Here is a 144,179-nt window from a genome sequence, read left to right on the forward strand (position 1 = left end):
TCACCAGCAAAAGCAATGTAACTGCCCGCTGCAGGAGGAACCTCAAAACCTACCATAGAAGTCATGGCAGGTCAGATGATACCTCCAAAAATGGACCCAAACCAGACAGTGCATTGCTTAGAAAGCTTCCTTAGTGAGCAGCAAGAAATGGTGGCCACCAGACAGCATCTGAAATCATGCATCTCCTCAGGCCTCTTTATAAGGAAGGAGCTGTGTCTGCTCAGGATCCACAGGGCAGTGCCTGGCTTCAGCCTCCCTGCCTCAGTATTCTGGGGTCAGCTCCTCTGGCAGCCTCCAGGGATCCAAACCCCTGTCCCTCACTCTGAAGGAGCAGCTCTACCCTCGGGCTACAGGAGAACCTGACTGGAAATACGTCCGTGCTGCTGAAGCACATGTAGCAAGTGGTGCAGGCCACAGCACAAGAGGGCCATGCCCTCCATCTATGCACCTCCACATCAGAGGAGCTAGAGAGAAGGTACTCCCTGAGGCTCAGCAAGGGTTGGGTCAGATGTCAGCACTGGAAAACCAAAAAATGAGGACTAACAAGAGAGCTAAAATTCTTCCTGCTCCACAGCGAATCATGTCTGGACCTGTTCTCTTAAATTCCCTGCCCTCAATGAGTTCCTTCATGATCCCATGAAATACAGACAATGATGTAAAATAAGAATTTAACAGAGAAGCACTATCCCAGTATGATCCTAATCTCAGCAATTCAGCAGACAAAATGCATACATTGGGAAGAAATGGTATCATACTTTGTCTTAATTAATATTGTCTCCAGGCTGCCACTGAGTAATAATTAAATGAAAAAAATGTGCCTTTGTGTAATGCTAGGGTTAATATTTTATGCATGGTAGGACTGAAGAAGGAACACAATGATATTATTTGTCAGACAAAATTGATCTATGCAGAGTATTTTGTATGTAAAGAAAGAAACACTTTGCTCACTAGAGGGTAAAAATAGGACTCACGTCATTAGAATACTAGAAATAATCTAATTTGTATCATAGATCATGTCACCATAATTACAGTACTTTTGAAAGGTACATAATACAGTCTTGTTCTCTGTCTTAGGGAATTGCGTTGTTTTACCTTCTGTCACTAGTGGGCACATGTTCCATGTTATACTCCTGCAGCTTCAAGTAAAACGGACAGCTAATACCGCACAGAGCTATTAAAACAAGATTAAAAACATTTAACTGCATCTATGTAGAAAGCAGTCTCAAAAGGCAGTCTGAATATAAGAATTTATTGTGAATAAGACGAATCACTGCCAATATTAGCAAGTCTTAATTGTCTCTGTTCTCGATTAAAATACCGTGTTACCTTAAAAAGTCACCTTCTGAAGGCAAACTTTCTGAAATCTCAGATGTTGCTATCTCCTGGCCCCTACTGTCTTCCCATGTGCACTTTCCTGATCTCTACTAAAGCTTGTCTTGTGTCCTGTATCCATCAATAACAATGACAGCTGTCCCCATTTTATACTGTATCTGGCAAACAGAATGAATCCTGTTCTGGAGTGACTAATGCCACCATAAGTTCAGTGGTTTTGCCCGTCAAGGGCTTAGCTTCTGCAGTGAAGGGATTTTTCATGTACAGTACCGTGGCAGCTTTCTTCCATGTGGACAGTTTGTTTTGAAAATACCATGAAAAGGTGAACTCCTCTTTTTTTTATTTTTTTTCCTCCTAGACATGTTGCTAGATTTTTAGGAATGTAACTACCATCCCATCTTTTTAAAAATCTCATCCTTCACATCTACATGCTTACCTCCTTATTTAACTTAGCATCTTTGCTGCAGTTTACACTACTTGTTCAGCAGCTGTTTCTCAGCATTTCGCCTGTCCCTTTGCACTAAATTGTGCCTGCCATGGAGCCACTAAGTCAGTATACACTGTAGACGAGCATTATATTTTGCATTTGTAAAATAACCTCAGGACTGATTCATTTGGCATTCAAGAGACATAAGAAGGGCACGCTGCATAAGGAAGAGGAACACTTTGACCTGCAACTATTCTGATACTTACCTCTGCATAGCCATCAAAGTGTTACTAATGTACGTTTCTTGTTTCTCAGCAGTAAAAGAAAGCACATATTGAAATACTCACATTCCATAATTGAAAATTATAACATGTATTTTGGAGGTGGGATGACACTCCTTGCCTTCGAAGAGGCATGTAACTCCTGCATCTCCAGCCAGATAGCACACTGGCTCCTCTTCTGGAATTAGGTTATCGCAGGATGGAAGTTGCACTGTTGCGTTCTTGCACTACTACAGTGCTCTCACATCTTTCAAATTTATACTGTGCTAATGTGCAAATTACTAGCCAAATGGAATTTTTCAGGAAGAGATCTGTAATTATCATATGCAAGGCAAAGATATCTGCACTTATTTTGGCTTTGAATCAACAAAGTATTTAATCACACATGTATTTTTGAGCATGAGTTCAAGTGAAAAGATAAGGCTTTGCTAGACCAGGGCTATGAATTGCACTATAAATTTGTGCTAAGCAAAGAATCATGCCTTTCCATGCAATAATTCAGGCAAGGGCAAAAGAACTGGTCGAGGAATGGGATCTTAGGAGGAAAAAGAAAAAAAAACAACTCAGCAGTAGAAAGACAGAAGAGGTAGACAGTCTGTGGGAAAATATGGACATCTCAAAATGGTTGACTGAGGTTTCTGTGCAATGGTCTGATCCTATTCAAATCTGCAAGTAATTGATGACTACACAGTTCATGCACAAAAGAAATCTCTAAAGATTTGCAGGACTATGAGGTTAAAGACAAGGCTCTAATCCAGGTGTAGCATTCCCTATGGAGCCATTTACCCTCTTGAAAACATGCAGCCCTAGAGCAGATCCTCAGCTGATATAAAATTTTATGCTTCTGAAGCAGGATCAACTTATGCCATCCAGGAGTCTACAGTGAAGGTCAATAAAGCTATGGGAAGAAAAAAAAAAGAAAAAGGAGGATATAACAGATGACTTTATCTCAAGAGATCTTTAATGTCATACCTCTAAAAGAAAATTTATGGATAGGTACATGTGCAGTAACACAAACAACAAGTAAACAAACAAAGAAAAACAAACAATCAAAAAGTAGCACAATGAGAAAGTGCAGGTTGCTGAAATATTTGTCTAAGACATTACAATACCCTCAGGAGGAATCTGCAACATTACTGAAGTTGAACAGGTAATCTGAGAACTTCCAGTCATATATCTACTGGAAATGGGACTGAAAATCTGAAGAACTCAATTCTGATTACAGTGCTCTTACATTAGCAAAGAATTTGGTATTGTCTTCCCTGTGCACTCAAATTGCTTACAGCATCAGAAATAGTAACACAAGAGTCTTTGTTTTCATCTTAGCTGCTTTTCATTACCCAAGGTAACTATAATGGAATGTACCAGGAAGGTGGGAAAGGAAGCATAAAATTCTGCTTATTATAGATTAGTAGCTAATATTCAAGCAGCCCAAGAGAGAGATGGAGAAAGATGTCATGCTTATCTTCTGTTTTCCTTTTGTGTCTCAAAACCCGTCTATCACCTGTGATCAAGTTATAAAACGCTCTCCTTAATGACTTAACAGCCAGAAAAAAATTCCACTCCCACACGCATCATCTGTGCTAAAAAACCTGCCTAACCTATGTCACTGTGTTTTGTCATATGAAGGAGAAATTATATCCTATCTTTATTATGAATGCTGGATTCTGTGATATTCTGCTGATATTATTCTATAAAAGTAGTTTTTCAGTATTGCTGAAAATATCCTGTAGTAGTTAACCAATTATAAATATTTAAAATCTCTCACTGACATTCTGGAACAGCCAAACCTCACTAATTAACACTAATGATCAAGGGGATCAAATTAGCAAATAATGGAACAAATACATGAAGAAAGCAAGGTAATGTATCAACAAAAGTTGTTTGTTGATTTATTTGTTGAGAACAGTTTTGTTTCTTATGCAATGACTTATTATTAGAGTCAGACAGAATTATTTTTTATTACTTTGGCAAAACAGTTTCACAGTGGCAAATGCCAATCTGTTGAAACTGAGACATCCTCTAACAACATCTGGACGCAAGAAGAACATTTACATAGAAAAAATGTACACCTCCCTAGTTCTTTGGCATCCTACCAAAGGTCACACTGCTCTGTTCAAACTAGTGTCAGACAGAAACACTGAGCCTATCTCCAGAAAAACTGACATGCCCATACAGCAGAATTCAGTGTTATCCAGATATTAGCTTGAGTCTCAGATGCAGCACCCGCTCCATGTTTGCACAAACCTCTGCTCACGAGTTTAGTCCAGGCAATGCTGGGTGCTGTACCCGTAGTCCTTTGGGCTCCCAGAATGACCTTGTGCCATACAGTTGCACGCCCAGAGACAACCAGCAGCCCGACAGCTCTTGTTCAGCAGAGACTCGGGAAGGTCTGAGAGCACCTTCTGCATCCTCTTGCTGAAAGCAAGTATGTACAGTGATGGCAGGATTCCCCCATCTCCATGCTGGACCCATGTACTGTCCCTATGGCTGATTTGAACTGCTCCATTCACTCTCAAATTAGCAGAGCAACTAATTTCCACTTCTCTAAACTAAAAAATTTAGTTTAGAGTTCTTTTTCCGTAGCAACTGTTTAAAATTAATTTTTTTTTAAATATCCTGAAATGATAGAATTTCAGGAATTGCAGTGCATGCTATGTTATAATGGTAACGGTATACCTAAGCCCTAAAATTCAAAATAAAACTTGCCATTGTAGAAAATCTGAATTTTCTTAACGTGCATGTGGTCTAAACTTGCTCCCTTAGGAGTGTCTCTAACTTTACCTGCTGGACAGTAAAGGATCTGTTGGAGCACACAACAGCTCCAGTCTGGCATCAGGCATCCGTGTTAGCTTTCAGACAGGGTAATTAATGGAAATACATCTTTCAGAGGGATTTGAATGTGAAAGGAATCTAGAAGAAAATTCACTTTTATGTAAAAATTATTATTTATGCAAAGTGCAAGTTAGTAAAATTTTGCTTTAACGCTTCTTCTCAAGATATTATTGCTAATCTGGCACGATAGTGAAAAGGCAGAAGAGAGACTGTACATACGAAAAGAGTAAAACAAAAGCTGATAATCAAATACCAATGTTGAGCTGCTACGATCACTGTGTAACTCTCCGTAGAGGAAGCGCACCACTGAATTTACCTGCTCTTCTAGCAGCTCTATCATAAGCCTATGCTGATTTACAGACAAAAAAAAAAGGGAAACTGATGGTGGAAGTTATGCCCATGGAAACTGAATAGAAAAGATAACTGGAGACAACAGATGGACAGGGACTGTCCACAACTTCTCTCTCCCATGTCCTAGCACTGAGCCATGAACAGCTTCACCCCAGGAACCAAACAGCTGTATCTAAAACCCAGAGCTGTGGGCAGCAGGAGCAGACACGACTGCCGCTTTAGACAGGAACGGCCCCCCGGCCCGGCTTGGCTTGCCCCTTCTCCCAGGGATTTCTCTGCTGGGTTACAGCACCGTGTCAGCAAAAGTTGTGGCACCTTGCCTGGCTCCCAGCTGACCCAGTGGTGCTCCCAGCCTGCAAAAAGAGCTCCTATGCACAGCAGAGCTTCACAGCGCCCCAGGAAAGATGAATTAGCACCCCCGAGCCTCACCTCTCTCTCTTCTTTATTAAACCGGGCATATGCACAGACTGTGAATAAACAAATTCATCAGGGAAATTACTTTCTGTGTTACTAACTTTTCTACAGCCTCTCCTTCCAAAGGCCTGAGAAGACTGGTACTGAGCAAATAGGCAAAAATAATTAACCTCTCTGCCCTTCCAGTTGATCAGCTGTGACCATCCTCCCTTTTTTTCTGACTAGGAGGAGTAGGTTTGTGAAACAGCTTTTCTATAGTTTACCGCTGGTCACTGCATGGGAAATTATGAGAGCTACTGATGCAGAAAGAGCTTATAATTAACTATCTGAGATGTTCCAAAAGCTGAGCTAAAGGGTCAGAGATGAAATCTCAGCCCTTATCACACAACTGGGAAAAACCACCAGCTCAGTGACAGAGCCCAGCCTCCCACTGGCAACAGTCTACTCTAGAAGGACTTAACCCTTAGCCATTAAAGTATTTTGCATGTGGAAATTATTTTCCAATGCTCCAATTAAATAGATTTAAGAAATGCAGGTTTGCCCTTCTAGTCACCCAGTCGCAAAGCTTTACAGATATTCACAGGTGATGTGTGATACAGCTCTAAGAACAGCTGTCTGCCTCTAAGCACCTTTTAATATTACTTATTAAAGCAGGTGTGGAACTGGTTCCAAACTTGTGTTACAAATAATTCTCTTAAGATCTTAACACAATTATCTTTGTATGAAAAAAAAAAAAGGCATAAAATCTTCTGCAGATTTTGACCAATGAATTGTGGAAATGATCAGGAAGTGTTTTACATTAACAGTGTTTCATATGAAAGTTGATGTTCTTTCACCGATAGTTCTGTGCTATGCCCTATGCTGATCTGCTGTATCTCTATTTTTCCTCCGATTTATAAAACTAACAAGAACAATAGCTCCACTCTTACAATGCTGATGTAGGAGTTCCTGTAATTCTTCCACTCCCAGTTTTTAGCCAGAGAAAAGGCAGAAGAAACAAGAGGTCACACAGACTGCTGTGATGCCAGTGGGGTTTTTCTCAGGGATGTCACACACCTTACAGGCAGTGAATGACAGCACTGAGGGGTTTTGGAGGTGGAGAAGGGGGCTGCTGAAGTGAAGGGGGAAGTGGAGCCCCACTGGGATTCGTAGGTGGTACTGTCTCCTGGAAGAAGAGGGGACCACAGGAAGTGAGAAGTTTAGTCATCACCAGGTGACCAAGAAGATTGCTTTTCTGACCAGAGCTATCTGCAGATCTGATGGAGGTGGTCTTGGAGAAAGAGACAAGGGGAGTGCTGATTTGCAGGATTTGGTGTTTAGGTTGTGTGGCTGCATGTTAACCAAGGCAGGGACAAAGGGACCTGTTTCCCAAACTATCCCAATGAAAAGAGGACAGGTGGCCTGCCCACTAGATACCAGGGACTGTGAAGGCCAGAGTAACCCCACTGGTTATCCCTGCTGGCTCTGTGGACAATGACTGGTTTCACTCTGCTGTTGACTGGAATGGACATTTTAATTGCCTTTTGTCTCCGACTCAGGGAGTGACAAAGCCTACATTTAGCCTGCACCCGATGGCCCTGAGGTGCCTGGGATTTTACTTCAAATGCGGCCAGCCTTGAAGAAGATAGGCTGTCGCTCCCTTAAAACTCAAACCAGTTCTGCCGTAGCTGGAAATAAAAACTTACCATTCTTCATATTTACAATTAAGACTGATCCAAATGACTTACATTTTACAGAGTATATTCATTGGTGTCTTTTAAACATTTTTCTCTTGAGTACCCCCGTATCTAATTTCCTCTTTTCCAATCTCTTTCTTTATATCAGTTTTTGTCTGCTCTCTTTAGATCGGTGCACCTGGTAAGTTACTTATGTTGCCACCCAGCTGAATTTGAACATACAATGTACTACATAAGATGGAGTCCAGTATTATTAATCTTAAATAATCTGCTCTATAGCTAGCTATCTAGACATAAACAATTACTCCAGAACTAGTAGTTCAGTGCTAGATCACGCTCACTGGGGACCCGTGCAAAAAAAAATGCATCAGGAAGAAATCATTAAACTTGTATACTCTAGTGAAGCCTATATATTGTACTTTCGGGAGAAAACAGAAGTGGCCAGTAAGAAAAAAAAAACCAGGAAATACTAAGATGCACTAAGTTAATGCTAAATAATTTGGAAATCTAGTGGTTCTTCAGTAAAAATGCAGGTTCACTCACAGCTGGAGCTCACCAGAACTTCAGAAAACATATGCATGCACAATATGCAAAGAAAAATCTCCAGTGGGAACTGGAGGAATTCAGCTACCTAGCTAGTGCTCCTATTGCTAGGGTGGGACATGATGAAGCCAGTCTTTTGCAGACAAAGTGCTCAACAATGCAGACAATCTCTCCTTAGAGGAGAGTGACATTAACTGTGACATTCTTCTTCTTACTGTGATCAAGCCTAGAGACACATTACTGAGATCAAGTAGGATCAGCCTTGAGGGTACGAAAGTAAAAATGTGTCATATTTATCTGAAAAGAATATTGTTTCTTAAAAACAAAACAAAACAACCCACAACATATCCGTAACATATTTCCATGAGAACAAACATAATCAGCCTGGTAAAGAGGCTTACAATAGCCATCAGATTTCTGGGAACAGCACCAGGATTCACTGCATACCCACTGTCACACATAGCTGCTAGAAGAGGAGGAGAGCCTTTTGACATGTAATTTCGTATGTTATCTGTGATGAAGAAGGTACTTCAACTATCTCTCTTTTATACAAGAAAAAATAGTTCTTTCTCTCCTCCTTTTCCCCACATGGAACAAGGAGAAAAATTATTCTTTTCTGGATTTGATGCTTGGTGAATGATAATTAATTATGACAACACTGAATTTGGTTTTTTGGTTGTTGCTTGTTTGTTTGTTTTCTGTATAAAAAAAAAGGAGGGGAGATTTTTCCCAAGTAGTGTACAATCAAAATTCCTCTGAAAACAAACAAGGTTCGTGTTCCAAAGCTAGTTACATATTTTAAATACCTTCAATTGTATTTTATATACATACTTACTCAACTATATATGTGCATATGTATTAGGTATATAAAGAAAACCACAAATAGTGCAAGGTGTATACAGTAGACCATTTGTGGTAGTTTAGCCCTGATCTGGACCAGACTACGCAGCCTCTCTTGCACTCCCGCTACCCTCCGAGAGAATAGGGAGAAATAATATAAGGAAAAAAAGGCTCGAGGTTTGAGATAAGGACAGGGAGAAATCCTTTAAGTTACCCTTATGGGCAAAACAGACTCGACTTGGGGAAAACTGTTAATTTATTTCTAAAACCAAAGCAGGATAATGAGTCAGAGAACAAGATAACTTCCCCGCACCCCTGCCTCTTCCCGGGCTTAACATTATCTCTACTACCTTCCCCCCAGAAGCGGCACAGGGGGGAAGAACGGAATCGGGGTTACGGTCAGTTCATCACACGTTGTTTTACACCACTGCTTCATTATCGGGGGAAGAACTCCTCACATTCCTCCCCTGCGCCACAGTCCTTCATGAACTGCTCCGGCATGGGTCCTTTTCCACGAGGTGCAGTCCCTTCAGAACAGCTGTCTCAGCTGGCCCTCCACGGGCCACAGCCTCCTTCAGGCCTCCACCTGCCCTGGCATGGGGTCCTCCACGGGCTGCAGGTGGATCTCTGCCCCTCCATGGACCTCCATGGGCTTCAGGGGGACAACCTGCTCCACCATGGTCGTCACCACAGGCTGCAGGGAATCTTGGCCAGGAGCCACATTACTCCTCCCCCTCCTTCTTCACTGACCTTGGCGTCTGCAGCCGTTCCTCTCATAAGAAATTCTTCACAACAGGCTGGCAGACGCCTCTCAGGTTCTCTTCACATCATCCATCTCATCTCCTCTCCACTTCTTGCAGCTGGGCTAGGGCAAGTCAGGCCCAGACGGCCACAAGGCCCACAAGGCTCGCGCTTCCCTTTCTCTGCCCCTGCTCAGCATCTTCACATCTTCTTTCCTTTTTTTTTTTTTGTGTTTTTCTGCTTCTTAAATACGTTATCATAGAGGCCTCATCAAGGAACATTCTGTCACCAATTGGCTCGGCCCTGGGCAGCAGCGGGTCTACCCTCGGCCTGGTCCACTGGACAAAGAGGAAACAACTTCTAGCAGCTTCTCACAGAAGCTGCCACCGTAGCACCCTTCAGTAAATAAAAGAGGACAATAGCCTCACATCAGGAGACAGAATAAGCCATCAAAAAAGACAAACTAATTTCCAAGTCAGCCTGCTTCAAAAGTGAGTGGAAGCTCAGGAAGGTGGCCACATACAATCCCTACAGGGATATATGTGTTCGTATGTTATTGTATGATCTGCAGGACTGTAGTTCAGTGAGGGAAATTCCTCTAAAGCAGTTTGGCATCAGTCTCCTCAAGCTGGTTTAACTACCTGCATTCCCAGCACAAGTGTTGCATTTCAGAGATACAGCATATCTAATTGCGCTAATGGAATAAATATTCCCATCAAAATACGACCTTCAGTTTTAGAAGTCTCACAAGGCTACCTTTTGGGATTCATCCCCAAATCAGCAATGAGGCATCAATAGGATCACATAATGAGTATTTGCTTAAATACCTCAAAACTCCATTAAGCTTCAGAAAAGCATCAATTTTGAGCATTCCTGTGATTTTACTTCACAGTAGATACTTCCCCGAGTCTGACCACTCCAGGAAAACCTAGTCTCCTGGCCCTTTGTCACCGCAGTACAATCAGTAGAATGGATAGATAGTTGCACCCTGCTGCTTGATGGAGGAGACCTACAGCAGATTTTTGTACCACGCCTAAGACAGGCAATTATGAGGCAAACAGAACATCAATATGTTGCTGCCACTAGATGGCAAAAGGCGCACATGGAAAGCAGCAACACACTTCTGAGAGGACAGCTACTAGTCTCATCATACTCTCTCACCCCCTTCCTCGGGCAGCACAGGCAGGCACCAAGGCTGCACAAAAGCTCTGTTCAAGTATGCACTGTGCCTTTGGAAAAGCTGCATTGGGTCCCAATGTTACTTAATTATCCACCTCCCTCTGCATTGACTGGTGGTGTAAAGCTAGCTACAAAAAAAAAACCCCACCCCCAGAAGGGCTACAGCTGGAGCCTCCACAGGGCTCATGGGCAAGCCTTGAGGTCAGGGCTCAGTAGAGTTCAGAAGTCTGGCTGCAAGAGCCTGTGAACCTCCAGGGAGAGTGCAAAAGAAGGGGTCACGGGGAAAGCCTTAGCCATTTGGAAGGATTTACTCTGCAAGACTCCTTGTTGTCTTGTGGAGTGGTTATGGGACACATCATGCAATGTGGACAGAGACTAAACTAACAAAACATCACCTCACTCATCCTAGGCCTGGGGACAGACTGCACTGTGGGGGTCACCTCAGAAAACACTGGCACCAAACACTAACGACCACTGTGATGGTGCTGTAAGATTTCTTTCGCAAATATACTGAGGAACAGATTCTGCAATTTATCTCACCCATTTATATGGCACCATCTCCTTTGAACACAAGGCTGAGTAGTGATTCCTACTGCCACTGTATCTCTGTGAACATAAAATGAGCTGTCCTTGGGGGCTGAATGACTGCAAGGCTCACACGGCAGCAGGACTTGTGCTTTACATCCCAGTGGGTGTGCTACAAAGGACCATCTTACTCATGAGCTTCATTTCATCTGGCACAGTGCTACAGATAAGAGCACATTCATCCTCTTTTTGCACCTACTAACGTTCTTCACAGCAAAAGGCCTTTCCATACTTCCTGGGTTTAACAGCCTTTGCAACTCCTTGCAAAGCACAATGACACAAGAAAAAGCAGATTCAAGTGGCCGCACTCTCAGCTGCACGAGGGCCATGCTAGGGCAATTACAAGCATGTCAAAGGAAAGAGAGCTTACATGACTCTAGTTGCTGATTAATATTTTTTCGTCCTCCACAGCACTCAAGGACTAAATCACATCTTCCTTGTGCTGACCCCTGTACCAACACAAAAGCTTAGTCCTGAGCTTCCCACTGTGTAGCTAAGGAGGAGGAGTAGTTCCTGGCAGAGGAGCTGCTGGAGGTGGCAGCCCCTTACAGCACCCCTTCACAAACACCGGCTGTATCATAAACCTTGACTGTCGATTAGGGAACTGTTCCAGTCTCTTGCTATTTTCTCTGCTCATAGCTGTACTGCTCCACTTACAGTTAGACTTATTCAGCATGATGTAATTTCACACACTCCTGCATTTTCATACTTTGGCACCTTCTGTATCCTACTGTGCATTTGGAGACCTGGAGTAGAGAGCCTTGGTCATGTTCCAGGTCTAGCCAGGATGCAGTTGGAGCAGACAGCTACCAGGGTCCATTTAATTAGTTCCCATCTCTTAAAATGAAAGGAGATACGTAAGTATTACAACTTTCACAAACCAATCTGGATACATACACTAAAGCACACATGGAAAGAAACATGTGAAAACAACACACTATCTTCTTCCCATCTTCATGGGCAACAGTTTGGATTAAAGAAAACAATCTTAATAACAGAAGAATGATCAGGAAGGCAAGAAATAAGATGAGAGAGATGCCTTCCTCACATAGCAGGGTACTGGGAAGACGACAAGCTGTCCTGGCTCTGCTCCCATTACTTAATTCCCTGCAGGGTTACGATCTTGTTGGGATGGCTCCCACAACTGGTGTGTTGCAACAGAGGGATGCAAGTTCTTTAGGAAGTTCAGGATGTGTAGGTGAGGAGGGGAAGTTGCCCGTTATGGGAGAGAGCAGCTGGAGCACACGGAGGTCTGTCTGGGGACAGATGAGGAGCCAACTGAGAGCTTACAGGTTAGGCTTCAAGAGAGGACCGGCAAAGGTGACATTATAATGGCTGTCTGCTATAGGCCACCTGACCAGGAAGAACAACTGAATCAGGCATTTTGCAGGCAGATAGGAGCAGCCTCACATTCACAGGGCCTGGTCCTCATGGAGGACTTTAACCACCTCGATATCTGTTGCAGGAACAACACAGCAAGACATAGGCAATGCAGGAGTTTCCTGGAGCGCATTGGTGATGACATTCTCCTCCAAGTGACAGAGCAGCCAACCAGGAGAGGTGCTCTGCTGGACCTCATACTTAATAGCAACAAGGGGTTTGTTGAGGATGAGCAAATCAAAGGCAGCTTTGGGTGCACTGACCATGACATGGTGGACTTTAGGATTCGGAGCACAGAGAGAAGACTGAAAAGCAAGCTCACAACCCTGGACTTCAGAAGAGACTTTGGCCTCTTCAAAGAACTGCTTGGAGGTGTCCCATACAATAAGGCCCTGGAGGCAAAAGGAGCCCAAGAAACCTGGTTGATATTCAAGGATCACTTCCACCAAGCTCCAGAATTCCATCCCAACAAGCAGGAAGTCAGATAAAAATGCCAGGACTCCTGCAGGGATGGCTTGAACAAGCAGCTCCTTGTTCAAAAACAAAAAAGGAAACGTACAGAGGGAGGAAGCAAGGACAGGTAACCTGAGAGGAATACAGAAACATTATCCAAGCATCCAGGGGTGAAGTTAGGAAAGCTAAAGCTCAAATGGAATTGAAGCAGGCCAGGGATGTCAAAGACAACAAGAAGGACTTCTTTAAGCACATAGGTGACCTGGAGCAAGGCAGATGCACTCTTGGTGCAAGTGAATCAGGTCAGGGAATACTAAAGCAAACTTGATATACACAAGTCCATGGGCACTGACGGGGTGTACTCATGAGTGCCGAGGGAGCTGGCTGATGTCATTGTGAAGCCACTCTCGATAATCTCTGATCTCTGATCGATCATGGCACTAGCAGAAGTGCCCAAAGACTGTCAGAAAGAAAAGGTGACTCCTGTCTTCAAGAACGACAAGAAGGAGGACCAAGGGAACTACACGCCAATCAGCCTCACCTTCATCCCTGGAAGGTGGTCAAGCAGCTAATCCTGGAAAGAGTTTCCAGGCACATGACAGGCAACAATATCATCAGGAGTAGCCAGAATGGCTTCAACAAGGGGAAGTCATGTTTGACTAACTGGATGAAACTCTATTATTAAAAGACTGGCTCAGAAGACAAGGGGACAGGAGTAGATATTGTCTACCTGGACTTCAGTAAGGTCTTTACACTGTCACCAGTAAAATCCCCATAGACAAGGGGTTAATGTGTACACGGGCTGGATGAGCAGACAAGCACGAGTGGACTGAAAACTGTCGTAACAGTCAAGCCCAGAGGGTGGTGCGCGGCAGTGCAACATCTAAGCAGCACAGTGAGATGGGGCCTTTGATTTTTGCCACGCTGCAGGAAGTACAGGCCACCTTTTTGTTGGAGGAAAGCACACTATCCTGGAGCTTGGGCCTAGCAGGCTTGGAGCCATCAGTGGGCATCCACAGAGAGCTCCCGCAGCCCTGACCGGCCAAGCTGGGCCCTGACCCCACCCTGAGCCTCATTCAGGGTCCTGAAGCACCCTGGCCATGTCCTGAGGAAGAGACCAGGCACGGGTGAGGCAAAAGCTGCTCCAGCAGGCCGGACCCCGGCCCTGGGGCACCCTCTCAAGGGGGCTGAACCCCCTCTCCCCACGGGCCCTGCAGGGCCCGACCCCGCCGCCAGGCCTCTGCACGCAGGCACGCGCCCCCGTCGTCGCCCTCTGTGACGCCCCCGAGCGTACTCGCGCTCATTGTTGCCTGGCACGGGGCTGGCGCGCCCTCTGCCGGCGGACGGAGCAGGCGCTCAGTTCAGTCACGCGTTCGGGGCTGGGAGCGTCGGAGCTGAATTTGTCCGTGTTTTTCTAACTGGGATTATTTATCCCTTCAGGAGGGATACACGCCCCTTAATCTTGCCGTCTCCAAACAGCACGAGGAGATGGTAGAGCTTCTTCAAAAAAACAGCCGCCGACAGGCAGGCTCAAGATCAGTGTGAAAGGTGAGGGGTTTATCAAAGCAACACATAGGTCTCCTTAGTCGTCTGCAAGCGATTGATGAGAGGCATGGGAATGAGCTTTGACAAAGAAAAAGGAGCCACAGGGAAGAAGTTCCCTGTGTGACTGGTAAAAGCAGGTCTCCACTTGGCTGCTCTCCTACCTCAGCTCCTCTCATACTGTGGACTGCAAGAAAGTTGTCTGTAGTGGTGCCTCCTCACACAAGCCCAGACCCAGACCCAAACCCAGACCCAGACCCAGACCCAGACCCAGACCCAGACCGGCCAGGAAACTTGCCATTAGCTCAGCAGCACTGCTGCTCTGCAGGAGAGGGTCTTTTAAGTGGAGGCACAGTTGGTGCATAAGGGTTGCAAATGGAAGCACTGTGATAAAGAAGGGCAACGTTGTCCGAGGGAAAAGGGCATAAAGTGAAACACAAGGGCTTCCACCTGCACGTAAGGACAAAATTTCTCAGCATTAGCCCTACAAACACACCTCGTCTTGCCTGTAAACATCTGCCCAAGACCACTTCACACTGAATGCTGACTTCATTTCTTCTCCCCCTCCCCTATTCTGGTAGCCTGTATTGATGGGAAGCTGGAAAGAAAGGCACCTGGGTAAACTCTGGCATCTAAACAGCTTTACAAATAAAGCATGTTTGATAGGCATTACTCTAGAAAAAAAAAAAAAAAGAGAGATTCATCCCTCACTCCAGTGTTCTGGCACAGCAAAAACGTAGTGCTAATGCACTGTTTTTCAAATAAACTTTGGTCTGAGCAAGTGCTTTTTTTCTGGTTATGGCAAGGGGTTTTAAGCTTCAGTTAAAAAGCAAATCTGAAAGAGGTCTCTCTCAGAAACCCCATTTTACTCTCTCCCAAGGTTGTCAGAATGCCTCTTCAATGTAGCAAACACACACAGTGCTCAGCATGCAACTTCAGTCTTTCTTTAGCTATGTGCAGCTATGTGCAGCTTTCTTTAGCTGCCTAAAATCTCAAGTCCTCAGACTAACCATAAAGATTTCTGAAGTCCTTCCAACTCAGGACTGTGTTTGAGAAGACCATAGGCTGGCTTGATGTGAATAGTTGCAGCATTAATGTAGCTTCCTGCAGTCATAGCACCCTTGCAGTTAGATGTGAATCTGCCAGTGTTGTTCATTTTTGTAGTGCCACCTGTGGAGAGGTTGTTTATCAGTTTAGATTGTAGGCAGCAGGGTTTAAGTCCTTCACAGATACCAATATGCATCTAAAGAGTGAACATGCCTGCACCGAATATTGCATCACGCAATAGCAGTGCAAGAGTAAGGCGTAGGGGTGTGTGTGTTACTGTTTCTCAGCTGGCAACAAAAATTGAGACGCTGGGTAAGGAATGGCTGTTGCTGTCCCAGTTAAGCATGCATGCAAAGATTGTGGTTGTTTTTACCAACTCTGTTTTCTCTCTTTCTCTCTGTATCCTTAGTAAGCTCCTGGCACAAAAGGCAGATGCTGACAACATGGAAGAATCTTCTGTGGGTGGTGCAGCAGACACTGCAGTTCTCAGCAGCTCCTGCCCTGTGAGGACTGCTGACTTTACATGCACTGCACTTGTGCAGGACAGAGGTAGGATCCTTAACTGCGGAAGAGCCAATGAGAATCGCTGCAGCCTGTAGCAGAATTGGTCCTCATCTTTTGGATACTGGGAAATACACAATATCTCATTTCTTACCTCCTCTGTAGGTGCCCTGCCACTGGGAGGAGCTGAGCAAGAGGAAGATGCTGAATCTCCTGGCGATTTCGAGGCACTTTCTGTGAGGGACACAGTGGGGTGCCCCTCGGGTGGCTTGCTTTTGGGCTTATTCACTTCTGGACTCGATCTCTTCTGCTGCTCCCACCAAACATTTCTAACTGGGGGCCCTTGAAATACTTGTGCTCTAGGCCAGCTGTTCCAGCCAGGACTGGGACAAAGGCAGGTCAAGCTTATGACCTGGGTATCATAGCAACTGGCCTTTAAGTGTGGTTTCCAGTATAGTACAGAAGCAGTGAAGTTTCACTCTGCTTCCCCCTGGTAGCATGGGAGGTGCTCAGCTAAGAAAGATGGAGAGAGGTCATCAGCTTTGCAGGTGCCTGCTGGTGGCAGGCAACATTTCTTACCTCTGAATTCACTCTGAAGACTGACCTAATTATGTAACCTAAGAAGTGAAAGCACACCTCACATTCTCATGTTCTTATCAAATTCTTTGTACTTATCTAACAACATTTTTTTAGGGCAGGGTCAGACAGCTGCAGCAGGAGCTTGCCGATGCTCTTAAAAAGCAATCTACGTCAGAAGCTTCACTGGCAGTTACTATGCGCTACCACAGTGACCTGGAGGAAGACAAGCTGCGCTTGCAAAAGGAGTTGGACAGGGTTGAAGCTGAGGTATGGAAAGGCTCTCACGACAGGAATAAACCTGTGGACAGCTTGGTGGCTGTTTCAGCATGTTGATTCATCTTCCTTGAATCATCAAAACACCAACAGGTTTTGGTTGCAAGTAAGAGACAATCTTGCTCCTCAACCCCACAGCAGAAGCTTTTGTTCAGGCTCTGGGGTAGTTGTCGTAGTTCAGCCCCGATGGGGACCAGACTATGCAGTCTCTCTCTCACTCCCCCCACCCTCTGAGAGAATAGGGAGAGATAATATAAGGAAAAAATGGCTCGAGGTTTGAGATAAGGACAGGGAGAAATACTTAAAATTACCATCACGGGCAAAACAGACTCGACTTGGGGAAAACTATTCATTTATTTCTAAAACTAGCAGGAGAATGACACAGGGAACAAGATCACCTCCCTCCACCCCTCCCTCTTCCCGGGCTTAACATTATCTCTACTACCTTTCCTGCCAGGAGCGGCACAGGGCGGAAGAGGGAATGGGGGTTACAGTCAGTTCATCACACTTTGTTTTACGCCACTGCTTCATGGTTGGGGAAGAACTCCTCACATTCCTCCCTTGCTCTGTTGTGGGGTCCCACCCATACGCCACAGTCCTTCGTGAAACTGCTCCGGCATGGGTCATCTCTTCCACGGGGTGCAGTCTCTTCAGAATGGCTGCCCCAGCACAGGCCCTCCACGGGCCACAGCCTCCTTCAGGCATCCGCTTGCCCCGGCGTGGGGTCCTCCACAGGCTGCAGGTGGATCTCTGCTCCTCCGTGGACCTGCACGGGCTTCAGGGGGACAACCTGCTCCACCATGGTCATCACCATGGGCTGCAGGGGAATCTTGGCCAGGAGCCGCATTACTCCTCCCCCTCCTTCTTCACTGACCTTGGCGTCTGCAGCCATTCCTCTCACGAGAAAAATTCTTCACAACAGGCTGGCAGACACCTCTCAGAATCTCTTCACATCATCCAGTTCATCTCCTCTCTGCTTCTTGCAGCCAGGCTGGGCCGAGTTGGGCCCAGTCAGCTGCCGGGCAGGAGGCCAGAGGGTGAGGCCTGCAAGGCCCACAAGGCTCGCACCTCCCCCTCTTTGCCCCTGCTCAGCTGCTTCACATCTTCTTTTTTTTTTGTTTTTTTTTCCTGTTTTCCCCTTCTTAAATACGTTATCACAGAGGCGTTATCACAGAACATTCTGCTACCCATCAGCTCAGCCTTGCCAGCAGCAGGTCTGCCCTAGGCCCGGCCAAGTCTACTGAACAAAGGGGAGCAACTTCTAGCAGTTTCGTACAGAAGCTACCACCTTAGGCCCCCCCCTCACTAAACAAAACCAGAATAGGTAGTATTGCAGCAGTGTCCTTTCTCTTCCCTTCTTCCTCCCCTGGTGATAAATGCAGCTGGCCCTTCAGGGAGCTCCTCGCAAACTGGAGGGGTAAGGCAGTGTGTTAGCAGCAGCTTTCTGGTGGCTAGGTATGAACAGAGCAATTTGTTTTCTCTCAAAACTCACCTCTACTCTGAGGCACTCTTTCTTCATATTCTTCTCTTGGTATACAGATGTTGCTTACTTGTAGCTTGCTAAATATGTGTGAAGGTCGTTGTCTTTGTTTTGGGTGCACAGTATGTAAAGCAATGTGAACCTTCTTCATGGCTGAAGGAACTTTTAAAGAGTTGTTAGGGTTTGCTGGTTGGGCTGTTCTTAATAGTACAGGTATCAGAACCATGTGGATTGAACTAAGCAAGAAGCAGAGCTTGTTTTTAGGTCGGGTGTGTGCACAAGCAAAGCAGCATCTCAGCAACTTCTTTTCCTCCTTCTTTGGCCCTGCTGTAATTTACCATCCATTATGCGGCCTTCTTGCAAGTGAAGTATAAGCTCTTTTCTGAGGTGGGGACCACCTTTAGCAGTTTTCTAACTAAAACTGAAATATAGAAGCCTCGTAATTCCAAAATAGAAATAATCTTAAATCCAATTATGAGTGAGTTGTGAAGCCACTTTAGGAAAAGGATGAACTTGTTAATTCATATTTTCAATGGAGGACCAAACAAGTGGATACAAAGAGTGTCACAAGTCACTGAAAGGGCAGGAGTGGCAGTGTCCTTGCTTAGAACGGTGCTATAGGAAATCAGTGTAGGGATGGGACAGGCCAGTCTAAAAGGAGATGAAGTAACACAGTTTGTGTTCGTTTGCTAGTAGAAATGAAGGTTCTAGTGTACTTGAAGTTATTACAGTTATTTGTGTAGAGGGTATGCACGGATATATAGCCAGTACTTGAATTCTTCGGCAACAGTTGACTCCCCTCTACAAAAGCTCACCTGACTGCTCTGGATTCTTATTGTGATTATGCAGTTGCAGGAGTTGGAAGAAGAGCGTCTTCAGTCTGAGCATTGTGTTCACGATTTGAAGGCTGCCTTGAATGATAAGGAAAGAGAAGTACTAGCTTCTTCCCAGAAACTGCAAGACCTCCTGTTGACATCATCTGGGACTAGTACTACAATAAAACAACTGGAAGACCACGTGCAGCGGTAAGAGAATAACATAGGGAAGCAAGATGTCTGGATTATGCTGTTTTAGCTGGTGTTATTTCACACTGTCCTTTCAGGCTTGGTGCTTTAATGGATTTCTGTAATAAGACCTGTCTTTCTTTTTAAGCCTTGAAATTGAAAATGCCAGATTGGAAGCCACGGTCCAGCAACAAAACAGTAGGATTGAAGCTCTTCAGAGAGACCTGCAAGCCTCTGCCTCCGTAAGCTAGTCATAAACTTCTCTTTTTGTGAGCTCCTGAGCCTAGTTACCAATTTCTGTGGGGAAATGTTAAGATGAGGTTTTCCCAGAGAGCCTAGGGGAACTCAGATCCTGCATTCTACTAAATATAGGCTGCTCGGAAAGCGGTTTGGTCCATTCCCCAGCTTTCTGCTTCTGAGAGTTTTCCCATGGTACTATGGCAATTCCTACTTAACACTCCAAACAGTAAGGATTTGACGCTAGTTTATATTTTTTATAGGAGCTTGTCTCATGCTGTGTTTTGAATTTGTGATGAAAACAGTGTTAACACTACAGGGTTGATTTAGTTACTGCTGAACAGTGCTTGCACGGTGTCAAGGCCTTTTCTGTTGGGGGTGCACAGAGAGCTGGGGCAGGGAGTTACAGCCATGACAGCTGACTCCAAATGACCAAAGGGATTGTCTATCCCACAGGACATCATGCTCAGCTATAAAAGCTGCAGGGAAGAAGAAGGAAGGGAGGGAAATTTGGAGATATGGCATTAGTCTTTCCAAGTAACCATTATGGCTGATGACGCCTGCTTTTCTGGAAACAGCTGAAAAACAGCGAGCCAATGGGAAGCAGTGAATCAATTCCTTATTTTGCTTTCCTTGCATACGCAGCTTTAGCTTTATCTACAACACTGCCTTTATCTCAACCCACAAGTTTTCTCACTCTTATCAGGGGGGAGTGAGCAAGTGGCTGTGTGGTGCTTAGCTGCCTACTAGGGTTAAACCATGACAGATGGTGGATAAGATGGATGCTGTGGGCAGGAGGAAGATGTGTGGTTGACAGCTGAAAGAGGAGACAGGACTTGGGAGACCTGTGTTACCTTTGCAGCTTTGTCACAGCCTGCCCTTGAGACCATGTTAGCTTCCTCTCCCACCTGTGAATAGGTGCTGGTTCTGTCCTGCTACACAGGGGCTGAGGTAAAGAATAATGAGGCGAGGTAATGCAGGCAAAGCATTTTTTTTGTGCTCAGGAGTTGTACAGTTGTTACAGAAGCCACGAGGGTAGGGTACTTTCTGTGGTGGGCACTAGAGGAATTATTATATTATAAAGTATGCCTGATCACTCTTTCAGTAAAGAGGTGTTCCCTAATATCCAACCTAAATCTCCCCTGCCACAACTTGAGGCCATTTCTTCTTGTCCTATCACAAGATGTACCACAGCTTCTCTGTGAAGAATGCTAGGTGTACACATGGCACGTAGATATTGTTCCTGTGCTCTGTGTCATCTGTCTTTTCTATTTTCAAAGCATGACAGTGAAGGACAGCAAGTAAGGAAGCTGGCAGTGGGGATATGCACAGACGAAGTGCATCTGTGCGAAGAACTGAGAATAAACTTTGAACTGCAGGAAGACTGTAACAGGTATGGCTTTTCAGTATGATGAAGAGGTATCCCTGAGTAGAAGTCAAGTTTTATTGAACTTCAACATAAAAATAGGTGTGCCTAACAGTTTGTGAGCAAATTCAAGCCCCATGTTAGTGCTTGCAAGGTGTTTCTGTGCATGAGCCTATGGTTTTCAATAGCTGACAAAAGAACTGCAAATGCTGGTTGCCCTGCAGTTCCCCTGGCAGGAAGGAAATCTTTAATTCGACTTTCTAGGTGAAATTTGGACACTCCAAGTGATTTGTGGCACTGGAATACTGTTTTTCCCCTGACACAGTAATTCCTGCTTGTCAAGGACTTTAATAATGAAGAAAGCTATGTCTGCACTGTTTATGATAAAATATGTGAAAAAAGGTGGTTGTTCCTTTGCTTCATTGTTTTCTTACCTAATTTGCTGTGTAGGTTGAACAGGCTTCTGAACAGAGCTATGAAGAAATTAAGCCTGTATGAGGAGAGAGAGAAAAGAGTCCCAGCTTACTTTACAGTGGCAACTGAAGAACAACTGTTCTGAAAGGGTCAGTGAAGGTAGTAGATTGAGAACAAAGGTGAACTCTGGTTTGTGTGGTGTTTTCTTGGTGATTTTCAGTTGTGGTTTTCTTTTTTTTTTTTTTCTTTTGAGACCTATATTACCCTTTTCTATACTTTTTTTTTTTGTATAGTCCATTATCTGTTCTCTTCTTGATGCTCCTGTTGTTGTAGATGATGATAAACACTGCTGTAGTTGTTATCATAGGTAAAAATGAATGTGCAGAGTAGTATCTGCAAGGGCATATCAAGGGAGAGCTGAGAGTCACAGCAAAACTGGCAGGGTCCATCACCTCATGAGCCAGGGAGCAGTCCCACAGGCCCTGACCAAGAAGAGCAGAACAGGTTCATTTGTCAGTAAGCAGGGTCAGCCAAGAGTGCAGATCACCCTATGGCCAGGCCATAGGGATGGGCAGGTCTGCATTCAAATCAGGACGTCACATCCATGGGTGAGGGTCAGAGATGAGAGCAGTGAGGCCCAGCACAGCCCTGGCTGTGGCAGCATCTTCTAGGTTTGACAGATTAATTTCTTCTCAGGACCTGAGGGGAGTAACACCACCGTAACTCAGAACAGCCATAGGAGATTGGCTTTGCCCAAGATCACCCCTTGAGCCCCATCTTAGGCACAAGCTGAGTGGGAGACACTTCAGGGTTTCCTTTTCTAAACACTGTCGTTGCTTCCCAGGGCATGATGTGGTGAGGTGATGCAGAAAAAAATTCCGTGACATCTTTCACTAGTAGCTGTCTCAGCCCATCTGTCCCTTGTTATAGGGACTCAGAAGTAGAGTTTCCAGAAGCCCAGCCATATTTCAGATCTGCGTTCATTTTTAGAGTGTATTATTGTAGAATGAGTCAACTGCTTTTCCCTTTTTTCCACAGCTGAACAGACAGCATCATTACTGATCACAGGATGCTGGAGCAGAGAAGTCTCAGTTCCAGAAAACAGGGAGCGGTTCAATTGAGATGAAACACTACATTTCTCTTCCACCTCCTATTTCAGGGACTGAAGTTGCCAGGTGATGAGGAAGGGCAGTCATGGCCACCATGTTGGCAGGAACATGACAGTTTTGTGCTGCTATACTCTGTAATTAATTGCAAGTATTTTGTTCCAATTTGTTATTTAATAAACTGTGTGGGCTAGTATGTGTCTTTTCTCCTGTTCCTCTTGCTGACTTTTCTCTCCCCATCCCGTTTACGCGGCTGTACCCTCTTATTCCCTCCATTTGCTGCTGGTACAGACAGGGACCTGTTTGATTGCTGCAAAATAGCAATGGCTGCTAGAATTGTCGTGGTATTTTAGGAGAACTGCTGCGTTTTGTCACAGAACTTGAGTTCTTTGGACCTAGCTGGTGTGAATGAGGAGAGTCATATTTTTGAAGGCTTATTCAGGCTTTCTTCCTAGGCAGTCACTTAAGACCTCTGGCCTTGCTCTGAGTGAAAATAGTCCTGCAGACATCTCCGAGGGTGAGAGAGAAGCAAGGCCATAAGTCTGAGCAAGAGGTCTCCTCTGCTCACTTCAGCTCAGTTCACAGCTGCATCTTCAGCTTGTTCTGGAGGCCAGGCAAATGGCCAGCATGTGTCTGCATCCTTTTCCTCCAGGGAGGCTTGAAGCACAATGCTGTGAAGACTGGGGACTAGGGTTGAGGTATTGCTAGTAATCAGTTCCCAGATTCTTCCCATCTTTTAACGCAATCCTTTCTGTGGTCTGGGCAGAAGGCAGTGGGTGAGCTTCTGCTAGCCATGAAACGCTGGCAAGTCCCACAGGTTTTCATCCTGTGGGAAGCTGACCAATTTGTGTCCCATAACGGGAAAAGCTGTGAAGAAATTTCTCTGGCCTACACCAGAGCGGTCAAAGAGAAGTTCAGCTTTTGGTACTTCCTAGCATGTCTCCACAGAGAAAGCAGGTGCAGAACGTCTTGGCCTTCACTTTGTGTTGTCATTGTCATGAACTCAGACATGACCTGTTCTCAAGTTTGTTCCTAACCTGCTCTGTGTTGCCGATTGTCAGTGAGAGGGGAAAGTTCTTGGCTGGTGGAGCAACAGAACAGAAACTCAGCCTTGGGATCTGGCATAACAGGACATGAAAGCAGTTACAATGGCACTGTGCACAAGACCTGCCCGCACATAGCACTTCTAACTGTATATCACTGTCTAATGTACCACTCTAAGATTGGCCAGTCAAGTTTGGATAAAATCCTATTGTTAGCAGCTTTTTGTTCTTACAGCCAAAATAAAACAGAAGAAATGTCTCCAGTGATCCTTCACTTTCAAATTGCAGGCCTCATTTTATGCAGGTACACCTGCTGCCCAATCCAGTGAGCCTTTTGCCCAAGTCTGGCCTAATCTTAGCTTTAATTGTAGTCTTCATTTGACTACACACAACAAACAAAAAGAACTGCAGAATGTACTCAACATGTGCAAGAACAAAGGCACAAAGATGAGAACAACCTTCTCAGACCCTAAGTCCTGTTGTGACGTGTGATGCCACCAGTGAAGAATGGCCATAGATTTAGCCAAGGACATCTTGATTTCCAACTCCATGTCATGAGGAAGGAGCTTTTTGGAACTTCTCCACTTTCCCAACCCTTTCTTCTTCATTTCACCTGTGCACCTTCTGAACTTCTCAGATAGCACCTCAGAAGCACTGGTCAGTGGGCAACCTCTGTGTTGCAGTGCCAGAGTACCTGTCCTCATCCTAATACCCATGCCACCATCAGTTTATGCCTTCTCTGCTGTGGACCAGTACAGGTGTCTCTGCTGCTACATGCAGAACCAGGATTGTGGAAATGCTCCAGTAGAAAGAAATTAGTATCTCTCAGCTGAATCAGTTTTCCACCATGCTTTTGTCAGGCCAATGCAGAAGGCAGCATGAGGGAAGCATCAAGCAGCTGGGAGTGGCAGTTTCTCAAACTACTGCCAAAAATCGTGCCACAGCCTCAGACAGAGTAAGTGGACCCAAGTGGACACTGGCTACTCATCAAGCGACACCAGCTGTGTTATAATCCTTGAAGGTCAATTAGGTGGAGTTGTTCTATTCTATCACAGTGTTTTCTGTTAACAGCTGCAGTGATCTGCTTTCAATTAGATTCATTCAACTTGCCACGGTCTGACACGCAGCCACATTTTCATACTGTTTGGACTTGTTTCCTACAGTGCTGTTCAGGACCTGGAAGTAGAAAGACACCGCATTTCAGGCCTGATGGGAAGTAGCTGGCTATGGAAGTCCATCTCACCAGTCCTCATCTCCTCAAATACATGAAGATAGGCATTACAGCTTTGACAAATTACTCCTCACGCATATACCAAAATACACTTTGCAAAAACACATCAAAATAACGTTCTACCTCCTCTCCAGGTGATCATCCTTCACAGTTATGTATATTAGTGAATGTGTGGGCTGTAAAACCGAGATGGCCTTTGGAAGACACCAAGTTTACTACAACAATAAATTGCACCTGTTCTTCACATAATTGAGAATTAGAGTTCTGCTAAGGAGCAACAGTACTGTGAACTTCCAATAAAGGCAAATGACATAAGAAGGAGCAGTAAGCTCTCTGACTGTGTGTAAACTGATGAAATCTGGCCACTTAGCAGTCTGGTCAAAGACTATGCAATACCTGAACAAATCGCTGGCATTTCTATTTTGATTTGGCATTGGTTTCTTTTTGTCTGATGCTGGTTTGATTTTAAATATGAAGTGTGCAAAACTATTACAGAAAGTCTTAGCTTTTCAGGAAATCTAAGCTAGCTTGAACTTTAAAAAGAAAGCTAGTGATCAGTATGTGAGGGTCACAGAAAAAGATTTACCAGCTGAAGCTTTCAGGGTACTTTACTGGCAACAATCATGGTTCTCTCCCTCAATACTAACTGAAAACACTGTCTAAGCCTGTTCCAAACGCAAGTTTGTCAGCATCTGAGATACAGCCAGCACAAACACTATGCATTTCAGCAGCCAACAAAGCAAATAATAAATTATTGACTTTCTGCCTACTCTGTTATTTGCTATAGTGGTCCACTGCTGGAATGAATAAGGTCCCCATACCTCTCCAGCAGAATGCTTCTCACAAATTCTCCATAGTCATGAACACCTCTGGATAGGGCTATGATACAAGCACTGTAAACTCAGAAGAACAGATGTGTTACGTCAACTGTGTGAATGCACCAAACCCAACTATACCCAACCACAGCTCTGACCCAAAGCAGTGTTGTTCAAATAATTTCACTAACATCAGTGGAAGCACTGATACATTTCATATTGAACCAGTATGTTAAGTCTTCATGCGACTGGATTCTGAACATTCAACATTTTTCAGGATGATCAATAGACTGCAAAGAAAAATAAGTGAGACAGAGGCAACGAAACCATCCTCTATTACTTCTTGGTATAAGAACAGGAGATGCCTCAAGGTAGTAAAGAACTTTTTGTAAACAATTTCACTTGGGAAGGCTCAGGGGGAATCTTATCACTCGGAGAGGAAGGAGGTAGTAGTGAAGAGAGGCAGCAGCCTTTTGGCATCCAGTGACAGGTTGAGAGGCAATGGCCACAAAGTGAAATCTGAAATACAGGAAATGCCATTTAAACATAAGAAAAAAACCTACATTTTTAGTAGCAGGTCAAAAACCCTGTGGAGGGTTTTTGCCAGCCAGCTTCAGGCATTTGGTGTGCAACTGCTGTTACTGGTAATGGAATGAGAAATCTTTTCTTAAACTTGGTTTTTGCAAAGTGAAACTTGTGTTCATAGGATATGAGTTTTTTTTTTTAAATGTTGAGAATAACCACATCAGTAGGAATACTCCTCTCTGTTCCTTTTGGAATCAAAATCAATTCTCAGTGCATTACAGTCCTACTTTTAGCAGGCATTTCTCACTTTTTTATGGTTTATAATTTCTAAGTAGTTTAATTTTAAAAAGGAAGACCAAAGTTTGTTTTGTTTTGTTGGGTTTTTGTTTTGTTTTCAACTAAAATGTGACTAAACCTAATAAATCAAATTATGATCTACCTGGCTCCACAAAAACATAGAAAAAAAAAAAAGAAATCCACTTCCCCCCTCTGAACAGAAAGCTAGCTGTTAATTAGCTGTTAATCCCCCTGGGCGCACCTCCTTCCCCGGACCCGTCGTCGGCACAGCTTGGCTCCCGAGAGGGCAGAAAGCGAGGCCACCCACCGCCTGGCACACCTGACAAACGGCTCTCACCAGCAGACCTGGAACTGGCCGCAAAGCCGCCTATGCCGTCACGCAGCAAAACAGTTAACCGCCAACCAACCGCCCCCTACCATCCAACCGCCCATCCAACCATGTGATTCCATGATTCTATGATTCTATGGTTCTATGATTCTATGCTTCTATGATTCTATGGTTCTATGGTTCTACCAGCCTCCCGCGGCCCCGCATGCGCACCCCCGCCAGCCCGCAGTCGTTCAACGGCGCTTGCGCGAAGCTCGCCGTCGCGTGGGCGGTTGCGGATGTTTGCTGTGGTCGCCCGCGGGAAGCAGCCCCCTGCCCTCGCCTCGGCCGGGCACAGCCCGCCGGCTGCCTTCCGCCGTCGCTTCCCTGAGGCGGGATGAAAAGGATCTTCGGGTTCGGGAGAAAGAGGAAGGAGCAGCCGCCGTCCGGCGGCGCCGCCCTGCCCTCCCCCGCCGGTGCCTACGAGCTCCGGCAGAAGGACCTGGGCAAGCTGCACCGCGCGGCCGCCAGCGGCGACCTGGCCCAGGTGCGGCAGGGGCTGAAGAAACACGGCATCGACGGGCGGGACAAGGCGGAGCGGTAAGGGCGGGAGCGGCGCCCGGGAGGGGTGGAGGGGTCCTGGCAGCGCTGGGGGTGGGGATCAGGCTTGCGTTGTCAGAAACCGTGGAATTCGGCCTAGCATCCCAACTGTCGCCTGACTCTTTTTGCCCCCGCCTCCTCGGTGCCCTGCTTTCTGGGAGTCGTATTGCCCTGCCTGGGGGCACGGGAGCGGGGGGGAGCTGGCAGCAGCCTGACCCGGGTGGGTTGCAGGAGGAACCTCACGGCCCCTCTGCAGCCACGCTTCGAAGTCAGAGTGCAGTCGCATGCATCTCTGTGCATCTTTGAGGGCTCAGTGTGCGGGTTTAGTAGTTGAGTCGAGAAAGCTGCGCTGCTTCAGCTGGGAGTGACTTAAGGAGAGGTAAGCGCTGCAGTTCGGACACGGTTAGAGTGCAGAATAAACATGTTGTATACTGGTGCTCCGTGCACAGTTGCCCGATGTGCCTTTTGTGACTGATGTGGCAGCCAAAGCAACAGTCTGATTTTAGGTGGCAGTTACTTAGTTGTTTGCTCTGAGGCTTTGGTACAGCTGTTCAGTACCTTGAAGTGGAAGCTCTGGGCAGCGGCCTGCAGGAGAAGCTGATTCTTCTGGCGGGTGTTATTTTTTGGGTTTCTGAGTCAAGCACAGCAAGTACTTGGCAATTATGTCTTAAGAAGAAGCCCCGGCTGCAGCATAGCTGCTAGTGGTCCATTGTAAGCATAAGGAAATCAGCTGAAGTTTTGAGTCTTGTATGTGTCAACTCTTTAATGCCTTCTCTGAAAAGGCCTGGGGTGAAAACCTTCATGATATTCCGAAGAGATGCTGGTTTTATCAGCTCAGCTTCCTAGGCTGTCTATCCTGAAGACTGGACTTTTGCCAGCCAGCCAGCTTATTGCCCTGAAAACACCTAAAACCACCTAGATTTGTAGGAGAAGCAAGGAAGAGCACAGTAGGAATGAACTTTGGTAATGTGAGTTGTGTGCCTGAGTGCTGCCAAGTCAGTATTTGTTTACGGAGCTGGAGATGAGGGTATGCAGTTTAAGGTGGATTGAGTGCATTTTGTGCATACTCCAGCTGCTTAAGTCAAGGTAGCCAAGGTCATTTATGGAACTAGCTGCTGAATGTTTCTCTCTTTTTCTTCTTACTGCCTTTTCTTTCACTGCGGCTCGTTCAGTCAGTCATCAGGTCTTAGCAGAACCTTGTATGCAGTTTGGCTAGTTTTTTGCATTTAAAGTTCATCTTTTCTAGAAAGCTTTGTTTCCTGTGGAAAGGTTTCCTTCTGTATGTCATGCTATTATCAGTGTTGTAACTAGGCAAATAAAAGTAACACACTAAAAAAAAAAACAACCAAGCAAAACAAAAAACCACCACCACCAACAACAAAAACACCCCAAAAAACAACAACAACCAAACAAGAGACAAGGCAGTTACGTGCAATAGAGCACTGTGATGGTTTTGGCATGACAGTACCCAGTGCTGAAAAGCTTACCTGAGAGGGATTCAGTGGACAGAATCTGCCTGCTTGCTGCAGCTCCTGTACTCTCTATGAGCCATGAGGGTTGCAGGCCCACCTATGCCATCTTAGCGCTTGTGTGATGTGTCATGAGTGACCACAAGATGCAGTTGTGTTTCAGAGCTTCATAGTGTTCTCTAGGGACTGGAAGAATTGACATCATTAGAAACAGAAGTAAAGAATAGGAAATGTGCAAAGTAATGGCTAAAATGTGTGCATTGTTCATATTAATATCTCAGCTCTGCTCCTCAGGAATTCCAAAAGCAAAATCTTGCACCAGGGATGTGGCAAGTATCACACCTACAGGCTCCTTCCATAAAGTGGGTCCTGTAGCCCATAGGCCCTCCCAAAAAATGCAATTGGAACAGCATTAGTTAGGAGCAGGCAGCTTTTCAGAGGTGGTCTAGCAAAGCCTTCAATCTTGCTGAAGAAGATGGGTAAAGCTAAGCACACAGCTGGAAGCACTGTAGGCATGATGCTGTCTAGTCCTGAATCCTAGGTCAAAGCTAATCGCTAAAAGAGATTTAACCTGTCAGCTGCCTGTCAGAGTGAACTCTAGAGCTTTCCATTGCTTAGCTTGTAGCTGATGGGTTGTCAGCTCAAGTACTGTTGGAAGTGTGTGGTGCTAACCTGCTGTTTCCTGTAGTCTCCCAGTGGGGTTGTTTTGCAGCTGCTCAAGCATCAGCAGTTCTCTTCTGCCCCATGGGTTATCAGCATAGGACTGCAGCAGCAGGAAGAACAGTGTCTGGGCAGGGTCCGCAGGGCTGGGTGGCAGAACAGCTTTGGTGTTACTGGGGGCTTCTTGCGGGTACAGGTAACTCCGAACACTCTGATGTTCTCTGCCAGGCTGTTCCCTGAAGTGGATCTTCTGTGGAGCTCAGCAGGTCTTGCTCCAAGCAGAACCATCTCCTTTCCTGTTGGCAGACTGAGAGGCTTGGTTAAGGACAGCAGCAACAAGTCCCCAGGTTTTCTGAAGGCTTTTCTGTTTGCAAAGCTGATAGTGACTTCTTCAGATTTGTCATGTTTCCTAATACTTGGTAGTAGCAGCTTTTAGAAGATCATGGACTCCTTCATAACCAGTCCTGGTTAGCTTTCAGGTAATCTCAGTCAGCCATTTCTTCAGAGATGAAGGATCCTGCATACTTACATGGGGATTTCTCAGAAAGTGGTGGTAGTTGCTCTTAAGGGACTGTTCTGTTGATGCTTCAGTCTGTTCCCTGTCTATAGCAAGACATTACAAATTCTTTGAAGTTTTGTGTGTTTCTTGTCCTTGTGATTTAGGGGGTGATTATATCTTTGGGTATAAGCAGACTGGTTAATTGACATCAGACTGAAGATGTCCAATGGTTTGAAGCAGCTCTTTTCTTTCGGGCAAGGCTTTAACTTGAAGGAAAAAAAGTTTCATTTTTTTATGCTGGTCAGGTATTGTGGAAACACAGTATTCCCTCCTTGGAGAGGACTTCCTCTGTAGTCGGCTTTTTTTTGACTATGATAGTTATACATGTCAGGAAGGTGAAATAATACTTTCCTGTAGTGTTCTGCTGTCTGATTTGCTACATGTTGTCAGAGGCATTTTGGTGCAAGTGTGTTCTTGGTTTTACTGCAGTAGTAAGCAAGCTAGAGAAAAAGCAGAAATTCTCAAAGTGTGGGGAAACACTAATATTCTTGCTGTAAAACCCGTCTCCTACATCTCTGATACACTTCTGTCACATGAACTATCACAGAAGAACTTAGAGGTTTATTGGCCATAGTCCTCAGATTCCCAAGCTTTGGTCTCTGTTGCTGTGCTGTGTGTGTAATCCTGCTGGAGACAGCGACTAGGGCCTAGGCACAGGAATGTGCAGATTCAGTTCTATGGTGAAGGAAATGTCATCTTACTAAGTGGACGCTGTGGAGGGTTTTTGCCAGCCAGCTTCAGGCATTTGGCGTGCAACTGCTGTTACTGGTAATGGAATGAGAAATCTTTTCTTAAACTTGGTTTTTGCAAAGTGAAACTTTTGGTCATATCCATTTATCATAGCCTGAAATTATTTCTTTAGTTGTCTATGCTAATTTTGTATATTTAATTTTTAGGACACCTCTGCATCTCGCGTGTGCGAACGGCCATGTGGATGTTGTTACATATCTAGTAGAAAACAAGTGTAAGCTAAATCTTTTTGACAATGATAACAGATCGCCCCTGATGAAGGTATGTGGAATATGTTATGTTCTTGTAAGTGGAGCTTATTGATTATGCACTAAATGATGTATCTTGCAGGATTCTTTATACAGACCTGTGCAGAACCGTGCATATTGTGATTGGTGTGTAATAAGCATGTGTTGGCTAGTCTTTGAAGGTGCTCTTATTTTCCAGCATTGGGAAGCTAGGGGAATTGCAACAATGTGACATGTAAATGCTGGAAGTCTTTCCTTTTTGTCTGTTGTTCCCAGGCGGTACAGTGCCAGCAAGAAAAATGTGTGGCCGTTCTGCTAGAGCATGGTGCTGACCCAAATCTGACAGACACCGGTGGCAACACTGCCCTTCACCTGGCTGTCATATCTCCTAATGCATCTATAGCAGGGCTGTTACTTGATCATAATGCTGATATTGATGCCCAGAATAAGGTAAATGTTTATATTTGTTAAGGAAATTATTTCCAAAAGTTACATTAATATTTATCTTGAAGGATTTTTTGACTTTGCTTTTTAACTTGATTTATTTATCTGTCCTTTCAGGAGGGATATACTCCCCTTAATCTTGCTGTCTCGGAACATCATGAAGAGATAGTAGAATTTCTCCTTAAAAAAGGAGCTGACGTGCATGCTCGAGATCAGTGTGAAAGGTGAGGGGTTTGTCAAAACTCTACGTGGGTCTCTTTGGTATTCTTTTGGTTGAATTGATGAGAGGCATGGGAACAAGCTCTGAAAAAAAACGGGGAGCCACACAGAAGGAGCTATTTCGATGTGATTTGTGAAAGCAGATCTGCACTTGGTTGGTGGATGCTTTCCAAATTGAGGATCGCAAGAAGGCATTGTCTGTGATGGCCCTTCTGGCAGGAAACCTGTTGTTAGCTCAGCCACATTGCCTCAATTTGAAAAAACATCTACTCCATAGCAGCATAGCTTGTACATAAGTGTTGTCTGTGTGTCTGAAGACTGAACATTTAGTTGTTTTGACTCCCTCTCCCATTTTATTATTCATCTTAATACTTAATGAAAACTACTTTTTCTTTTGTTCATTTTAAGTTAATGGGGAAAATAGTTGGTTTTTTTTTTTTTTTTTTTTTCCAGAGTGAATAGGAATAGAAATAATTAGGTCTGTGTAAAATGATCTATTTTATATCATGTCTTGGATGTTTCAGAACCCCGCTTATGACTGCTGCTTCTGGTGGGGAGCTTAATTTGATAAAAGTTCTTCTTCGGTATGGTGCTGATGTTTCCCATAAAGACGCTAATGGCTGGACAGCTGAGGATTATGCTGTTATTAATGGATATTCTAGGTAAATTTTTAACCTTATTCTTAGAGTAAGTTGTCAGTTATCAGTGTGGCTTTTGAATGTTTTTTCTAACAGCACCAAGGTTTAATGGTGTGTTGAGACCTGTCTTGAAGCTGTGCTCAGTGACATCTTCAGATATGTATCGTTCCTGTGTCTAGTGTTTAATCTGGAAGTTGAGGGAAATTTGCACCCAGAATTCTCTGTTAGATTTCAAGTTTTATTGCTAAGCTCGCATCTGCCCAATATAGACTCTAAAATAAAGTGTCTGTATCCTACAGTTATCCAGAGGTGGAACTTGGCAAACTGAAATGCATGTAAACCCTCTCCCCAGACCAGCACCATTGTCCTTACTGACTTCCACTGCAATGACCAGGAACTACCAGCCTTTTGTTTCAGAGGAGATCTAACTGGTAGCCCTTTTGTTAAAATCTTAAGCAGTTTTACTCCTCTTATGCTTAGCTTTGTACCTGTGGATGTTCTTTCTCTAAGATGGTTCTGTTTGCTTAAAAGCTAGGCTGAAAAAAGTGTACCCAGCAGGAGTTAAGTATGAATATGCATCTATAGAATGCATGTGATTGTAGTGAATATTGAAGTATGTAATAGTCATGCAATAAGTTTTGTGTGTATTACCCATAGCAAATACATACAAGTATATGAATTCATATGGCTATGAACATGTGTAGGATGGATAAGAAGTGGCTATTAAGTATTCTATTAAATTTTATATGCAAGTATGTGGTTGTTTTTACAAAATATATTTCTTCTCTTTCTATGTATAGTCTTAGTAAACAACTGGCAGACTACACAGACTGGGAAAACACAGGAGAAGCTTCTGCAGGAGGTGCACAGGGCATCACAGTACTTGGAACTCCTCTCCGGGCAGGAGCTGCTAGGTGGGGTGCACCTGCTATGGACAGAGGTATGATCCTTAACCATGGAGGAGCTCATGAGGAAAATCACTATGGGCTTTTATTTGGGTGATTTGTATTGTTATTGCTTATTGTGTTCACCATTGACTTTAGTGGAGGTGTCAGATGGAGTAACACAAGAAGTTTTGTGAATGTGCTTATTTGTTGCTAGTTGGAGGTGCTTCTTGTCAGATTGAAGGCAGTTGTGATTTGTGTTCTACATGTCTACTTATAGGGTTGTTGCCTTCTACCTGTTAGACTGTGCATCTATATAGGTTTTCCTATAGAGAAAGAGAGAGAAGGGGGACGGGGAATGAACTAGGTGAGAGTGTTTGTTTTTTCAGGTATGTACTTTTACTTATAAATGGCCATTCAGATTGTGAAAATCCAATTGCAAAAGCAGTAGCTCCATCCTGAGTCGCTGTTCATCTTTCTGTAGTTGGGAAGCAACAGATGAGTTAGCAGGAATATACCCATCTTGTTGATTTCCACTGAATTTCTGTGTCTTTGTTTTAATATTAATAGTTTCACGTGCCCTAAGCTCTTTTAGTGAGTCATCTTATTTCTCAGCATCAGTTACAATTGTTTCCATGTAGATGCTATGAAGACATATTTAGGAAAAATTACCTTGGAAAAGTAACTTTGTTAGCAAGAACAATGCAATGTCTGTGTATACTGTATGTTCTTGGACGTAGTTTGATTTACGATAAAAATAATGCTTTTCTTCCACTTTCAGTAACTTCATGAAATAGACTTTAAAAAAGCTGTGTTCCTTTGTGATCCAGAAAAACAAATACATTTCCTTGTGATAAAAAAATTAACCCCTTTAGTGAGTTTTTAAAATCCAGTCCGTGCTTATGAACTCATACAGCCCTAGAGGAATCTTAGAAAGTTAATATTTTAAATATAAATGAAATTGTTTGTCTTGTACTTGACATCTCGGACCCTACAGTGGGAGGTTTTATTCCTTCTGTATTTTTAAGGATGTTATATCAGAACTATGTGGCAAACGGGCAGCAGATAGTGTTCAAACACAGTTCACTACTCCCTTTTTAAATATGTATAGAAATATGAGCAAAACCTGGGATATTTTTCCTCACTGACTTTCCCTAGATATGGCAACTTAATTTAGAGCCAAACTTTGTTCATTTGACTTGGGAACAGTTCCTTTGATCTAGTCAAGAGATTTGTGAAGTTTCTTGGTAGATTGAAGGAAAGTTTGGGGGGGGGCGGGATGTCTTTCTGGTGGTTGGTGAGGTTTTTGTGGGTTTTTTGGTTTTGGTTTGGGGTTGTTTTTTTTGTTTGTTTGATTTTTTTTGTTGTTGTTTGGTTTTTTTTGTTGTGTGTGGTGTTTTTTTTGGTTTTTTTTTTTTTTTGTTTTTTTTTTTGGAAAGCAGTTGGTATAGGTAGTTTAATCAGCAAAACGTTACTTTCACCCGAACAGCGCTCCCTGTTACCTCTGTTACTGCCTCCTGTGCATGTAGATTATTGCTGTAGCACCACATTGTAATGGCTGACAGGCCAGGGTTATTTTAAAATGTGGCATGAAGAATAATACTGTTGTGTGATTCTAAAATTGATGTACCCTCAGGGAAATATGGGTCCTTGAACCAAATTATTTGCCACATTCATTGAAAATTAATATAAGTCCCCGATATTAAGGGAAATCTTTACTTCTTACCTTCATTTGAAAAGGCATAGTAAGCGTGAAGAGAATGTTATGTGGATTAAGGACTTGTAAGGAGTAAGAATATGGTCTATTCTCACTCTGTTTCTAGTAGGGCTTGTTTTTCTTCTGAGTAGTATGAATCCTTTTGTCCTTGTGCTTAGTCTCTTAAAAGATGAGCCCCAGTGTGTTGAGCAAGAGAGATTAGTAGCATATAGGGAATGTTTATTTGCATTAATTCTGCAATCTCTGGCTTAGACCCACAAAGCACAGGTGCTGCATCGTGACAGTCCCTTTGATATGCTGCAGTGCATTAAAGGCTTTAAGGCTCAGTTAGAGGAGAAGCTGGGATGATCTTGAGAGACCAGAGAAACATCCACTTTGGAATTCTTTTCTTTTGCTCTTCTGTATTATTTTTCTGGGATCTTCAGTGTTGTCCTTATTCCTTTTGCTGCTTTTTGACTTGCTGAACATTATTCAAAATATTATCCTCTAATGAGCAAGTCAGCATATTTAAGAAGTTGGCTTATGCTTACTTGAATGTTTACTTTTTGTCAGAACATAAACGTTTTTATTAATCACAGACAGGCTTGCAAAAACCTCCAGATGAATGGCTTCCAACCCTAGCATATTGAATGACAGGCTTCTTAGATTTGAAGTTGAAATTTCTTTGGTAATTTTTTTTCTGAAAGCAAGGATTCAGATTTCTAGTATGTCTGCATATTGTTTTTTTGGGGTTTTTTTTTTTTGTTTTTTTTTGTTTTTTTTGCTAATGCAGTGCATGTTAGTGTGTTGTTCCTTCAGTGTTTCCCTGAGTCCCTACAGAAGCTGTTGTTTTTTCATCATAGAGCTATTGGGAAAGAAATGGGTGCTTCAGTGTGATTTACACCTCCTGAGGGTACCACCTTTTAAGAAAACTGAGAAATGGAGAAAGAATGATAAACTGTCTTGATGTCCTTTAAGTGTATGTTTTTGATAAGGGTCCTTTCGCCACATTCATTCCATTGTGGTAAAATCAATATAGGCGTGACACCTTTCTGCTCTGAGACAAATGTGGCCTTGTCAGGAAGAAATTTGGTGTTGGGTAGCTGCAATAACAGGACCACATCATTCGTTGACTTAAAATAAAAAATTTTACTAAGTAGGATGAGTAGAGCAGGTGAATAGTGATCTAAGGCCAAGTGCTGGGTCCTGCGTTTCGTTCACAGCAACCCTATGTAACGCCACAGGCTTGGGGAAGAGTGGCTGCCTGGCGGAAAGGGACCTGGAGATGCCGGTAGACAGCTGGCTGAACATGAGCCAGCAGTGTGCTCAGGTGGCCAAGAAGGCCAACGGCGTTCTGGCTTGCATCAGGAGCAGTGTGGCCAGCAGCAGTAAGGAAGTGATTGTGCCCCTGTACACAGCACTGGTGAGGCTGCACCTTGAATACTGTGTGCAGTTTTGGGCTTCTCAGTACAGGAAGGACGTTGAGTTGCTGGAGCCTGTCCAGAGAAGAGCAACAAAGCTGCTGAGGGGTCTGGAGAACAAGTCTTATGAGGAGCAACTGAGGGGAACTGGGACTTTTAGTATGGAGAAGAGGAGGCTGAGGGGAGACCTCATTGCTCTCTACAACTACTTGAAAGGAGGTTGTAGGGAGATGGGTGTTGGTCTCTTCTCCCAAATAACTTGTGATGGGACAAGAGGAAATGGCCTCAAGTTGCATCACGGGAGGTTTAGGTTGGATGTTAGGAAACGCTTCTTTACTGAAAGGGTGATCAGGCACTGGAACAGGCTCCTCAAGGAAGTGGTGGAGTCACCATTCCTGGAGGTGTTCAAAGAATGTGTAGATGTGGCACTCCAGGACATGGTTTAGTAGGCATGGTGATGTTGGGTTGACAGTTGGACTTGATGATCTTGGAGATCTTTTCCAACCTTAAAGATTCTATGATTCTATATTGTAGAACTTCTATTCCACAACACACAGATATGTATACGCGCATGAATACATGCATGACACCTATACCAGTCAGTGTACCCATTTTGGTCCAGTTGTGGCCTGCCCTATAGCTCTGTGGGAGCAGGCTGTTCATTCTGACTGTCGTGTCTGTGTTCTGGCTAGCAGTATAGTGTTTGTATGTGAAGAGTTCAGCATGATTAAAGCAATATAAGCAGGACTGTCTTACTTGACTACCTTCAAACTGAGGTAGCAGGGACCCATGTTTGCTTCAGGCACCAAATGACACAACTTTTAAGGTGAGCTGGCTTAAGAGAATAAGTTTCGGGGTTGCTTTTTTAATGAGGGATAACAAACATGCAAAAACTACAACCTGAGATGCGTGAGTATAAATAACACAATGGCTCGAAGTTGCATGGTGATATGAGTACTAAGGCTCAAGATTTCCTTCAAAATTTCTGGATAGTGAATCTCCAAATTTTAGTTGTTGGCATCAAAGGATTTTTGGGATGCTTGGAGGGATTTTAAGTGTGCCGTATGTCTGAAGCACTCTACAAATGTGAAGGAATTGCATTTGCAGTCCGTGCTAGACGAGAACTAGTCAAGTTCAAGAGAAATATAAAGTTGTCAGAATAAATTTCTGATAATGTGTTTCAGTATCTCAAAATATTGGAATATGGGTATTTTACCTGGAGCAAGTAAATTGAGTTACACTGTTTGACACTGCCCCTTGAGAGCAGAATTCTGTAGATTGTGATTATTTCTGTTTCTAGCACTTAGAACTGTAGAGTAGGCTGACGGTCACAGTACATTCTCCCGTTGCTGTAGCTTTGTTGATGTATTGCTTTTGTTTTCCAAATTTCTGGGAATTCAGATTTATTCTGATGTCATTGTTTCATCTGTCCTTTCCATGCCTTTTCCTAAATGGATATAGGAATGCAACAATGTCCTAACCAGACATCAAGAACAGGAAAATCAAAGAAAGGTATTCTATACAGTGGTATTTCAAATACAAAACATGTTGTACGATATACAAATATTAACACATCTGTGATATTTGTTATCGTGGAGGTCCCTATTGTGATGGTTTTGATTTTAAAAATTAGATTTGAGAGCAGACTTTGGGCGCTTTTTTATTTGTTTGCATGTTTTGCATGGGTCCTTTGTTATTGAATTGAGTGTTTGCTTTATGTCATTAGTGATAGTAAATAATTCTATTTTTTAAAAATATGCTCTTCTGTTACTTCAAAATGGAAATTAACTTCAATTAAAGTGGAAACAAGCAATCCCCAGGGACTGCTTTCCACATCTCATTCCTATGGTAGGGCATCAAAGTCTATCTGAAAGCTAGCTCATGGACTTTCTCTCTTATCTTCTAAAGGACAATGTGACCTGGTCTTGATCATTGCTTAAAGTTACTAGACATTGAAAACAAAAGTTCATATAACTTACTCAGCTGGTTTGATTAATTATAACTATACTAATTGAAAATATAACTGAAGCCACCTGTCAGGAATTTGTAACTGACTATTCCACACTATTTGTCCAATTCTAAGAGGCAGATTTTTATTCCTCTTGGGAGGTTAGCAGGTGGATTAGACTGCTGGTACTGGAGTGAGTTAACAGAAAACTGCAGTATGTAGAACTAACTAATATTTTAAAATATTATGTGTTTCTAGTAGGAAACATTAAAAATCAGAGACTGTGTTGGTATTTTAACTGTTTTAGCTCATCATCACACTGGAAGTTTCAGCCTCTAGGTTTTGTCTACACGACGTGTCTACACTGAATATGTCCACTATATTTCATTGTCTGAAAGCCCTGTTCAGGTCAGGAGACTACTCATCCAAGTTCCCACAGAAACTCTATCTGTAGGACGGACAAAATTTCCATACTCATTTGTGGTTTACTGATAGTAGAGAAGATGTCTTCAGGCATGATATGCCTTTGTTTTCTTTTCCTTTTAATGATTTTGTCCAAGACCTCGGTTTGGTTGTCATCATGCGACTTGAAGGTCACCAATTTCCTCTTTATAAGCAACTTCATTATATTGTGACAGTTAACAAGAATTAATTATTGAGAACTTGAGGAATGTTGAAATAGCTACTATGTAGAGGTTGTATTTGTTTGTTTTTTCCCTTCTGTCTTGGGAATTGAAGAGCCCTTTTATTTCATCTTAGTAGTTGATAGTTCCCAGTGATGCGTGACTGGAGGCAGAGATACAAGAGGCATAAATGCAAACAAGAAAGTTTCTAACTGAATGTGAGAAGCATCACCATGATAAGGACAGTAGAACTGAGAGGTTGTACAGTCTTCCTCCTTGGAGGTGTTCAAGACTGGAATGGATAAAGTCCTAAGCAGCCTTATCTGACCTCATAGCTGAAAACCCATTTTGAGGACACGGTTGGCTAAGAGACTTCCTGAGATACCTTCTGGCCTGATTTATCCTGTGATCCTACATACAAGTTGCCTTTGTAAAACTGATGAAAGCTTAGAATGTAGCATAGAATGCCCTGGTTATGCCCCTTTTGTCTGTTGAATAACCTCTTTGGTGAAGTGTAGAGAACTGCCAGCAGTTCTTCAACCTGAGAATAAGCTTTAGATCTTGATTATGCTTTCTGATTTTCTTTACCTTTTCAGAATTATCTGTAACTGGGTAGAGCAGAAGATAGTGTAGCATATAGCATAATGTTATACATAATACTACATAAAATAGTAAAGTCTCTGCATGTGTACTCGTGTGTAATATGAGTAGTTCAGAGGTTTATTTATTTACTGTCTTGCTACACCACCACCATTTTGTTAACTGTTTACCAGCATAGCATATTTATACTGTGGTTTTTTGTGGGGGTTTTTTTTTTTAGTTTAGAGATGTTTCTTAAACTTCTAGGCCTAAGAGTCTAAAGGGGATATAACTCTAGTCTCTTTTTTTGTTTTCTTTTTTTTTTTTATTTTAATTCAGTATGGCTTGAAAAAGCAGTTGTTTCGGAAACACGTTCATTCATGCTGTCTTGTGTTAAATTGCTTGCCAAAAGTTTAATTCTGTTCTGGCCTGTAGAATTGTCTATGTTAATGTTTATATGTACTCATTAATTTTTAGCACGCCCAATCTAATTTTAGCATGTCAATTAATGTTTTAACAGCAATAGATGACTCTTCCCAAGGAGACTCAATAAGGTGAGATTTTAAAAATACCTAATACTTAACTGAAGAATGATTTGAGAAGCACAGTACTCATTTTGCTTTGCTTTTTAAAAAGCTCTGAGAAAGAGGGGAGTGATGACAGTTGGCATACTTCTGAAGAAGAACTCGATTTTACCCCCAAGGTATGGTGCCTTTACAGCAAAAAAAATCCTGTAAAAATAAGTGATTTGAAGACAAGTTTTCTGTGGGATTGAAAGAAACTACAGTAGCAGCCAGTATTATTTTCTCCTTAGAAGCAGTCTCTGGCTTGACAGCCTTTCTTCTGCTGTGAGTTTCTCCTGAAAGACCTGTAACTGTGGCAGAGCATGCGGTAAATTTGTAGTTTGAGGCAAAAGAGCAATAGATGACAAGATAAACAACCACATTGTTTTGTTTGTTCTTCTTTATTTAAGTCAGATTTGCAGACCCTAAAAGTTTGTAAGTTACTGTTACAACCTGTTCTGTTCTTCTCCAAACACGATTATTGTTTCCTGTAAATTTGGTGATAGAATACTGACTGGAAAAGGACATTTATTTGTCAAGATCTACTGAAATTCTTCATCACCTAGTTCTCCTTTCCTCCTTGTTAGGTTCCTCAAGAGCATTCAATCGGATGAGTTGTCTTTTTTTCTTCTGTGAGATGATGTTCTGTGCTTCCATGTAGTCTCACGCTGCATGTTTTTTACCTCTTTTTTTTGAATGCTTGGGTTGTATTCTTTTTGGTAGCTGCAAGCTCTTGCATCTGCTGTTTTTATTAACATTGTGAAGAATTGTCTGCTTCTGCAGTGATGTCTGGAGCATCTGTTCTGTTGTACTAGCATTCTACAGTGATGAGGAACCTGAGTGCGGTAGTTCAATCCACTCTGTAAGGCTGGAGATGCAATTGTGTTTAGTTTTAAAATTAATTTGGTTTCTTGCAGTGATTGAAATAGAAATTATGCTTTTTTTTCTGGCATGATTTTAAAATTTAGGGATATTTGGTAAGTGTACCTGCAATGCTGTGCATGGAAGTGATGTACTTCACTTGTAAGAGAGAAGCAACAATGTACTTTATTCATACAAAACAGTGATTTATCCAAGTTTGGTAGTAAATGCTGTATGTGTCAGTGATTTAACAAGATTCGATGGCAAGGTACACTGGATTACTTAACTGTCAGGGAGACCCTCCCATTGAGTCGTGAGATTCAGAAGGGATCTTTCTTTCTGAACTCCTTGTTAGAGAGGAGTCTAGGTGTGTCTGGATCCAGTCCTAGTCCCAGGCTTGATCAATGGTTTATGTCTAAAGGATTATATGTGCACAATCAGTCTTGCATATCACTTAGCATGCTAAACTTTGAAGTCTTTGCTAGTAGTCACTTATCAAGGATCTGTTGTTTCAAGGAATCCCTCAACCTCAAAGAGTAACCTTGAGAGATGTTCCTACCCAGGGGGAGATCCTGACATGCAGCCTGCTGCCATGCAGGACAGCTCAAAGGGCTCTTGGGCTGTTCACTACTTATGGAGTAAGATAATTGACTTACTAGTCAGATTTGCACACTGACTGTGGATGTTAGTTTCTGCCAAATTTGGCTTGAGTTGGACATGAAGTAGCACTGTGGTTAGGGGGGATGCATTGCCATCCCTTGGCTATGTGTTGTTATCAGTCTCCCCCAAATCCTCTTTGAGTCAGATGCCACCGTTACCATCAGGCCCAGACACTTCTATCACTGATGGCTATCACTTGAGCAGTGTTACAGGACAAGCGTTCAGGTTAGAGTTGGGGGGAGCACACCATCACACGTAGAGACTAATTTATGTGTTAAGTCTAGGGGTCTTAACAGTTACTTGCATGGTGCACATTTGCAAGTAAGCAGCCTGAAACGGCAATCTTAAATATAGCTGAATGTTACTTAAGTATTACAAATTCTAAAACCAGATTTTTAGAACTGTTACATAGTATGTACACATAGTTTTGGAAACAATTTGCAGAAAGGTGCTTGTACAGTGTTTTGGGGTGAAATACTCACTGAATTGCATATGTGAAGAGTGTTTGTGTAGTTAGAACTAGAAGATGGAGTCAGCACCTGAGCACTATCAAAAGGACAACTTCATTATATTTACTATTAAAGATTTTATGTGAACAAAGCATTTGTTGTTGTTACTGTTTTTAAAAAAAGTAATTTTTTTTTGCTTAAATAAATCTTTATTTACAGAAGCTGCAGAAGCCAAACTTGACACTGTTAATGAATGCTTCTCAGCAGTTCAGGAAAAACAGTAAGCTATTTGGAAAAGATTGTATGATATACTAATATATAAAAGTAGACTTGCTGAGTAGGTTTTTGTGTTTTGTTTTTTTTTTTTTTTCTGTAGTGAATGAGAAAAGTAGCATTTTGAAAAACATAGCACTTAGTCATTTCAGAAAAAAAAAAAGTCCTGTTCTTAAAATGAAAATATTAATCCCCTCCTAAGCCTTTGTCCCTGTCAAGTTCTTCCTCCATCCTGCCCATCCCTTGCCTGGCTCCTTTCCATACATTCTCTCCTGTGCATTAATCTGGTAGCATGCCTATTGCTATGTATGTAACTCCTTTTATTCACTTGCATTTTTCCTTCTCTTGTGCTTTAAGATGATGGTTCTAGAATTGAAAGTCCTAAGTCACCGAAGAAAAGCCTCAAGCAAAGAACCCTGTCAGCTGCAAACCTGAACAAAGGAGAATGTGGAGAATTGTTGAATCAAGATGTCTCAGATACAAGCAACCAAGAAGACGACGAATTGGAGGAGGAGGAGGAAGACGATGATGAAGATGACAACAGAGATGATAATGAAGATTGTGAGGAGGAAGAGGAAGAAGAAGAGGAGGACGAAGATGTTAGTCAAGATGAAAAGGAGGAGGAAGATCTGAAAGGTGAAGAAACTCAGTCTGATGACATACTGGAGGAGGAACAAGGGGAGAAGACAGAATCTAAAGGGGAAAATAATCAGAAATTGGAGCATTTTAGTCTTGCTAAATATGAAGAGGAAGCTTGGTTTGGAACAGGAGATATCTGTGATGATGATCATAGAATAAATAAAGAACTTGATGACAAGGTGGAGGAATCTGTTGATACTCCTGTGTCTTTTATAGCTGGGTGCTATGAAAGGTTGCAAGAAAATATAACTACCATGTCTCCAAAGATAATGAATAATGAAATTTCTTGCAAGTCAGTACCAAAACAAGCTATCTTTCAAAATCTAAATAATTTGCAAGATACAGAAGAAAGCTGGGAAAGGAAAAGCATGATTGAGGAGAAGTTTCACAGAAATGCTGACTCCTGTTTTGCAGACTCTGAAATGACAGACAGGAAAAAAGAGATACCTCAGCCTCTCTCATATAGTTGTCTTAAGGAGAAAAAGTCAAGCTTTGGTGGTGGCTTTGAAAGTGGTAATAATTCTTGGTCAGCAGCAAAAAACTCAAAGCTTGAAAGTCAAAGACTGAACTCTGTCGTTCTTGAACATGTGACTGATGAAGATACTGAAGAGGAGCAATATGAAGAAGTAGATAATAAAGTCTGTGAAGCGCTGAAACAAGAAAGTGAAAACTTGCACTTAAATAGGTGTGAAGAAAATTTAAGAACAGCACTTCTCTCAAGTACCAAAGTAAGTATATAGGGATGATTTAATCACAGTGGTATTTTCTAAGGGTAATATAGGTAAGAAACAAATGGTAAACTGGATTTCTGTTAATACTTGTTCTTCACATATATAAATCTTTTGATCATCCTTTGTGATACTAGAAAATGTTTTACTCCAAGTTAAAGCAGTTTCGTAGGTATAAGAATAATATCAGGGAGTATCTTCGATAATTTTTTTTTTCTATTGGTTACAGAATAGGCAGTAGACTTTTTTTCTGGAATCAATTAAATTTTTCTCAGTTGTATGTACAGATTTTATCTGTAAATATGTACTGCCCTTCAGTAAAATTCATGTGATGGCTGAAAGTGAGGAAACAAAAAGAAGTTTGAATAAGATTGACATCAGGAAGCTAACGTTTTTTCTTGGAGCAAAGTAGGCGAAAAGAAAAAAGGAATGTGTTCCAGAAAGATGTTACTTAAATGAAGCTAAAGTTAGATTGACATGAGGAAGTGCTTCTTAGGGGCTTTGCAGAACCAGAGGTGAGACTTAGGACATTAGACATTGCTGTCTACTCATACAGATTCCCATGGAAAACCTGAAGGCCATGTAAAACAAAGCTCAACAAAGTTTCCCTTTTGTCTTACACAAGAGAAGTATCTTTCAAGTCATCAATGGATAGTGAAGAAGTCCGTCTCTTTTAGGAAGAATCATCTAAACAGAAAGAAGAAGTGGAGGAGGAGGAGCAAGTGAAGGAAGACACTGGTGAAGAGCTACAAACTGCAGTTGTTGAGAGTGTGAAAAATTCTATTTGTAATGATAGCCATCGAGTCCACAATACTTCAAAAGACAATGCTGGTGAGAGAAATGAATTACTGATCCCAATTCTTCCTCTGTAAATATTCATGCACAGTAAATGAACTAAAATTGTCATTAACTTCTGAGATAACAAATTTTTCCCTTGCCTGTGAATCCTAGTGGGCATTGGCAAAGAAGAAAAGCAGCTCTTGTTCCTTTTCATTCATTCTCGAAGAGCTGGTGTGGTGTTGGATTCCAAAAAATGCTATATGAAGCAAGTGCCATTCTTGGTTTTGTTGCTGTCTTCTCCCTGAAATGATCTGAACAAAATGCGCAGATGGAAGAGGACTAGTGTCTTGAGTGTGACAATAGAATTCCCCTTTCTGGCTCGTACTGTCAGATTGAAAAGCTGTGATTGCCCTTGGCTGAAGCCTGTGAAAGATTTGAGTCAAGCTGACAGAAAGCTGTTCCATTCCAGTGCTTCACGTTGTCCGGTTTTAAAACGTAGACGGTCTCTCCAGTGCCACGCTTGTGTGTGCTTGAAAGCATTACCAGATCAGTCAGAGTTGAGCACTTTGGTACTCACCTCAGGTCTCAGAGCAGGAGGAGATGGCACAGTTTCTGTTGTCTGTCTCCAGAGAGTAGCTTGGTGTGGTAGATGTTACCAGAGCATGTGTAGCTGCTGATGGAATGACACACAGGGGGCCTGGCAGAAGCTGCTGTATTCAAGTGTTGTGCCTATACATGCTCTTATATTTCTGTGCATTTTACCATAAGTGTGCATTTGGCATAGTGTAAGTAATCAGAGCTGAGGGTGAAACCAGCAGTTGTCCTCTTCTGGGCTGGGTGCTCTCACTGCTTTCCAGCTCCTTCCCCCATCTTTGTGTGTACGTCTCCACATGAGTGAATCCTGGATCAATTTTACCTAATGGAGTAGCTTAAAACAGAGAAATGAAGGTAGTGTAATCTGGCCAGGAACCCACTGAGACTAAGCCTTACATTAATCTGGAAGCAAAGAGATTTCTGTGTTAACCCCCTGAGACAGAAATGGCTTCTGTGTGTTTGGGGTGATTGTTTGAGCTGTTAGCCTCTACTCTGTTTTTAAATGGCAATGCTTAGGTGTTTAGCTTCTGGGAAGATGCAGAGTAAGAACTCTCTGTCAAGGAAGATCTTTTCCTGGTAGCACTACAAAAGAAGCATTGTTTCTTGGTGATTGTAGTGATGTTCGTGTGAAGATGGTTTGCACGGTGTTTTTCCAGTACCTCCTGTACAGTGTAAAGTGGTAGTAATTGCCAAATTCATTGCTGTAGGCTAGAGAGCAGGTGAGAACTGAACTCTGTATACCACAGGACTGCAGCGAGCTGGAGTTTCTTCCTGAATGTTACCCAAACGTGTTGAGTGTTGCTTTTAGCTGTGTCAGCAGTTTGTGCATAGTCATCTCCTACTGGAAAGGAGGCAAGAGGAGGTGGCGCTGTAAAGGAAATACCATGATATCACTGAGTGTGAAGAAACCCTTGAATAACGCTCACTTTTTAGTTTGTCCTCAGCAATAGAACCACTGCATATCTTTTGGATGCAGGGCTTGAATGATGAGGAAAAGCAGAGTGAAATATAAACACTCAGTATCTCTCTTCTTACCTCATTTGTAGGTGCCCTGCCAGCAGTGGGAGCGGAGGAAGAGGAAGATACTGAATCTCCCTGGGATTCGGAGGTACTTTCCGTGAAGGACACGGAGATTTCCACCAGAGGGGCAGGGGGAGGGTAGAAGTAAGATCCAGAAGCACTTGAGAACTTGCTTTTAAACTTGGTCCCTACCACTGATGAAGCTTATTTCCTCTCTTCCTGCCATGTGTTTGTAACTGGGGCCCCTTTGAAATACTTCTGCTCTATCTAGGCCAGCTGTTCAGTTAGAACTGGGATGCAGTTAGGTCAGGCTAACTACTTGGGTCTCATAGCAGCTGGCCTTTGAGCTTGGTTTCTAGGATAGTACTGAAACAGTGAAGTTTCTTGCTGCTTTAAAATATTCTGAGCTTTTCACCGGGGCTGTCAGGACTGTAGCTTTACTTTTTCACCATACAGCTCTATTCCACTGACCTGGTCAGTGGTTGCCCTTAGGATCTACAACCTAGACAGTTAGCTGCTTCTGAATAGATCCTCTCTACCTTTTGTAGGTGTACTTCAGCCCTTTTTGAAAGTAATTTTTAACAGAGATACCACACATGCTGGCTGTATTTGCCATTTTAGTTCTTTCTATCTGTGGTACTGGGCTAGAAGAAAACAAGCAGGGTCTGTAGTGAATGCCCTCTGGCTTTTTATGTGAGTTAAAACAAACTCTTCCACACCCCTTTCTTAAAAATACAAGATATATAGATATATATATAGTTTTAGTTTCTGTAAGCTTTGCCTTCCTAGTCTTTGTTCAACCCAAATTGCCCTTGTAACTGAGAGTCGCAATGTGTTCACTCACCACTGCAGGATATATGCCTAGGGAACATAAGTGCAAACTTGAATGTTAGGTACAAGTCCAGTACAAAAGTCGTATCACCACAGACCTGCAGTTATTGTTTCACAACCCACATCTTGAGTTACCATGCTCATTCTCTTCTGTGGCTGTCCAGTTTGTCAAGGTTTATCAACATGACCAGATAGGTTAGATGAGTTGTGAAGTTCTTGCTTAAGGTCTGAAAACACGTGCAACTACTGTGATTCTCCAATATACTGTGTTTTGATGTGCCCTTTCCAAGGGTCTTAACAAAGGTTTTTGTGTCTCTAATATACTTGATACCATGCTGTGCAAGCAGTCTTAGCAGGAGCTTTTTGCATAGACATGAGTTGAAATTGCATTGGTACCAATTCTCATGCATGTGTTTTACATTATACAGACGAATTCTGAAAGTCCAAGAAAAGTATCTTCTGCTGAGTTGCTCCGAGTTGCAGACACACATGGAGCATCCTCACAGGTTTTTTCACGGGAACACAACAATGGTAACTTCCTAGCGGACTAAACGTTTGTCTGTTAAGCATTTATAGGTTATAGTCAACTTCTATCAGCATCTGTCTTTGGAATGCTATTATGATGTGGATGTGCGCTAGAGCAATGGAGTGCTTACTATTTGTTAATTAACACCAGTTATCACAGCGCTTGCTGGCCACTTTGTAAAGGAAGTTGTCTTGTTTGCATTCTGTGTGTTCTTTGGACATGTTTGGCTTTTTTTAGGATTCAGATTCTTGTTGCATAGTGATGAAAATGTATGTGTTTTGGGCCTGACCTGTCTAAACATTTAAAATTCTGGGATGGTAATGCACCAGACAAAAGCTATCATCTGGCTAAGCGTGTTTTGTTTTGGTTTTTTTTTTCCCTGGGTTAATTTTTGGTAGCTTTCTGTTGTGCTTTGCCTAGGAGCTAAAATGTGACTAAAATTTCAGATTTTGTTGGTAAGGGTTTCTACCTGTAGGTTATGACACTGTCTCTTGAGCATCTTGAGCATAGAATGACAGGGAGGTTTTGCTATTGGGGTAGAACTCTCTTCTGAAGAATTTCTCCTTTAACAAATAGTTTGTCAGTTCTGCTTGTAGTATAGGTACAACAGAATAGCTGAAGAAGCTAATTCAGTTATCGTTTAGTAATCTGGAAGCAAAACTTTACAAGTTTCTGGGACCTTGTAAATCTATTTGTGGGGTAGTTGTCATGGAAGTCTGCTTTGTATGATTCTACTAAGTTTAAAATCAGTGTGGAAAGATCATTATGGTAATTTTTCTAAGGTATTTCCAGACTGATAGACCATTAAGTTTACTGAAATCAAATACTGTTTGATTTTTAATGATTTAAAAAAAAAAAAAATTGCTGTGGAGCCATTCTTAGTAGCACTTCGTATACTCCTTTCATGAGAGGACTCAAACTGAAAGATGACTAAAGCGAAGGCTTTGAGAAATATAGGTGTGCTGGTAGATTGTGTGAGTTTGGAAATGATTTAGTATTGGACAAAAATGGAAAAAAAAAGTATTTGGAACTATGTTATAAATGCAAATTACAACCAGACAACATTTGTTTATTTTGTTTACTTGCAAGCTAAATCAGAACAATCTGTTGAACTAGCTTGATTTTACTTCATTGAATGACATGCATGACAGGTGTCTGTGTCTGCACCGATAATTTCTCTGTCCCATCAATGGAAAGGAAAATACTTCTCAACATTAAACACTTGCAGAATAATCATAGTCGTAGTGCTTTTGGACAGCTTTGTCATGATTCGTTACAGTAGACCAGCTTTGGCTTCTGAAATAGAAAGCAGGATTCAGCTCTTCAAAAGGACTAAATATTTTGATCTTGTTCTGTTAATGAGCATAACCTTATTGCTTAACATGAATTGTCCTAGTTCTGCAATTGTGGTTTTTAAATGCAGGGTGCATGATGGGAAGAATGCATTGTCCATTTATTGTATGCTAATACAAATGCTGTATGAGGAGGTAAATTGAATGTTGGGTATCATACTCTTAGAGAAATAACGCTTGCAACTAATACTTAGTTGTAGAAACTACTGATGTTGAATGGAGTAAAAGATACCTTCAATTAAATAAAATAACACTTCCCAAAATATTTTTCACCTACAGGCTTTTGGGAGAAACCTAGCAATTCCCAGGTAAGTATTTGTTCATATCAGACTGGCTATCTATTCTGCTTGTTAAATAGTATGTAGTTTCTTTGAATTTGATTTTTAATCATTGTCTTTCATAGCTGAAGACTCCTGAATCTGTTAGGGATATGAATGAAACCTCTCCTAAAAAAAGTCAGCAGAAATCAGGTAATGTTCACTTCATATAGTTCTAGGTTTAGCTTCGTAATCTTTCTGGATAGGAGTATTTAATAAAGCATCTGATTTATTTATTTTGCAGATCTGTTGGAGGAATTAGGTTTAGGAGATGCAGAGGATATTGAAGGTATTCATAACAGTCTTTGTAGTATGCTTTTATGGAAAGACACATTGTACTTGCAAATTTTTTCCTAATATTAAATTAATGGTTTTAGCAAGGTGTTCTGGGAGTAGAAGGTCTACTAACACGTCTCTGTGCATGTGTGATACCTCCTCTAGTCTGCCATTCAACACTGTAAATACCCTTCCATGATGTACGCTTCTTCCACCATACCTGCTGTCATCTCCCCTTTTCAGGCAGTTCTCAAGTTTGCTTTCCCTCCAATTTCTCAAAAAAAAAACCTCAAACCCTTCTTGATATTCCTGGTTCTCTGAGCATGTACTGTGACTTATTCCAGGCTAGGGATCTGCAAGCTAAGCTGTCCAGGAGCTGCAGGTGAGACAGAATGGGTAATTCTTGGGCTCATGCTGTAGGTGTACTTAGCAGGAATTATTGCTTGCCTGACTTTTCTCTTACCTGTCTTGTCTGGCAGTTGTTTTGAAACATGTAGCAAATACATTCCTCTTGTTTCATGGAAATTGAGCAGTAGGTTCAGAGGAAGGAGAAGGAAGTGGGGAAGAGAGACAAGGTGGCAGGAAATGACAGCATCAACATGTTGTCAGGAATTCTCTCTTCTTTGGAAACAAGACTAAAAATGAAGGAGATAGCTGGTCCACTATATGTCGGAGAGAGGATATATTATCTTAATGTTTTTTTTAATTTCTTTGTTCTATTGATTATTGATTTGCATATTTGATAACAAGGTGAGAAACAATTCCCCATTCAGATTTTTCGAGTTTCTACAATCAGTTATTGAAAATATAAACCAGAGAGAGGTAAATAGATACGTAGGCAAGTAGGTTAACTTGTAACTTCTAAGTACAGAATACAAATAGTTCCAAGTTCTTTGGTATCCTTGGTTTAGGGGGGGGAAAACACCAAAACCAGTGCCATTGTTCTTTTGACAATAATAGAGATTAAAATTATTTCTACAAAAAATATCACTCTTCTCTTCTTGCTCTTCTACTCTCTCTCATGTATTCACCGTGGGTAAGCAAGAATAGGTCCTCTCTTGCTCTTTATTTTGCCATGATAGTGTTTCTGTAAGATGCATACAGGCTTGTTAAAAGTTGTTCAGTTAAAACGTGTTTTGGTTTTGTCTGTGTTACAGAATAATATGAAATATAGCCCCATAGTGGGCCAGTATGTTATAATATTACAAACACAGAAAGGAAAGAATGCCTTTTCATACCTCATTTTATGTCAGCTATTTTTCCTGTGTGTCTTTATTCATTTGTGTTATGTTAATTTTTTACCCATGTTTTATCTTGAAGATCAGGTGTTAAGAAGTACACATGAAAACTTCTTTCAAACATTTATGTTTTGATTTGATTTTAAGCAATTCAGATTGCTTCAGCAAAGCATCATGATTCTTGCAGCACAAATATGGAGTCCAGTTCTCAGATGTAAAAGAGATTCAAGATAGGCATCCCACAATGGAGAGCCAGGCTGAGTGATTGCTACTGAGGAATTTGTGACCTGTCCAATATTACTCAGAGAAGAGTGGAATCCAGTTTTCAACAATACAAGCTAAATGTCTGGATCACGGGTTGTTTCTCAACATTTCACAAGCCTGTCTTTTATTTGGTGTCCCATCCATGTCTTCTGCAACAGATGAGGCAGCAGTTTGACTGAAGTGCTCAGTCCAGATCCATGTCTAGAGACAGATTTGTTTCATGCATGGAGTAAAGCTAGGCCTTAAAGATTTTAAGCCTGTGATTTTGTTGCTTGTGATTTTTCTGTGCACAACACATACGGAAATTAGAATTGCTAGAGGAATGTAGCTAGTTACTGCATGGCACACAGTATGTCAGAGAGAGAGAGAGAGAGAGAGAGAGATGTCATACACCTTTAAGAAACAGGAATGGCTTATTTGTGACCATTTTTAGTGATTTTCAGCAAATTACCTTTGTACATTAAACAGTAAAATGCCCTGGACGAAAATAATTCACACAGATGCATCTTAAATCTATATTATGATAATTTTCTCTCTAGTAGCTCACAAATTTGAGGGGATGTGTTATTTTGTGTGAAGATTTTTCTCACAAATATGAAGTTTCAAGATAGACTCTAGGTGTAAATAAGTGGTATTAAGTCATGCTGGTTATAAAAATACGTGTTTTTCACTGTAGGAGAGTGCTCTGGATCTACCTTTAGTATGTCATCATCGGCTGAAAAAGATGACCTCAAGGATGCCATTGAAAACTATGAGATGCAGGTATGTAAAACCACATATTTTGAATTAGAGTAAATTGTATTATACAGTATGTAAAGAAAACTTACCAGTTAGTGAATAATGATGAAGGGACAATCCTGTAGATGAAGGTTGTATTACAGTCTGAAGTGAAGTTGGATACAATTTTCTTACAGTGGGATAAAATCCTTGTCACTGTGTTGGATATTTGCTGTTGTACTCATTTGTTTCTACCTGGTTTGCTTAAATTTTGACCAGTGTTTTTCCTTTTGTCCACTGCTGAGAAACAGTGCAGTCAAATACTTCCCCACCAGCCCCGTACGCAAAATGCGCGTTCACGTGAAGATGGAGGTTTGTCTGTAATATGCTGATCTATTTGATTAAGCATGCCTGGTCTTCCTTTTTGTAAGGAAAGATCACAGAAAAAAACCTTGAAATTTGGTGACCTTTCTGATGCTTTCCCTGCCTCTGCAAAATATGCACTTGTTTGGCCATATGAATATGTGTTTGAAAGGGCTTTTTTTTCAGAGGGCGTTCTAGAGGGGTATAAGGCAGGCATCCTGTTTGTGTTGGGCATACAGGACGGGGCTGGATAGAGAGGTTTGGAGTCTTCTGTAATACTTAAAGGACATGAAATTTCCACCCCACACCCAGGCACCATGAAAAAGGGACGTGCTTAATTTTAACAGGCAGAGCACAGAACTTCAGCCTGTTGGGAGGTGGTAGTAGTTGGGCAATGAATTTGCGAATTGAGAGTCTGAGACAGATGGTGGCTGGCTGAGGTGCTCCTTCCCTGTTCTGAAAGGAGGAATTTTTGCAGAGAGAGAAAAGGGCTTGGCTAACGAGAAAAGAGGGTTGAGGAGTTGGATGGTCTTAGCCATTGGGACACCAAGGTGGCAGGCCCTTTTTAGAAGGCACCATGAGCTACGGAGGCATGTGGGGAGGCAGCATATTGAGAGGAGTGTGACACGTAACAGGAGCAGTCAGAACTGTAGAGAAACAGAGCATGGGGTCAGGGACATGAGGAGGCTGGGTGGGGTTGAGGCATGGTATGTTTTTCATACAAGCTTGTGTTCCTGATTTTTGGGATGAGGGAAGAAATGGACAGGTTCCCCTAATAAATGCTCTTTTTTTGGAGCTTGGAATGGAATTTAATATGGAATTTAGTAGTTGAAATAAAAAATGGTATTAAAGCAATAAAACATGAAAAAATAAATTGCTTTGTGACAAATGCCACAAGTTACAGAAAGCAAGCAGACTGAAAGGTAAAAGCAACCCTAATGTCCAGACAAATCTAATCCAAGAAAAACTGCGGTCTCTAAAGTAAGTCCTTCTATTTTTAAGAAAATGATGATTCAGTGAACCTTTAATTTAGTATCCCTTGATTTTTATTTAAAAAACTGCTTTTAAAATATCTTCTTTTATTTCTGTTGTATGATAGGATGAGTTTGCAACAGAAACTACCTAGATTAATTGCAACTTCCTTTTTCTTGATAATCTTTCTGTCTGTACCTGTTTACTTAAGGATAAATATGTTTTAGAAACTACCAACTTGATAGAAAAAACAGCACATGAAAATCAGACTGACAAAGCAAAAATTTCATATCAGGAAGCCCTAGCAGAAAATGAGGAATCGCACAGTGCTGACAAGCATTTAAGCCTAAGACCTTGGGAAGAAAGATATGAAAGAATGTGGGTTGAAAATGAGAAAAGGGAATTGAAAACAAACTTTAAAAACATTACAGCAGAGCTGAAGCAGCTGTTTGGTGAAATTAATGAAACTGGGAAGACTACCTCCCTTGTGAAAGAAATGCCAGAAGATGGCTTCAGTGAAGATTTGAAGAGTTCTCATTTTGTTCCATCTCTTGCAGTAGAATCAAGTAATATATTAGAAAGTAAAGGTGAATTTGGAGACACTGAACTTATGGTAGGTGGAAAAGTACCCAAAATGGAAGTTGTAATTCCGAGTTTTGGTGTCCTTCCTGATCAGAATAACTTCAATGCAAACATGGAAGATACCTGGGGTACAGATGAAGAAGATAGCACAAACAATACAGATAATACAAAGGTGCCTCTAGCAAAAGGAGAGGAAAAGAAAATGCCTACTATGGAAATGGAAGAGAATGAAAATGGAAGTAGTAGAAATGTAGAGGGAAGTCCTGAATACTCCCTGAGACATAGCTTAAAAACAAGTATTTTGGACCATGTTTCTAATATTCTTCCTGAAACAAAACCTATTTCTACAAGTGATGAAAATGCACTTTTTGTAACAGAAAGGAAACTTGGAAAAGACTCTGGATTTAATGATGATGTTCCAAGGGACTGTGTTATTGACAATAATAAAATAGGAGAAACAGAAACTGAAAGCACTTTTGCAAATGCTCAGAAATCATGTGGCATATTGGAAAGGAATCTTGATGAAGAACTGAAACAAGATTTGGAAAGATTTAAGAGTAAGGTAGGAATGCTGCAAATAGTATTCCTGGCTTTGGAGAAGGAGAAGCTACAGCTGAAAAAAGAGGTAGAAGTTCACCTGCTACTCCTTATTCTTTAGTCTCCGTATCAATGGTCCTGTTCACTTTAGCTATTCATCATTAAAGGAAAATGCTTTGTGCAAATTGGCTTTTGTTTTAATAGAAATATTACTTATGAATAAAGAGAGCAGTGGAGAACTGTCCTTCTCCCCGTTTTTTGGAAAACACAGAATGAGTTATTGTTACAGTTTAACAATAGGTGGCACTCAGGTCCAGTGTAAGTAGTTGTCACTTCATTGCTGTAAAAAAAAGAATGCACACAGTTACATTACTCCCGATTCTGAATCAAAGAATGGAAATAGCTTCTGAACAGGGTCTTGACTAATCTATTTGCTGTGATTTCTGCATGGTGTGTTTTCATTGCCTTTCATTAAAATTCCTGTTTGCTGTGAAACCATTTCTGCTTGTGGGTTTGGGATTTTTTTTTTCCTTCCCCTCATTAAGGAAGCAGTAGCCCAGCACACTTCCACTTGATTTTTTTTTTTTCCCTGTGTTTTTACGACTAACATTGTGCAGTCCTTTTAACTCTTTGTCCATCAGCAACACTTTCACTTTATTGTTGTTCATGTTTTAAGATACGCTATTGTTTTTTTTGTAAGGGATGTGTTTTTGTTATATCTTTAATCATTAATGAAATCAAAGTCCTTTCAATGGCTTAATACATTTTGTAGCGTAACTTTATGAAAATACTTCTCTATATGAATTTTTTAAATTTTTCCATTACACATTATTTCAGAGGTAAACTCCAAATTATTTAATCTTGGATATGGTGTTTCACTCTTCTAGAAATACTGAGAAATATATGAAGCTTAACTTTGTTTCTGTAGGTTGAAAAGGAAAAAAGCAAAGAAAAATGTTTCAAAACACAGGCAGCGGCAAAACAGGAAGATCTTGATAAATTAAATGCACCACCAGATAATGTTACTGATCAGCAAATGAAACAAAAGCTTACTCTAAGGAAGAATGACTGTTTGAAAACGGAGAATGAAAACACTATAGAAGAAAAAGACAAAAAGAATTTGTCATCTGAGGAGAGATCACCGTTGATTAAAATGCCGATGAAAGGGTAAACTAATGAAATAATCTCTAATTCTTATTTGTAGTATGTACTTAAGTTACTTTTGGGTTGTCTCATAATGTAGTAGTTGAAGTACTTTCCTCAATGCTGAAAGCCATACTGAGTAGTCCACTGTTCCTTAAACGTTTAAGGAAAAATAGTGTTTCTAGAAAAAGCTAAGCTCGTAATGGAGGTTCAAATTTATTGCCTGCTTTTAAAAACATTAAAAAAAGACAAAGGAAAAAAAGAAACCAAATTCCTGTGGATTCCCTTGTCAGTACTGAGGCAAAATGCATCTTCAAAATTAGAGTTGATGACTGGAAAAAAACAGTTATTTTTGTAGGAAATGTCCATCCAGGAAAGAAGAGTAGAAATTTGCAGTTTGCTTTGCATTCTCCCTCTTCTAGGTGATTTAGTAATCTCCATACAGTTGGTGTTTTTCTCTTCATTAAATTCAGATGCTCTTTGTCAGGAGAAGGGACAAGATGGTATTACCAAACCAATCTCAAAAGTATGAAGAAGGCACAGATATATTTATGTAACCCTAAGAGGAGTTTTTTTTCCTGTCTATCATTCAAAGGAATCTCTCCTCTAGATACTTCCTCTAATGAGGATATTAGATATGTTTCGGCTTACTTGAATCTAGCTCAGATTCCACATTTCCTCCACATTTCCCCCTCATTCCTAGGGGAAGGTTTTTTAAATATTTGGGTATCTTCTGTGATCTTTGGAGTCAAGTCTGTGTCTTATCATAGATATTTTTCATCTCAGTTGTTGATGAACATCATCTTAAGTATGTCTGTTTCACAGAAATATTTTCTGTAAAGCTACGCAATTGGTGATTTTTGGTTTTCTTTCTGTTTAATATAGTAACCTTGCCCTGAATACCAAAGTTGCAAAGAAAAATAGAAGACAGACTTCAAAGCGGAAGGCTAATCAGCGGATGAGCTCTTCCAGCGGGAATCATTTTCAAGTACTGGATGATAGCACTTTCAGTGAAACATCTCAGGATGAAGGAAGGTACTGAATATAAGGAATGTTATAAATAAAAGTTACTTAATGATAAAAATTGACCTGAAAGGTAAAGGTAAGTTTTAGAAACCTGTAATATACAATGTTTCTTGTTCTTTCATGTAATAATGCTACCTGATGCCCTTTGTGTTCAAAACCACTTTTTTTTTTTGTTAGAGTGCTTTGAACATACTAGCTAAGTTGATGATAATGACAGATGTGCACAAATTCTGAGTAATTACCTGAGTGTGTGCATAAATATATGTATATTATATTTTTAAAAAGGGAGAGGAGAGACTTATGAAAGAGCAGAATTACTCTTTCACTGCAGGCATATATATCTCTCTTTCTTTCTCTCTCTCTCTCAATTTTTTTATATTCTTTTTCTTTTTTCCTCCAGCTGTGTCTCCTCCTGACTTCTTGCCCACCCCAGACTTACTTGTGTGGAAGGCAAAGTGAGAAACAGAAGGTGTTGACACTGTACAAGCACTGTTTAGCAACAGCTGAAACATTGATGTGTTATCAACACTGTTTTGGTCAGAAATCTAACACGCAGCACTTTGTGGGCTGCTATGAAGAAAATTAACTCCAACTCAGCCAGACCCAGTACACTAGAGAATCCAAATTTATTGTTCTTTGACTTGTAGGAGGAGGATTCTTAGTACTGAAGAGAGCTAAACCTCTAGTATTAAATAGGCAATGCACGTAACTGTGTATCTGTGTATCTCCATATTTGCAGCTGTAAGATTCCTGTTACTTTAAGTGAAGTGCAGAGAGCAGTTATTTTAACTATTTGCTTAATATATTGTGGAAGAAAAGCCTTCCAATAGATGTAATAGTACACATTTCTTTAATTCTTCATCTACATTTAACAAAATTCTTATATTAAATTATAGTTTAATTCACTTATTGGAATTAAGTTTTCAGAGCAACTTTAGATATTGTTCATAATGCAATATAAGCATTCTAGTACTGAAGTGTATTTCTGTTTTCCAGACCTGCAGCAAAAACAAAGAATGAAAAGAACAAGGTACTGTGAAATTAGTTTCCTGATAAATAATTTGTATCAGCTTTTGATCACTTAGATGGGAACAATATTTATATAGTGATCAACCAGATGCACAAGTTGCTGCTGCTATGCAGCTTTTCATATTTGAGCCAAATCTATGGGCTGTGAATACAATTCATGCATTTGTAATGATGTGTAGTACCGTATAGTTGTATACAGAAAATACTGTGTTGTTTGTAGGTCAGCATACAAATGGATATAACTGATGACCTTGATTTAACTCACTCATCTGACACAACTTCAGAGGATGTTGAATTACCAACTTCAACCTACAAAAAAGCTATGTTATTGTTAGAACAGCTTAGTGTGGATCATACAGGTATGTTTTCAAGTCACTTTGTCTTCACCTGTTACAAGTTCCTCTTATAAAACATGATTTCTTTTTATGCACTCCTAGGTATTTTGGTTTTATATTTCGATCTAATATTTCTTTATGATTAGAGATTCCCCTCAGATGTGAAATTATCTCATCTAACCTTAGATGTCTACCTTTATTGTCAGCAAACATGCCTTACTTTGTACTTGGTTCTCTGTCTAGTCAGAGCTGGAGAATCAGGTTCTTACAAAGTAAGTTCAGCTCCTTCTAATGCAGTTCTCAAAAGTTAGCAAGATCTTGTTTTTTCTTTTTTTATATCCCCTCAATAGCTCATGACAAATAGTGCAGCAAAATAATGACTCTGCTTAGAGAGAGAGAGACATATATATATATATATATATATATATTTAAAAAAAAAAATCAACTGTCTTAAGATGCTTGTATATACATATAGCATTATATAAACATCAGCATCACTTACTATGTCTATTAAACTATGCTAAAATTTGGCTAGGTAAGGGTTAACCTTGGCTAAAGGCCAAACTCTCACCCAGCTGCTTTATCACTGTCCTTCCTCAACAGGACAAAATAGGATGAAAAAGCTTGAGGACCAATGAAAAGGCAGGGCTGTCACTTACCAGTTACTGTCAAAGGCAAAAGACACTCGAATTGAGGAAACTTAACTTATTTGTTACTAATTAAAATAAATTTGGATAGTAAGAAACAAAGACAAAAAAAAATTAAGAGCATCTTCCCACCATCCCCTTCTCAAGTTCAGCTTCACTCCTTCACTCCCAATTCCCCTACCCCTTCCCAAGCAGTGCAGGGAGGCTGGGGTCTGCAGTCAGGACTTGGCAGTTTCCTTCTGCCACTCCTCCTTCCTCACACTTTTCCCCTGCTTCAGTGCAAGTCCTTCCACGGGCTGCATCCTTCTGGGAAAATCTGCTCCAACCTGGGCTCTCCATGGCCTGCAGGTCCTTCAGGAAATACCCACCTGCTCTGTCATGGGGTCCTCCACAGCACTGCATTGTGGATATCTGCTCCAGCACTGTCCTCCCCAGGGGCTGCAGAGAAATACCTACTCCACCATGATGTCTGCATGGGCTGCAGGGGAATCCCTGCTCTGGCACCTGGAGCATCTCCTCCCTCTCTTTCTCCACTGACCCGGGTGTTCAAAGGGCTGGTTTTCAGACTCTTTTGCCCTTCTCCTCTGACTGCATGGTGGTTTTGCCATTTCCTAAATACATTTTCCCTGAGGTGCCACCAGCGTGGCTGAGAGGTTCAGCTTGTTCCCTGTGTTGAGTTCTGCTGGAACTGGCTGTGTCTGGCACGGGGCAACCCTTGGCCTCTTCTCACAGAAACGTCCAACCTACCTGCAGTCTTCCCACTACCAAAACCTTGCCACCTACACCCAATACAGCAAAGCATTAAGTAATTTCTGCATTGGAAAATATTTCTGCATATGCATGTGTGTCTTTTCTGTCTCAAAATAGGTTCTGCTATTTTGTTGAAAATTCAAAACATACTTCTTGAATATGAACAGATAATAGAATGTGAAAAAAAACGGTATACAGCAGTCTGTAGAGAAGTAAAAAAACTGGAAAGTGAAAAGGAAGAGTCACAGTTAATAGTGGAAGAGACTCAAGATTTGAAATCCATATTGGCTCACCAAGAAGCAGAATGGAAAAGTGATGTCCAAAGCCTTAAGTATGTAACCTGACATTCTGATAATGTGTTATCTTGTCAGTGTTCATTTTCCAGAAGATCCTGATGGTACGAGTGTTAGGATGAGAAGTTTCTAGTCTCTTGGGTTAGGATCTTTTTTAATCCCATGGGCAAGCTACGCTATAAAGTACATAATGTCAGAGGGAAAAATGCCTGGATATTAGCTCCATGTAAAATCTTCTGGATGTTTTAACTTTTTTTTTTTTTTTAATAGGAAGAGAAGAGAACAGGAGAGTATCTATGGGAAAATGAGATTTATAAGAGAGACTTATGGAGTTGGGTTTTTTTTATTTTGTATAATATTAGGAATTCTGGTAACTCCAGAGTACAGGTCAGAAGAGAGCTTAGAGCATTTGTTAACTTGTTTGTTTATTTGAAAGGACGAATTTGGGATTACCCCTTTCCCCATACTCCTGAGCCTAGACCTGGGTGGTGTGAGGCTTTCAGTCACTGTTCACATCATTTCAGACAAGAATGGCCAGCAGGCACCATATAAAATTGATCAAGCACAAATATAAAGCCCTGCACTTGGGAAGGAGGATCCTCTTGTGGTGATGTACTGTGGGATGGCCTGGCTGGGAAGATTGCTGAGAAGGCCCTGATGGTCTTGGCAGAGAGCAAGCTCAACGTGAGCCAGTATGAGCTGGCAGCTGAGAAGGCCAAACGGCATTCTGGGCTGTATTAAGAGCAGCAGAGCTAGGAGATTGAGGAGGAGTGATTGCCCTCCCCTACTCAGCACTTGCTGGACTGTGTGTCTGGAGCACTGGGTCCAATTTTTGGCCTTCTGATACAAGAGATCTTAATCGATATGTGTGAGTTCAGCAGAGAGCTACCAAGCTGGTCAGGGAGCAGGAGCACTAGGCCTGTGAGGAGAGGCTGAGGGAACCGAGCTTCAAGGAGCTGTGCCTCCCAGTATGTGGAAGAGGATTATAAGGAAGGCAAAACCAGTCCCAGCTTGGCTTGGGTTTGACTCCAAACATTTTTCAAAATTATCAAATATCTATCAATTACAAAGAATTAATATTTTCATTCTAAATAATTTTTCAAAGCAGTGTTAACTTTACACTTATAAAAGCTGTATGTTTTGTGAAATTAAACCGAAAATTATATGTAAGGCTTTTTCCTTGCAATGTAAACCATTCAAATACAAATGTTACTGTCAATCTTTTGAGTAATTTATTAGTCATTGCTGATACTTGTTTTGCAGAATTTCTAAAGCAAGTTTTCAATTGGCAGCTCTTTCCTTAATATTTTTTTTACTCTCGTTGACCGTTGCAAGGATATCAGAAAAAATATTCAAAATAATTATCAAACATAAAACTGCTTCCTTGCTTGGGTACTGTGGACATACCGTGGACCATTTCTTACCTTGTTAGTGATTACTGCTGATTGTTTCAGTTAGTAAAGAAGTTGACATTCCCTAAGGATTTCACTATAAATTAGCTTCAAAATTAAATTGCTATTGTTTCTCCCAAACATAGATCCATTGAGGTTTAAAACTATTTTTAATTGTATTAAGCTTAAAACCTATGCATTTCTAAACCTATTTTTGAACACTGACCTCATTCTGCTTGTTCTTCCTATGGTCAGCGGTTGTTTTAGACTTGGAGAAGTCTTGCTAAAAAGTTGAATCTGTCATGGCTAAGTGATGGGCTGCTTCATCAGTGTGACTTGTGATCACTGAATCCATAATATGTAGGCAATGCTTAGCATATTAAGGAAATACATATTAATAATAGTAAAAGTTTGTTTCTTTAATCTGATAAGACAGTGAACTCCTTTTAAGTGAAGTGTCTGTAATATGAAGACGACATTTTTTTTAATTTACAAAAATGTGCATAATACTGTATATTTATCTATGTAAACTTACTTACAAATAAATCATAGAATCTTAGGGTTGGAAGACACCTCTCGTCATGTCCAGCCGTCAACCCAACATCAGTATGCCTACTAAACCATGTCCTGGAGTGCCACATCTACACATTCTTTGAACACCTCCAGGAATGGTGACTCCACCACGTCATTTGGCAGGCTGTTCCAGTGCCCGATCACTCTTTCAGTAAAGAAGTGTTTCCTAATATCCAACCTAAACCTTCCCTGACGCAACTTGAGGCCATTTCCTCTTGTCCTGTCACTAGTTACTTGGGAGAATAGACCAACACCCATCTCCCTACAACCTCCTTTCAAGTAGTTGTAGAGAGCAATGAGGTCTCCCCTCAGCCTCCTCTTCTCCAGACTAAACAGTTCCCAGTTCCCCTCAGCTGCTCCTCATAAGACTTGTTCTCCAGACCCTTCATCAGGTTGGTTGCCCTTCTCTGGACAGGCTCCAGCAACTCCACATCCTTGTTATACTGAGGGGCCCAAAACTGCACACAGTATTCAAGGTGCAGCTTCACTAGTGCTGAGTACAGGGGGCCAATCATTTCCCTACTGCTGCTGGCCACACTGTTCCTGATGCAAGCTAGAATGCTGTTAGCTTTCTTGGCCACCTGGGCACACTGCTGGCTTTTGTTCAGCTGGCTGTCTACCGGCATCTCCAGGTCCCTTTCCGCCAGGCAGCCACTCTTCCCCACGCCTGTGGCATTGCATGGGTTGTTGTGACCGAAGTGCAGGGCCTGGAACTTGGCTTTGTTGAACCTCATACAGTTCACCTCGTCCATCGGTCCAGCCTGTCCAGATCCCTCTGCAGAGCCTTCCAACCCTTGAGCATATTGACACTCCTGCTAAGTTTGGTGTCATCTGCAGACTTACTGAGGGAGCACTCAATCCCCAATCCTCCAGATTGTTGATAAACATATTAAACAGAACTGGTCCCAGCACTGAGCCTTGGGGAACACCACTTGTGACTGACCACCACCTGGATTTAACTCCATTCACCGCAACTTGCTGGGCTTGGCCATTCAGCCAGTTTTTAGCCCATTGCAGGGTACACCTGTCCAAGCCATGAGCCACCAGCTTCTCTACGAGAATGCTGTGGGAGACAGTTATCAGAGGCTTTGCTAAAGTCCAGGTAGATGACATGATAAATCACTCAATGGTTTATTTCAGTATCTTATAGAACTGATATCATGGATAATGGAATTAAGTTAGAATTGTTTAAAAAGTTAAAAATTAGAGTAAAACTATGAAATCTGAAAAGATTTAACATTTTATGGTTTAAGTTGTCTCTGCAAGTTCAGAATGTAGAATATCTACTTTTTATATCAGTGCTTTAGTTTCTCAAATATTCTGTTAAATCTCAGATTTACTTTGAAACAAGAAGAGGAAAAGAGGCTCAAAGTAGAAGCACTATATGAGAAGACAAGAGAAAAACTCGGAAGGAAAGAAGATCAATCTTGTAAAGATATGGAGGAGAAACGGCAACTTGAGTTACACTCAACAAATTTAGAAATGGAACTAATAACACTGAGAAAGCTCTTGAAACAGGTATATTAAATAGTGAGTTAAATACTTATCTTCTTATATTCTGCTTCTTTTTAATTGCTGTTCTGTTCCAGTATGCCTAAGGAAGGAGGTATTTTGTTCATGGAAGAGGCATTGGATAACTGTTGCCAAATTTTCAGGACAGTTGAGAGCAGTTGGTTCACAAGTGGTCTGGTCTTTTTTTTTATTTTTTTTTTGGCAAGTTCATGATTCTTTTTTCCTTTTTCAAAATACAGGTTTCATTTGTTTTTCAGGCAAAGACTGACTTAGAGTTATTTTTCTAAATTGCTACAAAACATTCCCTAGTTATTATTTCAAAAGGAAATTAAGATTTATTACTTGTAGATGGATTATCCTAACTGTAGGGAAGCAAAAATATTTGCAAGAATATAAAGGAGAATGGGAAGATATTCCTAACTCTGATTTTTCTCAAGATGCAAGTAGTTTAATTGTTTTACTGTAGGTTGAAGAAGAGCGTGATGAAACACAGAGACAGCTTTCTCAGGAAAAGAGTGCCAGAGCCCTGCAAGAAGGAATTTTGAACAACCACCTTTGGAGACAGAAGGAACTAGAAGAAGAAACAAGAACAACTATAGGAAAGAATGTGCAGGTAAGAAAACTTTTTTCTAATTAATTAAATTTCACCATGTCTGTTCTAAAGTCATAATAAATCCTATATAACTCTTTCTGCTTCTTGATGTGTTATTTAGAGTTTACCAGTGTAATGTAATGTGTAAATACCTTTTCTGTTTTCTCTTATGTTTTTAAAAGTTCTGGACAGCAGCATCCGTCCTGTATGTACTTGAATTGCATGTACAAGTAGGAAACTAATAGAAGATACTATTTACCCTGTTTCTTAAGCTATCTGCTATTTTTCATTTCATGGACATTTTATCATTACTTTTTAAGGTTTCTAGCAGTAAAATACCTAGCTACATCAAGGTTGACTAAAAAGAAAGTTGTTTGACGTTCAGTCTTTATGTTCCCATTACTTGGGGTTTTTTTAATTACATATTCCCTTAATCACATATTCCCTTATCAAACTTGCTGACTTCAAGTATGCCTTTCTTTTCCACCTCAACGTACTGAAATTTTATGAAGGAATATCAGCAATGAATTAAGCTGTCTGTAGGAGTTAGAATAATTGGGGAAAAAATAATCATAAGCACTCTATTAAGAAATATAATCTTGAAAATAGTTTACTAAATTTACTAAGAATATGCAGTGCTTGGAAGAACGATTTTTTCTTGACTGTGCTGCCCAGTAAATGTAGAGTGAATAAGTTTATGTGGAAAAAAGGTAATACATGTAATAAACAGGAAATACACAAGACTATTGCATTCCAGGGATGATTGAGTTATATAGCTAACTTTAAGAATACAAAAGGATGAGTGTTAAGAAGACATTTGAGAAGGAAAATACCCTTTCTAGCCTTGTTTTGTTTTTACCAGATTTGTAATACAGCTAAATTAACCTTAAAAGGAATATTTTAAAGGCATGCACATACAAGAAAGTGCTGTCATTTTAAAAGCTTTATTGAGATATTTTAAATAATTGTATTGTTTGGTTACTGGTTCATGTTGCACTTCCATTGTGTGCATACATTGTATGCGTGCATGGGTTCATAGAGTAGCTTATACATTACTTGAAATGTCACTCCATCTTTGAAGTCATGCTTCAGTATTAGAAATGTTAAAATGCAGTTTAATGCTGAAATGTTTTTGTAGATTCATTTCCCAGCTGGCTATTTATTTATGTTCCCTATCATTCAGGAATCTGACTCTCAGAGAGAAAAGGATCTTTTGTACAAAAATCAGTTACTACAAGATGAGATTGCTATGCTAAGACTAGAACTTGATCAAGTGAGACTTAGGCACCAGGAGGAAGAAGGAAAATATTTAGAGGAAAATGAGACCTTGAAAGAAAAAAATGAAGATCTCAAAAAGGAACTTAAACTGAATGAGGAAACCCTAACTCAAACAGTTTTTCAGTACAGTGGGCAGCTGAACTTATTAAAGACAGAATCTGCAGTGCTAACTTCCAAACTTGAGCAGACTAAAGAAAGCAAAGATAGACTAGAGACAGAAATTGAATCATTTCGTTCGCGCCTGAACACTGCTGTTCAAGAACTTGAACGTCATCAGTCATCAAAAAGTGATGCTGAACGAACATTTCAGAGAGAACGTGATGAATGGCTTCGCTTGCAAGACAAGTTCCATCATGACCTCTCTGATGTGCGAGAAACCAAGAATAGCTTGTCTCAGCAGCTGAGTAAAGCTGAAAGCAAAGCTAATAGTCTAGAAAATGAGCTTCACCAGTTGAAACAAGTGCTCAGAGAAAAAACATTGCTTTTGGAAATGACACAAAAAGAATTAAGTCAAGCTCAGTCTCAGGCAAAGGAAAGTGATCATGCTCGACAACTTGAGAAAGAGCAAGTAAGCAAACTTATAATAAAGCAGGAGTCCATGCAGGAGCGATTGGCCCAGCTCCAGAGTGAAAATCTTTTACTCCGTCAGCAACTGGAAGATACGCAGAACAAGGGGATCATCAAAGAAAAAGTAGTGAATGATGTGCAGGACCGGTTTAATGATATTTTCAACAAACTCAGAGCTGATACTGAAAAACAAATTTACCTAGTGGAAGAGAGAAACAAGGAGTTAAATGCCAAGTGTACCGATTTAAGAGAACAAGTCTTTAAATATGAGACTGACAAAGTAGAAAGAGAGGTAAAGTATATACTTAGAACAATTCAGAGTTTGTCAGTTCTTGAAATTATTTTATGTTTCTAAAAGGTACCAGGTATAAGTTATATGCATGGGCCCAAATAATGCTGAAGTTTTTCTGGTTTGTCATGCTTCTCCTGGAATTGTGGAGGGATTTGGCAAATAAGATGTTACTGCTCAGATCTGAGCAGAGAACAGAAAAAACATATGCAAGTCTAAGCTTTGATCAAAAAAGGTGATTATTCTCTACAACATTTTTCATCTCTTTTCCTTAGTGCATTTTATGCCCTGTAGGATACTTTTATGTATTTGATGGGTTTTATATATGTATTGCACTGGTGACACAAATAAGAGTGGTATAAAAGCAGGAACCATCCGATATGAGAAATAAAGATGCAGACAAGTGAAGTGATGGGGATGGAGCTATATTAAACTCCTACGGAGAAAAAAAAATCCATTCTCCATAAGTTGCTATCAAAATTGAAGAGTATTAGTACTGCCCAAGTGTTAATTTGTGTATACATTTTAGGGGTTCTAAAGGGTACCTGTTCCCTAAAATTAATTTCAGACACTGACCTAAGGTTTCTCTTGTCTGTTTTATGATGTGTAGCTATATTTAAATGTATTCTTTCTTTGTGGCTCTGTGAAAGACTGATTAACTGGACAGATGACTTGTTAGGACATCAGTTAAACTGTCTTTCTGCAAATTCATACAGTACGTGAGTATGAGACATGCTCCTATGCAGAGCAGTAGCATAATTTAATGTCACTCAAACACACATGAACCAAGCGTTGCTCCCATTTTTGCATGTAGATGGTTTTTGCCAAGAAAAAGGGTTGAAGAGAATAAAGGCAGTAGGTAGGAGTGAGGAATAGGTAGACAGCTGAAAAAGCTATAGGTAATGGGAGAATTCATTGTTATATATGTTCCTAGGAGTAGGTAGGGTCTTCTCTATTGATGGAGTATTTTACGAATTCCAGTTAGAGCAGCGATTTGAAAGTTGTCTTACGCATTTCGTTTAATCTTCCTTTACTTTTTGGAAAATAGTAACTAATCCTATTCAGTATTTAGACACTCTGGTGTCAAGTTTGTCTCCCTTAATGATTTGAATAGTGATTTTAAGATTACATTTCCTGCTCCGTAACAGATCCAGAATTGTTGAGTGAGGTAAATATCAGCATATGTCAGATAGCCACCTTATTCTACCTTTGTCAGTTACTTTAAGGATGGGAGGAGAACTCCAGCAGTGCTGTCAATTATTTTAATCTGTGAATTGCTTTCTATTCTTACTACCAAAATACCGAATTCCTTTTGAAGATACTAGGTATATGTGAACTATCCAGTTTTTTGTAAACCTGATCTGTCAATATAAAGGCAGTTGTTATTATAAAATGACCTTGGTAAGAAGACTGCAAGAGGATGTGATTCAACATATATTTAAAGTGTATCTCAGATAAGCTGCCAGATATATGTGTTCATTTAATTATATTTGTATAATGGAGGAATAGAACAAAGAACAACTTAATACAAAGTCCTGCCTTAGGTCATCAGAGTAATATCTGCAGTTAAACTGTGGCCCTTACCTCACAACAGATTTCTTTGGGTTTTGTTAGAAAAAGAAATACATTATTGCAGTGTATTCTTGTGTATTGTTCCAAGAAAAATAATACTTGAGCCTTTTTTATGTATTAGAAAACAGAAATCCACATGAACAGCTGATTAACATGGAGGTGCTCAGCTGAGAAAGATGGAGAGGTCATTACATGTACAGATGTGCCTTTGAGCTCTGTCTGAAGATAGATTTAATTGTACAATCAAATAAGTTAACATAAAGACATATTTCATGTTCTTACAACTTTCTTTTTACTTAGGGCATTGTGAGACAGCTGCAGCAGGAGCTTGCCGATGCTCTTAAAAAACAATCTATGTCAGAAGCTTCACTTGAAGTTACTACGCGCTACCGCAGTGACCTGGAGGAGGACAAGCTGCGCTTGCAAAAGGAATTGGAAAAGGTTAAAACCAAGGTACATGATGTCTGTAACTACATGAGTGAATCTGAGGGTGGCTGTTGAAAGTAGGAGCAAATGTTATCCTAAGACCCTAGAAAAAACAGGATAGATTTAATAATGTTTGAATGGATTGCACTGTTTTATAAACTTGGTGCACAGGTCTTTCACATGAGGATGCTATTTCCTTACTTGGACGCAGGTTTGTATTTGCTAAGGTGCTTTGCAAAATAAACTGATGAGTCTGTAGCTTATTACATTTGGTTTGGCCAAGCAGGTTATCCAATTTCTGAAGAACAGTAGAAATATTAGACTGCTGCATTTGGGCTTTTTTATGCTATCTATGCTTCTCTCCTGCCCACCCCCAGGTAACATATTCTCAATTCTAAATCCTTTTGTAACATTTTCTGTGTGTATATATATATTTTTTTTTCCTCATTCTTTGGCCTTGCTGTAATTTACCATCTTTCTATGTCCTTCTTGGAAGTGAATTGTAAGCTCTTTTCTTCTGCAGTGTTCTAACTAAAACTGAAGTACAGAGACATTGTAGTTGTGAAATAGAAATAATCTTAAATATGAGTGAGTTGTGAAGCCACTTTAGGAAAAGGATGAACTTGTTAATTCATATTTTCAATGGAGGACCAAACAAGTGGATACAAAGAGTGTCACAAGTCACTGAAAGGGCAGGAGGGGCAGTGTCCTTGCTTAAAACGGTGCTATAGGAAATCAGTGTAGGGATGGGACAGGCCAGTCTAAAAGGAGATGAAGTAACACAGTTTGTGTTCGTTTGCTAGCAGAAATGAAGGTTCTAGTGTACTTGAAGTTATTACAGTTATTCGTGTAGAGGGTATGCACGGATATATAGCCAGTACTTGAATTCTTCGGCAACAGTTGACTCCCCTCTACAAAAGCTCACCTGACTGCTCTGGATTCTTATTGTGATTATGCAGTTGCGGGAGTTGGAAGAAGAGCGTTTTCAGTCTGAGCATTGTGTTCACGACTTGAAGGCTGCCTTGAATGATAAGGAAAGAGAAGTACTAGCTTCTTCCCAGAAACTGCAAGACCTCCTGTTGACATCATCTGGGACTAGTACTACAATAAAACAACTGGAAGATCACGTGCAGCGGTAAGAGAATAACATAGGGAAGCAAGATGTCTGGATTGTGCTGCTTTAGCTGGTGTTATTTCACACTGTCCTTTCAGGCTTGGTGCTTTAATGGATTTCTGTAATAAGACCTGTCTTTCTTTTTAAGCCTTGAAATTGAAAATGCCAGATTGGAAGCCACGGTCCAGCAACAAAACAGTAGGATTGAAGCTCTTCAGAGAGACCTGCAAGCCTCTGCCTCCGTAAGCTAGTCATAAACTTCTCTTTTTGTGAGCTCCTGAGCCTAGTTACCAATTTCTGTGGGGAAATGTTAAGATGAGGTTTTCCCAGAGAGCCTAGGGGAACTCAGATCCTGCATTCTACTAAATATAGGCCGCTCGGAAAGCGGTTTAGTCCATTCCCCAGCTTTCTGCTTCTGAGAGTTTTCCCATGGTACTATGGCAAGTCCTACTTAACGCTCTAAAAGGTAAGGATTTAACACTAATACACTTGATGTAACTATTGTCTGCTTTTCCTGACATCAGATGCTGCTTCAGACACTTGTTTTAAGTACATCATTAAAGGTATTCATCACGTTAGCTTGTGGAAATTTCACAGGGGATATTGATGACAAGCACTTTGTCCTGGAGGCCTGACAGGCATCATCAGACTGGAACAAAAATTATACTCTCCAGAGCTTTTACTGTGCAGAATTGCTTTTCCTTTGCCAACTTGGTGTGTGTTTCTTTTCATGAAGCAGCAAAGAGGAATGCACCTGGTATTATTTGCAGAACTCGGTGCAAACCTTGGAATTTCCCACTGCCTCCATGCAGTGGTTAACTTTAGCTCACGCAAGGTGCTTTCATCTGTGACCTGTATGAAGCAAATTATTTTTCTATTTTAACCAGTGAACTAGGGTTCCTGTTGTGACTATAGTTGTTAATTAGTGTTGAAAAGGTTTTAAAAATAACTTTGTGTGAAAGCTGAACTTTATCTACTGCTACTGACAAGAGAAGAGGCAGGGCAGTCGTGATACTGGTCCTTCCCCTTTGGTTAATAGAGCATGCTTTTCAAACATAATGTGGATGGGAAAAGCTGCTCCTACCTGTTTTAATTGAAAAGTCTTTGTATCCCATATGGTGTTCTCTTTCTCTGAAGCAAACAGCAGAGGTGGGGGTTGCTAACAGTTTTACAGTGGCACCTAACTAAGGCTATTTTGATCATTGATGCTGGTTGTAAATTCTGTAGTGTGTGTAATATTTAAGTGTGTGTAATATATATTGTTAGTAATGAGATGTAAACTTCAGTCTGGAAAGTCATAGTCTGTCTTCTTGCTTCTTTTAATGCTTCTGTAGGTTCATAACCGCCTGGAAGACTTGATAACTGGCTTACGGACAACACAGGCAGCTGCAGAGGACCACCACCATCAGCAGGTACCTGATTGGCTGGCTTCTGTGAATGACTGTTCTAGTCTTTGAATTGTCTGTGTGCAGGTAACTGATTAAAAGATCAAATGGGCTGTATAGGCACAGTTCAGCTGACAAATACCGTTCTGATTTTAGGGTGAGGCACCTTCAGGGGAAAAGGCTGTAAATTTCCTTATTCCTTTGCTGCTGCGTTTTGTATCTGTGTTCTGTATCAGCTTCAATTGCTGTTCTTGGCTGTATTTTCTGAGGTGTGTTTTACACTCCACATTAACCTTAACCGTAGATCGTGGAATGGGAGAGGAGAGCTTAGGCCGGTTCCATTTAAGTTACTGCTTTCTATTGCAGTGCTGTCTTTCCGGTCACCTTAGTTTTTTCTTTCAACACTGTTGCTTTCACAGATGCAAAAGCAGAATGTGCTGGCAGCAACATCAAAGGATTTACACAGCTTGTGGGAAGAGCAGTTGAAGTCAAGATCCCACCTTGAAGAGCGTGTTGCTCAGCTTGATAGGGAAAAGGCTGAACTTGTGGAACAGGTGAGCCCAGAAAATTCTCCAGACACCTTAGCCAATACCCAGGAGAACCATGTCCACCTTTTTGTTGAGTTCTTACATACTCAGCTTTTTCTGTTATCCCTGCCATTCAGGCTTTGCCTATCTTGTGATTTGGACATCATCCAGGAAGTTAATAAAAACTAGCTGGGTATCTTTGTGTAAATTCTGGAGTAGTTGTGTTTGGAAGAGTTCCCACTGTGGTCTACTTTCAGTTGAGCACATGGAGCTAGGCTGCAGTTCCCCATTTCTTTTCTTGGAATCCTTCTGGTCATTTTCTGCCCAGAAATCACAGGGTCAGGGTTTAAAATGCTTTATGTTTCCAGTGCAAAGTATGGAGGAGCTACTGCATGTTTTCATGTTAGTGGAAGCTTAAAAGCCTTGCAGAAAAATGCACTGAAGGAATTCTGGCCAAATGAACTAGTGCTTGGGAAACAAGAAATGGCTGCCAATTTCCAAGGGGCAGTCTTTCCCTTTTCCCCTTTTCCATAGAGGAAAAAGAAGTACAAAGTCAAAACAGCTGCTAGCTCTGTGGTTTGGCTGAGAAAACACCAAAAGGAAAAACATGTGAATAAGTAAATACCCACAAAGAAGAGATGAAGGTAATGGCAGAGGGGAATAAAACATTGAAGAATTCCAGAAGATCAAATTCCTTTGCAAGTCCCTGCCTGCTGGTTGTTGAAGATCCCATGAAAGCTTTAGATTGACCTATGCTCTCCTGTGATGTGCATACCTATGTAATCCCTGCTGTGAACAGAGGAAATGCCAAAAGTCGTCTTCAGCATCTTTTCCACTTTTTTGCCTTAAAGCATTAGAAGAGAGTGGCCTTTGCTTCAGTGGGGGCATCTGTTTCTCTTGCTGGATATTGGCTTGTTTTATGTGAAACATGAAGTGATTAAAGGTTCTCAGGAATTCTGTCCCTTGGTGTTCTGTGAAACTTGGCTAACAGATAGAGACATACTGCAGCTTTTCTATGGAGAATGCTCGATGCACACAGTGCATGTAAATACTGTTCCTATGCTTTGTGTGTCATGTATCTTTTCTATTTTGAAAGTGTGAGAGTGAAAAAAAGAAAGTGAAGAAGCTGGTAGAGTTGAAGCGCCCAGTTGAACTGCGTCTGGACCAAGAAATGAAAAGAAACATTGAACTGCAGAAAGACTGTAAGAGGTATGGCTTTCTAGTAAGATGAAGAGGTATGCCTGAGTAGAAGCCAAGCTTTATTGAACTTCAATGTAAAATAAGTGTACATAACTGTTTGTGAGTAAATTCAAGCCTTATGTTAGTTCTTGCAAGGCACTTCTGTACATGTGCCTGTAGTTTTCAATAGCTGCCAAAATAGTGGTCCTGCAGTTCCCCTGGGGGGAAGGAAGTCTCTTATTCCTTCTTTGAGGTGAAACTTGGACCTTTCAAGTGACTTGTGGCATGAGAATGCTGTTTTTTCTCAGTAATTCCTGATGTGTCAAGCACATTAAAGATGATGTCTGCATGTCTCTGCTCTTTACATGAGAGTATGTGAAAAAGGCCGTCTGCTCCTCTGCTTCATTGTTTTCTTGACTAATTTGCTGTGCAGGTTGAAAAGGCTTCTCAACAGAGCTATGAAGAAACTAAGGATGTATGAGGAGAGAGACAGAGAGTCTCAGATTAGTTTACAGGGAGAAATGAAGAACAGGTATTCTGAAATGGTGAATGAAGTTGGTAGATTAAGAACAAAGGTGAGCACTCGTTTATTTGGGGTATTTTGGTGGTGGTATTTCTTCTTTTGAAACCTGTGTTGCTCTTTCCATGTACTTCTTTTCATGTTGTTGAATTTATTTTTTTTCCCCTTGGCTGTGTTTTAGAATTTATTGACTTTTCTTGATACTTCTTCTACTATTACATAGTAGATGACTGTAACTAATACTGATTTAGTTATCATTATGGGTAAAGATGGAAATGTTATGTGCAAAGCAGTATCTGCAAGGGCACATCAAGGGCATGCTGTCCTGTACAGGAAGGGTGAGCTGAGAGTTGCAGCAAGGCTGGCAGAGTCCGTGACCTCATGGACCAGGGAGCAGTCCCGCAGGCCCACACCAAGAAGAGCAGAACAGATTCGGTGACAGTAAGCGGGGTCAGCCAAGAGTGCAGATCACCAGGCCAGTCCATAGGGATGGGCAGGTCTGCATTCAAACCAGGACATCACATCCATGGGTGAGGGTCAGGGCTGAGAGCAGTGAGGCCCAGCACAGCCCTGACTGCAGCCTGAGGCTGTGGCAGCATCTTCTAGGTTTGACAGGTTAATTTCTTCTCAGGAAGAGAGGGGAGTAGTACCACCATAACTTGAACAACTGTAGGAAGTTGACTTTGCCCAAGATCACCCCTTGAGCCCTGTCTTAGGCACAAGCTGAGCAGGAGGCGGTTCAGGTTCTACTTTTCTAAACAGTGTCCTTGCTTCCCAGGGCACGATGTGGTGAGGTGATGCAGAAAAAAAATTCTGTAACATTGTTCACTAGTAGCTGTCTCAGCCCCTCTGTCCCTTGTCATAGGGACTCGGAAGTAGAGTTCCCAGAAGTGCTTTTGAGGTTGCTCTGGCTATTCAGTAGCATCTAACCTTTTATCTACTTCTCTGCTCATTACTCAGATTTGTTGCTAAAGCAGCCATGTTTCAGAGCTATGTTCATGTTTAGAAGGTATTATTGTAGAATGAGTCCATTGCCTTTAGAATGGCTCATTTTCAGTTGAAAAGTCAGTAGTGTTTTTGTCTTTCTGTTGGAAGAGTTATTTTGAGTGATGAGGAAATGTATTACTTTTAGGCGGTTTGAAATAAGTCTAAAGTTTCTACTCTCTGTTAGAGACTCTTTGAAGTGTTGACTATGTTAGTTTCCTCCATTTTTTTAAATAAAAGACATGACATCACTTTTTATGATCAGTAGGTATAGAAAAGGTGTGTTTCTGGAGGGATTAAGAGGAGGACAGAGCTGTAGTTGACCACTGGGACCTATTGAAAGTCTGATATTTCTTGCAAATTTTTGAAAATAAGCTGCAGCTTTGGTGTAGCGAAAATACATCTTCCTCCACTGCTGCTGTAAAAGCTGTGTTCTGAACCACTGCTTACAAGTTTTTCAATGTAATAGAAAAAAAGAGTACCTGTTTCTTGTCTTGTCAGCTCAGTAATGAAGCTTTGACTGTGTTGACAGCTTGGAAAAATTCCTCTAAAGCGTGATACTTGTTGTTTCTGCTAAAACCAGAAGGTGGCTAGGTATGGATGTGTTTGATTTCCCATAAGCATATGAGCATCTCACAGAATAGCCCTGTTGCTTTTCAGCCTAGCCCTATGAGTGAAATGCTGCTAATTTGGTTCTTCTTGGTCTGTGACCTACTGCAGAAGAACTGAGAAAGGATGGGAACCTGAGGAATCCCATCAGAAATGATGTGAAAACTGTTCTTGTTTTAAAAGAAACACCTGGTTTCACTTTGGTTTTAATACTGAGTCAATAGATGACTAATACAGTCTCAATGGCCATCCCCTTTACAGATTTTCATGTAATTGACTAATTTTAGATCCCTCTGAGTTCCCTTTTTTTTTTTTTTCCTGCTCTCTACAGATTGGTGAACTTTCCCAGCAGCTGGAGATAGAGTCTAAAAAATGCATGCAGCTAGAAACACAAAATCAGGATTTGCGAGAAGAGTTGTCCGCCATGCGTGGGAACCATGAAAAACTGGAGAAGAGCAAATGGCAGCTGAAAGAAGAGGTAGCTAACCTCAAACATCGTTTGGAGGCTAACATGGTGGATCACAGCCAAATAGAACAATGTAAGAGAGAGATGGAAGAACGAGTTGGACAAGAAATAAGACAAAAACTACAAGAAGTCAATCTATTTTTGCAGGTAAGGGAATTCCTTACTTATGTCTGTAGTCTCTATTACATACTTTGGTTGTGATCATAATTTTTTAGTATTTTCTCTTTGGTGCCTGATTCTGTGTGTTAGTGCTGTATTTCCTGAAGGGCGGTGGGAGAAGGGAATATAGTTGGGCAAGAGTGCTTTCATGTGTATGTGATGTGCGTTCAGGTCCCTGAATCAAAAGCTTGCCCAAGGTAGATTTCCATTTTGCAGTTCTTGGGGCAGGGTGAGAGGGTATTGCTGTCTGCTGGTCTTGTTCTAATGGGTGTTGCAACTTACAGTTGCCAAGGCCAGACATACAGGTCCTGCTTTATACAGGGGAAAGTGCTCAGAAAATAAATCACTGAAGTTGGAGAGGGGTGGAGGGTGGGGGTGAGAGATCTTCATAATTTCTTTGAGGAATTATTTTCTATATGCCCTGTCCTACAGAGATAATGTTCTTTCATTAGTGGCTTTGATGAATAATACTGCTGAGAGGTGGGTTATTTCTGAAGGAAAATTGATGTGGTAGTTCCAGGGTTCTGTCTTGATTACTCATGGTAGTCAAGAGGTACAATTGCCTCACTGAGTAAAGCTGGGCTCTTGAAACTGGGTGTGTGCAACTGACTGGCAGGGAGACTTCTCTTTTTCTTTGTGGTGGTTGAAAGTGCATTATCTGCTTCAGACGCAGGCTGCCTCCCAGGACAGATTAGAACAAATCAGAGCCAGTCATCATGCTTCACTGAGAAACCAGCTAAAACAGAGAATTAGAGATCTCGAATGTGAATTGGACAGGATAAAAAACACCCAACAAGACAGTATTTTTCAAAAAGAATCCACGCAGGCAGAAGTGGAAAGGTACAAAGAGCTGTATCTGGAAGAAGTAAAAATTAGAAGATGCCTAGCAAATAAACTGGAAAGGTAAGTCCGTGCTTTTTTGGAGCAGTAATAATACTTTTTCCTCATGCATTTTCCTCCTAAAAATCCCTCTTCTACATCTGGTCAGCATTATGTATGTAAGCATAAGTTGGCATATTTGTGAGGAAAGTACAAGACCCTTCCCCTTCATTAGAACTGTCTTCGTTTCTTTTTAGTATTTTAGCAGTAACAGCACTGATCATGGCATTAATAGTGTGGTTTTTAACCTGATTGTGTTTTAACAGGCAGCCTTCTTACCAGTCTTTAATAATCTCCTCCTCTTATTCTGAGTATGGTAGAAAAGATAAATGTCCTTTACTAGTTGAATATGGATAGGCCCTTCAGAGAGCAGAATTTGATTCTGTGAAGCAAAAAAATAAATCTTTTTTGGCTTCCGTTTTTGCAGTATCTCTGAGTTTTGAGCTTTCCTTGGGAAAAGGAAGGTAGCTCAGAGTTCTTATGCAGGTGAGGTACCTTTTAGAAGAAGCTATGTAAACCCTTTCAGAAGAAGCTATGTAAACACATGGCATGCACAGGTTGCTTTGAAGCCTGAATGCTGAAAAGTCCTCAGTGTTGTTAACTCTTATTGCTCCTTACAGGTAGTGTGACTTCTTAGAAATAGGTTCTCCAAAAAAACCTCAGATCAAGTGATGTTTTTGTTTTGGATGCTCTTAATCCCTTCCACTTTCAGAAGTTGAATAATAGTCAAAGACCTGGAGGGTAACTCTGCGAAAATGCTACTACTGAAGATAATTCTTTGCATGCTTCTGAATGTTTCAGAGCTAAGGAGAGACTAGGAGAAGCCAACGCTAAGCTCCTTCAGGAGCGCCATAGAAGCAAATCTTTAATCGCAAGCAGCATTGTCAGTGGAGGTCTGGCTGCAAGTCCAGTTCTGTATTCGACTGAACTGGGACATCTTGGCAACAATTTGGCACTGAACAGAAGTCTAAGTCTAGGAGGAAGCTTCCTAAGCTCAACCGGGGACGCGTTATCATCAAGAAGCAGGGTTGAAGCCTGTGTGGCTAAGGTAAGCATTTTGAAATACTGTTCTCAGCTACTGCTGAAGAGTATTCTTAAGCAAGCTTATGCTTTTTAGCCAAAAGTTAGAATCCATTTGTAGTTCCAAACCATATTGTCTAATGTGCCAAAACAACTGCTGATCATCAAAACAGTACACAACTATATGTGGCAGGCGTGAAGACTTTTGGTCATCAGGGTTGTAAAAATTTCTAGGAGTGCTCAAAGACCAGAAAATACTGACATCTAAATACTGAACTGTGTAACTACATTCTTTTACAAGAGAAACAGTGATAAAGAATACCGTGGCATAGGAAGTTCCCAGCTAAGCTCTTAATTAAATTTTAATGTGTAGTATGTATGACCTATTTAAAATGGCTAAGTTTATGATGAGTGCAAACTCCCATCAGACATCTTTGTTTGAGACACCTCTTCCTTCTTCACTGATCTTCATTGACGCAGTTTCTTTGCTGGAACTTGTTTTAGTACTTCAGTAGCAGCAAAGGGATGCTTCAAAATCAGGATGATATGAATGGGACCATGTAACTTCTCACTTTACACTTCAGTGCAGGACGTATACTATGCATAGGAGGCATTTGTTTTTGTAGTTCCTGCTATGTGTTATTGCATGAAAAGGTAAAGTTAACTACTCCTCAGGAAGTCTTCATAGCTTTCTAATTTTGCAGCAGTGCTGCAACCTCAGCAGTACCTCTGGTCAAAGAATGCCCTGTAATGAGAAGTGAGTGTGACAGCACATCCCTCACAGAATGGTGAACGTTGTGTCATGAGATTTGGAAACCAGTTTGTCTTCTTGGATTAGGTTTTAATTCTAATGTAGTATTAAATTCTAAAGTTTTCTTCCCTGAATGAAGGTGAGTAAAATTATTGCTAAATCCTCAGAGATCTTATCCATTTCTTACCATTTCTGCCAGGTTCTCTTAAGAAAAAGCTGGAAATGTCAGTATGCCTGTTTTCCCTCAGTCAAAGCAGAAGGCTGGTCTCTGGGACTCAGAATTACTGGTGTGAATTTATCCTCCCTGTTACTAAATCCAGCTGCAAATCCTTTCGTGATATTTCATTCTGTAATCATCAGTTAGGGAACAGCTAAGACTAATTGCAATGGTACTGTCCATAGCCTGAAATTACTCAATGTTCAATATATTCAGAAAAGTTTTAAGACTTAATCTTCTCTTTCAGAGTCCTTCAGAGAAAATGAACAGGGTTCTCAGAGGTGCCGTAGTTGCTAGAGGACATGCATCTAAGTGGGTATTTCACTTAGAACCGCTGGCTTAGGTTTCCTCAGCTGGGTGCAGTATTTCACTAACAGTGTTTGAAGCCATACCATACCTCTGAGCAGCTGGAAGTACAGGATTCCTGACTTGCATCTAAAAAAAGGATGGAATTGGAAAATAAGGCTTTAAGTCAAGAAGTAACAAAAGGGAAAAGAGCTGCATGTATATCTCTGCATACAGTAATGGGTGATGGATCTCGATGAGTTTCCAAATGCAAAATTACCAGATGCACAGTCTGTGCTGTCATTTTGGTGGGAGACCTGTGTCATTCAGTAGACAAGTCGGAGCAGGAAATGGGGAAAGAATTCAGACATGACAGTTTTAGTCTATTTTGAAGTACTTTGCAGGTTGCGCTGCTTACAACTCTGCCTGTTCACCAGATTATTTAAAGACAGAGAGTTTCTCTGACTCTAAGCCTTTTCTTCACTGTTTGCTTCAATTATGCTCCAGATTTTTTCCAGTAACCTGGTTCCCTTCTACAGAATTTGTCTTGCCTTTAAACTCAAGCTGACCAGTGCCTTCTTGGCTGGAGATTACAAGTGTTCCTGCCACTAAAGCTCATAATGACACAGAGTTAAGGAGCTTAAATTGCAGTGTGCCTCAGGTAGTCATCTTGCACTTCTTTTTTTAGTCAAAGCTCTCTGGGCAGATTTGGTGTTTCTCACAGTCACTTCCTTAAGGTGAGAAGGGCTATTTGAAGTAGAGGGTATGCCATTCTTAAGAGGAGGATGTTTATGTAAATTTGGTTTGTGCAAAAGCTTATAAATAGCTTCAGGGGCAAGCTGGTGAAAATACTTCACACTGCCATTATTCAAATGCTAGCATTAATTCTTTGTCCATGCAACTGTTGGAAGAAACATTGATAAATGGTGCTGATTGCAAACAAGAGGAAGAAGTGCTCCTCTGGCAAATGGACACAGTTACTTATTTTAGAAATAATTAAGAAATTTTGAGTTTAAAGACTTTGAAGATCTCACAGTTTTCCTAAACCACTACTTAATACGAGAGTCGAGTGTCAGTGATTACGCATATAGCCTTACATTTTGAAGATGATCATGTTGCAAGGTCAGCAAAAGATGAGCATTTTATTCTTAAAAAAAACATGAAGAAATGTGTTCCACAACAGTATAGCCCCTTTCCCCTTACCAAATATATATCCTGTGGAAATCAATAACCTTGAAATGAAAGTGCAAAAGTATATTGAAAAATATTAAGAAGTCTTTATTGACACAAGTAATTTACCAGTAAAATGCCAATCACATGCAAATGTCTTTGGGGGTTTTTTGGTTGTTTTTATTTTTATTAGAGCTCCAGCAATGAGGAATGATTTACCAAGTACTTGAAAAATTCTATGCAAGTAATAACAAACAGTGACTGTAGTTCATTATGATCTGGAAGAAGGTTGGCTGAAATTTGTTTCATAGTAGGACCTGTGTCATAAGAAGGATGTGTGTGTGTATCGCCTGCCCTTGACAGGAGTAAAGAGATCTTTGACGGAGTCTTTTTGACTTTGTATGATCTGATCTACTAACTCCCAAACTGCTCATGAATTGACATGTCACCATCCAGAACTAAACTCAATCAAGCAGATGAAACACAAATAGAAGATACTGCTAGTGATCTGTATCCCATAATTTGGGAACTGCTGCCTTAGTCCATATATTAAGGCAAGGAATGTCTGCTGCAAGGAACTTTTGGGACTGGAATCCTAATGTTAGGTTTTACAGATGTCAAGCTGAAATCCTAACAGCAGTGCCAAACGCTGGTGAAAATTAATGTGAGTGTCGACATACAAAATAATAGTGAAGTCTGCTAGCTGCAACCAATGTGAATCAGTGGATTTATGAAACCAGTTCTCCTACATGATGTGAGAAAGGGAATGTCTGCTTCCTACTCTCTCTCTCCATTTCTGTTCCTTTTCTGATTTAGTTTTCTGTCTGCAATCTTGCATTGTAGCAGTCTTTGTATTGTCAGCTTTTTTACTTGCTTCAATTATATGTAGGCCATGTTCTTATTTTTCACTGAAGACCATTGAACTGAAGGCTGTTTTCCTTTCTTCTTCAGCTCCTTAATCAAAAATCTGTTCTTCTTTCTCTTCTCTGCAGCCAGATACAAGACAAGGTTTGTAGCCAGTATTGTTTAATGTTGGGTGGTATTTTATACTGGAAATGTTTTGTCTATTTATGCTGTTAGGCTTTGGTTAAAACTGACTGATGCATTCACATTTTCCTAATACTGCAAATATTTTGAACTTTTTAGTTTGTCCAAGTGAAAGAATGACTGCTACAGAGAACTTTCGTGCTTTATGTATTTGTAATGTTATGGCTCCTGTGGTAGTTAACCCTCTGTGAGATGACAGTGTATGGATTTCATCTGTTATAATGGAACTTCTTTAAACTATAGGATTAGGCTGGCTTTACCCTCCTTGCTAGTTCTGATGTTCAGAAAGTTCTTGGTAGTAACAGTGGCTGCCTCTGTTCTGAAGTTGAGTTCCTAGACTCTGAGTATCATCTCGTGGAGTCTTACTGGGTCCAACTTCATCTGCGCTCAAGCAACCCATGTAGTAGTATTAAGTCAACACTACTCTCTGAGAAACAGTTATTGAGAAGGTGGCTTCTGCTAGGGAACCCAGTATGTTACTGTCTGAAGAGATGTGCAGTGAGATGAGTAGTACCTCAGCATGGAACTTAGTGCAGAAGAAAAGGCAATTACTGTTATGCTTTCTAGTTCTGTGACTGTATTCTGGCAGAAGCTTTTCTGGAATCTGAATTTGTCATCCTTACTGCTGAAGAGTTTTGGGATAGTCAGCTGTGATGCCTTTTCCAGGGGATTGCGGGCAAGGAGAACAGTGGAGGCAAGTTACAGTCCTCAAGGGAGTGTTTTGCCTGGACCTTCATTCTGTTTTCAGAAATTGGTGTATTGGCTTTATTTCCACCTATTCCTCTTTTCTCCGGTGTGGATGAGAATCACTAAGATGTTAATGGAATTAATAAGAAGAAAACAAGTTATTTTTCTTCTCTTGGTTCATCCACACATGTTGCAGAGGGTCCTGTGGGCCTTCTGGTCATTGTGAAGGCTCCAGAAACCAGGGAAAGTGTTTTGGTTTTGGTTTTGTTTTTTTCCTATCACCTCAACTACTACTGTTTTGCTTACGATTGCGCCTGGTTTGGGGTCATCTTTTCATCTAGGTATTAGTTTTCCTGCTTTATCTCTCACTTCATGTGTTAGGGAGTCCCTTCTCCCCAGGATTTTGCTGCTGTTTGTACCTGCTTGAAAACAAGTAGAGGCTTGGGGATTTGAGGGGTCCTTTTCCATTGTTCTTTCAGCTCTGTGCTCCCCTCTTCTAGCTGTGAGGGCCTAGACTAGACTATTCCAACAAATACCACTGAGTGGTTCTTGTCCTGGAGTAGCTGGTGAATTTGGTCACAGCTATCCGTGTAGTCCTGGAGAGAGGACCCTTCCTTCCACTCAGGAGGGGCAGGAAAAAATTGTGTGGTTTTGTATTTTTATGTGTGTCAGCATACTTGCAATAAGAATAAAGAAAAATCTTGGCATGATCTGTAGGAGTTCTTTCAATTTTGCATCTTAAGTTGGAGAGTGCATGCTTTTTTTCTATGCTATGGAATATGTCAATCCTGCAGCAGCTGCTATTGCACCTCTTATGAAGTTGCAGAAACTGGCCTCAACCCAAGTTGTCCCCATGGATGGCATTTGTGCATATCTCAGCATTTAGCTGACATTCTACTTGTGCTTTTGATTACAGACTTTAGCCGTACCTTCATTGTAATAACTCCACTGTGCTTTCTTCCTGTATATTTTTAAATATCCAGTTATAATCTAGCTGGTGAGTTACAGATTGTTTTGTGCTACAGTTAATGTTGCTCAGCAATGAGTATGTTACAGCCTGGCTGAGCAAGCGTTTCTCTTCATTAAAAATCAAACCTCAGACCAAGATGTCTCTATTTGGGATGACATTTTTAGCTTCTGTCACGTTATGTGTGGGCTTTAAGAATGTTTTAGAAGTCTACTATAACAGAAATGTAACTGTTAAAATATTAACTGTATTTTTTCTGTATAATTCCAGGTACGGCAGGAACTAGATGAAAAAATCACTAAAGAGCTTGAACAAGGTAATGTGTCTTTATGTTAGTAGTGATTTTAAGGAAGAAGATGACTGTTCCTGACTCTTCAAAATAATGGCTTGAAAGCTGGCAAGTTCCTGTGCTAAGCACAGGTTTTTTTCTGTTAGCTTTCCAGTTCAGACTCAAATGTGAAAACTTCCTAATTACCAAAATATTGTATGAGATGTTACACAGCTGCCTGAAAAAAACAAGTGCAGAGAAAAGTAACCCATTTCCCCGACACAGATAAACATGGATTAAGCTAAATTCACCTTTCACTACAGTTAATCCTCAAGCACAAACATGAATGAAGCTCTAAGACAAGATTTTCATAGACTTCAGCCATCACTTCTCCTTTCATACACATCAATTGCATTCAGTGCTAAACTGTACCATACAGATTCTCTGCTGTTAGTTCATGATTTTTGCTATGTCTCGTATTCATTGCTTGGATTTGTAACTTTTATGTTGCAGTCTTTTTGAATAAGCAAGAAGGGTATAATCAGTGACAAAAGATATCCTTTCTTTAGGAAAAGATCGTTCAGTACTGTTTAGGCAAACAAGATGAGTTAAATGCTTGTAATATATAGCATAAAACATGCTCTGTTATAAGGCCAGATGTCCAAAGAGGAATTCCACTTATTTCACTGCTTTGCAGTGACCAGTGCTGTTTCAAAGCAGATAGCCCCTGAGAGCATTTCCTTCTGTTCCTGTATGCTTTTAATCATATAGAGTGCTCAGCTATTGCTTCATAGCTCTTTCCATGTGTCTATATGGACACAAAGCCATTGCATTGCATCCTTGTGGATTTTGAACATAATTGCACATCTGCTAGGAGTCGTAGAGTGTGTTTGGTTTGGGGACCTTCTCTGAAAAAGATGGCTGGAGAAAAATGGCAAAGTTTGGTTTGCTGTCATTGAATATGTGTTTCCAGGGAGGAAAGAGGGTTTTGCTAGGGTGAGTTACAAAGATGCCCCTCAGGGAAGGTGCCAGGCTGGGAGAGTTGTCCTGGCCTGACTGCAGCACAAAGGTGTTTGCATTTTCACAGGCAGATTTTTTTTTTTTAAGTTTGTCACAGTGAATGCAGAAGCTGGGTTTTTAGGAACAGTGTTCCAATAAATCACTGGTTTGAACATTTAAGGAAAACAGACACTTTGAGGTTGAAGAGGTCTGTAGGGGGCTAAATTTAGCACTAGTGTAAGCAGAAGCCATTTGTGGATTCCCTAAAGATGTTCATTGTGTAGCCTCTGGAATTTCTTTCACTAGCTTTAGAAATACCATTGACTGATAAGCAAATGTGGAAAAAATGTGTTTCTTCCTTTGTGCCTAGCCCTTTCATTGTTAAGCTTATTTGGAAATTTTTAAATCTTTTTCTGGATTGTAGTCTCTCCAGTTACCCAAAATGTTTTTACAGTGACTTGTTTAGCCTTGTCTACTGTAAAAGTAACACCAGGAATCTTGTCTCTTTTCTCCCTAGCCACCACTGAACTTGAAACTGGATCTGCTGGAGCTTCTCCCATGGTATCTACTGATGGATCTTCGAAAAATTTCCATGTTGATCAGGATCCCCTTTGCAGGGCAATACAGGAGTACCGTGATATTTTAACTAAAAATTATCTGATTTGAACAAAATGCTAAGGAAAGGCTCTAGAAATAGTGTTGTTTACATAGTGCATCTGTGGTTTCCCATCTCATGGTTCAGATGCAAAAATGTATTTATTGCAGTCTGAATGTAAATTCTAAGTCTCTTAAATTGATATCGAGCACATTGCACTTACCTGTTGGTTTATTGACACATAGTTGTTTTATTTTGCACTCGCAATATGAACCATATCTGTTTTTTTCTGGTTGATGGACCACTCTTGATTCTTGGGTTTGACAGAGCTGTCAAAATGTTTCTTATTAAGGTAGATGCATTATTTTGCTCCAGTCATGTTCTGTGTTTCAACAAAAGCATTCCCTTTGTTCTGTTTAATCCTTTCACTCCTTGTGTTTTTTATGTTTTCAGTGTTGGTTTAATGCTTAGGACATTACTTGATGTGCTTTGAGCCTGCTGCTTCAGTCCTGATGCAGTAAATATTTCTGCTGATAAAGTTATACCAGTGTGGAAGCTGGAAAATAGGGCACTTTACATTGCTGTCACTTTATGCGCCTTAGGTTTAAAATTACTGTGAGTGTATAGTAGTGCCAAGGAAGTTGTTATGTGGTCTTTTTGGTATCTTTATTTTGTGTCACAGAACCACAAAATAGATAAGCTTGGAAGGGACCTCCAAAGGTCATCTGGTCCAGCCCCTGTGCTTAAGCAGGACCACGTAGAACCAGTTGCCCAGGACCCTGTTAACTTGAATATCTCCAAGGATGGAGACTCTACAGCCTCCATGGGCAACCTGTGGTAGTGCTCAGTCGCCTTCACAGTAAAGAGGATTACCTGATGTTAAGATGGAACCTTCTGTGTTTCAGTTCATGCCCATTGCATTTCATGATACTCATGTTGATATTTGTCTTAAAAACTGCTGCAGCTTTAGGCATTCACAGGTCCTACATCAACACCTGTGGTGCACCTGAAACACTTCATATGGGAAAAAAGGAATGTTACTATATCAACCTTCAGTCTCCTCAGTACTTTCCAATACTTGGGTGGCAGGATAGCCAATCTTTTTGTTGCTGCTAGTAGCTGATGATATGGCCCAGATATTGGCCAGTGTTGTGGGGCATTGTGTCAATAAAAGAAGCACTTTTACTTACTTCAGGGAGTTACCTGTTGTTACTGAAGATCTCCAGTTGTCTTTTCCTGTTTGCAAAAGTCACTATTGATCAGAAGATTACAGAATAAAGTCCCAGTTCTGGAAAAGTAAGAATAGTGGTACTGAGATGAATTAAGACTGGAAAAATGTGGGAGTTTTACCCACTAATTCAAGGACTTGAGTTAAGAGGCAGTGAGGAAAGCAATGAATGCTGCTGTAACACTTTTCCTTTTTATATTAATACAATTTTGTGAAGCTAATATACTGTATTTAATTATAGATATTCCATTGCAACTAAGTATTTAATAAACTTTGTAATCTAGTATATGTCTTTGTTTTATTGTTCGCCTTTTTGACTTGGCTTTCTACCCCCTTCCCTCCCCATATAAATCTCCAGAGATCTGCTTTGCTCACTTCAGCTCAGTTCACAGCTGCATCTTCAGCTTGTCCTGGAGGCCAGGCAAATGGCCAGCATGTGTCTGCGTCCTTTTCCTCCAGGGAGGCTTGAAGCACAATGCTGTGAAGACTGGGGACTAGGGTTGAGGTATTGCTAATAATCAGTTCCCAGACTCTTCCCATCTTTTAAAGCAATCCTTTCTGTGGTCTGGGCAGAAGGCAGTGGGTGAGCTTCTGCTAGCCATGAAACGCTGGCAAGTCCCACAGGTTTTCATCCTGTGGGAAGCTGACCAATTTGTGTCAGAAAAAAGGGAAAAGCTGTGAAGAAATTTCTCTGGCCTGCACCAGAGTGGTCAAAGAGAAGTTCAGCTTTTGGTAGTTTCTAGCATGTCTCCACAGAGAAAGCAGGTGCAGAACGTCTTGGCCTTCACTTTGTGTTGTCATTGTCATGAACTCAGACATAACCTGTTCTCAAGTTTGTTCCTAACCTGCTCTGTGTTGCCGATTGTCAGTGAGAGGGGAAAGTTCTTGGCTGGTGGAGCAGCAGAACAGAAACTCAGCCTTGGGATCTGGCATAACAGGAGCTGGTAGCGGTTACAAGTTGGGTAGCAGGTGATGGAGTTAAGAGAAGTCCATTTAATTACCTTGCTTCCAAGTCCATCTCCAGTGTCACTTTGCAGCCACTCTTGATGATCTCGGGCCGTGACAGCCAGGGGAGGCTCCTGAGGCCTAGAAGACAGGAAACGTCCATTGCATCTTCAAGAAGGGCAAGAGAGAGGAGCTGGGGAACTACAGACCAGTAAGCCTCGTTTTGCTGCATGGGAAGGTGATGGAGCACATCCTCCTGGAAACCATTTCCAAAGATGTTAGGGACAAGAAAGTGACGAGGAGGAGTCAGCATGGGTTTGCAAAGGCCAATGTGATAGCCTTCTAACAATGACATGAGTACTTCACTGGATAGAGAGAGGGAAACCAGTGCATGTTGCTTAACTTGACTCTAGCAAGGCTTTCTCTAGCTTGCACCATAATGGTCAAGGTCAGCTTTTGGAACTGCCTGGTCTCTTCTCAAAGAGAAAGCATGTTTCCTAATTTCTTTGCTAAGGTCAGTAGCTGCAAGAGAATTGCTGGATTTTTTTTAAATTGGTTGTACAGAATATGCAATTCTGTTTCAGAAAATCTCGTTATGCCAGTTGCTTTTCAATCAAGAGCAAGCAGTGAAAGAAGTTGTCCAGGTTTTGCTCTCTTCAAAATTGTGTTGAATTGTGGACACAAAACTTCAGTTTTTCATTGTTATTTATTGGCAGGGTAGTAGCTTGAAAGATTGATTAAAGGGTGAGTGGTGCTGCCACAGCACTAAGGTGCCTTTGTATTTACTGTTAATAAACTCAAATTATTTTATGCTGTCCTCTAATTTTCCAATGTTGCAGGGCTGTATCCTGGAAACGCAACAGTATTTCAGAAAAACTGGGCTTTAAAACCTGGTTTGATTCTTGGCATCCACAATGGAGCTGAGTCTTCTTCCATCAAGAAATGGACATATTTGGGGGAGTTTTTTACCCATCTAATTTGGGGCAAGGAAGAAGTTACTTTGAACGTGGGCTGAATTTAATCATCTCCTCTCTATAAATGATTGGCTATATTACTTTTCAACTTTATTCCTGAAACAAAATCCTGCACTCGCATTTTGCCATCTGCCACATGAGGAGCCCAAGTCACTGTGAGGAAAATCAGCTTTCGTTTTTGGACATAGAAGACAAGATGCGTAGATGTTCTGGGCATGCAGACAGAGGAAGACAGAGAAAAACAAGTACCAGAAGTGCAGGGGAAAATGATGGATCACTGGCTTTTGCAACTTGCCTATACTTCTTTATGTTCAAATTATCTTCACTGATGAAGCCTTTCTTGGGGCTGACCTTTGTCATCTTTGAAGCTTCTCACTTTGTGAAGTTACGAAGGCTCGAGTGGCCCATGGCAGACTGCATGGAAACTTCAGTGCTTTCATAAATAATGTTCAGCTGCTTAAAGGGCTGGGATGATGATGGACCAGCCAGAAAGTACTGAGGCTCTTGACATTGCTCTGGGTACATCTGTTTGTTGAAGCGTGGCATTAACAGCAGGGGAGCCTGGCAATTTCCTTTCAGCTAAGGGCATTCTGCTGGCATCTGCACTTTGCTGTTGAGACTCAGAAAAAGGATAATTAGAACCAAACCCAAAACTACTGATATACATAATGTGTTTGTAGAGCATCATATATGTCTTATCCACAAATAGAATGGTATGACAAACTTGAGTGGTATTGAAATTTGTCTTTCTTACTGCTTTCTGCACTGGCTGGACTTCTGAAAAATACTGGACTCAGAAGTTAGAGCATAAAAGTCAGAATTACTTGATGAATGTTTTAAACTATTCAAGATGTTAAACTAATCTCTAGATAAAACAGGAAGCTGTCCCCTTCATCCACCTAACAATCATCATATAAATTATAACAACAGCTACCCATACCAAATATATTAATTCTATTCCATTTCTCATCAGAGAATGTTTCCACTTGGATCCTGACAATTTTAACTGAATGTGAGCTGATGACTTTTTATGGAAGCAGTTGTGAAAAACAGAAATGCAATTCCAGACAGCAATCCTACCCCATTATTGTTACACAAAAGAATCTTAAGTCTGCCTTTTCAAAGACCTTGAGCGTTTGCACTTCCTAGATTTAAGCTGCAGTTACGCCCAAATTTTGTATCCAGGATGAGTTAGAACAAGCAGAAGAAACATGGCAAAAGCAAGAAGGCTGTTTCCGTTTGGCATTGATGAGCACGCGCTTTCACGCATTTGGCACTTGAAGTTTAATTATGGAAATAATTCTGCATGTGCCTACTGCTAATGATCTAATTGTTAGCAGAGAGGCGGGCCCCAGTCCTATTGACTGTTTACGTCTTAATGCGCTCTGTTTTTGAAATTATTTCCAAACTACCTGAGGTTCTATTGTGTGATATTTCCTCCACAGCATCACACATTTTCAATTAGCATCAGCTCCTTAGCCATAATCACTTCCTGCCTTGGCTTCTGTTCAGCACTGCAACTCACTGCAAAACAGAACTCCCGTAAATCTGGTCTGTACAGATGAAATGGTACAGATGCAGTGGTACTTAGGTGACAGCAGGCAAGAACTGAGTTTGAAATGGTTGTAAATAGCTATGGTTTTTACTGCTGCATGTTTTTTTCCTGGTCTTTTGCATGCGTGTTGCTTTGAATACAGTTCTGACAATCTGTCCCCTGTATCTGAGGATGCTTCACCACCCGTGTGTTCCATCAGTGCAAATACTGCAGATCCTGTCTCTGCTCCTTGCAGGGGGTTGGACTAGATGACCTTTAAAGGTCCCTTCCAACCCAAACCATTCTATGAGTCTATGAATGATCCTTGCCATACACCACCAGCAACTCTGGCCAGTTTGCAGAAGCATCACAGTGTTCATCTGCATACGGGTGTCCATCTGCATCATAAGCAGAGTTGAAGTCTGAAATTATTCAAATGAGAATTCCCAAAGATTTAAGCACAAAAATACAAAGCAAGAATCATAATTAAAAATAACATTTTAGGCTAAGGAGGTTCCATATGAAATTCTATTAGCTTAAAATATTTCTGAGTGGAGAATGCTTTACCACAGTTTCTCAGTATTTCTCATAATATGACAAGCAGAATAATTATATCTGCGTTAAAGAGAACTTCGCCATAATGAGCACTGCTGTAAAACCTAACTTTGTCCACATTTAACAGGTTTCTATCCTGCTTACTTCTATTTTTTTATGGATTTCACTACTTCAAACACAACTCAATTGATTTCTCCACCAGCACAATTTCCAGTTTAGTTTCTATGCAGAACACTGTAATCATCACTGCTAGAAAAACAAGACACTGAATTTAAGAGAAGATAAACAACTAAAAGATGGTGTCATTAAAGACGTTTTAGTGCACAAAACCAATACCTGCGCATGTCCTTGTGCTCCCTTGAGTAACTAACACCTTTTACCTAACACTGAAAGTAGCAGGCAAGAAGTTCAGCAGGGAGTGAAATTTCTTGGCATTCGGTGGCACCGTTACTGATGTAAGGCCGAACGGCACCAGCACGTTTAACGCAAGTTCCAGAGTTCTTGGAACGTGCTGCAGGACTCCAGGAAGGAAGATATTACCACCTAGATAAGGTCAGGTTTTTAGTGCTAGGAAGTAGTTCTTGGCAAAAGTCTGAATGCTACTTTGTTTTCAGCTTTGATTTCTACCTTTGTCAGTGGAGCTTTTATTTTCTTCAGGGACAATGCTGCTACTGGAAGAAATGTCAGTGTTTCTGCCCTTATTGTAAAAATGATTGTATTAAAAAAAAAAAAAAAAAAGGCCCATGAAAAGGACCCCAAAACAGAATATAGCACACTAGAGGAGGCTATCAGGAACAGGATTTCCAGGACAAATACCTGTCTCTTTACTATCTTCTGTCATATATGTTTTTAACTCAAGGCTTGGTTTGTACAGATATCACTTTCTGGCACATTTAAGTTTAATGGTATTTTGTCTATAAATACTTGACACATGAAATATGCCTTATTATTTAGGCAACAGGGAAGCTAAGACCGATTGATATGACACAGCTTTTCTGAGTCTTTACTGCAACTGAGGAACAATCTTCCACTTAAAAAAAAATAAAATCCACAGTCTTATTTTCATGACTCTAACCAATAAACTGCAGTTTCCCCAATTGGAAAGCAGAAATAAGAACACAATTAGTAAAAATTAGTAGAGTTGCATACACAGGTGCCAAAATGTACCTGTTCCATAGACCAAATATAACTAGCAGGCAAAACCATCTTCGTGTCTCACTGGCATGACTCACATTCATAGCTTCCAAGTCCCTCCAACTGAGGCTTCTGCCTTCGTGGGAAGTGCCTTCATGGTCATTGTCATTTAATTCCTAAAGAAACAACAGCTCATGGCTTCTTATTTGTCATGTTAGTTGTGCAATAAATTAAATCCTTTCTTACCAATGCGCAGAGAGCACACCCTGATATTTACCGTCATTTCTGTACAAATCCACAGAATAAAATTCTTCGCATCATGCAACAGAGGCAAAGAAAGAGGTGGAACAATGTTACCACAGGTACAAAGCACCTACTTCAGCATGCATTTGCTATGAAAGTAGCATGCTGATGGCCATGAGACAAATCAGTCCTGTAAACCACCCATGCTTTATCTTCAGCTCTAGCACAGTGTGTTTGATATTCCTCGCAGCTGCTTTACTTAGAAAATGGATTGAAGGATAAACACTGACTCCAGGGACTAAGGGTAACACATTTTATAGTGAAGGCTGAGTTGTACAGAAGTTCTCCACTGTCAGAATCAAACCCTCAAAACAGAATCCCTGTTTTTTCAATCCAGTAACCTGCCTGTAAGCCATGTAATATTTGAAGAACTTTGATTGCAAATTTGTGAAGTGGACATGGAGGCACTTTACACGGATTTCATTTAGGGAAGTTGCTCTTAGACCACAGAAGATGGCTTCTGTGTTGCTTCATGCACACCAAATGAATCTAATTAATTTCTTTATAAGCCAGCTCAGTCATGTCACTGGAAGCACTTTTCCAGTACTAGTCAAAACTTGTCCTTTCACTCCAAGATCTCTATTAAACAAACAAAAGGAGGAAGTGACTAACCTAGGGTAATGCAGGAAACTTAATGGAATATGACAATTACCTCCAATTCAGTGTTACTTCCTTTTGTCCTTAGCATCACCTTTCTCTGCCCTGCTCATTTTTGTAAAATTGGTTTATTACTCTGCAAGGACTCATTGGATTTTACTGAACATCACCTGTTATTTATTGGATCTTTAATCTAGGCTCTTCGCAGGAAAAGACGGTTTCCAAGAACACTATGGACTACGACTCCTTTTTCCTATCTCAGCAGGGTTCCTCATGTACCCTGAAGAACCAGCTGACAGTCACATGGCCCACAGCGATCAGAACTCACTGGGAGTGAGCACCTTCAAGCCTGAAAAAGGAGTTAATTCTTTCTTTGTTGAGAGTACTTTTCCCTCCAGCAAGAATAAGGCAAAGGCTTTTTGCAGCCAATACTACTCCTCATCTCCTAGGAGACATTTGCTTTGCTACATCTCTACAAACAGTAGGAAACACCAAGGAGAACCTTCGCCCCAGCCAGCTGGCACACACCAACTGGCAGACCCCAGCTCAATGCACAATAATGACCTGTGGTGCTCTTTTTCCCTTCTAGTCCTCTTTCATACCTCATCAGTATCTCAGGAGATAACTTTTCCTCTCAAAAATATAAACTCTTCTACTTCATTTTCTGGTTTACGTCTTTACTACTTTCAACACTTCTGCTACGCTGGATGCAGTGTGGATTCACCTACAGCCAAGATACGTATACAGCCTCCACACTTGCTGAGCTTCCACCCTAGACTCTTCCTCCTCCTCTTCTGGGGACTATCATTCTCTACCTTTCTTTTTTAGAACCACTTTCTGGTTTCAATCCCATTTATTTTACCTACTTTGCTTCATTTTACGAAATTATATAAAAATGAACTTTCACTGATGACCTAATTGTAGCTGGACTGCACTACAGGCTTGATTCAATAGAAATACTGTTTCAGACCGGTTAATAATTCAACTTCCTGCATCAAACACTGATGAGTGCTTTCTTTCCACCATATACTTACAGTGACCTAGTTATACACTATAGATTAGAGCTTCTATAAATTCAAAAGGCTATAATTTCATTTACATTTTTTAAAAGTGTATTGGGCCCTAGATTCTATTTCAATAAACCCCTTCTGACTGGGTCTCCTGGCTTTGATCCCCTCACCAGTACACGCAGAAGAGGCTTTGGTCAAATCCAGATCAAATTACATCAAACAGAAGTAAAATTTGGTGCAGAAATTAAAACAAAATTTGAGTGTAAGACAAAAATCACAAGTCTGAAAAGCTTTACATTGCTGGTGTCTAAGCGTGAAGTTTAGCAAACTCCACAGCTGTCAGTTTTAAGGTTTTAGACAGAACTTCGCTTCTGAGCAGGTTCCATCTTTGCAGGGCTGAGATATTTCCCACATACTAAATCAGACCTGTGAGCTGGCCATCCTTTGCCTATCTCATTGCAGAAGAATTTGACAACACACTGCCTATCAACCCAATTGGGCTTTGTGCAGCCAGTTTTTGTTAGGATCCTGTTCTGAAAGGGAGTTTAAGCTTTTATTTCTCAGTCCCTTGGAGAATGCTGTAAGTTTAGGGCAGCCTGTGAATGGAAATATATCTTGACTTCTCTAAGCTGTAACCCCCCTCCACCATGCACACACAATTTCACAGGTCCAGAAAGAGTGCATGCAAGAGCTAGAGTCACTCACCTGAAGGGCCGAAGACAGGGTTTGCAATCCCTGTTTTAAACACCTGTGTGAGACTAGTATTTTACCAGATCATATTTTTCCTGCCTCAGCAATTTCTGAGCTACTCTAAATTCTCATCTGGTCAGTCCCTGGATTTTACTCATCAGCTTCACCACCTTGGTTCCACAGCTTTGCATCTGAAATCATCACTTCAAGGACAGAGAAAATAGTTTGAACTAACATCAGCAGCTCATCATATTTTAAGTCCTCAAACACAGGACCAAGGAGTTGCATTGCAAATGATGTGCTTCAGGCAGATTGTCTCCATACGTGTTAACTCAGCTACAAAGCAACAGATTTCCTTAGTCATTCCAGTGCTTCTGCAAGTACTCAACCTATGTATTTCAACTATAACTCTCCTGATACATCCAAGGCTAAGTAGTGCATTTAAAATCAGCTCATCCTGACTCTACTCTCTTTGTCTCTGCATTACTCTCTGCCGAGCCCTAAAGTAGCTAATTTACATCATGTGCTTTATTTGCCCTTTATCAACACAATTCACTTTCAATACTTTCTTTTCTTTTGTGCCAATATCAGTGTTTCAATAGCAAAAGAGCTTTTCATTATACAGGATTTTGTGACTGTTTCATTAAACTGATTGATTCTTTTAACATAATAAGTTATAGCCAGATTTTACTGGCTTACAGCCATCATAGAAAAGCCCTGATTTGCCATATTTGATGTCTGCTCAGCAATTCCCTGTAGAAATGTGGGCAGAAAACTACAAGACATTACTTTACTAGGTTACAAGATGGATAAAGAGAATGTTTTGCTGGGTTTCACATGTTCCGCCAAGAAGCACCTCAGAAAACAAGCTGGAAGGTACAAGAACTGAGAGCCAGATTTCATGGAGAGCAAGCATCCTCAGTTCAGTTTGTTTTCCAAACAGTGAACTTGCAATGTAAAGTATCAAATGCCACTTAATATTAAAACCAATAAAAAAAAATTATGTACATTAAAATAACTTTTTGGGGGAGGGGGGGTGAATATTGGACCTGTTGGCACACTAGAGGACAAGGAAAACAGCTTTGTCCAACAGCACTGGCTTCCTCTCGCTGCCACCATATAAGTGTTTCTGCTGGGCAGTGATTAAGATGTGGCCTGTAACACGCTACACTGTGCGGAGCCTGTCCCACTTAACTTGGCTGCTGCTGATGTATAACAAGAGGCCTATTATGGTTACACATGATCCTTATAGTCAGTATTACGGTAATTTCACTCAAAACAAATAATTTATTTATCTAAAGTACTCCCGTGTCTTCTAAACTACACTCTAGCAAGACAATGATTACACATTAGCCAACACACAATTCTCTTTCTACAGATCTTACCCAAATTTTAAGCAACACGCCAGCTGCTGAGAGAAGAAGATAGAGAATGAGTTGGTTTGGAATTTAATGGCTTTCAAATAAAAGTGTGTATTTGGTTTAGGTCCCGTGTTCCTGCTGAAAAGTCTTTCTCCAATTTAATTTGTCTGTGAGCATTAAAGCACTAAGAACTCCTGCACCTGAACGATAATCTTGGAGACTAGAGAACAATGTTTGACAAACAAAAACCCCTATTACATGCATAAGTCATTAATTTGAACATGAAAGCTTCTACCATTCTTGCTTTCTCCACTACACACACATACACAACAACAACAACAAAAAAAAGACAAAAACCAGTTTTCTACTTACAGCCAGAACCACATTTAGAGATAGTTAAACTGCCTCTTACACGATCTGACTCCAAATAATCCTGAGTTAATGCAAAAAGCCTTGGTTTACCTTTAAGAATGAACAAGGTACATACACACAATATCAGGACTATCACTGATATTGCTTGCATTTCCCAGCACATAATTACAGTGAAATTAGGCAGCATGAAACCCCAAAGGAAATACAATGAAAGTGTCTTTAGTAAAACGTAGAAAGTTTAATTTACATGCAAAACTACAACATATTCATAATAAAAAACTGGTGACTAAACAAATTAAACATAATTTGTAAAAATTGTCCACGTTGTTAAATAGGTCTGTACAACCAAAGATTTACAAAGTCCCTTTGCATTTTCTTCTTTTCAATGCACAACTGAGTTTAAAGGTTCTGCTCGAATGTTCCCCAAGTCAAGAGCTGAATCTGTCTCTTCATCAATTTCACCAATAACAGCACTGCAATAAAAAAAATATATTTATCATTTGTTGAAATTCCCTGGTGCAATTTTGTGACTTTCCACATTTAACTTGCTAGTGAAGACCCTTTAAAAAAAAAAAAAAATTACAGAGCTTTATCCTTTGAACTTCAAATTTTGATGGCTACAAGTAGAGTCTAAAGGATTTATTTTTTTTAAAGATATAGGTTATCAGGACCAAATACTACTGGTCTGTTTTAGGCAGTAGGTTAGCTTCTGAAACAAGAACTGGAAACCTTTTAGAGAGAGAATAGCTTTTCAAGAGTAATGTCTAACTGTAGCAACTTGTAAGTGCATGCAGCATCAAATAAGCAAGAGAATTTCCTTCAACACAGCCTAGTAAAATGTTACTAGTTTATGCAAGGGAGAATATACAGCATCTCACCTATGCTACGTCAAGACTAACCTGGACTAAAACACTAACGGACTTAGTAAAACTGCTTTAAAAAGAAAAGAAGGTTAAGATAATAGACGTCATACTAGCTCAGAGTGGAAACTGGCCTAGAGGGAACGTAAGAACTAAGAGCCTAATCCCTCTGGGGTACCCTTCTATTCACCACTTTAGAGACTTATGAGATAGTGGTTGTAGCCACAAAATGACTTAACAGCCACCAGAAACTGCTATATTAGTCCATCCTATAGCTTTCTGAATACATTTTCTTTTGGGTCTTTGCTACATCCTGCAGCAGTAAGTTCCACAATTAAGTTTTAAAGTGTGCAACAAATAACAGAAAATACTAGAGGAAATTAAATGAAGCAATTATCTCCTTCTACTACTCCTGACTGCACAGCAACCTATAACCACTATAGTTTTTCTTTTTCCAAACTGAATAGCCCTTGTCTATTCAGTTTTTCCTTGACAGAAAACATTTCATACCTCTAGTTATTCTCACTTGTGCTCTTCATGCATTTTCATACTGCACTCTTCTAAAGATAGTGGCATACCAGGTGTTCATGCAATTACATGACAATGTTTAGTTTTCTTCCTAATAATCCCTAGTATTCTTTCTTCCCAGTGAATCAGTATTTACAGCCAAAGAGCAGGGTGAGACTGAGCTTCAGAGCAGGACATCGCAATACAGGTGTCTAGGTTCCCATGATGGTCAGTGGAAACTAAAGCGGAATTTAACTTGCCTTGAAACAGAAATCTGGTCAGCTGAGTAGCTGTCTTAGCTCCCAAGATAAGGAAGTTCTAGGCAGTGATGGAACTTAGACAACACAAACATAAACTGCATCAAATATCAACTCCTACCTTTAACCAGTCACTACATTGGCTTTGACAGTTGTTACACTGTCAAGCTAGAACCTTCATGCATTTTCTAGATTTATATAGTGGTCTCTGTGAACACCCCATCTAAAAAAATCCTGTTAAAAGTCAAATTTGTATAACAGATTGCTGAACTTTTGCACACAACTTCTATCTCATCTTTTGTTCATTCTTCTGTCTTTTCCTCTGTCAATGAATTGTGCCTTTCATAAACTGGAATGAAGGACATTTACACAATGCTTAGACTAAGGAAAGGAAAATGCTGAACTTTATACTGACCTTTCCTACATTGCTGTCAGTACATGAGCTGGCTAATTTACAGCTCAGTAAATCTAAAGTAAAAATATCTTAACATTATAATGCAATAACTTCCGTAACAGAAGCATAGATACTTGCTATTTAATATGCCTCAGCTTTGACAGTACTAGCAGCACTACCCACAGAGACAGAGATGTACGGTGTCTGGGGCCATCAAGATGTATACAGATACATCATATATATATATATACACACATACACAAACACACACTAATTTCATTAACTGGTTTGAACAAGAATATGCTATACTTACACGTTATCACCTCTTACGATGTATAATCCCAGCACTACTTGCTCAACACCTTGTGAAGAACTGAAGACTCGTTCATGACTTTCATCCAAAATCAAGTTAATGGTCTGATCAAAACCTTTGAGGGTTCCCTGAAGAAACACACGAAAATAAAGCACTCCAATTACCTTTTAAATTTATCATATATTCTCTCAAGGATATCTTAAACAAGATGGCAATACTAAGGCACTAGAAAACAGGTGGTCTATTCAAGCTTTATTGTTAGGATTAAACACAAATAGCTGCAGAATGACACTTCAAAAGCAATAATAAAAGTACCTATATTTACTACTGAGTGTTCATGCTAAAAGCTACAGTAATCTTCAGCATTAAAAGAAGTAAAGTTTCCCTTTTACCAATGACAGCCCTCTAGACAACTGATTTTAACTATTTCTACGCTATCTTAGTCTTCCTTTTATGGAAGTTTCAAGAAATTATTTTATTAATTAATTAAAACAGAGAACAGAAAAATGAGATTCTTGTGGTCAACAGTAGTGAAATCATTCTTAGTGGTTAATAATATCAATTTTAAGTGGTATCTCTCTAAAGGAAATTAGCTTGGTTCCACAAAATTACACCAAAAACCCCCACAAAACGAAGAATTTCTGTGGCACTTCAATATGCATTTGGAAAAATTTTACACAAATCCATTATGTTATTTTACCATCGGTAATGGATTAAAAAATTGAAACTCATGTAGAAGACCATGACTCAAACAGTGATAACATCCATCGACACCATCTAACCATGTAACAACGAGCCACATATACCAATTCCATTCAGATCTTTTTGGTTGAAACTATCATGTATCACAACACGAAGTTTACCAGACTGACTCCAACCAGACAGAAGATTTAGTGAAGCTAGTATATTTCTGCTAAAAGTACTAGTTTTTCTTCCCAGAGTCCACATGAATCTAAGTACAGACAGATAGGAAGATATAATCCTCACTGAACAATCATACTATTAAGTTAAACTCAAAACAATAAAATATGGGGACAGAGGGAGGAATATTAAATTAAAAAAAAAAACAACCACAGAAGAAAACCAGAACATTATATGGTGTAATATATAATAGTTTGCCAATCCTCAGCTTTTCAGGCTTAAACAGAATCCCACAACAATTCTTCAGCAATTATCAGCTGTTGTTTTTCTACAGCCATATGGAAGAAATGGTTTTAGGAAGAAAGTTGAAGAGCTTACTGAACAATAAGGACATTTTAGATGGAAACCAAGTTACTTAACACAAAAGTAAATGCATTTTCTTCTGCATTCCGATAGAAAAGGCCATTTGACAAAAAGTCACGGCCCTCGTATGCAAAAGTTTATCAATGGACAAAGCTGACAGGGAAAGAATCAATAAGTGTTCAAATCATACAGTATAAAATAATGGCCACAAAGCTTAAAAAAAGGTTTGTAGAGGTGTGAACATATAAGTGGTAAAACTCTAGCATAGTTTCTTTATCACCATGATGAAAAGTCTTTACAGGGGAAAATAAAACGTTAAAAAAATAGAAGTCTCACCACAATCATTCTCCCATCAGAAGTAATTACTGCAACAGTACCTGACAGTTCACTAAGGAAATGTTTAGAGACACCTGAAATAGAACTGTTAACATTTTCTGAAATGCAACTTAAGTTTTAAGAACCACTAAGAGTCAGAAAAGCCTATGAGCAGCATGGTTGATAGTAACATTTGACAATATAGTATTTTTTTAATGACAATCTGTTTTAAAGTTTTATTTTACCCAAGCATGGAGAGTCATATACAAACATGAACACCATTAAAAGCAGACTAAGTATTTGAGTTCACCTCTCTTCTCATTACTAAATGCACTACCCCCAAATTGAAACAACATAAAAAGAGTTTTATAAACACTTAAACATAAGTCCTTAAAAACAATTCAGCAGTGAGTCTGGCATTCAACACCCCTTCACTCTGAAGATCTAACTATGCAATTTGACAATCACATATCCATCATACTGAATGATTTGGGGTCAGTATCTTATTGTTTGTGAATAAAATTGAAAATACCTATAGGTTATAAGGAGTACAATAAACTAGCATGAAAAGGGTTCCAAGAACACTAACTCACAGCTTTTGACCAAACGATGTAATGCTGGTAACTAAACACGTTAAGAGCCCTTTCTGGAGCCAGGCCCATTGCGAATCTCATCCCTCATCACAGATGAAGCAAGGAATCAGGTTTGCAGCGCTGGAGGCTATAGGGGACCTTGCTCTCTGGGCATCCTGCAACCTCCATTCTACCTGCCAAGCCAGACCTATGTACAGAGAAACCGACAAAGCCAACCGGGAAGGACCCAAGTAACACCACCGCCCGCGGAGTGGGATATTGGAGGCCAGAGGGCCCGGCCGATATGCTTTTCACAGGCCCTTCAGCAGTCTGCCCAGAGCCGGGGATCTCCCTCCCGCAGCTCACACCTTGCTGGGCCCGGAGGTACCCGATGCCCGCAGCAGCTCTGGCGCCCAACTCGGCACCATGTTGCAACCGCCAGCCCCCCGGGGCCGAGCGCCGCCCGGCCCTCAGCGGCACCGAGTCGCTGGGCCCCCCAGGCCCGGTGCGGGCCTCCTCTGGTGTCCGCGGGCGCGAAGGAGAGGGACGGCCTGTTCCTGTCCCCTCTCGGGCTGCCTCGGAACGCTTCCGTCCGCCGAAAGGATACGATTGATGTAATTCTCCAAGGCGGAGGTCATGGCGGCGGCTCCCGCTCTTGGCCTCACACCGGCGCCGGCAGCCACTCGGCGGCGACGAGACTTCCGGCGCGCGCCGCTGACGCGCCGCCCGGTGCGCAGGCGCAGAACCCCGCGGAGCGAGGTGGGGAAGCGCCACTCCAACCGCCGCGCACGCGCGGCGCCGCGGCGGGGCCAGGTTTCAAACGGCGCGAGTTAGTGCGGCGGCGCATGCGCAAAGGGGCAGGAGGCGGCAGGGAGATGCGAGTGGGCTGTACCAAGTAGTGATCGCTGGGGGCCGCGCTGGGGGGGGTTACGCTGCACCCTCCGCGGCACATGGTACCAGCCGTAGGGACGGCAGTTGGGTGGCACGGGGCAGCGGGCGCAGTGTCGGCTGCTGTGGCGGTGGTGGGGCTGGGCTGCGGAGGGAGTGTTTGGAAGCGGGTGTGAGGGCCTTCAGGGCCCCCCTGCCTGGGTGTAGCGTTTCTGTTGCTGACACAGGAGCCATCTACCCCTTCTTTGGCTTCCTGCGGGCCGCCTGTGTGCGGTGGGCAGGAAGGAGGCCTGTGGGATGGGTGCCCCGGGCCAGCCTGGCAGTGCTGTTTATTGAACTCCCGTGCAGAGGTGCTTTCTGTGGGAAATGGTGGATGCATGGATATGGTCGAGATGTGAGGCCTGGGGAGGTGGTTTTGTTGTGCCCAGATCCCACGCTGAAATGCGTGTGGCACCAAGCAATGTGCTGGGGCCCAGGCTGTGGTCTACAAGTGGAGAGTTGTGCCACTTCTTTAAAGGGAAATATAGTGATCAAGCTCTCAGCAATCCAAGGAAAACTATAAATATTTTTAAAAAGATAAGCAGTGTCAAGTAAGTTCTGCCAAGCAGAAGTTTGGATTTTATGTTTACAGGAATCTCCTTTCACCATAATCTGTAAGTGTGGGAATGGCAAATTGGGATGTCCTGAAAAACTTGTGCTTTTTTATTTTTGTGTAACTTCACCTGTCACTGCCATTCTTCCCTTTCCCTTCTGGTGGCCCATTATTTCTTCTGATGTATCCCTGATCATTACCGCCTTTCTTATTTTCTGATCGGCCTATGTGATGCATAGATTGTTTCCTCAGTCTCCTCAGAGTCCTGTGAGAGAGGGGAGTGTATGACTTTGCTGGATTCAATGATGGCACTGGAAGACGGTTTTCAGGAATGTAGGGAGCCAAACTGGTACTTCACACAAGAAGAAACAGGCAAATTCAGAACCAAGTTAAGCTACAGCCATCTTTGCCCGTGGGAGTTAATATAATCATTGTTAGTATGCAACAGGCGTTCAGAAGCATACTGCAATATGTTGTACACAAAATCATAGAACAGTTAGGGTTGGAAGGGACCTTTAAAGGTCATCTAGTCCAACCCCCCTGCAAGAAGCAGGGACATCCCCAACCAGATCAGGTTGCTCAGAGCCCCATCCAACCTGGCCTTGAATGTTTCCAGGGATGGGGCATCCACCACCTCTCCAGGCAACCTGTTCCAGTGTTCTACAATCCTCAGTGTAAAAAATTCTTACAGGCATCCTCTACATTGCAATACATTCAAAGTCATGAATGCATCCCTCTAATGGTATTTAGTAATATAGCAGTCTTGGTGATACCTAAAGTCTTACACAGATATCACCTCTTATAACAGTCTATCTACCAAGCTTCTCAAAGCATGAGGTCTGTTGTTTCAGCACCAGCGTTTGAATAGTCTTCATGGAGTTCTATTAAAATTTATTTTCTTCCACTTGCTTTTTTTGACAGTATTGTTGTTTATTGCACTGAATGCCAATCTTTTCAGTTGTAACACTGTGTAGGAAATACTCTTTCAAAGTCTAAAAACAAATGTTGGGCTATTTCCAGTTCAACAAATTGTGACATGAAATGTTACATAAATTCTGGATTTAAAAAATATTTATTTTAAGTTCATGACCTTCAGTAGACAGAAAATTAACTTGGGAATTAGAATATGGGATTCCCCTTTTTGTCAGTTTTCGGATGACACTGAGAAAATTTAATCTAAAGTTTTCCAGTCTGTCAGTGAAGATAGTGATTGTGATGGGCTTCATAAAATGGTCTAAAATAACATTAGATCTGTGTGTAATCAGAAGATTAGATTTCCTAAAGCACTCAGTAGACATTCATAGGAGAAAGCTCTCACAAATAATACTTCGAAAAAAGTGTGAGGAAATTAACTTTCAGATTTTTTTTAGTTATCTTGACTTGCAGTGCTTTCACCCACCAGTTTCATAAATCTTCATACATCGGAACACTGAGAATGCATTTTTTGGTAACTGGAAGGTACAATAAGGTGTTTAAGACAAACTGAAAATTCAGAGTATACACTTTACTCCCAGTTTTGTAGAAGAAACACTGAATAACTCAACACAGATAAGATATCAGCCTTTGTTCTCTTTAAATGATGGAACCCTATAAAAAGAAGTCTCAGATGATGTAGCAAAAGATGCAGACATAAATGAGGCCAAACTGATGTTGCTTTAAAGGTCTCAGTTCTGCATTGCTTGACTTCTGCGTGTCTGCCTTTCAATTGTAAAAATATTTTGTCATCCTTTTTTTTCCTAAATTTTACTGTATAGATGCTACTTAGAGTTTAGATTGTCCCTGTTCAACGTCCTTTAATTTCAATAAAGACTCCAGGGACAAATTGCAAGAGGTTCAAAATGGAACTCGGAGTCCAGCCCATGGTTGAATTCCCATAGGGAATACCATTTCTGGACAGGAGAATGCTATTGTTCCATCTCCTTCTGGTGTGCCGATTGTTTCCTTTCACATTATAGCCATCACAAGTACAGAGGAAGCAGAATTAAGGTTTTTTTTAAGGCAAATTACCCAGAAAAAAAAAATGGATAGACATTTCCTGGCACCTCTGAAGGTAACTACACCAAAGTAGTCTCTCAGGAATTTGTCTAATGGCTCAACCTTTGTAAAAAACATGAGAAGAGATGTCAGAGAACATAAAATACTTTTGGAATTGGGCATTACATAATGCCCCTCCTCTTAAGCTCTTCTTATAAAAAGCTTAACAACTGCCACTAAACCTTATACTAGGATTGGAAGTAATTATTGTATATTCCATGTAAGAGGCTAAAGATTTTATTTTTTTTGTGTGTGTGGTTTGCTATTTTCCTTTTCATACCCGTCTTTCACCCTATAAAGACAGACATTTTCAAAGGCCAAGAATATGACATCATTAAAATACAAGCATGCAGGATAAAATCTTAAAATACTTGCACTGTGTTATTACCTCAATATCTGATCCCCTGAGAATCTCTGATATATCTGTTTGTTTTAACAGTGTCCCTGAAAAGCAGAGAGGGATTTTTTTTTTATTTTATAAAGGAGGACTAAAACCCAAAGAGTAAGGCTTAGGTCTGAGCTCCTGAAGTCAGGTGCCCTGGCTTTGCCAAACTAGGTGCTTAACAGCAGTTAGCACCCTCAATATAAAGGAACTCTGAAAAGAGAATTCCTGGCTTCATCTACTTAGGCTTGCTCTGGCCTTCCCTGAAGGCAAGCAGTTGTGTCTTTCTTCTCGCAGTTCTGATCCAGGTTCAGGCTTCTGGTTGAAGCTACCACTACTGTTCTCTTATGAAATAAACCTCCACATATAAAGTGGAAAACTCTAATTTAATCTTTGCATCTTTTTGGGAGAAAAAAAAAAAAGATATTGCCTGGCTCTCCCTCTCAGTTGCAAGGTCTGTTAGACTGTGTTACAGCCTGGGGCCATAATTTACCCTTTTGTTGAAGCTGTGCCGCATGCAGAGAAAAACATGGTTTCCTTGGGCTAGAGTCTAAAACTGTGGTTAAACTACTTGTCCAGTAGAGGGAAATCTTAGCTTCTGGTTGCTCTTACAAGGTCTCTTTCAGTACAGAAATCCAGTGGCATTTTAGATGAAATGAATAAGTAACCTTGAGCATCGGTTCTCTGTAGCTGGTTATTTGAGTTCTAACTTTAGATGCAGAAATTCAATATCTTAAGTCTGAGCATGTCACTGTGGTCTTCTTTATAGAGAAAAAAATAATTGGTTTTCTACCATAAGGTGAGATGTGTTTCCCACTCAATATGTCCTTGTTTCTCTAATACTTATAAAGTGAGCCTAGGGTGACTAACTCAGACACAGACATTTCACAGGTTTACACTTTTATTAGGCTGGACAAATTTTATTCCTGGTGACCATAGTTGCCAATATAACATTGGTTTTAGGATCAGAAACCTGCAGCTAGGTTTCCTTTGCCTGTTGCTGCAGAGCTGCCCATGATGACACAATAAATAACTGAATATGAGCATACACTAAATAATTGAATGAGAGCATAATACCCATTAAGCTCTCAATTAATTGAAGAAGCAGCACACCTTTGTAAAAATACAGTGTAGATATAGCTTACTTGCTAATTCCGTTTACTCCTGTAATTAAAGTCAGTTTATTTCTGCAATTGATTCTCCATACATTAAGGTTGCTGTGGCAAGTGATTGCTGTATGTTATGCTTTCTACAGAATTTATAAGCAACTAATCATGCCCTAGAGTGTCTCTGCACACTTTTCCTGCTTCCTTATAGTCTGCCAGGGCAGGAAGGAAAGCCTGCAGTGGTAGTTGCAGGGTGTATGTGCAAGCGGTTGCTGTGTATAAACTTATTATCTAGCCTAGGGCTGGTGGAATGGACGAGTGAATGTTTTTTTTTCTGCTGGTGGTGGCAGCCCGATCCCTGGAAACGTTCAAGGCCAGGCTGGATGAGGCTCTGAGCAACCTGATCTGGTTGGAGATGTCCCTGCTCTTTGCAGGGGGGTTGGACTAGATGACCTTTGAAGGTCCCTTCCAACCCTAACCATTATATGATTCTATGATTCTATGTTACTTATTAGTTTTACGTCTCCCAAAACACGCTAGCTTCTGGTGGCTTTGCTTTCCTTGGTTATTAAGTAGCTGGGTTTTATAGACCCGGCCATGCTGAAGGGTGAAATGGCTTTGTGGAGTTTTGACAAGAGGAGAGGCCTGACCAGTACAGCTGCACCATGGCAAGTCAAGCCATCTCCCTGTCAGATCAGGTGGAGGAAGGTGCAAGACCTACTTCTCAGGCTTCCTTGAAAGCTGAAACTCTAATATATCGGCCTGACTGTTGGAACGGGAGCTTTAAGGAATTTCTTGTAACAAAACCTGCCAAATTGGTAACATCTGTCAGCCGGCTCAACAAGAATTGCATCCCCTGGTTGCTGCTCAGGTAAAAATAGCACCTGTGCTAGGGAGTAATGGAGTGGTATGTACTGAAGAAGAAGAATCAGACAGTACATACTCTAGAAGAGAACTAAGCACCCCCAGATCACACACATTCAGTTTACTTAATCCTTCTAACAGTCTTTCTCATATTTCCTGTGACTCAATTATTTGAATCTCTCTCATTTTTACCTACATTCCCAGCATGTCACTCACAAAGAGCCTAGCCCTTGAGCTCATCTTTAGTTTATACACACCCTAGCTGACTAAACATGATTGATTTCTGTTCATTTGTTCAGGAAAAACAGAAACATCCCTTCACCTCTGCTTAGTTCTTTTGAGTCTGTAGAGACTTTGGATCCATTATCAGCAATGCAAGGACACAGATTTTGTCTGGTAGGTGGAGAAAATTAGAAAGATCTCGCTCACCTCATGCCTGACTAGCTGCAATCTAAGTTGAGATGTGTTTCATGTGTATTATTATATCAAATGTCAGGGATTTGCAGTGAAACAACTGGAAAATATTATTAAAGGTTAACAGTCTGAAAATTGCTGGTAGACTCTGAATATAAGTTACAATGCATTAGAAACAGATCTGTAGCATGAGTAGTCCCAAAGTGCTTTTTATTTATCTTTAGAAACTTAGTGTTAACAAACACCTGATCTAAATTTTGTTTGTTGTGATAGCAACTGCTGCTATCAAGGGAGACATTCCAAAAAAAACTAATTTACTCAAAGAGCTCCTTTATATGAGAGTTTGTATATTTTTTCAGCAATTTTTGCTAAAATATGCAAAATGTGATAGCAATCTTAATGACTACATCCCTACTTAATGTGTTAGCATACAAAATAACATTGCATGTTTCTGTTTGCAGGAAAACAAACTGTTTTCTGTTTTCCTTTTTTTTTTTTTTTTTTCCCAGAAGAAACTGAAAACAGCTGTAGAAGTTCAGTACCATTATCCTTTCAGATAATAATTTTAGGGGATGTTAGGAACTATTGGTAGGAAAGATGCCTTTGCTAATGGGTCATGTACCTGCAACTACAGAATTACAAAGCAAACAGATTCTTGTTTTCAGCTGCTGTAAGCAGAGTATTAAGACAATTCTGTTGTACATAAAATGAACAATGAACTTCAAGTAACTGACATTTACTAGCATGTCATGTTCATAATTTTTTACAGTCATAGCTGAAATTGCATTTGCGAAATTGCTCTCATGAAGCAGGCTTTTCGTTCTGATAGATTCCCTACTTCTCAAAGTATAATTCGTCTTCCTGTAAAAACACTGATCCTAATCTTTAGCCTGTGTTAAGATGACTAGATCTTCAAGTTTTAAGTGTAAGGTCCTTTATCTTAATACTCTGCAGGGATGCCCATTTGACCCCATTCCACTTCTTGTTTCATTTGCTCTGCGGCATGTGATCACCGTGCAGAAGGAATAGCACATGGTCAAAGGGCTCTGTTCAGAGGTGACTTACACACTGCCTGCTGCCAGATATAATGTAGATTGCACTAAAAAATCAATATAATTCTGATTTGTAACTTATATGGCGTCATTATTTTGTGAAGTAGGTTATTCATTGTACCACTGAGCAATCTTTTGGCACCAAGACCTCTAAACCAGTTACAGAAGTGGAGAAGGAATATACTGTGGATTTGGTCTTGACCAGAAGAGGTGCTGAAGTCCTTCTTATTAGAAACGTAGAAATGAAAAATGATCAATGGGAGAGGAAGATAAATAGGAGAGCCTGCTTTTTCTTTAATACACACTGAACTGTGTCTTGTCTAATAAAAGGCGTAAGACCAAAGGGCAGGGTGGAGGCCATTTTTTTCATCAGTAGGCCATGCTGTGAAAGGCAAAACTTCAAGCACAAGCCAACAGAATTGCACCAACAGCAATGAAGAGAGGTGGCACATGAGGATGGCAGATGCTGTGCTTTCTTCACAGCCTTGAAGAGAGCTGTCTGTTTTGTCATTATTTCTAGCCCAGGATTTTGCAAGCTGCTGCTCCAACTGCGTATTTTCTCTTACACCCCCCGGAATCTCTTTGGTAATCACAACTGGCATCCTTGTTCAGCGTCAGAGTACGTGCTAACTCTTTCACTTGGTACTTTCAGGTACTCTCTTCACATCCTCTGGTTAGTGTTTCTGCATATGCTGCACCCTGGAATCCGGGTGGCAGGTAGCACAAGGGTATCTGGAGGGGAAGAAAGGATCGTGATTACAGAGATTAATTGGGGTAAGAATTATTGGCAGCAGAAGAAAGTCTTTCTGTTGACTTACTGTTTGCACTGTTGGTATAAATTGGAGAACAACTTGGTAAACAAAAAAAACTTGTGGCTTTGGGTCATAACAAGATGTATTCCTTGTTTGAAGAGCTGTTCCCATGGCTAAAGCTTTTTGTTTGAGGCAGATCTACTTTACAGCAATAAGTTGCATTGTGCTTACAGTTGGTTTTTTTTTTTCCTTTTAATCTCAGACAAAATTTGGTCTCCTTGGATTAAGATGTTCATGTGTCCAAGCCTGATTGCCACTCTGGGCTGTTGAATGTCACAGATGAACTCATGCCCTGAAATTTCTGGACTGTTTGGATGGGTACATCTAATGTCTGAAAGTGCAAGTTAGTTTTGCAACTTCATAGTGCTCTAGTAGTTGGGAGGGAAATGATATTTTGTCATTTGGCCTTGAGTAGTGTCCTTATATTGGAGTGCACACTTAGCTGGCTATGGGGTAGAGAGGTTACAATTGCTCTACCGTATCTCACATGCGAGAAGAGCAGTGTCTCAGAGAGCCAAGTGCTAACCATTAGTAACTGCTGCCTTTTCATTATCAACCACTGTGCTGTTGCATTATTGATTAATGCTGTTGAAAGCCATTCGTGCTGATCCCTTATGTTCTTACTGAAAACCACTTAACATATCAGCCACATCTAACTGAACTGCAAGAGAAATGAGTGAAATGTCATTTGTAAGCATTCCCTCCCTTTATAGTCAGTGGCAAAAGTATGTAATATTGCAACCATCCTGAAGGCATCAAATTTCCAAATATAATGCTACTTTTTTAGTATTTTACTCAACTTGTGCTAGATATGCTGCTATTAGTAATGTTCTGGAAGCTTGCATGCTTCACTTATTGTAGGGACTAAAAGTATTCTGTAGATCTTGGTTAAGCATTACCATATCTCAGAATGATTGGTAAATATTCTTCTAATTATTTACTAAATCAGTTGTTGATTTACTAATTCAGTAAGTTGAATCACAGACATTCACTGAAATAGCAGAATTTCTTTTGAAATCAGTGGTGGAACTCTAAATAGAAGTTAGCTAATTTTTAAATGTTGGTATTAGAATGACACCAGAAGGCATCAGTCAATATTAGGGCCTCATTATGCTAAACTGTCCACAGAAACATGTGAAGAGAGACAAAAAGTCTTGGCTACAAGGAATTTACACAATGAATAGCCAAGAGAAGATGCAGAAGGAAGGAAGTATTAATGTGTCAGTTTTACAGACAGGATATGAAGAAAAGTGATTTGCCTAAGGCTGCTGTGTACCACCAGTAGAAACCAAATTTGTATTTCTGAACTATATTCTAGGCAATTTCTCACAGTTTATTTTACAACACCCTTTTGATCCTTGAGGAAAGTTCCCCTGCTTCCCCCTCAGAATGTAATTTGATACAGAGCATGTATGAGCATTCCCCATCTTGCCCCTTCTCTTCCCCTTTCCAGAGACTCCAGTACTTTGCTAATCACCTTCATTCTCTTTCAGCCTCAGGAGTAGAAGTTCCAGAGTGGGATATGGACCACAGCATGCCGCATGTGAAGTAAAGCACTATTATCATCTGCATCACCTGCTTGTCTATCTTTTAATTAAAAAAAAAAAAACAACCAAAAACACAACAGAGAGAAAAAAAAATAGAGAATTAAATTAAAGAAATTAAAGAAATAATATCCATTGCCATTCCTGATGACACTGACATGACGTATTAGGGTGTTTATGTATCTTTCAAAAAATGGTCTGTCTTCTTTTATGTCAGATAAGTGATGAGGCAGGTGTGTCTCCTAGGCAAAACCGGCTGCTGCAAATTGAAGCACAATATCAAGATAAGACTGTCATTGTGCAAGTCTCTGCTGCCTTGAAGCTAATGTGCACAATCTGTTTTTGCAAGTGCTTTTGTATTTTTGTTCTTTATTATGAACATATACAGCACATAAGTGTTTTTAGTATTGGCTGACTCTGGTATTTTGTAGTCACGATTGTGGTATTTAAACAGGAGGTGGTCTGTTCTGCACATGGAAAAGGGACTGTGTTATAGAGGAAATAATTTTTAAAAGTGTTGCTATTTTTTGGCAAGAAGGTGTTATGATTTTTTTTTTAAATAATATACCCAGTGTTCATTATGTTTGTGTACAAACTCATGGCAATTTGAATCTGATTTCTAGTGTGTACCTAGGGAGCATTATCATTGTGTTAGAAATGCAAGTATGATATTAAATTGGGAAGCTCTTATATATCTATAGTCTCATCTATTTCTTTTTTAGCTGCTGTATAATATTGCTCCCGAATTTCAGCCAAAGAGCTGTGATTACTTACATGAAATGAGAATGTCACTTGAATAGCAACTAGTGTAAATAATGGAGCTCTTTTTATAAAACTTCATCATATTGTTAATATCCAAAATGCATTTGATATGATAAAGCAGCACATTGCTGTTCGTTAAGAAAATTTATTTCAAAGAATTTGCCTGGCAGTGATTTTTGAAATGCATTTCAAGACTTTCTGAAAATCTTGAGATACAAGCATGATGTGATTGTATTATGAAAATATATTTGATGAGGGACACATAATTATCTTCCATTTCCAGATGAAGCCAAGCTGGTAACTTACCTACAGTCACTGCTAGCGAATTTGTTTAGACACTGAATGCAGGCTTTTTTTTTTCTTTTCTTCCTGCTGCACCGTTCTTGTACAGAGAGAAGTTATTTTTACAGGAGTTATTGTGTCCAGGGTATACCTATCTAGCTGAAAGTTGTCTCAAGGTAGGAAAAACTCCTGAAACCTGCATCCCTTGCATCTCAGGCACACCATCCTTCCAGGAAAATCCTCAGTTTTAAAAACTGTATGTCATGGCACCATGTGTGTATATATTGGAACACACAATGCCAAGTATAATGCCAAGTTTTCTGAAGTAGGTCTATTTTTTAGTTTAAAGCATTGTTGTGCCAAATTGGTGATTAATCAGTAATGTTCCAGCTGAACAAAGCCTCAGTTCAGAAGGGTACAATTGCTGCTCTGGGTTTACACATTGTCCAGCAAGGGGCCTCTGTGCAGTGCCAGGGTTCCAAAGGCAAATATTTGAACACAGAAATAAAAAGAGTGTGGAGGAAGCTGGCAACAAGATTATGCCAGCTAATGCTTTTACAAACAGATTTTGAACAATGCTAGTGAAATGGATTTAGGGGATGGGTGGATTACGACCCTCATATATTGTTTCATATTGGGTATTTCTTCTCATGCAGGTCTTTACCTTTTTTCTCCCCACATGGTTACCAAGGAATACAAAGCAAGCTATCACTGTGTGTCAGATGCAAGCAAGATCTAAAAGCTCTAGAGCAGCTGAGAATATGGATACAGCACGTTGGGTGTCAGGATGATGTTATGCTGGCAGAGGAATCTGTAAGGGCAGAGGCTTCAGTCTCCTGCTGAGTTTTGTCAGGATCCAGAACCCACTGTGTTATACAGAGAGAAAGTGTTGGTTGCAAGATGGGAGTGTGTCCCTGTAGCATCTCACATACCGAGGAGGGTCACTGCCTGACAGTACAGGACACATTATGGATTGCAGGAGTAGAGCATTTTGGGATTGCACAAAACTTATCATAGGGTGTTTAGAGGAGGAACCACAAGCAGGGAAAGAGAGGAACAGAGGTGGTTTGGACAGGAAATATCTTGAGAAAACAAAGGGATAAGGAGCTAAAAGAGAGCAGTCGCATGTAAACAGGTGGCTGGTCAATAGGCTTGTCTGGCCGTGCCCTGCACTTGGTCAGGACAGTCTGTCCCATCTTCTTGTTGAGCTCCATTTTTATTTTCCTGGGCGCAGGGCTCTCTTCTGCATGTGGAGGTCTGAGAGGTCATCAAATGGAGTGGGACTGCAGGATCACAGGGGCCCCTGTCTGTGATGTTAGCAACTGAAGTGGGTGAGGGTATGTAAGTCATGTGTGATCACTCCTGAATATAAACCTGCTCTTGTGAAATAGTTGAAGTGACCTGGGAGCCAGGTGTGCACATGTGTGTGAGAGTGAGACAACTGGAGGAGCTGGCTGTGGGAGAGAGTGGGCATCTCAGCCATATGTCAGAGAGGCTGTAGGGTCTAGGGCTGAGTCAGCCCCCTCTGTGTGCGTGTGTGTATCTCTATGTGTGAGGCCACTGAGGACCTGGGGTCAGCTACTGGAGGGAATGTGTGTCTAAGCCCACGTTCTGGAGGCAGTAAAGCCAATTCTTCACATTTTTTCTTGGCAATTTCCATCTACGCAGGTGTGTATGTTTTATTTAGGGGGGGGAGGGTGGAGAGCTACAGTGCCAGCTTTTGTAAGAAGCTGCTAGAAGTTGCTCCCCTTTGTTCAGTGGACTCGGCCGGGCCTAGGGCGGATCCGCTGCTGGCCAAGGCCAAGCCAATGGGTAGCAGAATGCTCCCTGATAACGCCTCTGTGATAACATATTTAAGAGGGGGAAAAACATAAAAAAAAAAAAAGATGTTAAGAAGCTGAGCGGGGGCAGAGAGGGGGAGCCATGAGCCTTGTGGGCCTTGCGGCCCTCACCCTCTGGCCTCCCACCGGGCAGCCGACTGGGCCCAACTCGGCCTGGCCTGGCTGCAAGAAGTGGAGAGGAGATGAGATGTGAAGAGAACCTGAGAGGTGTCTGCCTGCCTGTTGTGAAGAATTTCTTGTGAGAGGAATGGCTGCAGACGCCAAGATCAGTGAAGAAGGAGGGGGAGGAGTAATGCAGCTCCTGGCCAAGATTCCCCTGCAGCCCGTGGTGATGACCAGGGTGGAGCAGGTTGTCCCCCTGCAGCCCGTGGAGGCCCACAGAGGGGCGGAGATCCACCTGCAGCCCATGGAGGACCCCACGTCAGGGCAGGCGGATGCCTGAAGGAGGCTGTGGCCCGTGGAGGGCCTGCGCTGGGCAGCTGTTCTGAAGGGACTGTACCCCATGGAAAAACGACCCACGCCGGAGCAGTTCATGAAGGACTGTAGCCCATGGGAGGGACCTCAAGATGGAGCAAGGGAAGAATGTGAGGAGTTCTTCCCCCGACCATGAAGCAGCGGCGTGAAACAACGCGTGATGAACTGACCGCAACCCCCATTCCCTCTTCCCCCCTTGTCGTAGTTCAGCCCCGATCAGGACCAGACTACGCAGTCTCTCTCTCACTCCCCCCACCCTCCAAGAGAACAGGGAGAGAAAATATAAGAAAAACGGCTCGAGGTTTGAGATAAGGACAGGGAGAAATCCTTAAAGTTACCGTCACGGGCAAAACAGACTCGACTTGGGGAAAACTATTCATTTATTACTACAAACAGCAGGATAATGAGACAGAGAACAAGATAACCTCCATCCACCCCTCCCTCTTCCCAAGCTTAACATTATCTCTACTACCTTCCCCTCCTGAGCAGCACAGGGGGGAAGAGGGAATGGGGGTTGCAGTCAGTTCATCATACGTTGTTTCACACCGCTGCTTCATGGTCGGGGGAAGAACTCCTCACATTCCTCCCCTGCTCCATCGTGGGGTCCCTCCCACGGGCCACAGTCCTTCGTGGAACTGCTCCGGCGTGGGTCATCTCTTCCATGAGGTGCAGTCCCTCTAGAACAGCTGTCCCAGAGGGCCCTCCACAGGCCACAGCTGCCTTCAGGCATCCACCTCCTCCGGTACGGGGTCCTTCACGGGCTCCAAGTGGATCTCTGCTCCTCCGTGGACCTCCATGGGCTGCAGGGGGACAACCTGCTCCACCATGTTCGTCACCACAGGCTGCAGGGGAATCTTGGCCAGGAGCCGCATTACTCCTCCCCCTCCTTCTGAACTGACCTTGGCGTCTGCAGCTGTTCCTCACAACAGGCTGGTAGATGTCTCTCAGGATCTTTTTTTACATCTTATTCACTTCTCATCTCCTTTCCACTTCTTGCAGCCAGGCTGGACCGAGTCGGGCCCAGTCGGCTGCCTGGCGAGAGGCCAGAGGGTGAGGCCTGCAAGGCCCATGAGGCCTGCGCCTCCCCCTCTGCGCCTCTGCCCCCGCTCAGCTTCTTCACATCTTCTCTTCCTTTTTTTTTCTGTTTTCCCCTTCTTAAATACGTTATCACAGAGGCGTTATCACGGGACATTCTGCTACCAATCGGCTCGGCCTTGGCCAGCAGTGGGTCTGCCCTAGGCCTGGCCAAGTCCACTGAACAAAGGGGAGCGACTTCTAGCAGTTTCCTACAGAAGCTACCACCTTAGGCCCCCCCTCACTAACAAAACCACGACACCCCTGTGCCGCTCGGGGGGGGCGGGGCGGGGCGGAAGGTAGTAGAGATAATGTTAAGCCTGTGAAGAGGCAGGGTCTGTTTTGCCCATAATGGTAACTTTAAGAATCTCTCCTTGTCCTTACCCCAAATCTCGAGCCTTTTTTCTTTTATTATCTCTTCCTATTCCCTTGGATGCTGGGAGGAGTGAGAGAGAGACTGCGCAGGTTGGTCCTGAGTGGGGTTAAGCCACAACAGCAGGGTAGGTAGGCCTCATTCTGATCCTATAAAATCAGAGTGTTTCAATTTACCCCTTCTTTCTTCTCAGGCTCCATAGCAACTTGTTTCTGTCCTCTGTATTTGTACTGATGGTGTAGAGAGTGAGATGCAGAGACTGCACATGATATGCAAGTAGATAGAGTGTTTTGATTTTCCTGCTTTTTACAGCCATTTATTCTCACTCTGTGCAGGTACACGGTAGTGGAAAAACAGAACCTTTGTGTCTGGAATGCTTAGCATCCCTTCTCCATATCTTTTCTATAAACTAGACCTCCTTTCTGCATCCAGTTGACTTGCTGTAGTTGTTTCCCCAGGAAATCTCTGGACTGAGAGTGTCTGTAATGCTCTGTTAGGCAGACAGGTGTGTGAATTGTAGCTAAGCAGTTCGGATAAGGAGAGGAAGCATTGACTGGTTTCTTCCCCATGCTCCTGAGGAAAACCCCCTTCATAAAGAATTGTGTGAAATACATCCTACCTGTTGACATGTCTCGCAGATAATAAGTCTGTCAGTGTCCCTCAGAGATTGCTTCAGGGTTCTGTCACACCAAACCTCGCCACTACCACATGATTAATTACTGCCAAGTCCAGTCTCGTGCAAGAGCCAGTAATGCATGGATCTATTTGTGTAAGGTGTGGCAAAGCATATAGGCATATGTCTATGCTTATATGTAATACAAGTTCCGATGTAAGGTAAGGCTTCATGGTGAGGTTTCAACAGTCCATTACCAAATGAGAGAGAACATTTTGCCTTAGTGAGGGCTAATGATTTTTTTTTTTAAATTTAGTGATGTCTGGGGAATGGCCCTCGCTAACAGGTGCTATTTGCAGGAAGGAAAGGAATGCCTGCACCCGGCATAAACCAGCATATCGCCTGTTTGAGGAAGTGAAAGTTGTGAAGATTTTGTGGGAGTGAGTATTGACATTGTCTCCTGAATAAATTAAGAATCAGTAAGTCTCTTGAGGGGGAGCAAGAGTCAGGGTGGAGGTGAGAAGAACAAAGCAAAAGAGACTGTAGAGGTGAGAATTAATCCAAACAGATGTTAACAGAGGGAAGAAGCACGCATTCCCTGGCTGAGGTCTTATGTAGGTTTGCTTCCTCAGGATATGGTGGACTTGCATAAGGACCACATTCTGAGCTCCATGATCAAGGCACTGGTTTGACATAATGGAGTACAGGGAGCTTTCTACATGTGATCTAAAGATAGGCAAATACAAACACAGTCATCTTTCATTTCTGTTCAGCCATTTTGCTAATTTCTGTTTCTATTCAGGAACCCTAGGTGAGAAATATAGTGCCCTAGGCACCATTTCCTACCAGCAGAGGGGTCCTGCCAGGGGGTGGCATGGACCTTAGGAGCTGTGAAAAATTAGGTGGGACAGTTGGACCCCAAAGGAATCTAACACCCTCACTCCCTCCTCCCCAGCAAGTTTAATAAATCAGTGCACAAAAGCTGTTTGGACAACAGCCAATTCAAAACAAAACTTCATTTGCGATGTTGTAATTATATGAATGCTAAGCAACACCTACAAAGAAGCAAAATGTGTGGTGGTGGAGCTGTTGTGTTCTTTCAGAAGCATTTAAAAAAGAGAAAAAAAGTCTTTGATAACAAGTCTAGTCTAGGAACTTTCCACAGCAGCTTTTCATAATGGTGTCAGAGTTATTTACAATGACAGATTCTTCATTATCACCAGAAACCATTCCTGCCATAAGTATAAAGATACTCAGTGTTGTACCATGGTGAAAAAACACACAGGAACCTCTTGTTACACTCATGTGGGTAAATGTGCAGAACTAAGACTTCAAAGATGTGATTCTGCCATAAATATTAACCCATTTGGCCTGAGATTATGACATAAAATTGTGTAGTATCTTTTGATTTAGTATGTCTTCGACTGTTTATGCTTTCTGAAACTGTGTGGCAACCAGAATCTCACCATCTTTCAGTTCATTTAAGCAGGAGATGGGTATGATCCATCACCCTTCCCCTGTATTCTGGCCTGAACCTGTCCTGGAGAAGACAGTGAAATGTGTGCGCATGGGCTAGCACATCACCCCAGCAGGCACAGCTGCAGTGCTAGACTGTAGCCCTTGTCATGTGTACATCGGCAATTCCTCAGATTTCACTGCTGCGGTGAGAAACATCAGCTACAATTCCTAATAGTTAGAAAGCAACCAGAAATTTGGTTTCTGTAGATGAAACAATGCTTTTAAATGGTCTATCTCAGATTCACAAAGTCTTTGAATATCAACAGGAAGCTTGATATATAAACCTAAATTTTATTGGTTTACTCCATATAATTTTTATATAGCCCTGTCTATAAAATGGATTTAATTCACATAACCAACCACTGTGTGGGAATGTTTTACAGGAACCATTAATTCCTAATCTGTCATTTCAAATATGCCTAAGAATAAAATGGAAGTAGATGTTATGGTATTAATTTATGCATTTTTGGAAAACATCAAAGTCACATAACCTTATGTCTAATGATTTTGTTTAATGATACAGTTCTACATTTTTGTCTTCAAAGAAATCTGCAAACAATGACTAATTAATCCTTGCAGCGGCCCTTTGAAATAGGTAGATAGATATAATTAATCCCATCTAACCAATTCCTTTCCCAAGGCAAATACATTGAATCAATTTTTAAGCCAAGATTAGAGCTCAGTCTTACTCTATGGTCGTTCCACTAATCTAACTGTTCCCAAGTTTCCTTATATTGAGCTTGCTCTTGTTGTGATAGTTTAGACAGGCATATGCCTTGCCCTGCACCAAGCCTTCATTCTCCATCTTCCACTGCTCTGCCAAAATGCTTCCTCTCCGTTTTCCCCTCAAAAATTACTACCACTCCAGTCAATGCAGGTGTGGAAGGTCTAACTTTTGCCCTCCAGAATCCTGTACCTGGCTTTCACTTACTTATACCTGTCACTGCCTGACCAAATCTTTGCACCCGCAGTCCTCCTCCCACAAGTTCCCTGTCCTCCAGGTACTATTGCCTACTTGCCTACAAGTACCTGCTTCTGTGCTTGATGTGCGTGCTGGCATCCCCCAGGGAAATTGTCTCTCTCTTCCTTTGCTCCTGGCTCTCTGCAGCAGCAGGAGGAAGCTCTGCTGGTGGGGCTGGTATAGGCTGCTTTCCATCTTCTAGTTGGCTCGCTCTTGTATGGTGAGCAAGGTGAGCCTCACACTGTTAAGTAGCAGACTGTTCTCGTAGACCGAGGCCCATAGCAAAGTGCAGCCTCTGGTCCATGTGTCTGTTATTGTAGGTGGAGATTCATGAAAGGTTTTGCAGAACATTGTGAGTTACAAAAGGACTTCATAGGATCAAGGACGGGCATTGTTGTTCAGGTAACATTGAAGGCTAGGAAAGTTCATGAGCGTGGAACCAAAGAGAAGCTGATGTCATAACAAAGAATATTACTTGCCTTGAAAATGGTCTAGCAATAATATAGACTGGAGTGAAGCAGTTCTGAACACCATAGCGAGCAGCAGAGACAGCAAAGCAACACTTGTCTGTGGCAGACTTATCACAGTCCTGATTTGATAGAAGAAACTAATTCTGCATAGCATGTAATGATGGATCAGGTACAAGAAAAGAGAGAAAAAAACAACGGAAAAGGAGATTCCCACCTCATGTCATCAGAGAATGGGACTAGAACCTGAGAAATAGTGCCAGAACCTGGACTTCCCACCATGATGGTGTTTGAGAAAGATCTGGTAAAATCTTACTTGGCTATAGCTTTTCTTATCTGGTAAGAAATAGAGTTAATGTAATGTTTCCTGTAGTTGTTGATAACCAAGTCACATTTGTATTTGTGCTTTGTTGTAATATGTCAAACTAGAAAAGGTATTCGCCCTGAATATAGGGATTCTGCTTCCCAACAAATTAGTGAATGGACCTGAAATATTCCTGCAGACAGCTGATCTGACTGCCCTCAATTGACATGCCGCACTAGTTGACATGCCACATTTTCCTTGTACTCATCATTTCCTTTAATTTAAAGAAAATGTTATCTCTTCATGTGACTGCAGGAGAGAGAAAAGAAGAGGATACAGAGAGGATCTGAAATTCTCCAGCAACATTGCACAGTATCTGAGGATATACTCCAAACCCAGTGCACCACTGCAAAAACTCTGAGTTATCTCAGCATTCCCAAAAGTGTGATTTTCTATGGGTGAGATTACATACCTATGTCTTTGGAAAAATGTTTTATGCTTTGCCCCATCCTTTCAGGCTTTCTGCAGCTGACTAAAACAGTGGATAGCTTCCTAAAATAGATAGCCTGCTTCAACCACAAATTGGCTGGGCTTTGACTAGATAGAATTATATGTGGCACAGAAGGTCAAATGGATGATCGTAATTGTCCAGCTTGGCTTTAGATCATTGGATTTACCTGGGTACTAAGTCTCTCCATTCAGCCTGATTCAAGAGAGTAAAATCCAAAGCTCTATAAAATAGGAATTGTACATTCAACCAAATGGAGAATGGCTGAGTATAGACATATGGCAGGTTCATTTTTTCAGGCTGTTGATAATCTCAAAGAACATGTAGTAACAGAACAAATCTGCATGTTGGTGGAGGTTCCCCCGCCACCCACGATGAATGATATTTTGGGGTATATAAATAGGAGTCAATTACAATAACACATCCCTTTAAATCTGAGTAATTTCTACCAAAATCCAAGATGACTACTGTCAAAAGGAGATGTACAAAGGCAGAGTGTTCTTTCTGCTTTAAAATAATTATATACTGCAAGTACATGCAGGAGAAAGCAAATCACTTAAGTTCTCTCTTGGAAGAAGTAACTTAGTGGAAATATGAATGTCTGTCAGTTTCCTGACGTAGTTGAAATGTATAAATGACAGATAACCTAAGATCACCCAAACTAGATGGCAAAGCTTTATTCTATGATACTGTCTGACAATGAGATCCTGCATCTTGACAATTGAATTAAAACATTTCGTTCACAGCCACATTGAAGGTCTCTGTTCTCATATTTTCTCTTGCACTTACATGACTCTACAAATGTTTAACTTATGTAGAGCCAATGTAGCAGTGAAGATTTGTGGTGTAATATCTTGAAGGAAATTTTCTTCTAGCCTAGGAATATATTGTTTTTTATCTCTGGAATTAAGAGCCTGAGAGCAGCTGATGAGCACAAAGCAAAAGCCTAGGCCCACTGAAGTGATACCAGGTACTTGCCCTGTAGTGAGCAGAATCCTCTTAAGATTATGACTGCTGAGATATATCCAGTGGTCTTTGTCTCTCTCAAACAGAGAGGGAAGAATGAAATGCCCTCTTTCCACTATGCAAATTTTACAGGCAGTTTACTGTGTTTAATGAACTGTTACAGCATGTGCAGTTGAACACTTCCCACCCGCTCTCCAGAGATCTGGCACACGGTAATCACTTGTCCTATATCTCTGTGCTGTATATTGGCTCCCTCCGTTCATAGAAACACAGCCCACAAAATTGAAACAAAAAGTCAGTTTGCCAAAGGTTAAATCTCCTCCTCTCAGGCCATGACATGAGAGACTGGCTGGTGGTGTCTTCTCAGCTTTAAATAAAGCCAAAGGCTAAGTGGTAAGCAAGAAAGTCTCCAGTCCTACAGCTCAGACCAAGCAAGACCATTATTTCCTTACTGTGTAGGCTTTCAGCTGCAGAGCCACAGAGCTCCCCATGGACCTTTGCGCTCCGTCAGCAATGGAGTCACTAAGAAGGAAGTAAAAAGTCAACTCAGGTAAATTATGATCTCACAGTGAAGAACTGGAGAGGAGCCTGAATCCAAACCTCTGCATAGAGATCAGTATACTTTAAGTTACTTTGCCTTTCTTCAGGTTGTGAATTCTTAGTCAGACCATCTCCACAGCAGAAAGAGACAAAATATGTATTTAAAACCAATTTTACTTACAGATCAAAATTTTGTGGCTCACAATCATCTCTAGTAAAGTTTTTTGCTTTATTTTGAATGATCAAAGAAAGCATGGCATAGCAAAATTCCTAGTGAAGTGATAAACGTCCTGATAAACTGGTACCAGACTTTGCACTTGTACCCTCAAAGCAAAGGATTGCTTGCCAGAGTCAAGAGTGATTAAGTACCAACTAAGGACTTCAGGATTCGGCCCAAAGGGAAATTTAGAAAGATATTTGACATTATCTAGTAACTTCTCCAGAGTGAAATAGAAACTCTTTTGCAACAAAGGAAAGCCTTATTGAAAAAGTATTTTTAATTGCTTTTAGAAATGTTTGCAAACAGGCTTTTCCTATGTTCCTTAAGATGTGATCCTTGTTTCTGCCCCAAATCTCGCCCAGATTTCTCAGTCAGCACCTTTGCACATGAAGTTGATCAAAGTCCAGGTTTCCTGGGAAGCCCTTCCCTCTCCTGATCCGGTCTTGGGATTTACCTGGTGAATTGGATAGGCGAGCTGATCTAGCTTAAAAGAAATCACCTCCTCTTGTGCTGGGTTGGGTTTCAGTTAGATCAGCTCCCCAAACCTCTGCCTGACGGTGCTAGTCCAGTGTAAAATCGGGTAGAAACACATGACAAGGCTTAAGAAAGAGGTTTAAGTACTAGGTTGCTGTAGGATTTTACCCTTAGTTTTCAGTGTCTTTTTTTGCCTAAGAAGAACAGCTTGTCTTTCTTTTGACTTATCCTCAGCCTCTTTTGTTTTTACCCACAGTACAGTGCAAGTAGATACCAAAATATTTTGTAAGATAAGAGGCATGTAACATACTGTGGAAGTGTCATATGAAATAGACGAGATCAATGCAGCATCCCTTTACTCTATGAATCAGCTTCAGCACAGCCTGCCTACAAGTGTGACAATGCCTGGTCTTCTTTCCCCTATGAGCACGAGAAGACTTCTGTCTTCTTCACTCTACTGAAAGTTTTGAATCTCAGCATTGTCTCTCTGCATCCTATAAACAAGCCAGAGAAACACCTGCAGAAAATCACAGGCAGCAGTTCCTGCAGTCATTATGGTTTTTTAACCTTTGCTCCCAGTCGTTGCAAAACTGGGTGATATTTAGTGATCCAACAAGTCTGACATCATAGCCCCTGTATGGGAAATAAAATGTCAAAACATTAGTATATTCATGTCAGGGATTAAGGACATTGAAACCCTGGAGAAGTTGTTAAAAAAAAATGTGGATATTGTTTACCAACAAAATAAATGAAACTACCTGAGTTGCCTGACCTTCAATTGCAAACCTTCCTGTGAAGTTTTCAGAGCTTTTGTAATAGTCTTATCTTGCCTGCTATGCTAGGGGAAATTAGAATAGCTAGCCATTTTTTATACCTGTTTGCTTCTCCAGCTACAACATAAGTCAATTTAGGGTTTTCATAAATTTAAAATACTCCAGTCCATCTGTTTTTCATTTGGTGGCTTTAAAGAAATACCACTAGATGACAGCTGTAAGCCATTTGAATTTTGGGACTTCAGTCCTGCAGATGTTGAGGTTGATGAGAAAGAATATTGACTCCAGTGGTACTGAAACAAGCCTTAAAAATCCATTCTGTTCCACAAATACTTAAAAATTCCCCTGAAATCATTAAATACTAAAAAGAAGTTATTTAATGAATAACTGTTAAATGTAATTAACAAAATTTTTATCTATTGTCAATCAGTTTTATAAAAACAGAAGATACAAATAGCACATCACATGTCCTTCTGAAATGATCTGGAGTTCCCCAATAGAAACAGCAGATCTTACCAATTCTGTGAGAGTTAAATAAGATATTTCAACATATATATAATATACAGACGTATGTCCATGCCTACACATACACACAAATTTACTTCTACATTAACAATATAGATGGAGTGCTAAGCAAATGTGGAAGAGCTGAATTTGCTTCCTAATACTGTTTTATTGTTCCCTAGAGCTTCAAAAAATGCTTTTAAAAATACCTAATGCAGTCCTACAGCCTGAGGCTTTAAGCTTGTCAGATGCCGTAAACAAAGCCGCAGTGGTCCTGGTTCGTACTTGAATAAGAGGCCTCAGAGGCAAGAAAGGAGTCTGTGGGATGCACGTCTTTTCTGCTTTTAATCCTGCTGCTATCTCAGTCTCCCACAGAAGTTCTCGTATTTCAGTTTGTTCTCATGGTGAAACCTTTGTTTCCTTTTCTCCTTATATTTTAAAAAGAAAATTGTGTACAAACAACAGGAAAAATCCCTAATTACTAGCTCGGTTTTTATTCTAAACATTACTTGCATAAGGCTTCAAAGGAAATAATAAGCAGTGTTTGAAATAAGGTCTTTAGCTTTTGGCTCAGTGTTTAAAGGATGCTGTGGATAACATTTCAGTTACCAAGTTACTGTGGCTTCAACCGGGAACTGTTTCCCTTTAATTTTGTCCCACAAGTGCACAGAGCTGTGATAGCACTTCTTGGTTGGATTTTCAGTATTCTTTGCTTTACAAGACCCTAAACATACTTCATCAGGCATACATTAAAGGGGTTTCCTCCTGCAAGAAGTAGGAATTAAGCCTGGGAAAATTAGGACCCTGTTAACGGAGTGAAGCGGAAAGGCCCCAGTATGTTGGCTGTTGGAATCAATCTGAACTTCTCCAGCCTGCTGAGAGTCCAAATTTGCCATGTCTTCACATGATTGTGCCTCAGGGTTGGCCCGGGAAGCAGGATAAGGGGGAGCCAACTCTTGGGCTCGGAGGAAAAACTCAGCTCAACTTGCACCTCGGGGCAAGTTCAAGCATGTTCTTTCCAAGAGTGGTGAGGTCCTGGTGTACTCTCTCAGATCAGATCAATCTTACATATATTACTAAAGATGTCCACGGAGAGAAAAACTAAATTTCAACACAAGTTTTGAAAGCTTAATCTCAATGAAACAGCCTAAAGCTTTGAGCTAATCTTGCATGGCAGGACAGGCCTGTAAGTCATGCTTGTCCCTATACCAGCACCCTTTAAATCTCCAGCCTGGTGTGCCAGGCCCAAAAGTTGTAGACTTTTGTGTCTGACGGGCCCTTAGGGGCAGACCCGGCTGGCCACAAACCCAGCTGAGAGGGCTTTTCCTCCTCTGCACAACTTAGGTCTGAGAGGAGCTGCAGGACCAAGCCTTCAGAGCCAGGCAGCTTCTGCACAGCACAGACATAGATATCACCTCCCAGGGAGTTTGCGTGAGGCCCCATGCTTATCAAAGAGACATCCCTGGGGCTTGGGAAAACATAGTAATGGGCTGTTTAATTGGGGATGAAAAGTCAGACACTTTCATTTAGGAGAAGGTGGGCTGTGCAGATGTTATTTGCCCTGTTTGTCTTTTCTCTTGCTGTCAATCCCTGAGCAAATCTGGCTGCTGGTGTAGTGGAACCATCAGAGGCACAGGCAAGGGATGCAGAGGGGAGCATTGTGCTCATGATTCAAGAGGGGGAAGAGGGATCGCACTCAAGAGACTCATGTTTATGAAATCCTGAGACCCTCAGTTACTGATGAAATGCTGCATGTGGCGATTGCAGTGCCCCATGGAGGAATGCTGGCATTTGAGACCAGGCAACTCTTATACTCTAGCGAAAACCACAGATGAGCCCATTGTTTTTGGTAGGCTTCTGCAGGACTGAGTGATTTATTTGATAGACACAGCTAATCAGATCTGTAATGGGAAGAGTACAGCGCAGCTGCATGGCTTGACTCTGTAGTGGATGAAATTTCTCAAGTGATTTGGGGAAAGGTGTTTCTTTAGTTTCTGTGATTTTGAAGCATTCTGTATAAAAGTTTTCATCACCACTGTTAATCGTGGCTATTTTAATAGCTATGTGCCCAGTACATTAGGTGGCTACTTAGGACAGTAGTAACAAATGGTGACTATTATAGCTAGTTGGGTAAAGTATAGCTAGTTGCATTTTTCAAAAAATGTTCAAGACCAATACCTATACACAGACAGGTGCGCACACATATTCTTTGAAAGTTTTTCGGTGACTTTTTTATTATTAACTTTTACAAGTAATAGTTAATTCCTTTTTCGATCCACTTTCTCCATTTAACCTGTATCTGATGATCTAGCTCTTGCTAAATCACTGGGAGATGTGCTCAGGAGAGCAACCCAAGAAGATGATGAAGACAGGGAGATAATGAAACTCACAGGACCTGCTTACATGTTCAAACATAAAATTTTGAGATTCAGAGGAAACGTTTTGTCTTTCAGGTGTTCATATTTTAGAGAAAAATCAAATGGAGCATGAAAAGCAGACCTTGGAAAATTAACCAAAGCCCTAATTTTCTGCAGAAAGACTGCTTCAGTAGGAACGTTTTCATCAAGCTGTTAAAAGCATAAACCCCCCTGCTGATTGAATATAGTGTTCTGCTCTAAATTGTAAAAATGAGTGTGGATTCTTAGACATTTACATATGTACTAAAGATACAAGTCAGGTTCCAGCAGAAGTTTGTTTTTATGTAAGATGTCAGTGCCTTGAACTACACTGAAAGCTCTTCCTCCCAGCTAGTGTCTGGGAGATCTGCTTCCAACTCTTAATTTTCCTTTTGGCTAATCTCTCAGTTAGATAATAAGAAGCTATTTACACTTCATTACCAAGATACTACTGTCAGTATTAAAATAAAATTGATCCTCAAATTCACCATTTACATCTTCTATAAATTAAAGTGTACATTATCCTTTTGTAACACTTGCTTCTATTGAGCAGTTTTGCATGATCTTATTTACATTTCTTTATGCTAATTATATTCTTGCAATTCCCTTCATAATATAAAATAGTTAATTATCAATCATTACAATCCTGCTATGGGTTTGGGTAGGGTATTTCATGTCTCCATTTATTAACCCTGTTGTCAAACAGCATATAAAGACCATGACTGGTTTCTCTTAGTTACTGTTGCTTTGGAAACTAGTTACAAGTCTTGATTTGTAAATGACTATTCTTTCAGAAAAGGAGAATTAAAAGAATCTGAGTTTTCTTTCTCTCTTCTTTCTTTCTTACTTTCTGTCTCTCTGTCTGTCGGTTACAATTAATATGCTATTTCTAAGAGCTCTTTTTCAAATTGGTGGGCTACAGCTTCTGAGCCTTCTGAGTCAGCCTTTGGAAAGCTAATTAATTCATAATTCAATTTAGAGCAGGCATTTATTAGCAGAAACTTATAATCGGAGAGGAAGGATGGTGTAACAACTAATGAGGTCTTGTTCCCAGGTCTTTACCAGCTTTCCTCAGTGACCTTAGCAAATCTCTGTGCAAACACTGTTATTCTCTTTTCCTGTGTCTGGTTTATCTAGGGAGGAAGTAATTTGAGCAAGGACTATCTCTGTACATGAGAATGACTTCAGAATGCTGCTGTCCTGACAGTGTTCTTCAAAGATGCTTCTTGTTGCTTTTGAGTCAGTAACCGGTCTCCAAAGTTTTCCCCAATATAAGCAGAGTGGAAGGTTCCACTTTGCTTAAGCTCTTGCAAGGAAGAAGGTAGAAAGCATGGAAAAATCTTTCATGATAATACAGTCGCCACTATAAAATCTTAAAGCAATATATTTGTAATTATTTAACTGTAGATTTTAAATGGCATTTATGTTAGTTCTATTTAAGATATATCTGTCTAATTCATGAGAGTGAGAAGAAACTTACATGGACATCAATTAGGTCCATGTGATTTTAAAAAATAGTTGTGAAACAGAAAATCCAGAACAGGTACACATCCATCCGATGACTTATCTTTTAAATACACTGTTAGAAACACAACTTTATCTGGCATCTAGTAATTGCCTCATTAACTCTAAAAACTTTTAGGGTGCTTTGTCTTCTGTAGCATGCTTAGAAGTACTGAGTTATTTTTACATTGGAAGGCAGCAGGGAGTCTGATTTTAGAACTAACTGTTCACCACGACGCAAGATTTCTGGCATTAACCTGAAGAATACTGTTTTACTGTATTTTTTTTTTTGTCAGGGATTGAAATGCTTTTGAAAGTTACAAGACCAAAAACTCTGGAGACTGTCATCTCCAGATGTCATCTGTTGGATGGGTGCAACACTAGCAGTGACTGCTCAAGTTGCTCTCTATTGCTCCTTTGCCATCTACTCCAGGCAGATGTAGAAGGTTCACCCTTAAAAAGGAGAGAGGCAGCCTTCATGACTTTTTACTGAAAAATAGTAACGATTCTGCAGTGCTTCTAATTGCTAAAATCCTCAATTGGAATGACACTCAAATCACTGTGTTTATTTTCATCTAAGTCTTTACTGGTACCAGTCGAGCTGGTAACTAAGTCCACTAAAACAGGAAATTTTCTCCCTCATCTTTGTATAGTCAATAGACAGTTCTGCCAGAGGAAAATTCAGAGCAGGAGCCTAAATTTAGGTGCTGCGCATCTCTAATGTCACTCCTCACTCCCCATAAAATTGCCAAAAGTCAGATATCCCTACAACAGACTTGCAGCTCATGCCACCAGTGTCCCTACAAGCCCTGGAAGTGCATTACTTTTTGACATACTCCTGAACCTACAAGGCTCCAGTTCTCTCCCCAAGAAACAAGAGGAAAGTTATCTAGATAGTGCTGGTCTTGAGAATAGACTTTTCCAGTTCCAGCTCCTGAAACACTTCAGCAGAGGAACCCCTTGGCACTTTTTAAATGTTCTGGAGCAAAATGTTTGAATGTTTGGATTTCTCTGATACTTATGAGTAGTACAGCCTTATAGGACTGGTATATTTTAATTTTACCAAGCTATTCTGAATCCAAGCCACATTGAATTTAAAGCAAACAAAAGTACTCACTTATAAAATACCAGATCAACCCGATCATAAATGTTTCATAACAGCCTGCTGACAAAAATGAAAGAAAACCATTGATTGATCCTATATCTGAAAGTCATTTAGCTAATAAGCTGTAGACACTAGCAGTTACGTAGCTGATATATCGGGGCACAGACTTTGCCCACACTGTTTGTCTACAAACAGGTTGTATTTATGGGAGATGGGGGAGTATTGGTGGACTGGGGAAGCATGAATGCATTTCTGTCTAATCCCTTCCTTGAGGTCCCCCAGAAGGGAGGAGGAAGGGACTGGAACTGGAATTTCTATTGAGATTTGTACCTCTTTTGTGACTACTGATCCCAAATTTATTCAAGACGGAGGTTGGTCCTCATAGACTGCTTTCCCTTGTATGGAAATGTTAATGCCTCTTTTACAGTTATCTCCTCTCCTGGTGGTAAACATGGCTTGTTTATCATGGCTTGTCTAAAATGCTAGCAAATCTTCACTGTAGTGAGAGTTTAAATGCTCTTTGTACCCTGGCAATTTGTAGAATTAATCCTGAAGCCTTTCTGTGCAGGGCACCTTATATTTACTGCAAACACGTATACAATCATGGGATTAGAGCTTCATCTCATTACTAGCTCTCTCTTGGGACTAGAGGGTTTGATAATCAGTTTGGGATGGCTAATTCTCAAACTTTGTCCTTAAACAGTACAGTGATACTGCTACATTTGCATACACACACTTGTTCCCTCTCCAGCAAATAGCCTATTCACTGCCTGCCACACTTCTTTAATAATTAGCCTCAACTTTCTTAAGAACCTCGTTCAATTTACTACTACAAGATACATGCAACCAAGATTATGAATTAAGCTTTCAGAAGTCTGGCTATAAGATTGCGGCATGTGATGTATAAGCGTCAGACACTGAAGATAACAACTTAAAGCTGTAACAGTCATAATCACTGTTCCTTTCTCAAATAATAATTCTTTATTTCTGTTTAGGATCTATATACTCACATATTTCACAGGAAATATCTTGTTGGTCTTTGAACTGCAAACTCCTCAGGTCTCCAGAGGAGCGTACATTAAAGAATGAAACTAGATGTTCTTGTGAAAGCTGAAATCTGCAATATTTTAAAGGTTTCCTTTCCTAAATATATGCCTCTTGATCTATTGTGAATCAGATATCTCAGTCTATTCATTCCCCACTTGCTGCACTAATAAAAAATAAAAATAAAAAAAAATACATTCCAAGTGTATTAGAGACTTCTTCAACAGCATGACAGAGTAGACAATATTAAGTTATTATTTTATAAGCATTAGCCACAGAAACTTTGAAATTAAGGAAGAAAGTGATTTTCAGCTTAATATCCCCAGCAAAGGTAATGAACACCATTCTGGGGGTAAGAATACATTGACCTCGTCCACGTTTAAAGCCCCTTTTCACCTCAGTCAGCTTGGCAGAATAGTCAAGGGTTTTTTTGTATAAATTATCTCTTTCTGTTCTTCTTCCAAGGACTAGCACTTACTGTTCTGGGCTTAAATTCTGACTTGCTGAGAAGAAAGGTAATTATAAAGTGTTTAGAAAGTATTTAGCACATTATGCTTGTGGCTACAAATGAAAAACATGCCTGAATATACCTAATCAGGTGAAACATGCAATTATACAGAAAATGGTTTTGCATGCTAATGTTGAGGGAGCTGTAATGTGTTGAATGTCACAGAAAATAAATAAATAAAAAAAAATGTTGCCCCAGAATAATTTTCATCAAATGACAGGGAATGAAGTATGTGTCTCAGATTTTCTCTCTTGGCCTGTGTTTGACTGGGAGTCACTGGGTAGCAAAAGATGCTGAGTGACACAGAATCTTAAGGGAAAAGCCCAAATGCTGGGAAGAGGAAGAAGAGAAGCCTTCACTTCCAGCGTGTTCTGGAGCTTGTAAAAAATGCAATCAGAGCCCTTTTTTTTTTGCTGTGGATAAAAAGATCTTTGAGAAATATCTACTCTGGTTATATTTTGCTTCTTAATGATGCACCAAGACTACTTAATTGCACCAGCTGCCTAAAAACATTCTGCCTCCCCAGCACAGAATAAATATCACAATGTTCTCCCTAAAACTGAAGTCCTAACAGTTTTAGGAAATATTAACTTTTCACATATCTTTTGATTATTTCTAGCTAGAGGTGAAACAAAACCAAAGCCACATATGTGGAAAGAGCTGTGATCTCTGTCAAGATCCCTGTTAAGAAGCTGTGTACTTATCTAATGCCTAAAGTCAATTGCTTTCTCACAAGATCATTATCGGAGCCATAGATGAGGCATCGTGTATTGCTTTCCTGGAACGCTTTCTGAAACAGCATCATACTTCAAAAATTGTAACTAAAGATATAAACAAACAATGTGCAAACAAATAAAAAAAAAAGATTCTTGATTTACACATCTGATGGAATATATTTTTTCGTTTCCAAGTACTAGGTAGTGAGGTTCAACTCCCAATGAGCGGAGACCAAACCACACGAAGCACTGAGACCAAGAACCTTAGAAACACCCAGAGTTTCTCGTGCTAGCATTTTTTAATGACAACAATATACTTCCTTGGCATTTAATGGCTTGCTTTTGTAACCGTAATTCCTACTTCCAGCTTTACCTCCTGGAACAATACTACATTGTAACAATATCACTTCAAATTAAAAGGTGCTGCTTTATGCTAAAATCTGTCTTAACAGAGTTTTGTTTGTGGTGATGTGTTTTGCTCAGGTTTAATTGTACCACATTTAGTTTGCTGTTTTGAAATATGATTCACATCACCTTTGTACAGTTAATCTAAGACAGTTTGATAGTTCATCAGCAATTAGAAAACAGAAGGCTATCGGCCTATATTAAACAAGTGAGTGATGCAAGTATGAAGCAATGTCACCATAGCAACTCACTTGCACACAGGATGCTGAGTTTAACCTTGGGGAGCTCTTAAAACTCTTCATTCCTGAAATAGCTAAAGACTGTGTGGTAATGGGGATGTGCCTTCAGTGCTATAACAGTAGATTTGTCTCAGAAATGTGCGAACGCTTTGGCCCAATATAACTTCTAACTGAGAAACCAATAGTGCCTGAGCATTCGAACTGACGTGGGTCATGGAAATCATGACTGGCTGTTATAAATGTGCAAGATTGCTTGCTCTTTTTGGAAGTGGGAGGGAGCTATCTGTAGATCTTATTGCAGTAAGACAGAAGCATCTTAGCAGGAAAATATTTCCAGGAATTCCTGTTAGAGTTTTATTCCATTTTCCTCTTGCTAGTCCACACACGCTCTTCTATCTGCACAGTTACTGTGAGCTTTGTCAGGAAAAGGAGAAAAAACACATATGCTTTTGTGTTTGTCTTGCAGGTTTGAATTTCCCAGCTGCTAGTGTACTAGCTGTGTGGATGATATAAATTAGAAATGTGAATCTATATGTCCTCAAGTCAGATAGATGTGAATTAACCTCACTAGAGGATCATGCTGCTTAGTAAAAAAGACCTCTAAGCAGCCAAATGGTTTGCTAAAACCAACATTTCAATAACCTTGGGTAAGGAAACATAGGAGGTTTATAGAGGCATGAGATTATAAGGTCAAAATTATTCCTTAGAAGAAACAAACAGTGGCAGGTTTGAATACTGTGTGGTTGCTACCTAATGCCTCACCATTTCCCCATTTAGCTTAAAATTGACTAGTGTGATAAAATAGCTAGGACAAGAGGCCAGATTCACTAAATGACTTGTTACTTAGCTACCTTTCAGGGTGCCTAAATCGCATTAAGGGTTTCACAAAACCCTCCTGAGCTGCTTTAGCTGTCTACAACCCCTTGGCACCTCAGTTTCCAGTGGTAATGTGCCCCAAGTTCTTACTTTTCTGCAGAAGCAATTGATATTCAACCATCTGGCGTCCGTCTCATACCTGCGCTCTGGCAAGACTTGCAAACGATACTTTCCCATCTGTATCTCACCTGTAGGACAGAAGTGCTGATGTCTTTGTATAGAATGATTCTCTGGGGAGAATCACTCATTCAGGACAAGGAAATGTGAAGTTCTGTCAATAGAGTAGATGTACTTAGGAATACCTCAATTCCAAGGGAAGATTTAACAGAAAAGCCCCATTTAGCCTGTTAAGGAAATTATTCAGCGGGCTTACCAATAAGTGAGAAAACAACGGTGTTCATAACATAGGAGAGAAAAAGAGGCACGATTACAGAATTATGTCATAGCTGACATAGTGTGGATTTCAACGATATTAACTAAGACAAATGTATAGAGGGAATTGTGTTAAATGCTGTTGCACTGCTGATCAGGAACATGTGCTTATATTACATTTAGTAACCTGTCTGCACAGATAATTTAAAACTCTCCATTAGAGTTAAGTGAGTTCATACCAGAAACCCTGGTATGAAAATGGAAAAATGCTGAAAAACAATCTGGTAAATAAGAGAGCAAAAAGAAGCATGAATACTTTAAAAAATTCTGCCAAGTATCAGAATCAGGTTACAAGACTATCTGAAAGTATTTTGGCCAGTTCACCAGTTTCCAAGTCAGTAATCTGTAAAAGCTGTGGGTTCATTTAAGAGTCAGGTCTTGTGCCTAGTAAAGTCAGAAGACAGAGGTTCCCCACTGACTTCAGCAGGGAAAAAAAAATGTAAACCCCTTTCAGAAGGGATAACTGTTGAAAATCTCCAGCTTCAAGACAAATACATTTTGGCCCAGCTCTTCAGTAAGCTACAATCATGTTATTTGCTGTGCTGCTCCAGTGACAAACTTCTCAGTGAATGGCTGTGATTAGAGACTCTCTTGTAATGGGGCCAGAGATGCCCATCTGCCAGTCTGACCGCCCTGCTGGGACATGGGCTTCTGGTGTAATCCAAAAACCTTAGGCACAGTGGAAAGACTGTTGAGGCATATCCAGTCCCTGACTGTGACTCATGCTATTCATGTTACTCATCCATGTGGGCACTAATGAAGTGACTGTGAGGTTCTGGGAACACAGGGGACCGAGTCCAGGTCACAAGTGATGCTTGCCAGCACTCCCATTTGATTGCAGAGGCCTATCCTGGGTCATATGAGTCATCTTTACTAATAGTGTGGCCATTGGGCTTCAGCTTCCTTAAAAATAACATGCCGCTTTTTAAAGGTGGAATGGTGGCAAGAGGGAGGCTGTAACAGGCAAACTGTCTGATACCAGTGCTCAAACTTTGGGAGAAAGACTTTGATCTAGGGTTAAAAAGACGGGCACTAAGTCTCCGGAGGAGTCAATTACAGAGTTTCAAATGCTGTTTGAAATGTCATGTGTCATTCACAGTATTGCAGAGACAATGGCAAAATGTCTAATCTAATCCCCAGACCGACCATCAGATTTTTTCAATAGAACAACTGCAGGTCAGACCATGACTTCAGGCTGTTTAAAGTTATTATTCTAAAAAGTTAAAACTACTCGCAAAACACTGTCTGAATTCAAGTATAAAATAAATAACATTGTCTCATAAAGTTATAGAATCAGAGAATGGTTGAGGCTGGAAGAGAGCTCAGGAGATCTCTGGTCCAAGCCCCCTACTCAAGCAGGGTCAGCTACAGCAGGCTGCTCAGGGCTGTGCCCATTCAGGTTTTAAGTGTCACCAAGATGAAGACTCCACAGCCTTTCTGGGAAACTTTTTATAGTGCTTGGTCACCCTCACAGAATAAAAAAAAAAAAAAAAGAAAAAGAAAAAGAAAAAAGTTTTCTCTTGTGTTTAAATGTCATTTCTTATGTTTCAGTTTGTGACCATAGCTTCTCGGATACCACTGAGAAGAGTCTGGTTCCATCTTCTTTACTCCCTTCCTTTGCATAACTTACAACTTTTCTGGAAAGGTGGATGTTGGGAAAAGGGCTCACAGACTATAATTCTAAGAAAAATATAATTTCCCTGAATAAGAGCTAGGCACTACCACAGCCACTGGGGTGGTTTACCCACACTCAAGTAAAGCAAATGCTGAACCCCTTCCTCTGTATGTCATTGTTATTGAGTGACTGCCAAGACTAATTTTCAGTGATTCATGTTAAGCTCCAGGGGCACCTCACACAGAGTTCCATTTCTTCTAAGTATTGTCGTAGTTCAGCCCTGATCAGGACCAGACTACGCAGTCTCTCTCCCGCTCCCCCCACCCTCCGAGAGAACGGGGGGAGATGATATAAGAAAAACGGCTCAAGGTTTGAGATAAGGACGGGGAGAAATCCTTAAAGTTACCGTCACGGGCAAAACAGACTCGACTTGGGGAAAACTATTCATTTATTTTCTAAAATTAGCAGGAGAATGAGACAGGGAACAAGATAACCTCCCCCCACCCCTCCCTCTTCCCGGGCTTAACATTATCTCTACTACCTTCCCCTCCCGAGCGGCACGGGGGGGGAAAAGGGAATGGGGGTCGCGGTCAGTTCATCACGCGTTGTTTTACGCCGGTGTATCATCGTCAGGGGAAGAACTCCTCGCATTCCTCCTCTGCTCCAGCGTGGGGTCCCTCCCACGGGCCACAGTCCTCCATGAAACTGCTCCGGCGTGGGTCATCTCTTCCACGGGGTGCAGTCCCTCTAGAACAGCTGCCCCAGCGGGCCCTCCACGGGCCACAGCCTCCTTCAGGCCTCCACCTGCTCTGGCGTGGGGTCCTCCACGAGCTGCAGGTGGATCTCTGCCCCTCCGTGGACCTCCATGGGCTGCAGGGGGACAACCCGCTCCACCATGGTCTTCACCACGAGTTGCAGAGGAATCTTGGCCAGGAGCCATATTACTCCTCCCCCTCCTTCTGAACTGACCTTGGCGTCTGCAGCCGTTCCTCACAACAGGCTGGCAGACGCCTCTCAGGATCCTTTTTACATCTTATTCACTTCTCATCTCCTCTCCACTTCTTGCAGCCAGGCCGGGCCGAGTTGGGCCCAGTCGGCTGCCCGGCGGGAGGCCAGAGGGTGAGGCCTGCAAGGCCCATGAGGCTCGCGCCTCCCCCTCTCTGCCCCCCGCTCAGCTGCTTCACATCTTCTCCTCTTCTTTTTCCTGTTTTCCCTTTCTTAAATACGTTATCGCAGAGGCGTTATCACGGGACATTCTGCTACCAATTGGCTCGGCCTTGGCCAGCAGCGGGTCCGCCCTAGGCCCGGCCGAGTCCACTGAACAAAGGGGAGCGACTTCTAGCAGTTTCCTACAGAAGCTACCACCTTAGGCCCCCCCTCACTAACAAAACCAGAACAGTATTTTTATTAATGATTGAATGATGAAATTCAATTAATACGTTTAGAAAATCTACAGACACTATGAAGGGAGAAGTTGCTCCTGCTTTGGTGACAGGATCAGAACTGGAAATGAAATCAATCTGAAAATTCAGACATCATCTGAAATTAAAAGCAGATGAAATTCAACAAAGGCACATGCAAACAGACAAATGTAACTGGAGTGACTTTACACAGAAAAGGATCTGGGGGTTGTAGTGAATCACAAACTGGCTATGAGTAACAACACAATATTTTTTTAAAAAGTCTTGATCAAAGATACATTCATAGGAATATTGTATGCAACCCTTGGGAAGTAATTATTCTGCTCTACTTGGGAGCCAACTGGGTCTCAAACCACTGTGTCCACTTTTAGACACCACATTTTAAAAAAGATTATGACTTGGAGAAAATCCACAGGAGGGTGTGAAGAATGCTGAAGGGTTTAGAATACATAATCCATACAGAAAGAGAACTCCATTCCTTTAGGCTACAAAAGGGAAGATTAAAAGGGGACAGGATAAGTCTACTAGCATGTAAAAAATACCATTCTAAGAAGAACAATGATCAGTTGTTTTTTAAGACCAGTGAAGAAGCACAAGAAGAAATTACTGCAACTGAATATCATCTGCTCTAAGTTGCACTATTAGTGTAATCTTTTAAGAAGGAGTATTTTGTCTGTTGAAGTACTGGAGTAGCTCTCAATAATACGTTTGAATGTCTTTTATTGGATGTGTTTCAGGACAGTTCATACCAACACCTACTGGGGACAGTGCAGGGGAAGGACAGGGCAGCCTCCTGTTGTCCTTTCCAGATCTGTGTCTCTGTGGTTTTAGGACAATAAGTCTCAAAGCAAATTAAGTGCATCCTTTTTCGTAACATAGACAAATGGAAATTCTGGTGCCTATGCAGAACACATGGGTGTCCTTGGAGAGGGAAACATTCATGTTTACCAGTCTCTAGATGGGATAAGGATCTATAAGCAGGAATAAAATAAATATTTCCTAGTATGTCATTGCAGTTTGTAAGATCTACTAATGCTGGGCTGAATGCAATCCTAGAGGGCTCCTGAGCTAGACTGCATTTCCACCAGCAAACCAAAAGCTTGGGATGATTTTCTTCCTCTGATGTAATCCTCTCTCTTTGCTTCTTCTTAATTAACTCTTGCTAGAGATGTTTTCTCCCTGGGCACTCAAGAAATCTTTCTTTTGGAACATGAAAGCATGCCAAGCCCCAGGTATTTTTTTCTCAAGTGTCCTGAAAAAGTATAACCTAAATTCTTCTTACACAGTCCCCAGATCATCAGCTAGCATAAATCAGCATGTCGCCATCAACTAGAAAGTGCATTTCATGGAAGATAAATGCCATAAAAGTTCTGTAGCTAAATTAAAGATATCAAAGAGTGGTCTGAATCTAACAACATTTCTTAGAGAGACAGAAACTCAACTCTAGTTTACCAGTCTGCAATTAGTAAAGAAGAGGTTATTAATCTGGTGCATCCAGAATTTATTAGTAAAAGTTAATTATACAGCAAACCTCATGTGAAGGCAGTGCCTGCTGCTGCTCTTCCACATAAAATGAAGTTGAGTGCCAAACCAGATACATAGATGCAAACAGAGGCAAACCTGCTGGGTTTTGGCAGCCAGAAGATCTGAAATGAACTTTGACTGAACTGAAAAGGCATGGGCACCCCGGTGTTCCTTCATTAAAACCTTGCTCACTTTCCAATCAAATGGGCTGCACTCAGAGCAGGCAGATCCTTCTCCTTAGTGGAGCTGTCACGGATCTCAGTCAGTGTGAACTTGGCCACTCACTCTTGTGGATGCTATGCAGTACCCCACTAGAACTAAAATAATCTAGGAATATAATGTTACCTTCATTTTTTTAAATATAATTCCAAATGGTCTAATAGGTAATCCATTCAGATCCCATAAAGTGTTTTTGTTGCTGTATCTTAAACCAGTGTTAAATTCTATAGATTTTGTCCCTAAAAGAAGCTATGCCCAAGTACTCTTCTCCACAGCAGGGTCATTTCAGGGCAATGTACAGAAATTTATTTCTTTACCTGTACAGTCTAACTTTGTCAACGTCTCTCTAAATGTATTCAACATAAACTTTGAGTGACAGATTCATTCCTGAGAAAAGCCAGCAGAAGTCAATATGAACAGACTTAAATGAACGCCTTTTCACCAGAGATGAATTTATCACCCTCTTCAGAACTGAAAAGTTTGATCCGATAGTAAAGCATCAAGGAGTGAAAATAGAAAGTTATGATAAGACAAAAGATACTGTCACTGCCTGATGAAACCTATGTTAAAAATGCTAGTGTTCCTTCAAACCAAATTCATTCAAATAATTACACTGTCATTAAAGCAACTGTCTAAAGGGAAAAATACCTTCATGGAAGAGTTCATGTGAACAGTTATTTAATCTGCTTTTTAGTATATCTAGATGAAGGGCTTTTTGCTGAATTTAGGACAATCTATTATCAGGCCTTTGCAGTCATTCTGCTTAATTACTTTTCTGCCAGGATAATTTTTACTCCTAGATCTATATATAAGGATAGTTTAGAGGGAGAAATTTTATTCTTGCAGCTGTAGGAGTCATTCTTATCATTCTGTGAGTGGTTTCACACTGTATTTTCCTCACATTATCCAGCACTAAATAGACAACTATTAATTTCCATGTAGTCCCTTCAGTACTGTGTCTGAGAGCTGCTGCCACAATCAGATTTAAGCATTCAAATTCTGTCCTATCTCAGTGTGAGCACCTCAGTCCCAAACACAGATTACCAACACCTTGTTCTGCTACTGCTTAGCTAGGTATGTCCTCATACTCCAAAATAATATGTTCCTCTCACCCATCTTCCCTGCTGAGCACCTTAACAACCCGGTTATAGACACATTTTTGCCCTTTCATTCTCTCAGGAGCCCAATGAATATTCATTCCATGCAATGTGGAACAGTTTGAACAGAAATAATGGGACGCCTCACCCTTGTGACTTAAAATAGCCGACCTTTAGTGATCAGCATATTCACCTCAAGGTGGGAGATGTAAGGTCAGATTCCCTCAGGCAGCAAAAGGAATTTAACCCAACCCTCTCACAGTCTTGCTAGGATAGGTAGGTGTTATGATACGAGCTTGTTCCTTGTATCTTTCTAGTTAGTTTAGCTTGTGTCTATGTGTAACTGTTGATCCCTTAAATAATATTGGTAATTTATGAAAAATTAGTATGATTGCCTCTATGATGCTGAGCTGGGCTTCCTTTCAGTGCAAACCAGGGTGCACAGAGCTGAGCCCCCAGCCTTGCCTGAGTAGGACACAGATACGTACTCAGGCCCAGAAATGTGAAAGTGGTCGCTCTTCGCATGGTCTGGATGCTGGCGTTAGGTAACCCAACATGCTGGATATTCTGGGAGATGCCTCTCTTTCCTTGTCTTGTGTGGAAGGCAGAGCTTCACAAGCTTTTTAAACTGAAGAAAAGCCCAACTTTTTGCAAAGAGCTCTGCCTTGCCATGTTGCCACCACTGTTTTCATTTACAAATACCTACAAGTAGTTTAGGCTGGAATGTTTGTTTATTCCTCTTGCTTTCCTCAACTCTCCTTTTTTGTTTGCTTGTGTATGTAACACTATGTATACATGTGATGGGAGAAGGGGTTCAGTTTTTGCACTAGTTTTATGCAAAACCTTTGGATGTCTTGCAGACGACTAATTCAGAGTTGTGGATAGAATCATAGAATGGATCCTGTATTGTCATAGGGCACGTGAAAGCTGTCTCTTCCACTACTAAAATCTCTGCAGATTTACTCTGATTCACAAATGTTAGTGAACTTGTCTTCACTAAATTCTTGTAGAAATGGTTTGTGTTAATATTGTCAGAAATGTCTGCGGCTTTTAGATAGCCAGCTTGGAATTCATGTTTCAAAGTACTTAACCTTTTTATAAAGTTTTATGCAGTTGGAACCAGCTCCAGCTGGAGTTGTGAGTATTCACTATGCCTGTGAATTCATCCCCAGCTGTTTCATATTAGATACCCAGAAAATGAGGAATGCATAACTTGTGGCCACTTTTTTGGAAAACTGTGGTTTGGGTGACCTTCTCAGCATCACGCAGGACTTGAGGAGAGAGGCAGGGACGCAATCCCAGCTATCCACAGCAGCATTCACGTTTGCAATGAAAGAGGCAGGTGTTCGGGGGGCAATATTTTCCTCTGGTGCACAACCTTCATTTGACATAGGACAACACTTACCACATGCATTGAATGTGTCAGAATTCCTGTGGAGTAAGCAGTGTTTAATCATGGAAGTAAAGACTACGTTGTAACACCTTTTCATAAAATCAAAATACTCTTTAAAAGCTGTAGGAGTTCACAGCCCATCTTGTTCCTTCTGAGTGCTGGGGTTTCTGGCCAGAGTGGGTGAAAGGAGCTGTGGTTGCACAACCGAATATCTGCTTACCAACTGATCTGGTAATCTAGTTTGGTTTATAGCAGACCTGGGGATGTGAGAGATGGGACTGGCCTGAGGCTTCTTCATGTAGCCTAAACCTTAGGAAGTGAAGTGAGTGAAGCAATGACATAATGAATGGATTTTGAACTTCTTTGCTTTATTGGGAGGTGTTACAGGTTAACTTACAGGAGATTTTAATAGAAAAATAATGCCAAGACTCACTCCAAAGTTTACTTCAGGCTCAACAAAAAGAGCAAGTAGGTGTTGTTAGACAGTTGGGACAGATAAGAGCTGTGACTGTTACCGCCTGCAGTAGTGGTGGTCTCAGTGGAACCTGAGGCTAAACTTTATGGTACCGGGGTGGCTTGTCCAGGAGCAGGCTCTGTGTGTGTGTACAAATGCATACGTGTGCACGCGAGTTGAAGGCAATGTCTGTAAAGACTCAGAGAAGCAAAGCATGAGACGTTCTGAGTCACAGAGGCAGGAAAACTTCCACATTTGTTTGTTCTGTGTCTAGCAAGGCAAAATTCCCCTTTTTATGTCATTTTTTTTCTTTTGTTAAATAAGATTGAGTTATATTTGAATGCTTTTTAGTTACTCTGACCACAGAAACAACAATGGTAAAACAGACTTCATGCCTAGAACAGTATTGTGAAGAATAACTCCTTGGAAAGACATCACACTGAAGCAGTACAGGAAGGAGAGGTCACATCAGATAAGCCTCTGAATTAAGGTAATATTTTTTTCCATGATTCTGATTGTTTTGGTTAATTTTTTTTTGTTTCTATTTATGTTTTTTTTTCTCCTCTATTTTGGGAAATGCACAATACTAATCTGAATTTGTTATCAAAATATACAAATTTGATTTGATGTTACATTCTTGTTTACCTTCATGACTTTTAAGAGATGGTGTAAAGTATGTAAATTTAAATAAAGTAGTGCAGTTGATAGAAGATTTAGAAGAGAGTCAATTTATTTGAGCTGTTAGGATTATTAGATATGCCTTGGTCAAACCTTGACCAAGGAAAACTAGTGTTAGGAAAAAACACCCTTACAGATACTACTTTATAAATAGGGGAATCCCATGGTGATTTTCTGTATCACAGGCTGGTCCTTGGTCTACCAGAATAGAAGTGGCAGAAAATAGTTTCAGTGGAGGTGCTGAAACCAGCTTTTGAGACTTGGTTTGCCGGTTGTTCTGCTTCAGTGACATCGCTTGCAAACAGTGATCTTTGTGACACAAACTGAAGTCCGGAGAAGCCTCCCGTCAGTTTCTAGTGCAAGTAACCCAGCAATACAGAGTAAGAAGATGCTGCTGTTACAGAAGCAAAATGAAAATGCACAGATTTGGTTCCAAAAGTGGTGACTTCTGATGACTATGCCAGATTATGCAGAGAGCAGTCATAATACAATGCTGTATGCATAAAAGCAGTAACTTAATTGCCACTTCTGCATTTTTTTATAGAAAAGAAGTGCATAGAGACGTGATTAGGAATAGTGTCTCTCATAATTTGTGGCCCACAAAAATGCTGTAGTAATTTATTGTGGATGTTTGTATAGCATTCATAAATAATTTTGTGTTGCTTGTCTTGACATATAGATGAATGCAATACCTCATGTTTGAGGACTACCTAGTTGGCACCTTTCATAATATGACTTTAAAGAATGGAGGCTAGGCTTCAGCAATATCAGCTACCACTGGAGCCCAGCAAAGAATAGGAGTCAAATCTCTAGAAGAGGCAGTTTGTCTTTCATACTTGATTTGACTCATCTCAGCCAAATAAAAGAAGAAATGTAGTTAAACCTATAATAATAAAACAATAGCAAAAATCAGACATTTAATACTTGATGTTATTACAGGCTGGTTAAAACACAGCCAGGACACTGCACTACAACCAGTACATTTCTTGAGAATTCCTACTCAAAACTTGATCTTTAATGCAATCAAGATGAAGGCCTGAAAAGTCAGAAAGTAAGAATTACAGTTGGGAAATCAGAAAAAAAAAAAGAGCAAATATGTCGTTTACACAAACAACTAAACGGTCATTAGTGCAAATAATTCTAAAGACAGGACTGTAAAACATGAAAAAGGGATGTGGCGTTCACCATCAGACCATGTACATTGTGCTGTTTTGCTGTAGGACATTACATACAAACTAAAAAGAGATGGGGCAGCATTTTCAGTAGCAAAACGTGTCCTTTAGATCCTGTACATAGAACAGAAAACATCCTTGCGCTGACAACACTAGTAAAAGGTATATTAGATGACTTGTGGTCCTTCTTCAAGAGTAGCTTTTATTTACCCACACAGAAGAGATGGCTTGCTTCTATTTGTGTTGATTCCTATTGCTGAAGAAGAAGCAGACAATGAATCTGCTACAAAAGCTAAAGTGAGCAGAAGGTCTAGAACACTTTTTTTTTTTTCCCCTCCATATAGAAACAGACTTGCATGGAGCCCCACAGAAGATGAGGCATGAGTATTTGATTAAAAGAAAGTTGTCTAATGCTAAGTTAGCACAAATATTAATCAGGTAGAAGATAAATCTTATTTTTACTTTGCCTTTTATGTAGTAAATACATTATTTTCTTGAATTATTTCCCATGGATAATCCCCAGCAGACATTGGTGAAGTGATTTGAAGAAAAGCAGAGCAGGACTGAGCTTTCATCTTCCTTCTGGGAGATGCAAGTGCTCATGAGAGATATGGACAACTGGCAGGGCAAGAGATGCTGTGAAACCTAAGCATAAAAGGATATGAAAGGTATGGCAGGAGAGAGGGAATTTTTAAGTGGAATTCAAAATTATGCAGAAATCATGTGGGTTAAATTCTCTCAAAGCTGAATATTACTCATCCCTTTCAAATGCAAATGATATAAAGATGTCTTGTATCTAAAAAGGTAAGAGTGCTCACTTACTAATGACACATAATATCAAACATATTTTAATTTAGGCTATCTGGAGTGTGCTAGTCAGGAAATTTATCTAGGCAGCAGCAAAAGTCATTAGAGATATTTACAGAGGTTTCAAAAATAGGCTATACATTTTTTATCAGAAGTCTGTATCTGAGTAGGTGGTAGCTAGAATTAACTTCAATTTCCTTGGTGACAATAATGGCTGAACAAAAGTTTTCCTGTAGTGTGGTGAAACTGGTGCTATGGAGTCATCCCTCCAAAATTTTACTCCTTTTAACCCATTGCTCAAGAGACCTTAGATTTTAAACAAATCAAAGTTCCAGTATAAGGCATTGCAATTTCTTATGCTGAAATGTTGAGTGAGGAGTTTGGGGTTTTTTTTTTTTGCATGTAAAATGACTGACTTACACGTGAAGAGGAGAGGGAAATTGGGGTAACAGTCTAATTAAAGTATCATTTTTATAAAGTGAAAGTTTAAAAATTCAGTGTTTGACTTGTTTTGGCACATTCTCCAGTGAATCACAAGTTTAATTCTCTCTGACTAGAAAATTAATAAACCCCTCAAGATCCTGTTGGGATACGTTCAGCAGGGTGTTTAAATAGCTAGTCTACAGAATTGTTTGCAATTGTCAAAATGTTCAAGTGAGCTATAAATAGCCAGAAATAAAGTAAAACAGTTTGCTTCCTCCATGAAGTTGTATTATTGTTCCCTACGGTACTTCAAGCATATCAGGACATTCTTTTATCATAATAGGGTCTCTGCTTCTCAGCAGTCAAAAACAAGTGGGAAGAATTAGTTTGAAGACTATGCTGTACAAACGTGTCCCTACCATGTCATATCTCAACTGCTTCCACCAAGCCGGCCCGCCACCTCCACCCTTTGCTGTCACTTGCAGCATAAATGTCCTTAGCTTTTGCCAGAACTCATGTTGTCAAACAGATACGTGTATGTCAGGTTTTTCCATGGTCTTCCTTCTCAAAGATTTCATTCATGTGTGCCAAAATGGCTCCAAGTTGACAAAATTTCAGTGACTTAAAAAAATTGTTGGCCTTTGTAAGAGATCAGTGTTAAGACTGTGAATGTGTGGATCTTGTCCTCTGTGCAAGTGTGTAGGATTTTAATACTGAGAGGATTGAGACTGTTTGCCTCCCTCTGTGAGGCTAAGTCATGTAAGGAAAGGTTCCCTACAGATCTTGCAATGTCATTTATTATTTAATGCACTTTCATATTTTGTTTTGTAACAGAAAGATCTTTAAAAGCTTTAAGTAAAGGTGATCTCCATTTGTGTGTGGAAAGGTGTGGAAAACCATTTGGCAGACTGTGACTAATGCTGAGAGAAGCTGGTTTTGTTATTGTGTTTAAGGAGGATTATATAGTACAATTCTTTTATTTTAGCAATCAGGAAACTTTAAAAGAAACTATCTGGTCATAGCAGCTCTGTGTCTCTTTGGAGTTATGATATTCAACAGTAAGACAGGCGTTGCTATGGTAATTAAGCAGTTTTCAAGGTTTCGGGGTTTTTTTTCAGATTTCTTCAGTTATTAATAATTTTCCTAAAACAGTTTGGAAAAATACTGGTACATTAAAATATCACTTGTTCCTCATAAATGAGCTATTTAGAGTCTAATCCATGTCTTTCAAAAGTCTGTGGCAAATCTCCCACCGACTTTTATGGAAACATGACTCGGCCTTAAATATTTGGCAATTTCTGTATTATTTCCTTCAAGTATATTTTTTTTTTAATCAGAAATATTGAAAATACCATGGTCTCTGACACACTAATTCCACCAGGGCTTTTGCAGGCATGTTGTTTCTGGCAGCACAGTTCAGCTAACTCGAGAAATCCCAAGGCTCATTTCATATCTCCTGCTGGTGCAGGGTTGTCCTTCGTGGTATGGCAGCAGCTCTCCATGGCCACTCTCAGCACACTGTATCTGAGAGCCTGTGAAACCACAAGTTCTCGTTGTGATCATAAGAAGGTAAAAAGAAGAGATTATAGGCAAAAAGATGCTGTAGTGTGACAGCTTTCACCAGCGGTGTCCTCCCTGAGCCACCTCTGCCCCAGGGTGCCATCCCCCAGTAATTCACTGGCAGGATGTGATGGCGTGGTCCCTCTGCAGGGAGATCCTGGAGGCAGCTCTCAGAGTGGAGCTGAAGGCTATGTCGCCCATCACTGCAGCACCCAAAGTGCCTGAGGGAGCCTAGACACCCCGGAGTCTGGCTGGGCACCACCAGGCACCTCAGAACAAGAATCGCAGTAACCAGGTACTGGGTGAGGGGATGCCTGTCTGTGCTTAGGTCAGGATGCCCCTTTGGATGTCCACCCTTTCAGATACGCCGAGTGGCTCAATCCTTCGAAAAGGCAAACGGGGCTGTCTCCCATCTCTTTGATAATAGCTGAGTGGTTAAAAGCAGGCTGGGAGGTGGAAAATGTGGAGCTGTGTCTTCAGCCTCCTCTTTACTTGGCAGCTGCCCTAATAGCTAAGGTATTGTATAAACAGTGATCAGTTACTGCTGCCGCTGCCGTTAATGGCAGTTATTGCTGCCATTTCATTAAATTCTCTTGTGTGTGCAATATGTGCAGATCAAGCCTCCAGATGGGTCTCCTAAGAGGCATGCCTGTTTTGTGAATCCCAAGGAATCTTAGATGGGAGATGGGTTCATATCAGATGTTCAGGTCAAGCAGGAAAGTGAGATCTTTGGCCATTTGTGACAGCACAGCAGTTGGCACCAAAATAGGTTTTTTGGGAAAGGCTTAGCTACATACAGACTCTCAGGCATCCGAGGAGGGGCAAGATTTTTTTCTTTTTTAATCACTGTCTTGGGCCTTCACATCTTCTGCTTTAGCAGTGCTTTAGGCTCCTGAATGGTTTTTTTGGAGCCTGTCCTTAAGGAATTGTGAGACAGACTGTCATCTCCATTTTGCCAGATACATAGTGTGCTTGTCTTGTGTATAGTACTGGAATCTTTGTGAAACTTCTGCAGTAAGGTGCGATAAATATAGACAAAGTTTTCAGTCTTATTTTTAATAATTGGAAATTCCACCTCTTAATAAAGAGGTCAAAGAAAGAAAAGAGATGGTTTGGTGCAAGATCATTCCTCAAGTTGAAAGAAACCTCTTCTCTTTTTCTGTGATAGAGTCACAAGATCTGGAGCACGTCATCCTTGAAGAGGCTTCAGCCCAACATTATCTTTCCAGGCTGTCTTATACAACCAAGGACAAAAATGATTCCTTGACACAATGGTCATTCTAGTCCTGCATTTTCAGCTCTTTGAATTTTAACACAGGACTCCTGCAGTATTTCCCTGCTTTTTGCTGAGATAATCTGTACAGGTAAGGTGGGTAAGTACCAGCATAGGTCTTCTCATCTCCTCTCCTCCCCTAGACTAGTTTATATTACTTTGATGCAGTGTGCTTTACAGTATATCTTCTCTTTAGCTTACTCAAGAGTTAAGGATCTACATCTTTAATTGCCTACAGCTTGAAGGTAATTTATTATAGCCTTCAAGACTGAGTCTCCCAAATGATCACTCTTAGTTTGACTTACAACAGGAAAAGCATAAACAAATGTTTTCTCACTGAAGTGCTGCAAGAAAAGCTGGCTTCAGAGCTCAGAGTAGGAGCTAGCCTCAATATATTGCTGGATTTGTCCTCAGCATTTTGGATTGATGAAAATCATGATAACCAAAAGTTTCTATGGAGAAAATGGTAAGTCAGTAGAGGACAATCTCAGAGATAAGAGCATCTCATTGACCAGTCC

General features: G+C 41.0%; 3 protein-coding genes across 3 annotated transcripts; 2 read left to right on the plus strand and 1 right to left on the minus strand.

The window, feature by feature from the left end:
• Positions 1-13,471: 13,471 nt before the first annotated feature.
• LOC147601990 (uncharacterized) lies at positions 13,472-19,714 on the plus strand. Its single transcript, XM_086739915.1, has 6 exons — positions 13,472-13,593; positions 16,036-16,175; positions 16,293-16,363; positions 16,821-16,973; positions 19,309-19,484; positions 19,612-19,714. The coding sequence occupies exons 1-6, from the start codon at positions 13,472-13,474 to the stop codon at positions 19,712-19,714; spliced, it is 765 nt and encodes a 254-aa protein (XP_086596041.1).
• A 7,429-nt stretch (positions 19,715-27,143) lies between these two features.
• ANKRD26 (ankyrin repeat domain 26) lies at positions 27,144-84,826 on the plus strand. Its single transcript, XM_086747449.1, has 39 exons — positions 27,144-27,404; positions 30,989-31,103; positions 31,346-31,519; positions 31,631-31,737; positions 32,257-32,394; positions 33,171-33,310; positions 37,833-37,883; positions 40,042-40,075; positions 40,158-40,224; positions 42,274-42,334; positions 42,685-43,694; positions 44,372-44,525; positions 46,115-46,176; positions 47,348-47,450; positions 49,077-49,105; positions 49,201-49,267; positions 49,359-49,403; positions 51,569-51,654; positions 53,156-54,151; positions 54,992-55,230; positions 56,092-56,241; positions 57,229-57,262; positions 57,482-57,620; positions 59,111-59,324; positions 62,585-62,768; positions 63,229-63,375; positions 64,538-65,491; positions 67,361-67,513; positions 68,446-68,621; positions 68,749-68,842; positions 69,935-70,012; positions 70,405-70,539; positions 71,609-71,721; positions 72,125-72,266; positions 74,136-74,417; positions 75,097-75,332; positions 76,110-76,356; positions 81,723-81,768; positions 83,237-84,826. The coding sequence occupies exons 1-39, from the start codon at positions 27,202-27,204 to the stop codon at positions 83,383-83,385; spliced, it is 7,554 nt and encodes a 2,517-aa protein (XP_086603575.1). The 5' UTR covers positions 27,144-27,201; the 3' UTR covers positions 83,386-84,826.
• Positions 84,827-94,231: 9,405 nt separating this feature from the next.
• LSM8 (LSM8 homolog, U6 small nuclear RNA associated) lies at positions 94,232-99,168 on the minus strand. Its single transcript, XM_086739998.1, has 4 exons — positions 99,067-99,168; positions 97,909-97,949; positions 96,349-96,476; positions 94,232-94,490 (listed from the first exon to the last, which is right to left on the minus strand). Exons 1-4 carry the CDS (start codon positions 99,095-99,097, stop codon positions 94,400-94,402), a joined length of 291 nt encoding a protein of 96 aa, XP_086596124.1. The 5' UTR covers positions 99,098-99,168; the 3' UTR covers positions 94,232-94,399.
• Between the last annotated feature and the right edge of the window lie 45,011 nt (positions 99,169-144,179).

The sequence above is a fragment of the Chlamydotis macqueenii genome, chromosome 1 (genome assembly GCF_036417535.1).
Source record: "Chlamydotis macqueenii isolate bChlMac1 chromosome 1, bChlMac1.mat, whole genome shotgun sequence".
Classification (NCBI taxonomy): Eukaryota; Metazoa; Chordata; class Aves; order Otidiformes; family Otididae; genus Chlamydotis; species Chlamydotis macqueenii.

Excerpts from the sequence above, each read along its gene's own strand:
- LSM8 (XM_086739998.1), bottom strand. The coding sequence starts at position 99,097 with ATGACCTCCGCCTTGGAGAATTACATCAATC. Across the intron at positions 96,477-97,908 it reads CTGATGGGAGAATGATTGTG|GGAACCCTCAAAGGTTTTGA; the intron begins GTGAGACTTCTA and ends GTGTTTCTTCAG. Across the intron at positions 94,491-96,348 it reads ATCGTAAGAGGTGATAACGT|TGCTGTTATTGGTGAAATTG; the intron begins GTAAGTATAGCA and ends TTTTTATTGCAG.
- LOC147601990 (XM_086739915.1), top strand. The coding sequence starts at position 13,472 with ATGGCACTAGCAGAAGTGCCCAAAGACTGTCAGAAAGAAAAGGTGACT. Across the intron at positions 16,364-16,820 it reads GCGATTTCGAGGCACTTTCT|GGCAGGGTCAGACAGCTGCA; the intron begins GTGAGGGACACA and ends ACATTTTTTTAG. Across the intron at positions 19,485-19,611 it reads CTGGAAGACCACGTGCAGCG|CCTTGAAATTGAAAATGCCA; the intron begins GTAAGAGAATAA and ends TTTCTTTTTAAG.
- ANKRD26 (XM_086747449.1), top strand. The coding sequence starts at position 27,202 with ATGAAAAGGATCTTCGGGTTCGGGAGAAAGAGGAAGGAGCAGCCGCCG. Across the intron at positions 32,395-33,170 it reads GTTATTAATGGATATTCTAG|TCTTAGTAAACAACTGGCAG; the intron begins GTAAATTTTTAA and ends TTCTATGTATAG. Across the intron at positions 81,769-83,236 it reads CACTAAAGAGCTTGAACAAG|CCACCACTGAACTTGAAACT; the intron begins GTAATGTGTCTT and ends TTTTCTCCCTAG.